Source organism: Brachycentrus maculatus, unplaced genomic scaffold, assembly GCF_059751285.1.
Source record: "Brachycentrus maculatus isolate JH-2025_06_01 unplaced genomic scaffold, ASM5975128v1 h1tg000200l, whole genome shotgun sequence".
NCBI lineage: Eukaryota > Metazoa > Arthropoda > Insecta > Trichoptera > Brachycentridae > Brachycentrus > Brachycentrus maculatus.
The window spans coordinates 5,811-149,989 of record NW_028280951.1 but is presented as its reverse complement, the minus strand read 5'-3'; the positions used below and the strand labels follow the sequence as shown (position 1 = coordinate 149,989).

General features: G+C 30.4%; 2 protein-coding genes and 1 pseudogene across 2 annotated transcripts; 1 reads left to right on the top strand and 2 right to left on the bottom strand.

Annotated features, from left to right (window-relative positions):
* Positions 1-24,390: 24,390 nt before the first annotated feature.
* On the bottom strand, positions 24,391-94,225 carry LOC148307372 (zwei Ig domain protein zig-8-like). The gene is made up of 8 exons (XM_088263530.1): positions 94,156-94,225; positions 50,522-50,685; positions 42,890-43,080; positions 37,615-37,691; positions 34,100-34,236; positions 31,181-31,367; positions 26,656-26,789; positions 24,391-24,990 (listed from the first exon to the last, which is right to left on the bottom strand). The coding sequence occupies exons 2-8, from the start codon at positions 50,589-50,591 to the stop codon at positions 24,851-24,853; spliced, it is 936 nt and encodes a 311-aa protein (XP_088119656.1). The 5' UTR covers positions 50,592-50,685; positions 94,156-94,225; the 3' UTR covers positions 24,391-24,850.
* Positions 94,226-127,044: 32,819 nt separating this feature from the next.
* On the top strand, positions 127,045-127,681 carry LOC148307371 (small ribosomal subunit protein mS25 pseudogene; annotated as a pseudogene).
* A 1,573-nt stretch (positions 127,682-129,254) lies between these two features.
* LOC148307370 (hatching enzyme 1.2-like) lies at positions 129,255-136,092 on the bottom strand. Its single transcript, XM_088263529.1, has 6 exons — positions 135,952-136,092; positions 134,351-134,496; positions 133,329-133,429; positions 132,307-132,531; positions 131,434-131,632; positions 129,255-129,549 (listed from the first exon to the last, which is right to left on the bottom strand). The coding sequence occupies exons 1-6, from the start codon at positions 135,972-135,974 to the stop codon at positions 129,278-129,280; spliced, it is 966 nt and encodes a 321-aa protein (XP_088119655.1). The 5' UTR covers positions 135,975-136,092; the 3' UTR covers positions 129,255-129,277.
* Between the last annotated feature and the right edge of the window lie 8,087 nt (positions 136,093-144,179).

Genomic DNA, 144,179 nt, shown 5'->3' with positions numbered 1-144,179 from the left:
TGACGCTTTGCTATAAGGGAAGGAAGAAAGGATAGAACACCATACTGACCTATTGTTCAGGGTCTCTTAGTATGTAAAATAATTCAGGAAAAATCTTACATACATTTCATGAAGGTTTCTGCTAAAAAACCTTTTTTTAACAATAGTTGTCACCGAAGAAGTTGCATACAAAATATGATTCTAATTGAAGCATAAATAAAACATCCGAAACTTGAGTAGTGTGAAGCTAATAAAAAGCTTATTTTCATCTCACAAATAGATATCTCTAGTAAAGTTCAGTGATTCAAGAACAATGTTTCAAAATTATTTCATATATATAGAACTTTCAAGAATTTGAGTATTGTGGTTGTCAATAATGGGTAGAATTGGTGAATTTTACACGTGTGTACAGTGATCACTTAAACCAGCCTATGACGGTCGTCAGCCCCGTAAATTCCCAGACTTCCGTATTTTTTTTCCTCTTTGATGAGATATCGAAAAATAATTTGCGTAATTTGGTTGTCAATCATGGGTAGAATAGTGAATATTACACAGTGTATGAAGTGATTATTCAAATCTGACGACGACAGATCGTAAGCCTTTTAAATACTGAGAATTCCATATTCTTCTTCATCTTTGTATGAATACCAATAAAAAAATATTGATATAAAGAACTCCGCCTCCGTAGTGTAATGGTCAGCACGCTTGGCTACCGTTCTGGAGGTCCCGGGTTCGATTCCCAGGGGGGGTCAAATAAATATTAGTGATTTTTTCACTGTAATATTTATTCAATATTACCCTGGACTGGTACCTGAAGCGGAACGCTGATCGTCTTTCCTTCATGTGTAAACGATCTAGATTACACTGCGTTTTTATGAAGCAGTGCCCTATGCACCACTGGGGTGCGGATAAGGGTTTTATTTATTATAAAGAACTGATTGGTTTAAACTATATTCGATTTTAAAATGCATAAATCGACATTTAAAGAATTCCAAAAAGGTTGAAGAACTCGTGGGAAAAGAAGCAGAGGAAGACCGAGAAAAACATGGCACGATCAGGTATGCCAAATACTTGAAAGTGGTCAGGTTAGGAGTCGTAACAATCGGCGGGTATGTATGAGGAGATGCATGAACGTGGAAGAGGCGAAGAATGTTTGCAAGGACAGAGTGGTGTGGCGCTCTATTCTCTCTGCCTACCCCTGCGGGGAAGCGGCGTGATGGTTAGTTAGTTAGTTAGTTTTGAAGAACTCATTTTTCCTCCGAGATAGTAGACTAAAGAGAAATTGATGATTGTGACATTTTGGAATTATTATTCCGAAACCGGCAGTCACAAAGTAGTGTTTTTTAAAGTGAACAATGAATGATAAGGAGAGTGTTATATGTATAGTTATCACTTAACCAGTCGTAAACCCTATAAATGCCCAGACTTTTATATGATTCGTCATCTTTTTGAATTTTTTTTAAATTTTAAATTATAGAAGAGAAATATTTGTGTGTTTATTATTTACACAAATATTTCAATTTCATACTATTTCTGTGAGCCTAAGCGCCTCATTATTAGAAATAGGTATCAAATTGCGGTAAAGTGGGTTCGAACCGAGAAACTCTGGCTTAAGAGTCCGCGATACTAACCACGGGACATCAACCTGACAATCACAATCTTTGTAAAGATGACAAAAATGTCACCAATGTTATTTTTCGAGTTTCAAGAATAGTCTGACTGCAGAAACATTTTAAGACTGAAAGCGAAATTAGTAAAATAATTCCTTAATTTCAGGCTAATCGCAAAGGTTCTAGAGTGGGTACTACGAGTATTAGGCTGTTACTGCTGGGAGAAGGGTGTTGAGAATTTAATCGAAATGGAATGAGATTACAAAGAAAATAGATGTAATGGAGCTCAAATGGCAAAGTTATGCTTAAATTACATTTGTTGTACAATACGGACATGTAATCGTTAAAATATTTTCGTGTTTCGTACTAAAATTTCTTAATTAAACTGCATTTTACATAAATAATAATAAAACAACTACATTTATAGCTTTTTACGCTTTTATTTTATTTGACTAGTGACCATGTTTTAACGCTACTGACATTTCTTATACGTATTACGACCAGTCTGATGATATTGGTAACGAGAAAAGCCGGTTACTGGTCAAATAAAATACATGTGGAAAAATCCATATTATTGTTATTTTAGCATTGCACGTATGTAATATCAGAACGAAATTTTTATCTAGCAGTTATATCTTTTATCCTAAACGTATTCAACCAAGTCATCTATATCCCATCAAATACAATTATATTGTAGTAGCTAAAAATAAGTTCTAACTAACTAACCATCACGCCGCTTCCCCGCGGGGTAGGCAGAGAGAATAGAGCGCCACACCACTCTGTCCTTGCAAACATTCTTCGCCTCTTCCACGTTCATGCATCTCCTCATACATACCCGCCGATTGTTACGACTCCTAACCTGACCACTTTCAAGTATTTAGCATACCTGATCGTGCCATGTTTTTCTCGGTCTTCCTCTGCTTCTTTTCCCAATAACATTCGCCTCATAAATTTGTTTTACCGTTCTTTCCTCACTCATTCGTTCTACATGTCCAAACCATCTCAACACACCTTTCTTAATTTTAACTATAATGCTTATCTCAGCTTTGCATTCCTTCCTTATTTCACTATTCGCACATCTATGATACATCGTTTTGTCGCACATTCTTCTGAGAGATCGCATTTCGACTGCATTCCGTCTACTTTCATCCTTCTTTTGCCAACTCCATGTTTCACTTCCATACATTAGAGTTGGAACCAGGACTCCGTTGTGCACTGCCAGTTTAGCTTCCGCTGAATTTTATTTGCTATAACTGATTTCAGTGCACCATTTACTTTGTTCCCAGCATTCACTCTCCTTTCTATGTCTTTATCATATCAAAAATAAGTTCAACGAACAGTTACTAAACACTCGAAATAAAATGACATTGTACCTTTAATAAAATTAAAACTATACAGTTTTTTCCACATTTATTTTATTCGACCAGTGACCGAGTTTTATATTGGAAAATTATATGTGGATAAAACTATTTGTTTATTTTGTTATATAAATTGCAGTTTCACCAAAAAATGTTTATAAAAAATCTTAAATCTAATAACAAAATCGGTAATCCACATCCATAAGTATCTAATAATAGACTTAAGTTCTATTTTCTCTCCACAATATTCAAAAGTACCTGCTTAAATTATTTAAGCAAACGTTTCATGAAATTCTAAATTGGGGTGATTATAATTTGCGCTCAAACTTAATGCATGTAATGGGTGTTTATGACTTTGAAAAACGTTAATTAAAATTTCACCCCCTCAAAGAAACGGTGCGGTAAATTTATAAAGGCTGCCTTAGCTCAAAACAGCAAATTAAAAACACTAATTTCTTTTTGTTTCGCTTCCCGCGGAGGCCATAATGTACTTTCTATAAGAAATACGCAAAAACAATAAGCATGTAATGAAACTTTAGGTAAAGCTCAACGTGAAAGGTTCAGTTCAAAGCAACCCTTGGTGTCGATTGCACGAACGAAATCTTAGCATAAGAATACTTAGCCTTATTTTGAATGATTAACGCTTTAAGGTCGAAAAAGCTAAAACAAAATGGAATTTTACTAATGGATTCGGCTTATATTCGATTCGGATTTTACTTGCTTACTAATAACTCTTATCCGCACCCAATGGTGCATAGGGCACTGGAGGAGATGCATGAATGTGGAAGAGGTAAATATTGTTTGCTAAGATAGATTGATGAGGCATTCTATTTTCTCTATCTGGGCAGGCACATTTAAACTAACCGTGAGGGTTCGTGGTTAGTTTAAATGTGATCATAGTAACGTATTCAGTTTAACACCAAAATCATTATTTTTCAAAATTTCATGCAATGTTTTGATTTCACAAACATGTCGTTAATTTGTAAAATATTTTATTTTATTTTTAGGTTCATTATTGGCATTTATTGATGCATTTTATGATCCGTATTTTTCTAATGTGCCATGACAATAATTGTAAATAAAATAAAATATTAAGATTAAAACAAATCACTAAGTTTGACTTAGCTAAGTGCGGTATCAAGTCGTTTCGCAAAAATGGCAAATTAGCAAAACTGAAAACAAAGCCAAACAACAGATTTGGAAGAACAAGGGTTATGTGTCCGGTTTAAAGTAATTTATTAAGTCAAAAACTTTTCCCAGTAATGCTGACTGGGGGAAATTATCAAACGAATCTGGTTTAACCGTGGGTCAATTAAGGATCAAATAATATAACAAGTCTGTTAGGTTGGGTGCCCGAATTCGGTAAACATTATGTAGATTTGTGTTATGATTAGGTCTATGAGATTTTACGGGTAGTTTAAGTTGATTTTTAAATGGAGATTATAACATTTTTGATTTAAGCGTAACTTGGTAAGTACCACATTATTTATTAAAATGTATTGTGACACGTGTTTAGATGCATCCTGCATAATTTACTAACACCGTAAGGGATAAACATGTACATATATTTATTTATGTATATATATATATATATATATATATATATATATATATATATATATATATATATATATATATATATATATATATATATATATATATATATATATATATATATATATATAATATATATATATATATATATATATATATATATATATATATATATATATATATATATATATATATATATATATATATATATATATATATATATATATATATATATATATATATATATATATATATATAATATATATATATATATATATATATATATATATATATATATATATATATATATATATATATATACCTATATTTAATTACGTATTTATTTATTTAATATAGTTACACTTTTTATACAATTTTCATACATTTTTACTTAATACAATCTTATAATTTTAGTTGCGCTGAGCCACTTAGAGGGAGTATATATTTTGTATATTAAAAGCATTGTTAACTTTGTGGTATGGTAATATAATATTATAACACTTGCCTTATCATTTATCATGGAATGATTATTCCAAAATCGGTAGACACGAAGTTGTATTTTTTAAAGTGGTATTACACAAAGTGAACTATAAATGATAAGGAGAGTGTTACCGTAAGATATTAACACAAAGTGACTGCCAACTCAATTAATTAAAAAAAAACATATATTAAAAAAAATAGGATCGTATTTTAAATTCAGGCGTGATATGATGATTTTATCTTCTTCTCACCCTCATGCGCACAATGGTGCATAAGGCACTGCATCAAATTAACGAAATATTATATAAGTTCAGCGTTAATTTTAAAAAGGTTAATTTTATAAAAACTTGACATGATTTTCAAATGTATTTTAAATACTTGAAAGTTTTCTGGTCAGGAGTCGGAATAACCTGATGTATTACTGTGGAAGATTCGAAAATCGTGTGCAAAAACAAATTGGTGTGGCGTTCTATTCTGTCTGACTATCCCTGCGGGGAAGCATTGTGATGATTGGCTAATTAGTTAGTTATTTTCATCCTGAAATAAATTGTACCTTTGTAAAATTAACAATTATCAACAAAAATATTGTGAAATTTATTTTTTAAACAGTTTAAATCGTCCATGGGTTATAATTAAAAAATTCAATTGAAATAATTTATGATATTGTTTTCCTTATTTTATACCGATAAATAAAATTCACTGAAAATTATAATAACATTTTGAGTGTGTCCAAATACTTGTTCACAAAATCTGGATTATCTCCAATTACAGGAGTTATTTTCATATTATTTTTTGACATCTCATCAAAGATGAATAAGAATATGGAAGTCTGGGCATTTACGGGGCTAAGATGAATAAGAATATGGAAGTCTGGGCATTTACGGGGCTGACGACCGTAAATGCCCAGACTTCCATATTCTTCTTCATCTTTGATGAGATGTCAAAAAAAAAAAGAAAATTATAATAACGAATTTTGTAGAATTTATTGTAATCTTTAAGGGCCTATTTTCAGAACGAACCATAAACACAATTTTCTCTTAAATAATTTAGATATCCGCCCCACATAAAATAGCTGACTTATCGTGAGCTAACCTCTGTTTAAAAAAAATTACGATAGATTCTACTTACATTGAGAAACGTTTTATTTATCTGCAGCATTAAAAGATAAAAGAAAACGATGGTAAGCTATAGTGGAAGAATTGTGGTCGACATTAAATAAATCACACAAGTATGGAGGAAAGCTCCTTGAATCTTTTTTGCGATTTTTTGTGTGTAGGAATTATGATATGAATTATCAATTTTGGAGAAAATGAAATATTTAATGTTACAGTTTTTTTACAACATTTTAAGTGTGTCCAAATACTTGTTCACAAATCTGGATTATCTCCAATTGCAAAAGTTATTATCGATAATATTTTTTGATATCTCATCAAAGATGAAGAAGACTATGGAAGTCTGGGCATTTACGGGGCTCAAGAATTTGAGTAGTGTGGTTGTCAATAATGGGTAGAATTGGTGAATGTTACACGTGAGTAAAGTGATAACTTAAACCCGCCTTTGACGGTCCATAAATGTCCAAACTTCCATTTCTTCTTCATCTTTGATGAGATGTCAAAAATAATATTTAATTTTTTTTTCTTATTTTTACTTGATCTTCCTACACTGTTAAAAGATACTAAAAAAATTAATAATATTTTTTTTTCATTCACTACCTTATGACTGTATTTAAGTACTTGTCCACAAAACTGGGGTTTGTATACATAGGAGCTATTTTTTCATTTAAAAATAATTAATAAGTAAATAAAAACGAAGATATTAGAAGGTAATGTAAGGCTGAACAAGAGATAATTGAAATGCTTAAAAAGGGTTCACTTAGGTGGTATGGACATGTAGACCCTGGGAATCGAACCCGGCACCTTCAGTACAGTAGCGAAACACGCCAACTATTACACTAAGAAGGTCGACTGTAATGATATATTCTTTAAACCCTTATCCGCACCCTAATGGTGCATAGGGCACTGTATCATACAAACGCGGTGTAATCTTGATCGTTAACACATGCGGGAAAGGTGATCAGCCATCCGCTTCAAGTACTAGTCCTGGGTAATATTGACAAATATTAGAGTGAAAAAAATCACTTATATTTATTTGACCCACCCCTAGAAATCGAAACCGAGACCTCCAGCACGGTATTTAAACACGCATGTGTATGTATATATATCGTAGTCATACAGGAGAAAGTGGTCCAGTGCATATTTTTTTTACAAAAACGTGATCATTGACTATTTGATATCTTGCTAGCTTACTGTGGCCCTGAAAAAAAAACCCAAAGGATTTTAAACTTGGACGTATAATATATTGACTTGTTGAAATTGACTAACTGCATTGATGTAATTTTTTTTGCCAAACAAAGGTGACTTAAATGGCCTTCCTGAATATTTTACGTATTGTTAGTTGGTCACTTTCTCGTGTACGACAACGATATATAAATACATACAAACAAGTACACGTGTAAAAAATATGTAAAATTCCCTCTATTAGCCCGAGTTTCGCGTCAACGAACGACACCTTTTTTTATAATTAATCCAGCCAAGGGTTGAAAGCTAAAAACTTGATACTTACTAAAACTCCTCTCGAGCTTAATTCGGCATTTAATTTTTACTGGTTGTCTGTTTTAAACTAGTTCCAGATGGGAGTCAACAGGAATTAGGAGCGGTTCGTTCAACTCGCCAGCCACTTTGTTTCGTAGGAAGTTTTACTTTGAATACTTTGCGGTAGCTTTACGATACTCGTCTGCGCCCTCAAACTTGGAGATTGGGGTTGAAGCGGTCAACAGCCTGCTGGCAATTTAAAACGTTTCAGAAAGATTAAACACAGCCTTTTCACCTAAACAAGAAAATAAGGGACCTACTCACAAACAAATATCTTCTTCTTTTTGTAGATCCTGGGGATCTGTTTGTGCCTCCGCATGTCGCTCTTGGGATGTTGACTCCCAGCTGTTTTTCCATCTTTTCGGAGGTCTGCCTGGGGGTCTGCGTCCTTCAGGGTTACCGTGAAGGGCGATACGTGGAAGTATGTCTTCTGACATTCTGTTTATATGTTCATTCCAGTATCGCCTTCGTTGTCGTCCCCACCTCACGATATTCTCCATCTTACACATGCTATATGCATGCTTACCTGTCATATGTTGGTATAAATTATCACATTATTCTTCTCCGTCTCAGTCCTTATTACTGAGAGTTGTGACCCATATGGAAGCAATGATTGTTCTCCAGTCATCCCTTGACTACGCTGCACGTAGCGCTTCAACCACTGAGGTGCCTGCTGCTACCTTAACTTGATCGATCCATCGTGTGGATCTCTCACTTCTTCTCCCTCTCTTCCCTTCCGGGCTACCGATCACAACCAGTCGTTCCAGGCTATCCTCATTTTCTCCAGATCAAGGAACTGGAGCATCCGTCGTGACAGACATTGGTCGGAGTCAAGCCATCCAAGTGTAAAAAGTGCTAAATTATAAGCTAAAATGATAAAAATGAAAATATAATTTATATTCCAAGCACTTACTTTGTGATTTTCCATTTTATAATTAAAATGTGACATTGTTTTAAAATCACTATGAATATTTTATTATAACTTAATTATAATGTCTACCGGTTTCGAAGCTAACTGCTTCTTTATCAAGTATCAATCAGTCTTGATAAAAAAGCGGTTAGCTTCAAAACCGGTAGACATTATAATTAAGTTATAATAAAAAATTTATAGTGATTTTAAAACAAAGTTACATTTCAATTATAAAAATATAAATTTTATTTTCTGGCGTTTCTCATGTTTGTGATTATAATCCAAGATTTGGACCTTACAAACAAATTAAAGAGTTTCTGCTCAATAAAAAGCTTCTTGAATCTTGAAAAAGCTAGAGAATGATTCGGAATCGCACCACTTGTCATATTTGCTGACTTGTGCTGTTTGTCTCTCGTTAGTTACATAAAGTAAAGTGAGTGGCCTCTACATCGCGCTTAATACATTTCATTTACAAAAAATACAATTTAAGAAACAAAAACGTGCCCGAATAACAATTCGTTAAAAAGGCCATTTTTAACAATTTCACTATGATTTTATAATATATAATAGCTTCTCTACACTCTTAGATATATCGCAAACTAAATCTCAACATAGATGAAGAAGATTAAGGAAGTCCGGGTTTTTAAAGGGCTTATGATTTGTCACAGGCTGGTAGATTGATCAATATATAATATGTAGGAGTTTAAATTCCTAAGAGAATATTTAAGTAGTGTGGTTGTCAATCATCGGTTAAATGATAAATGTATTAAGTGATCACTTTACCAGCCTATGACAGGTTATAAGCCATCTACATATTCTTCTTCGTCTATGTTGAGATGTCAAAATGTGTTTGTTGTTGTTTGAATTTCAATTTAATATAAATATTTGTCTGCCGCCGTGGTGTAATGATTATCGTGTTTAGCTACCGTGCTGGAGGTCCCGGGTTCGATACCCAGGGGGAGTGAAAATAATTATTAGTAATTTTTAACTCTATTTAATATTTCCCAGGACTTGTCCGTGAGGCGCAGGAGTGATAACCTTGCCTTCATGTGATTAAAGATCAAAATAACACTATTTTGATCTCTGCGGTGCCTTATGCACCATTGGGTATGGATAAGCGTTAAAAAAAAGTGATCACTCAACCAGACTCCACAAGAATTATTAATCAAAAGTCATCCATAAGACTTCAAATTCTTCTTCATCAATGTTGAGATGTCAAAATGTGTTTTTTTGTTAGTTTGTTAGTATTTTACTTTGCTATGAATATTTGTATGGGTAAATTGACATCCGCTACGGAATTCAAATCAAACCATTGAAATTGTTCATTTTATATGTCGTATCAAATTATTTATTTATCAAATGACCTAAAAATTATTATGATTCAGCTCGACAGAAAAGCAATCACTGCGTCACACTCGTGTTCGAGTAATAGAGGTAGGAATTGATAACTGTTGGTAATATCAGATGCAAAATAGGCGCTAGGGGGTGGTGAGGGAAAATTGGTTTATTGAAAATTTCCACATGATTGCAACTGCGCGCCGACTAACTGAAATTCTTTCCTCACTTCGCGATAGCTTTTCATAATAATTTAAATTGAAAATCGGGAGCATCAAACTGTTTGAAAAATGAAAGATTATTTTTTTAAGAAATAAACACTTGTATTCGTATAATACCACTTAATGTAAAAATACCACAAAGTTAATGCTGAATCAATAAATCGACGGTCCCTACGTAAAGTACTCTAACTACATTTTTGTTCGTTTTGAGATATTGGTGTATGTTATCAACTGACCGTTATCTACAATTAAAAACAACTAAAAAACTATAAAAAAATACGCCTAGTTTTCAGGCATATAAGATGCTATCTAAATCGAATTTTCGAAATGAACTGAACTCTTAAAACGCTAACTACTTAATTTTGATAAAGTATAAAGTTTTAAAATGATTCAATACATTATTTTATCGTGTTTTTGAATGTATAATACAAGTTTAGAATTTCAGATAAAACCGTTTATTAATAAAAAAAAAATACTTTGAAAAAATCTTCTAAGCTCTCTCTTGTAAAGTAATAAATTTACAGATAGAATACTTTACGTAGGGGTCGTCGAAATAATACAAATGATACATTTATTGAAAAGGTTAATAATTTCATGATTTTTTTAATTATTGATATCTCACTATACAATAGATGAAAAATAATACAGTACAGACAGTTTGAGCTTTTACATGGGTTACGACCTGTAACATTTAAAATTAAGAAAATAATATTAATTTATCTAGAAGAACATACTAATATAAGAGTTTCTGCTTAATAAAAAGCTTCTTTACATCTCACTAATAGATGTCTCTAGTGAAGTTCTAGTGATTCATGAACAAGGTTTCTAAATTGGTTCATATATATAGAACTTCCAAGAATTTGAGTAGTGTGGTTGTCAATAATGGGTAGAATTGGTGAATGTTACACGTGTGTAAAGTGATCACTTAAACCAGCCTATGACGGTCGTAAGCCCCGTAAATGCCCAGACTTCCATATTCTTCTTCATCTTTGATGAGATATCAAAAAATAATATCTAGAAGAACAATAAGATAATATAAAATTGACATCTCAACAAAGATGAATATGAAAATGGAAGTTCGAATATTTCAAGGCTTACGGCCAGTCGATGGGCTTGTTTATGTCATAAATTTGTACACATGGAAGATTCACCATTCTATCCATGATTGACAACCACACTACTCAAATTTCGGAAGTTGTATATATTCTTTAATTGACACGTTTATTTACATATGAGTTCCTGACATCATTTACGGGTGAATTGAGTAAGCTAAGTATATGGAATTTTGGGCATTAACATGGTTTACGACATGTTACGGTTTGGATTCTGATTTCGAAAAAATCTCAGGTACATTTCATGAATATCTCTGCCAAATAAAAACTTTGCTCAACTCAACTACAGATAATGCCGAGAACTCACATGTGAAAGAACGTATCAATTTAACAATATATTCAAATTTCGAAATTTTAGTATGTATGTAGAATGGTGAATTTTACACGTGTGTAAAGTTATCACGCAAATCAGTCTATGAGAGATCGTAAACGGATTTCCATATTCTTCTTCATCAATGTTGAGATGTCAATTGTTCATGGCTATAATTTTTTAAAATCTACAAAATACATAATTTGTAAAAATGTAATTGTTTACTGTTTAAATGTAAAATGCACCAACTGTTTGCGTCTTTGTAACTCGTGTGTTGTGTTTTTTTTTAAATTTTCGCTGTCGATATTGGTTTTAATTTTTTTTAATATTATTTTATTATTTAAAAATTAAGAGACTGGTGTTCTTTTAATTTGAATCTACTTAAATACACGATAAAAATGCAAAAAAAGTGATGCTTCAAATACAATGCGTATAATGAAAACCTGTTCATAAATCATATTGAACCATAAAATATTTATTATAATCACTTTGTCTGGTTCTATTAAATTATTTCAGTCAGTAACAACATTTCAACATTTCAGTAACAATTTCAGTAACAACATTTCAACATTTCAAGGCTTGATCAGTAAATCTTACAGAACGTGTATTGTTTAAGTTAACCCTCAAAGCTTAAAACTAAGCTATCTCTATGGAAGTCCTTTATACGACACTATATAGCAATTTATAATTTGAGAATCAACAATAGGCCTTCGTGGTAAATAACCAGTTAATAGTGTTGTAAGCACATAGTTATTGTGAAGCATGATTTTCTGCTTGTACAATAGTTTATAAATAATCTGTTATACTGCGGAGATCATATTCCAACAGGGTGCTGATAATGAAATGTATATATATTTATATATATATATATATATATATATATATATATATATATATATATATATATATATATATATATATATATATATATATATATATATATATATATATATATATATATATATATATATATATATATATATATATATATATATATATATATATATATATATATATATATATATATATATATATATATATATATATATATATATTTATATATATTTATATATATATATATATATATATATATATATATATATATATATATATATATATATATATATATATATATATATATATATATATATATATATATATATATATATATATATATATATATATATATATATATATATATATATATATATATATATATATATATATATATATATATATATATATATATATATATATATATATATATATATATATATATATATATATATATATGTGTATATATATATATATATATATATATATATATATATATATATATATATATATATTTATATATATATATATATACATATGTATACAATTTTCCAGATGAGTAATTTCCATTTTTCATTTTGCGGCCTGGGATAAAGGTTAACAAGACTTAACACGAAAAAGAAATACGACGAAATGATACATATAATTGAATTTTTAACCTTAAAATAATGAGGAAAAACCATATTTTAACAAAATCATGTGCGTTTCGAAACACACATGATAACTCGAAAAATGCAAAATTTCCACATGTGAAAGATTTCAGTTTTATCGAAATATGAATCTTCGGCTGGTAAAGCAAATCCGCTAGTTCGAATAAGGTCTTTTATTTTTTTAAAAAATGTATACGCTGAAGCAATTTTAAGACACTGAAAGGATCGCTTTATAGTGAAAAGTTATTTTTAATTATTACAAAGTGTATAAAGTGATCACTTAAGCCAACCAAATACTGGTTGTAAGCATTAGGATGCTCAGACTTCTATCTTCCATATAAAAAAGGGAAGAATGAATGTTTCATAGCAAGTTGAGACACCTTCAAAATTGACATCTCATCCGTAGGGTAATTATTAAAATAAATAATAAATTAAATTAATATTGCTAAAAATGTTTTGTTTAGTTACAAACGCAACCTAATTGGTTTTTCAATGGAAAATTTCCAAATACAGTAAGTAAAAATTAAGATAACTCTATTATTTCTTCATTTAATGTTATCGTGCGTTCGAGAAACGTCAATTTAATAGGGAAATGACAAGGAAACATCCTGTGAACGTGTTTAGTAAATATTTAAACTGGTACATAAATCTAAAATTATATTTTGTTGACTTTGGAAGCAAAACTTTCATCCCCTTTCAGGAAATTGTCAGGGGATGAAAAATTATTTTCTAACTGCGCTCCAAACGACCCAACCCTTGTAGTAAAAGTTTGTAAAAGAGCGAAACAGAATTATTAGCACAATCAAACTTTTGAGTAAATATGAATGAATCGCTGTATCATAAATATTATGTATTTCTGATAATTTTGAAACTATTTGTACTTGTTGCATAAAAAATAATATGATATGTCAGTAGAATAGCATAAATTTTATATTTTTTTGTTTATAACGTACTTGACACACACATACCATACATTGGTAAAACTAGGGATGGCGAACCTTTTTGACCCTGATTGCAAAAAAACCTTTTTTCTCAATATTAAAAATATGTCGCGTGGCATATGCCATTGAAATAAAAATGCATCAAATATTTATGTAACTTATTTTTTTTCATATGAACAAAGCATTAATACACAAAAAAAAAATGAAGTAGATTACTACTGATGGCAAAAAAATACTTAATCAAAAAATTGTAAAACCCTTCAAATTTCATCATTATTGAAATTTGTGTTGTTGGATGCTAGATGCCATTTTTTATATCGTGTTAATAGCTGGTAGCTTTCAATAGAATACAAGCAGTAGTACTTTCGTCTGTAAGTCTAAACTTTTAATTGGGTTTAAATAATCACTTTTTTTCTATTATTTTGAGAAATAAAAATACTAGTGTTTTCATCCACTCACATTTTTATCAACCAACTAGTTTCGGCAACAACCTGTTGCCCTCTTAAATTAAACCCTGAAGGTTGCAAATTAGTTTGATCCATTGATAAATACTCTGATCTGTTTTGCTACTGTATACAAGTATAGGTAATATTTTTTTAAAATATTTATGTAACACGGATATAATTGATTGATTAAATATATTTTTTTATAAAATAATAGATTTAACTAGAAGGATTTGAATATGTTGAATTTGTAACGACTCTTAAAATTTAATTTAATGTATAAACCTTGTGTAATTTTCAGTATAAAGGTCTAGCTTTCTGTATAATCAACATTTTTTAAAAGCATGCGGGTGTTAAAAACATAAAAAACCCGCAATGTGCTGGTAACAAGTTTGTTCAAATTAATTCATAAAGTGGCCCAATGTTTTCCAATAATTTGCATACGAACTTACTCTATGTAAATTGCTTTCCAAATCAGAATATGGGTTTAACAATGTACTAACATTTATTTTAGATAACATACACGTACTCACCCATATATATGTATATTTATATATATATATATATATATATATATATATATATATATATATATATATATATATATATATATATATATATATATATATATATATATATATATATATATATATATATATATATATATATATATATATATATATATATATATATATACACACGCCTATTTCTTAAATATAAACATCTGTCTCAAAAATCTGATAGAGACGATGAAATTACAATTTTCACCTATCGAAGGATGCGCATCGATAGTGCTCCGAGGACGAACCGATTTCACACGACCTTCACACATTTTTGTGAATTTTCACATATTTTTTTCTCGAATTGCATTTAATTTGAAATATTTATCAGTATATTTATTCCATAATGATGATATATTTGAATTTGTTCTCCACCAATACCAGAAACCAATACTAAAATTAGTCAATATTCGAAAAATATATTGTTAAAAAGGAGCATTTTTGGCAAAAATAGCTTTCAGAAACAGTTGCATACGGGTATGTATGAGAAAAAAATCTGAGAACTAAATATCGAAGTACATTGAAGAATTGAAAATAGACAGGTCAAAAGCTGGAATAATCCGTGGGTATGTATAATTAGATGAAAGAAGGTAAGGAATATACGCATAAATAGTAGTATGGCGTTCTATCCTTAGTGCCTAACTCTTCGAAATAGCAGCGCAAAAGCATTTTTAAAAATGAGTAAAAATAAAAGCATCATCATTAAAATATTACGCTAACCGGGAACAAGGCAAGTAATTTTTTATGGAAACATGTTTTTTAGCACCATTGTGAGCGCCCTTTGTCCTCTTAGCATCTCAATATTCACCCTTTCCCCACTTCTCAGCCTTCTCACTCCAGCCCTCTCCGCCGGAAATGCCACTCGGTTCTGGCGCGAAAATGATGTCGCTTAAACAACACTTTCGCCAACTTCAGTCTACAGCCAGGCTTCTGCTTCCGTTTTCAATCATATCCCGTACCGACCCAAACGATGATTTAGTGTCCTGAAAAATTGCCAAACTTTTTAGGCTACGACGGAGTGTGGGAAATGTTTTGTTGTTGATATTTTTCTTTGGGACTTTTTCGCCCTTCTCTCTTGACAGGGTTACTTGAAATCTTGTCATTCATCGGAATTTAATATAAATATTGTACCGAAAAAGCTTTCGTTGCGATATTACCAAAAAGAAAGCTGAGGCATAATAAATTTTAAAGCACAGTGCGACTCTGCTATACGTACACAATACGTTTTTAATGGTCATTTGAATTGGAAGTTGTACAAATATTGAATAATTGATTCCTTGTAATCTCTGAAATAAGAGTTTACAAATAAATATTGTCATTGTAAGTGAAAAAAACTGTCACGAAGGACGCTGCCCGCCATGAGTACTGTTTAGTATTTATTCAGATTTTTATTTGATTTTGAATTTATGCAAATATTGAATTATTGATTTTTTCAGTCCTTTTAAAAAGAGTTTATTTATTAACATTGACATTTTAAATGACATAAATCGTCAAGAAGCACGCTGTCTGCCATGAAAACAGTTACGTTTTGCATGTGTTTGAATTTAAAGTGGTGTATTATCGAATAACTGATTCGTCACATTCCCCAAATTAGAGTTTATTAAAAAAAATTCATTGTTAGTGACACAAGCTGTCAATAAGCACACTGTTCGCCATGAGCACGGTTATTTAATAATGGTCAATTGTATTAACATTTGTGCAATTATCGAATATTTGATTCTTCATAGTCCCCTAAATAAGAGTTTGTTGACAAATAATGTCACTGTAAATGACACCAGTTGACAAGAAGCACACTGTTCGCCATGAGCACTGTTAAGCATTGCGTGTGTTTTATTTTATTTAGATCGTCATTAGAATTATAGTCGTGCAAATATCGAATAACTGATTCTTTATAGTCTCCCGAATACGAGTTTATTAAGAAACATTTTTCATTGTAAGTGACACCAGCTATCAAAAAGCATGCTGTGTATACTCAGCTATGAGCACTGTTTAGTATTGAGTGTATTATGTTCAATATATGCCGTTTGCGTTTTGCCATCAAAAAACTGTGCTTTAAAAAAAACATAGTTTTATCGGTTACAGGTACCTATGTACAAAGCTATCTGTAAATATATAATATAGATTTCTGTCTCATTTCCTGTTTATCATACTCTTGGATGTGTCCAAATATTTCAAAAGAATTTAATATGTTTTCATTACCAATTGATCCAGAATAAAAAACTTGAAATAACAATTCATTATGTGTTTTTATATTACCAGCAGGTATCTCAAAATACCTCAAAATCAAAAGAGATAAATGAAAGCTTGCGATTAATTTCATCTTGTCTAAATATAATTCTCCTTATAACCACAAAGGAGATATAAATATCTTGTCCTATAAAATTTAATTAATTGACTGAAATATTGTTTATTTTATAGAACTCCAAATTCTAAGTTTGGACGTTTGAAGAGTAAAATTAAATGTAGAGTTGTATTGTATATTCATTGATAAATTTTTCATCAAACAGATGCAAGTATTTATAATTTAAGTTAACAAGAATGCCATTTTCATATTATTTTTTGATATCTCATCAAAGGTGAAGAAGAATATGGAAGTCACGTTTAACATTCATCAATTCTACCCATTATTGACAACCACACTACTCAAATTCATAAAACGCAGTGTTATCTTGATCGCCAACACGTGAAGGAAAGGAGATCAGCCCTTCGCTTCAGTTACCAGTCCAGGGTTATATTGAATAAATATTATAGTGAAAAATCACATATTTATTTGACCTTTTTCCTGAAAATCGAACTCGGGACGATAGTCGAGCGTTCTGGCCATTATACGACGTAGGCAAACGATATAACAAACAGATCAATGTTTCTTTTTTATTAAAACGTATGACTCATATAGTACATATTTCCTATTTTTTTTTATTTTCATGCTTTTGATTTTATGGTTTCTGTTAAAATCAAATATTTGTAGTTTATATTAATACTATTAATCTTATTTTATTTCTGATAATTTCCATTGTATTCTTGCCAGTACCCTTTACTATAACCTAAGTATATTGAATATATTGTATTATATTCCTGTAGTTTATTTCTAGCCACACTGCAAAAAATCCTGTTTCGCGTGTGACGGGAGATAATGGTTCGCAGAATCGTACTGTCACTCAGGCAGTTGAATATATCAAGCCTTATTATAAGGGAGGCCTTTCCAGATTGATGATTCCGTTTACTTTTCAAATCATTTAGGACTTAAGTTATTCAGGAAAATAAAGCCCGAGCTTTCACATCCGTTGGTGTCACATTGGATTACTATTGTATTTTTTTTAACCTATTTTTAGAATGACACTTTAGCCATTTTTCCTGGGTATATTTGAATAATAATAAAACCCTTATCCGCACCCCAATGGTGCATAGGGCACTGCGTCATATAAACGCAGTGTTATCTTGATCGTTTACACATGAAGGAAAGGTGATCAGCCCTCCGCTTCAGGTTCCAGTCCAGGGTAGTATTGAAAAATATGACAGTGAAAAAATCACTAATATTTATTTTACCCCCCTTGGGAATCGAACCCGGGACCTCCAGAACGGTAGCCGAGCGTGCTGACCATTACACTACGGAGGCGTCATATTTGAATGGCATTTGAAATCCTTGTAACATATTCATATTCCGATACCATAACTAGTGGTGAAATGCAACAATTAATCGTTGTAATTTTTTTAAAGAAATCAAAGTTTTTTTTAAAAATTAGGTAAAGGTTTGAAAATAAATACATAAATTATTTTTATTTATTTAATATATTGTTACAAAAAAAGTTCATTTATTATTTTAAATTTTATTTATTATATCAATATTTAGTTTGGGAATTGTACAGCTTTACATTTAAAAAAGATTATAATAAAAAATAGTTACATTAATAATAATAAACATTAGGTGGGTACATTACATAGCAAAAATAATTACATGAATAAAAATAAAGCCAATTAAACAATTCCACATATATATAATTATAATTATTAAGGCATTAAGTGATAAAAAAAGATAAAAATAGTGGGAGAGTGTGTGAGGAAGGGAGTAAAAGGGTGAGGATATGGTATAAAAATAGATTTGATTTTTTTTAAAAAGGTTTTTATTCTTAAATATGCTAAATATAACTTACCTATATTAAAAATACCAAGGAATTCAAAAGCTAATATAATATATTTTTACCAAAATAAAAATTATAAATGCAACTGAAAAAATAGATAAAAGTTGTAAATAAATAAGTTGGCGCGAAAATCGTCATGATATTCGAAAGTTCGGAGTGGAAACTTACCCGGGAATCTCGTTTTGGGGTAAGTTTTCTTCACGTTTTTGTTCAACTCGTATTCGTAACTGAAAAAGTTTGTGCTAGCTCAACTTGTTTTTATGTGCTGAAAAACATCAAGATACAGAACAACTTATGAAACTGAGAAGAATCCAAATAAAAAGCTTACTTTTTATCGTAAAATCATTAGACTGCGAGTTTTACGCTGGTGTTTATTTCTTAGAATCTCATATTCCTTTTTTTATTATAAACATAAAAGTAAGTTCTTTGTTTTACAGAAAATGACTTTATGAACTCACGTATTTCTACAACATTTTGAATGTGTCCAAATACTTGTTCTTTGGTGAGATGTCAAAAAATACCACATATTCTTACCCAATTATGCACAAACTACAAAATAAAGGCTGTTTCAATTACTATAATATAGGAGTATAGTTGATAAGAATGACGTGTGTGAAGGAATTTAGGTTAAAATTTACAACTGAAAAATTTAGGTTTTGTACTGACATTTTTTGATGGAACTGTATTTTATATGATATAACAACAATTATGTATATTTTTCCGCTTTTATTTTATTTGACCAGTGACCAGGTTTTGTCGTTATCAATGTCATGAGATTGATGATAGTATTGTTAATTTATTTTTTGAAAAAATTTTAGATGCAAAAAATATTTTTATTTAATATATTTGTCAGGCATTTCTACTTTTAACATATATTCAAACTTTTTTGTAAAATGTATTAAAAGTATTATTATCTTTGTGGTATCGTAATATAATACTCTCCTTATCATTCATCGTTCATTTTGTGTATTACCACTTAAAAATACTACTTTATGACAACCGGTTTCGTAATAATTATTATATCATTTGGTCAAATGTAGTGAACGATGAATGATAAGGAGTGTTATTTTAATACTAGTTACGCTGTTTCTCTCCAAAAAAGAGACTAAGCTCTTGTGCTTGGAGAGGGACTTACTAGGAGAGGGAAAACCTCTAATTGGAATGTTATTTTTTTAAAATTCTATTATTTATGTTATTTTTGTTAAATATTCAGTTGGTTTTCCAATAAAAGAAAATGAATAAAAAATCGTTTTAGTTTTATTGAGTATCTGTAAATTTTGAAGATGGTGAATGGAAAATCAGTAGTTTTTATATATTTTCTTTTCTTTGTTTACTATGGCAAAATGCTTACTCGGTTACTTAGAGCAAAGGTATCAAGTTAACAGCAAGGTCAGCGATGTTATTTAGTGGAGAATCAAAACATCGGCATAATCCGTAAAGTAGCTTACTCCATTTTGGATAACTAAGATGAGAGTAACAACTTAAAAAGTTAGCTATGAAAAGAAATTATTTGATCCCAAAAAACGACTAAATTTTTCCGTCATTTTAATTTTACAAATATTATATATTGCCTTATGTTTTTCTCATTTATTTCTTTTAAATATGCTTCTTATGCCTATTATACCTGTTTACTGTTTTTATATTTTGCCATGTATTAGTTTTGTCAATTTTTTGAAAATCTTTTTTGTAACTCTATTATTTGTGTTCCAGTCTTGTTAACCTTAATCCTATGTCCCAAAATGAGAAATAGAAATTACGCATCGGGAATATTATATATATGACTAATGTATGTAGTATGTTTTGAAAAATAAATAATTAATAAATAAATAATACCAAAACGTATGTATTTTTGTGACGGTTAAATTTTGCTTTATTGTCTAAATTATAATGTTTATTCGTCTGTTAGTAAAGTGAGTCTTATAAACTGTTCTTATTCAGTTTATATTCAGACCCGAAAGTGGAAGCATCTGTAGCTTCCGAAACTAGTCATTAAAATAAAAATAACTGAAATAGTAAAAAACATTTTTTTCTTATTATTTTTTGACATCTCATTAAAGATGAAAAAGAATATAGAAGTCTGGGCATTTACGGGGCTGACGACGGTCATCGGCTGGTTAAAGTGATCACTTCAATGTAAACACGTGTAATGTTCACTGATTTTACCCATTATTGACAACCACACTACTCAAATTCTTGGAAGTTCTATATATATGAACCAATTTTGAAACATTATTCTAAAATCACTAGAACTTCACTAGAGACATCTATTCGTGAGATAGACATCATTCATCATGTCTTACCACAAAGTATATGTCGAAACAATTAATTAAATCCTGATAATTTATTAAAGCAATTTTTTTAGCATTATTGCGAACATTTTTTTAGTAGTAATTAGATATAGCGTTCAGCGTTGGTACTAAATGTAAAATGACAAACTTTTAAAGTTTATTTTAAGCATCATTTTGTTATTTAAACATAACACCCAACTCCCACCCTCACACATACATACCCACACACACACCCACCCTTTCTTCTCTCTCTTTTTTATCTCTTAATGTTCAACTAATTATTACATAAATGTATAAATGTTTTATTAGCTTTATCATTGTTAATGTAAGTATTTCATTCGTTATTTTTTTATGTAAAGCTGTTTAATTCCCGAACAAATAAAAGCAAATAAAATACAAAAATAAAATAAATTATTTTTACAATCTTTACAAAAAGACTGATTCCAATTATTTAAAAAGTTATTTTAATGCATAAACATTGAGTTGAGTGGAGTAATAAAACAAATTTTCAATTTATATCATATACTTTTATTTCATATGTATTTACAACTAAGCTTACAAAAAGCAAAGAATTGTGTAGGTACATGTATTATACATATATCGTAGTCGCACAGGAAAAAATGACCAAATAACAAAACGTAAATGTTCAAGAGGGCCATTTAAGTCACTTTTGCTTGGCAACAAAATAAACATCAATGCAGTTAGTCATTTTTAAGAAGTCAATATATTATACTTCCAAGTTTAAAATCTTTTGGAATTTTTCAGGGCAATATTAAGTTAGTAATGTATCAAATAGTCAATGATCACATTTTTGTAAAAAATGCAATTGGTCACTTTCTCCCGTATGACTACGATATATTATTAATGATGCAAATGTGGAAAATATAAGAATGTAAAACATGAAAATATTCGTGGGCCAAATATCCAGCCCCGGAAACAAATGAATAGAGCGATTTTATTATTCTTAATTTTTATATGATACAATAATAATATGTTAAAGTATAACAAAAATCTTTATTTTCTTTATTGTTTCGGCATTAACTTTGTGGTAAGACATGTTACAATGATTAAAGAAAACACTTCGTTTTTTACCACTTGAGTTTTATTATAGACTACATATTTCAGAAGTTAAACTTCCATCATTCAGGTCTGTATAATAACATATATATGTCTATATATATGTTATTATACAGACATATATATATATATATATATATATATATATATATATATACATATATATATATATATATATATATATATTTATTTATATATATATATATATATATATATATATATTTTTATATATATATATATATATAAATATATTTATATATATATATATATATATATATATATATATATATATATATATATATATATATATATATATATATATATATATATATATATATATATATATATATATATATATATATATATATATATATATATATATATATATATATATATATATATATATATATATATATATATATATATATATATATATATATATATATATATATATATATATGTGTCTGTATAGTTATTATACAGACCTGAATGATGGAAGTTTAACTTCTGAAACATGTAGTCTATAATAAAACTCAAGTGGTAAAAAACGAAGTGTTTTCTTTAATCATTATAACAAAAATCTGTTTGTTATTACCACATTTTGAAATAATAAATTCCTTAATAAATTAAAATATTTTATTTTTAATTTTATTATCGGACACAGGAGAAAGTAAAAGTAAATACTGATGCATGCGTGTTGGTGGAAAATATATTTTTATATATGATATTTACAATTAAGTGTTTTTCTTCTAACGCTATGTAATACTTACTTATGTAATTGTAACACTATAAAATATTTGTGTATTTTAATTTTTTTTTAAAATTGTTATTGTTATTGTATATTGTATAAGTACACGATTTAAACTTTACCACCTTAAAAAAAACTTATTCTTATTGCACACACAGACACGATTTAAGTTAACTGAATTTATTATAAAATTTATCCTTATTCACAGATCATGTTAAAATTTGAGGCAATCCTAGAAGAGGCCGGTTAAAGCGTTTACTGTATTTGAGAGTTTGACCTTAATTTTATTGAAAATATGACGATTTTGACTGAGTAGAACACAAGAGGTGACGAGTAGTCCATAAGCGTTTTTTATTTTTTTATTTTAATATTTTATATTTTCGTCACAAGTTATAATTCAAAAACAAATTTGAATACGCACAATAAAACGTCTAAATTTTTATAGTTTTAATTTTAAATTCACAAGTCACATTGTTCAAAACTACTAATTATAAACTTCAAGTAATGCATAAATAACACAAATTTCAAGTAATGCCATTTTTATACATGCTCTTTTTTAATAAGTTTAATTTTTGTTTTAAAAAGGTCAATAACTAATGAAATACATTTTAAAAAATGAGAAAGATTTTAACATATATTTTTTTTCATTAATGTCTTTTTTTCAATATTTTTTTAATTTTTCTTACACTGGTGTCTTAAGTGTAGGACTGACCACCTTGTTCTTATGTAATTGATGATCACGTTGACGTCGCAAATTTCAAGGAGTGCTCTATGCACCATCGGGATAACATATCAAAAACAAAAATATTCAAAAGTGATTTAAAAACAATCCTTAACGAGATCATTAATTAGTTGAGATTTAATTTGATGTGATAACTTGAGGATTTACTTCATAGAACGGGGGCGGTACCATTACCCAGTGAGCGCTGGAGAGGTCTTCTAGATGCTCAAGGAGATAGAAGGGAGGGTTGGTAGTGGGCAGTTTATTTTTAATTCTCTCCCTTTATATGTGTGGACATTATGGCAATTTATTTTCTCTCTTCAATACTACAATGTATTTTTTGTTTTATCAAGAATTACATGAAATTACACTTATTTTGAATATAAAGAGTAAACTCATTCGCATTTCAGAATAGGCTATAAAACTTAAAAAAATTTAGCCTACGTAGAAACATGATAAACGGTGCTGTACATATAAGCCGTAGATAGAGTTAAGACCCACTTTAGGTTATTAACACAAAAAATCTCCTTTCGAAGATAAATTTTGGCAGAAATGTTCTGGACCAAAAAAAATTTGGAACCTGTGATTTAATTATATTTTTGCCATTAAAATATTTTGACTCTGACAAAAAATACAAATTATTTTATCTAAGTAAAATTCTGTTTATTATCCCAATATTAAACAATTATAATTTATTTGAACAAAAATAAATTTGCTAGAAAATGAAAAATTATTTAATAATTTCTCGTTTCGGTTCAGACATTTTGTTTACATTAGCGTTTGATTGTTTTTTAAACTTAGAACGGTTTTCTTATACACCTAGAATCTAGAATGGAAAGTAGAAAAGTTTTCTCCAAGTTAAGTTAAGGGGTGAAAGTTAGGTTTGAATTCTGACCATTAGTTGGTACAGAGACATAAAGAAAGCTCTATCATCTACCGGCTGTAAAAGTTACAAGCGTTTCAGACGCGAGACGAAGGAGAGTGAGGAAGATGATCGATACTAGCGTGGAACTGCTCGGGTAATAGATTCCACTTGCTGCACCATACTGCATGGCATCCGCGTATTCTCCTGAAATATTAAAATAGTTATTTCACCTCGAACGATGAACAAATGTCAAATAAAGATGGAAAATTCTAGATGCATTTAAAAGATATAATAAAATTGTTTTTGAAAAGTTATAGAAGAAACGAAGAAAATGAATTATAATTTGTATTTCAAAGGCATTGTTAACTTGTTGGGTAATATTTCCAAAATAAATCACGATTTTTTGCATTGAATTGTATATTTATGTACGTATATTTATGTATACGTAACGCGTTTCGTCTTCTTAGGACATTATCACATACTATTATTTGAGTGTTTGATAATGTCCTAAGAAGACGAAAAGCGTCACGTATACATAAGTATACATAAATACATGTAGAATCCAATTTAAAAAACCATGTTTTATTTTGGATATATTACCCAACAATTCAATATGGAATTCTACCAACTGTCTGCAGTTACAATAAATATTGTTAACTTTTTGGTATGATAATATAATACTCCTTATCATTCATCGTCCACACAAAGTGAACGATAAATGAATAATAATCATGGTATTATGATTATGAATGAATAAGAAGATAATAAAAATTAATTATCATTAGAGAATAATAATTTATCAGAATTCGTTAACCATTTTATAGTTGATGATCGAACATTAAATAATAAAAAGTAAAAATTATTTAAAAAAATATTAATACCAAAACTAATGAACTGCAATATTATAAAAAATAGAATACCATATAAATACAGATAATTTTAAACCCATAATTCACAAATGAATAACTAAAGTCCCAAGAACAAAACTCGTCAAAGTCCCAAGGACAAAACTCTAAAAATTTATACTAAGCTTCACACACGATGTTTGAAAATGATGCGAATGCATCGAAAAACATGTTACAATAGATTTTAAGAAAAAGTGGTATTTACCACGTAAAACTTAAATTAAAAGTGAACATTTGGTGTCGTAAAATTAAATTGATGTAAGCCAAAATGAAAAATAAATATATTAAAATGATTGCTTGAAAGCAGTTGCACTAGCTTTTACATCGCTCCCTCCTTTCAACAACGTCATATTTAAAATCGTCAATTTTCAGTTGTGCATGTTCTCGAAATGCTCAGAAAATGTACTATATCCCAGCAAAAGCGGCATATTTAAAACTTAATATTTAACCGCTACAGGGCAGAAAGTGTTTTCTTTTTCTTTTTGAAGAAAATGTATTGTTTTATTATTTTTTTAAATATGTTAAATATTTTTCAAATGGAGAAAAAACATTCAGGTTTTACCTCAAAAGATAGGTTGCACACATAAAGTTCAAAAAGTGGCTTGATATTTATTTTTAACGCATTTTATTATATTTTCAAACTTTAAAAACGATCTCCTGAAAAATCTAATTTTTTGATATTATAGGACGTTGTTGAAAGGAGTGAGTGATATATGATTTCGTTTATTGATTTGACACTCACTTTAAAGTATTATCTATGCATTTTTAATTTGAATTTCACTTGGTAAATACCGCTTTTTCTACACATTTATTGTGACATGTGTTTCGATGCAGGTTCTTACGGAATATTATTTTTATCATATCAACTAAAATAGCACCTACTTCAATTTTTTCTTCTGGTCTCCAATGAGATGTTTTTTTTCCGGTATTATACTTAAAACCACTGATAATAAAATAAACTGACCTGCAAGAACATGCACGACAACAGTCGCTCGCACGTCGCTGAGCACGCAATGATAGTTGCCCGCGTCAGCACGACGCGCTCCGGCGACGTGCAACTCGGAAATTAACCCAGAGTCAGTGGCTTCGGTTTTGACGCTGAAATAAAAAACATTATGAAATTAATATAAATCTTCTTCTTACCCTTATCCTCACTCAATGGTGCATAGGGCACTGCATCATATAAATGCAGCATTATCTTGATCATTAATTAACACATGAAGAAAAGGTGATCAGCTCTCCGCTTCAGTTACTATTCCAGGGTAATATTAATTAAATATTTGAGTGACAAAATCACTTACATTTATTTGACCCCCGCTGAGAATTGATCCCAGGACTTCCAAAACGGTAGCCAAGCATGCTGACTATTACACTACGGAGGCAGACAGAATAATATATATTTTTTTAATAAGTAAAACGCACACGCGTAAAATATTCACGTTGTCTTGACGAGTTTGACGATTTTTTGTAAATCTCATAATATAAAGTGGGATGGTTCTATCAGCGAAAATATTGTATTGTGTATTTTAAAGTTTGAAGAATTAAACGTTTTAAGTTTAAAGTTATTAAGTTATTTCAGTTTATATAATACTTAGTCCAGTACGATAGTACTCCACTAAGTATTGTATAAACTGATTTACTAAGTAAGCACAACTAAAACAATATTTAAAGTAAGTTAAAATAAAGTAAACTATAAACTATATTGAAGGTCAGGGATTCTAACATTTGGAAGATATTGGCCCCTTGTGGCATTCTTCTTCTTCTTCTGACCTTTATCCGTACTCAGTGGTGCACAGGGCACTGAATTGCATCAAATCAGTCGTTAATTACATGAAAGTAAACTTAAAAAATGTTTGCATGAGTTGCTGTTATGTTCAATAAAGGACTCTGCCAATGTGATAAAAATTGTATTAAAAAAACAGCTGTCATAGGTGTTTGTACCTATGATTTAAAGAGTATTAAGGTTTTGGAGTATAAAACGAAATTAATATTATTACATTTTATACATTCATATTGATTTATATTAAAAAACTACCTAAAAAATTATGTTTTTAAAACTTTGTTGTAAAATTTACTTTATTTTATTTATTTTCTTTTTTAATTTATTTTAAATTCTTTTGCATTTCACAATATAATAAAAATACAAGTACAAAAAAACAATATATATATATATACAAAAAGATCCCACAAAGGCATGACCTGAGTGTGGGTATACTTTATATTTAGGTCATAGTAAAGGGCACTGGCAAGAATACAATATATATTAAAAGAAGTAAAATAAAATTTAAATTATATTAAATTAGATTATAGATTTGATCTGTACTCCACTGGATACATAAAATATTGCCAGGATCAGATTACTCAGACAAAATATTTCTGTCATTTTTAATTATGTGTCCCATTTATCTAGCTTCGCAAAAATAGTTTCAATTCAGGTTATTTAAAGTTAGCGAGCTTCGTAGATCAACTCGAATTATTGCTTTAGATAGGTGATATATTTCAAATGAAAACGTTGAAAGAACATAAAGCTTATTTAAGGAGGACATCGAGTGAAGCGAACCGTGAAGCACTAAAGATTCAGATTATGGCCTGAACTTTATGACATATTGATTCTACGGCATTGTAAATTTTAGTTATGACAAAGAAAATGGAAAACCATTAATTTAATCTAAAAAGCAAGTGATAATAATAATAAATAGTTTATCTGACAATACGTTTCGTCGTGCTGATAGTAGAAAAGGCCTGCAGGTGTTGGTGATAAAAGTGTATGATGTATGCAAGGAATGTGATTTGTTAATGAATATTGACAAATCCAACATAGAAAAACCATGGACTTCAAATAATTATTTTTGATGATAATAAGAATGAAAATGGTATTTTCAGGCGTTTCTCATGTGTGATTATAATCCAGGATTCGGACCTCACAAACTAATATAAGAGTTTCTGCTTAGTAAAAACTTCTTAACATCTCACCAATAGATGTCTCTAGTGAAGTTCTAGTGATTCAAGAACAAGGTTTCTTAATTGGTTCATATATATATATATATAGAACTTCCAAGAATTTAAGTAGTGTGGTTGTCAAAAATGGGTAGAATTGGTGAATGTTACACGTGTGTAAAGCGATCACTTAAATCAGCCTATGACGGTCGTCAGCCCCGCAAATGCCCAGACTTCCATATTCTTCGTCATCTTTGATGAGATGTTAAAAATAATATGAAAATAATTCCTGTAATTGGAGATATCCAGATTTTGTGAACAAGTATTTGGACACACTCAAAAGAAAAATAAAAACAGTTTATCAGGCGATGTTGTTCTTCTTGCCGATAGTAGAGAAGATCTAAAGGCGTTGGTAGGAAAGTGATTCACTTATGAATGCTGACAAATCCAATAAAAATAATCTATATCTATATATATCTATATAATCTATATAATAACCTTATCTAAAATTGAAATAAAAATAAATATAAATGATAATAATTATGATAAATAATTTATCTGACGATGCTGTTCTTATTGCCGACAGCAGATAAGACATGTTGGTGACAAAAGTATATGTTTGCAAGGAAAGTGATTCGCTAATAAATGATGACAAATCCAATGTAACAACCATTAAAAAGTTTATCTTACGATGCTGTTCTTCTTGCTGATAGTAGAAAAAACCTGCAAGTGTTGGTGATAAAAGTGTATGATGTATGCAAGAAAAGTGATTTGCCAATGATTGATGACAAATCCAATATAAAATAATCGACAAATATTCTATTTTTTAAATTCTCAATATTATTAATATTTAAAGCATTTACTTTGTGGTTAGTCATTTTTACTTATTTTTTTTACAAAAATGTTAGTAATATAAATATACATATACCACTCAACGAGATTTTTATGTCTACCGGTTTTGAGACGTACCCGTCTCTTCGATTTGCATGCTGTGATTCTGATTGTCCTGACGAAGAGACGGGTACGTCTTAAAACCGGTAGATATAAAAATCTCGGTGAGTGGTTATTTTTATGATTATAATAGGGGGTTGAATTAATTCTCGCCGTTTTTTGTAGTATTTTGAATTGAAAATATATTTTTTTTAAAGTAAGAATTTATTCAAAGTATTGCCCTTCTTTCTCGACTACTTTGGCCCATCTTTCAGGAAGAAGTCGTATTCCCCTATAAAAGAAAACCTTGTCTTTTGAAGCAATCCAATTTTCAACCCATAACTCGACTTCTCGATAACTTTTGAAAATTTCTCCCGATAATCCATGCTGCATGGACCGAAACAGATGATAATCGGATGGTGCGACGTCAGGAGAGTAGGGCGGTTGTGACAGAACCTCCCAGCCGAAGGAGTTTATCTGTTCTTTTGCCACTTTGGCAACATGCGGGCGCGCGTTTTCGTGCAGAATGAGAATCGACTCGTGCCTGGCTGCGTATTCTGGACGTTTTTCTTCAATTGCTGTTTTCAGTTTGATCATTTGCTGCTTGTAAACCTCTGCTGTGACTCTTTGGCCTGCTTTGAGAAGCTCGAAAAAAATTACTCCCTGCTGATCCCACCAAATGCAAAGCATCGTTTTTGAGCCGTGAATGTTGCGTTTTGCAATGCTGGCTTCAGCAGGAAGTGGCTGACCTGGCTGGCAGATGACTTTGCGGCGTTTGGGGTTGTCGAAGAAGATTCACTTCTCGTCGCTGGTGATGACGCGATGCAAAAAACCTTTTCTGTGATGCCGTTGCAAGAGTGAATCACACATGCAAAGTCGCCTTAAGTATCTCTTTTCTTCAGAGCATACGGGACCCAGTTTCCCTGCCGATGAACAAGGCTCATAGCCTTAATTTTGAGGCGGTTTGAGGCGGTTGAAAGTGCCACGTGGGTTTTCGAGGCAGCGGGGGACAGGAAAACAAAAAAACGAAAGGAATCTATTTAAATTACAGAGAAATATTAAATTTTTATAAACGGCAAGAACTAATTTAACCCCCTATTATATATGAGAGTTGCATTTACTTTTAACCTTGCTTATTATAAGGTTTAATGGTCATTTAGTGGATTTTTGTTTCTTCTAACTAAAAAAAACTTTTTTATATTTTAATCTGTGTTGAGTTGGAATCAATTAAAATCACTTATTTTGTGTAGTTTTAAGTGTGTAAATGGTGCTATGGTGGTGAAGGGTGGTATTGTTTGCATGCTGTAATAGTGATTGTTCTTACGAAGAGACGGGTACGTCTCGAAACCGGTAGACATAAAAATCTCGGTGAGTGGTTATAAACTAATATTATTAACATTTTTGTAAAAAAATAAATAAGTAAACATGACTAACCACAAAAAATGGTTTAAATATTAATAATATTGAGAAGAATATGATAACCTAAACCAGCCTATGACGGACGTCAGCCCCGTAAATGCCCAGACTTCCATATTATTCTTCATCTGTTATATTATCTCTGCCCACCCCTGTAAGGAAACTACGTGATAGCTAGTTAGTTAGTTAGTTGGTTAGTTAAATACCTGATGCCTCCCCTCGTGACGTCATGGTTGAGGGCCTGTTCACCGAATAGCCACAGCATGCCGCCCGCGCCGCCCTTGCGGTGGGCGGGGGCCGAGCCCACGCAGGTGAGCTCTATGGTGCTGCCGAGCCGGTAGAACCGTTCGGCCACGGACAGGCCTGACGAGTCCACTATGGTCACCAGGGGGACTGGAACAACATGGTACTTACAGTAAGACTGATCACTTTTATGATATGATTACCAAGATCTATAGTATGTATTATAAACGAGTCCACTATGGTCACCAGGGGGACTGGAACAACATGGTACTTACAGTAAGACCAATCACTTTTGCGGTATGATGGATAATTTTAAGTGGTGTTTTTCGTCTTATAACCAAAATCTTGCGCAGTAAAATATTAATGTCATCTATAAAATAAAACGAAAACTTCGTTTTTTAATCACTTTTTTATTGATCCTTGTCATTAAACTTATTGTTTCGGCATTCACTTTGTGTTAAGAAATGATGAAATTAAAATTAAAACATTTGTTTTTTACTACTTGAGTTACGTTTATTTTTATCTTATCAAATAAAAAAAACTGTGTGGTAATAAATCATGTGGTAAAAACAAGTGTTTTAATTTTAATTTGATACTTGTCATCATCAGGGTTAAAAATGTACTAAACCTAAAACATTAAAATATTCATAATTAGACGAGGAATGGGTAATTAAGTTTGAATATTTCTATGTTTTAGATTTATTACATGTCTGACCCTGATAATGGCAAGGTTCTTATCGAAACCGGTTGAAGAAATGTGCCAGTAAAAATGGTTTAAATCAAAGTTCTAGTTTTATTCTGTAAAGTTTATAAAATGTACTAAAAAGTATCTGCGAAAAATATTTAAGAAATTATGTAATATCATTGTTCAAAATTCTGCAGCTCGTAAATTTTGTAGTAGAAAAGCGTTTGAATGGAAATAAAGAATGGAGAACAACAAAAGAGGATGCAATGAATAACGTTTAAATACAAGCGTAGTGAGAGAAATCTCTTGCATTAAATGGGTATTACCGGAACCCCTAGCATAAGACAGATCGTTATTAATTCGAGAGATAAACGTCTTCGCTTTACTTGCAAAAGTGATTCTCGTAATAAATCAGAGTAAAAACAAACAATTTCCTTCACGCAGTTGAGATCAACTGCTTTAAACTGCCACAGTTGGAGACTGCAGTTTTTATATAAAAAAAATCTAATATAAATTGAAGCTAACTTGACAGCATGTTAACTGCAGCTGTCGATCACGACTGGGTACATGTCAGAGTGCACAAAATGTCATTGCAATTAATTACTTTATCCCCAAATTGTTGATAATTCTTCTTTCTTATTCTGATAATCTTCTTCTACAACTTTAATGAGAGCCTTTTTGCTTATAATTAAAAACTTAACTTTGTTTTAAATCACTCCAAATATTTTATTATAACCTAATTAAAATATCTACCGGTTTCGAAGCTAACTAAGATTAATCATTGTTAATATAATTTATTTTGAAAGGTGTTTGCATGACTTTTTTAATTTTCTAAATTATTTTGAACGATTTATAGGAAATAGTTAGAAATTAGTAAGTGAGATTTTACTTCTATATTATAAATAGACTGCCAGGGGTTGATTAAAGAAGAAAATGAATTTATCGATTTGGAAATAAATTTAGGATAAAACGCGATTTGTTATATGTACATTATAATACGAGTATGGGATATTCATACGTAAAGACGTTTATTAGTCAAAAACGAGAATTAGACGCTTGAAGATCGAATGGTTGAAATTATATCATACTAGGTGCCCGGGAATCGACCAAGTCTAAGTGAATTGTTTTCGAGGAAAACGTATTTTGAAAGTTGAAATACGAAATAAATGACTTTAAAAAGGCGGTGACAGATGAAAAATGTCGGGTATTAGGAGAGATACGTAGAGTTAACTGTAAGAGAGAGAGGGGTTTTCTGAGGTATAATAAATCTACGTTTCTTATGAGTTTTTGAAGTAACATTGGGAGCATCCGGTTAATATTTCACCACTTATTTTGATTGTCTTCGGACTCGCTCAATTAAAGCTTTTGAATTGAATTGTGATTATTTATTGCGCGAAGAAAGAACAGCGATTTAAAGTGGAAAGTCTCATTATTGGACGGCAAAGGAAGCCAAAGAGATATATATATATATATATATATATATATATATATATATATATATATATATATATATATATATATATATATATATATATATATATAAATATATATATATATATATATATATATATATATATATATATATATATATATTATATATATATATATATATATATATATAAATATATATATATATATATATATATATATATATATATATATATATATATATATATATATATATATATATATATATATATATATATATATATATATATATATATATATTTATATATATATATATATATATATATATATATATATATATATATATGTATATATATATATATATATATAGTATTATATATATATATATATATATATATATATATATATATATATATATATATATATATATATATATATATATATATATATATATATATATATATATATATATATATATATATATATATATATATATATATATATATATATATATATATATATATATAGTATCCATCTGAGTATCCCAGGGTTTACGACCTGGCATTTGGCTGGTTTTAGTGATCACTTTACACACTTGTGTAACATTTACCATTCTGCCAATTAAAAAAATGATAGATTTTTGATGATGGATGTGGAAGTTTTTTTTTTTTAAAATGTAATTGATCAAATTAAAACCATTTAATAAAATAACAGAGTTATTAATTTTACATAAAAAATACTTATCACTTTTGTTAAAACTGACACTTACCTAATACTACGAGATAAGTGCATCTTGCTAAAGGGGGGTGAGAAGATACTTGACACTCGTATAAACCAGCATCCTTCGCTTGGACTGATTTTATGAGGAGAGTCCAATCATTGGGGTCCACATATAACAGGGAATATCTGAAAGAAAAATATTAAAAAAAAATATTTTGAAAGTTTTTTATTGTTGTGGCATTCACATTGTAGTAGGACTATGATTCAATTATCAATAAAATACTTGTTTTTTACCACTTGAGTACTTTATTATTATAACTAGTTTCTAAAGCTACAGATACTTCCATCTACGGATTTAAATATAAACTCTAAAACTAAACGTTTATATTAAAATCAGTAAATGGAATCATCTGTAGTTTTGTCGGGTTGTGGTCCCGTGGTTAGTGTCACGGACTCTTGAGCCAGTTTCTGGGTTCGAAACTACTCTACCACAATTTGGCTCACAGAAATAGTATGTAATTATAGTATTGTAAATAATGAAAAAAACACAAATATTTCTCTTTTTATTAAAAATTAGTTTCCGAAATTAGTCATATATTTTTGTCATAGTCTTTAATAGTAATATATTTTTTGATACGGAGAATATTGTAAAAAGTCTCTAAAGAATATTTTGAAATATAAATAAAGACGCTAAAACCGAAGTGACAACGCTCCCCTCTTCCGCCTATGCACTTTACCCAGTAATCTTATTTGTAGATTTAATAACATTTTAAAGCCCCGATTCTTTAAAGTTACTTTCAGTGGTGTAGTCGGGTAAATGATCGACTTCAAAACTGGTGTCGCGGGCTTGATTCCTTCAATAGCAATATAAATTCAAGAAACGATTGTTAAAAAACTGATATTTTTTGAACGAACGAAAGCCTACGGTAGGGATTAATAAACTTTTTGTGTGAAGTGCCAAGTATAAAGAAAACAGAACTTTTAAATGTTGATAGAGCCACAACAAACCAAACCGCTGAGAAACACAATGTAATGAAAAGTTTTAATTTTTTTAATAATGAATGATAAGGAGAGTGTAATATTATTATACCACAAAGTAAACAAACGTTAGATACATTACTTTATGTGAACCACTTTAAAAATATATATATTTCAACAGCGACTCACTAGTAGTAACTTATTATCTCAAATATTAGACACGATTGTAAATTATCTTCAAGCAGTTGCACTGTCTAATATTATATTTACATGAAAGATAATAATCTTTGTTGTAAACATATAGAATCTTAGAATGAAGAGCTCAAAATGCTCATAGAAAGAGCCAACCTTGGTCTAGCGAGAATAGGGGATGAATAAATAATTGTTTCAACATTTCTATTAATTGTGATTGGAATTTTTTTAATCTAAGGTTAGCACTAAAGGACTGCGTTTACATTGATGAAATACCGAGCAAAATAATTAAGATTATCTGTGTAACATGCATGTTAACAAAAAAAATCGTTTTTATTTTAAGTTGTGCTTGGTAAATACAACTACATTTTAAAATTTATAATGACACATGTTTCGATGCATCCTGCATCACTTTCAAACACCGAATGGTGTTTAAATGATAATGATGATGATCGGAATGTATCGAAACACATGTCACAATGGATTTTAATAAAAAGTGGTATTTACCAAGTAAAACAGTAATTTAAAAATGAATAAATGAATCAATTAATGAAATTTTTATATTATTTTTTGACATCTCATCAAAGATGAAGAAGAATATGGAAGTCTGGGCATTTACGGGGCTGACGACCGTCATCGGCTGGTTCAAGTGATCACTTTACACACGTGTAACATTCACCAATTCTACCCATTATTGACAACCACACTACTCAAATTATTGGAAGTTCTTTATACATGAACCAATTTAGAAACCTTGCTTTAAACTTCATTCTGTTTCTAAATTGGTTCATGTATAAAGAACTTCCAAGAATTTGAGTAGTGTGGTTGTCAATAATGGGTAGAATTGGTGAATGTTACACGTGTGTAAAGTGATCACTTAAACCAGCCGATGACGGTCGTCAGCCCCGTAAATGCCCAGACTTCCATATTCTTCTTCATCTTTGATGAGATGTCAAAAAATAATATAAAAATAACTCCTGTAATTGGAGATAATCCAGATTTTGTGAACAAGTATTTGGACACACTCAAAATGTTGTAATGAAATTTTTCGTTACAAGGTAATTTCTGGGTTTATTTAAGAGTAGTTCAGATAGTCGAATCTTTCAGCGAGCAGTTTATTACTTATTTTCCAATGATATTCACAAATCACATGTAACGATTTTTTTACGGAAATTGTATTTTTTTCCTCGTTCTTAGATGAGAGTAAAAATAAAATTTTACGGATGATTGATAGTCAAAGTAAAAAAGAAAAGTGCCGAAGTCACGAAGTACTTGATAAATTAATATGAATTTTTCACTCAACTTTTGAGGCTGAGTATTTAAAAATTTATCAGAATTTCATGATTGATTTCGGCGTCACCGGCCGAAGGACCAAGATGATAAACTTTTTCATGGTTTCAATTTTCTTCTTTAAATATTTTTTTGTGTGTCATACAATGCACAGGTTTTCACGAGAAATGCTCAATAATTATGTGTGAAGGGTTACAGCATTTTGAGTGAATCCAAATACTTATTCTCAAATTATACAATTAATTATGTTGTTCCATCAGATCAGTCCAAATAGCCTTTTTAGGGTTATTTTTTGATAAATCGATCTAATTCGTTGGATTTTTAATTACTTTATTTACAACCTGAATTATGAAAATTCAATTGATATTACTTATATATATTACTTAAAGATATTACTTTTAGTCCGCCTCCGTAGTGTAATGGTCAGCACGCTCGGCTGCCGTTCTGGAGGTCCCGGGTTCGATTCCCAGGGGGTTAAATAAATATAAGTGATTTTTTCACTCAAATATTTATTAAATATTACCCTGGACTGGTACCTGAAGTGGAGGGCTGATCACCTTTCCTTCATGTGTTTACGATCAAGATGACACTGCGTTTATATGATGCAGTGCCCTATGCACCATTGGGATGCGGATAAGGGTTTGAATTACTTATATATGATCCAATTTCAAAACATTCACCAATTCTACCCATTGATGACAACCACACTACTCAAATTCTTGGAAGTTCTAAATATATATATATATGAACCAATTTCGAAACGTCCTTGAATCATAAGAAATTCACTAGAGATATCTATTGGTGATATAAAAGAAGATTTTTTATTGAGCAGAAACTCTTTCATTTGTATGTGAGGTCCGAATCCTGGATTATAATCACATACATGAGAAACACTAGAAAACATCCTATTCATTTTATTATTTATGCTTATAATTTGATCAGTTAATTTATTTACAACATTTTGAGTGTGTCTCAATACTTGATCACACATATTATAATCCAGGATTCGGACCTCATGGTACCTTAATTAAAGAGTTTTTGCTCAAAAAAACTTCTTTCATCTCACCAATAGATGTATCTAGTAATATTTAATTTTATAATTACCTGTCTTCGCTGCTGTACGTCAGATGGCCAAAAGTCAAAAGCTCAAAGCTCTGACCATGCCTCTTAACCCAAGAGACCTGAAACAAAACATGATTGTTTATCAAAAAGAAATGTATTTTGTCAGAAAATTGTTAAAATAAATTCGCCAAAGTTGAGAATTCCTTCTAACTAATTTTAATGTATTTTGAAATTTTATTTCATCCGCCTCCGTAGCGTAGTGGTAAATGCGTTTACTACTGGAGGTCCAGGGTTAATTCCCAGGGAGGTTTTGAGTGGTGTGGTTGCTTATCATGGGTAGAATGGTAAGTGTTGCACGTGTGTTAAGTGATCACTTAATAGCCTGTGACAGGTTGTAACAGGGTTTGACCGTGGTGTAGTTGGGTAGACGCTCGACAGTGAAACTGGCGTCAAGGGTTCAATTCCCGCCAAGTACAAAATAAATTCAAGAAAGGTTTATTTGCAATTTGTCTGGGTGTTTGTGATGTGTTTCTCACATTTACCATCTCTATCCTTACTATTTTACCTACAAACAAACCTCTGAAAATAGAATTGAAATCTTTGAGTGTTATTTTTTTTAATCCTGTAAATACCCAGACTTCTATATTCTTCTTCACCTATGATGAGATGTCAACATGTTAAAATAACTCCTCAGCAAAGAAACCCAGATGTATGAACAAGTATTTGGACACACTCAAAATTTTATTCTGAAGTTGCTTTTCTTCGAAACCTGTTGACATTAGAATTAAAGCAATTAAAAATGTTTTTTTTTTCTCATTTGAAAGAATGAGGCATAAAATAATCGCAATTCCGGGATGTCCTCTACCCATTTTAAACCCTTTTTAGGAGATTAAGAATATCTGAGATTCCACAAACAGGAGGCGTGAATGTAATGGTAAAACTGATTTACAGGTCGAAACCCTATTAAAAAAGGAAATAGACAATGTTTTACATAAACAGACTTTTTACCAAGTTATTAGTTATGATAAACTGGATACATAACTAATAGCTTGGTAAAAAATTTGCTTGATTTCGTATAAACAATTCACTACACACACGTACAAAAACTGAAGAATACGCAAAATATGTAAAATTCACAGGCAACATAAAAAGGCATAAACCCAAGTGCTTTAATAAAACCGATGAATTTATATTCAGGTAGAAAAATCTTCACAAATCTGAGATCAACGAAATATATTACCAAAACACATGAGAAGAAAGTGATAAGCCGCTTCCGACATAAACAGGACGTTCCTATTTTGTATGACTTTTTTTAAAAAACTTAAGGCTTTCTGATAATATGTTTGCAACATTTAACGTGTGTCCAAATGTTTTTTGTGTCAAGATTCGGACCTCACAAACAAATGAAAGTAAAAAAATTCTTTCATCTCACTATAGATGTCTCTAGTGAAATTCTAGTGAATTCAAGCACTATGTCTCGAATTTGAACAATATATATATATATATATATATATATATATATATATATATATATATATATATATATATATATATATATATATATATATATTTATATATATATATATATATATATATATAAATATATATATATATATATATATATATATATATATATATATATATATATATATATATATATATATATTTATATAAATATATATATATATATATATATATATATATATATATATATATATATATATATATATATATATATATATATATATATATATATATATATTTATATAAATATATATATATATATATATATATATATATATATATATATATATATATATATATATATATATATATATATATATATAAATATATATATATATATATATATATATATATATATATATATATATATATATATATATATATATATATATATATATATATATATATATTTATATAAATATATATATATATATATATATATATATATATATATATATATATATATATATATATATATATATATATATATATATATAGAAGTTCCGAAAATTTGAATAGTGTGGTTTTCAATCATGGATAGAATTGGTGAATGTTACACGTGTGTTAAGTGACCACTTAAACCAGCCTATGACGGTCGTAAGCCCCGTTAATGCCCAGACTTTCAAATTATGTTTCATCTTTGTTGAGATATCAAAAAATAATATAAAAAAATAACTCATATAATTGGAGATAATCCCGATTTGTGAATATACTAATATACCAAATACTTGAACACACTCAAAATGTTGTAAATTATATTCTATCTGTATCTCTATTGAGATGTTATAAAAAGATAATAAATAAATAATTTCTGGCTTCTTGATAACATGTTTGCATTAATTTCAATTTATTCAATAATCAATCAATTAGATTATACATTAAAACATAAATAAAAAAGCAAGCAAGAAAATGTTCTTGTTATATACGTAGAAGAATCCCAAAGGAAGGAGGAGATTTAGGAACATCCTGTGAACGATACATTTTTTAGGTATCTCGTATCCTTGAGAACAACATTCAAATTTATTCATTTTGTTCTTCTACCTTATTGTATCAAATCTCCAGCTTACACACATAAAGTACGAAGAGAATACAAACATATGGACGTACGGTGTATTTATTACGTTCGACATAACCTTAAAACCTGGCAGATAAAGAAGGAAATGAGGATTCACAACATAACCCTACATTATGTGTTTGCATTATTTTTTGTACACACATGCTTTATTACTTTTTTGTCGATCTCTTTGATATACGAGATATCTATATGAATAAAAACCTAAAAGTGAAAAGTAATCTGGCAGACGACAACTGATCCTGCTACCAAGCATGGATGAGTCAAAATGCGATCCCTCAGATGAATGTGATGCTAAACGATGTATGACAGACGTTTGAACGGTGAAATAAATAAATAATGTAAGACCAATATAAGCATTATCGATTAAACTAAGAAAGTTATATTGAGATGGTGTGGACATGTAGAACGAATGAGTGAAGAAAAAATAGTTTAAAAATAAATTTACGAGGCGATTGTAGTTGGAAATAGAAACAGAGTTAGACCGTGGAAAACATGGCATCTTCAAGTATTTCAAATACCTGAAAGTGGTGAGGCCAGGAGTTGGAATAATCGGTAGAAACGTATGAGAAGATGCATAAATATGGAAGAGGCGATGATTGTATTTTAGACATATAATACATAAAGAGTGGTAACTGAGGGTTAGGTCAGTAATAAAAGTTTAATAGTGCTATGGTGCTACGTGTAGTATTGTTTGCATGCTGTTGTATTGTTTGTCCTGACGAAGAGACGGGTACCTTACGAAACCGGTAGACAAAAATCTCGGTGAGTGGTTATACTCGTATACTAATATTAAAAACATTTTTGTTAAAAATATTAATGTAAAATGACTAGCCACAATGTAAATGCTTTAAATATGATTGATATTTAGGACAGTAAAATTTAGTACCCTTGAGTTACTGAATGTTGAGTTAAGTTATGTATGTATATATATATATATATATAAATATATATATATATATATATATATATATATATATATATATATATATATATATATAAATATACATATATATATATATATATATATATATATATATATATATATATATATATATATATATATATATATATATATATATATATATATATATATATATATATATATACATATATATATATATATATATATAACGCTAGTGGTCAGCACGCTCGGCTACCGTTCTGGAGGTCCCGGGTTCGATTCCCAAGGGGGGTAAAATAAGTGATTCAGTTCACTTAAATATTTATTCAATATTACCATGGACTGGTACCTGAAGCGGAAGGCTGATCACCTTTCCTTCATGTGTAAACGATCAAGATAACACTGCGTTAATATGACACAGTGCCCTATGCACCATTGGGGTGCTGATAAGGGTTTTATTATCATTAAATATATAATCAAGGTAAATAATAAATGCAACTCCCGACTACAAGAAAAGTGACGACGTATACTTTATAATAAAAAAAAGTTATGTGCTATTTTTCTAGTAGAAATTGTTATTCCATTCCATTATATTCCTACATCCACCATATAGTATATGGTTTAGTTCAGTAAATGTGCTTTTGCGTAGCTAATGGCCGCACAAATTGAATTATGTTGTCACGTTATTTGTACCGCACAGAACACAAAAACAAAAGTACTAATACCTTTTTGTGGAAATGTCTTGTCTTCTCGAAATTAACAGCTCAACGGTATTATTAAATAACGTAAATATTTTTTGCAACTTATCCTTCTAAGTAACACGTATTGTTCGTATGTTCTCTTCCATTGTCATTATATTATGATTGTAATACATTTTCAAATACAATATATAAAGTATCTCCTAAAATGAAGTACATTTATTTGGGAGATATCTTTTTCTTGTTTTTTTTTCGAGTGAAAGAAGAGAGAGAATGAATAAATAATTTGTACATATGTGAGTAAATAAAATGGATTGTTTTTACTCCATACAAAAAACAGTTATTTTTTATGTTTACAATATTTTTAAAAAGTTTTTTATGAACATTTCATGGTGGAGCTTCATTTTATATAATAAAACGACAAAGACACTAGTCTGATAATGTCGGTTAGGACGATAGCCGGTCACAGGTCAAATAAAATTTATGTGAAAAATCTATAAATTTGTTATCATTGTGTTAAACTTATCTCACAATTTATTTGGGAAATAAGTAAGATTACATAAGTTTGATGTCGAAATTTAAGTGATTTAAAATATCTAAAATATTTTTGTCAATATTGTGTGAAATACAGAAAACCCTAAAAAATAATTAAAGTCATTATACAACATATTTGTTGTTTGACGTTTTACTGGAAAAACGATACAAACGTCCAAGTGTCTTTGAATTCTATCTACGGTTTATGTCACACTGTCTATCATGCCCTTATTAAAGTTCATTTTTAAAGAGTTTTAGTTTTATAGCCAATTCTTAGATGTGAGAAAATTTACTTTTTACGTTCAAAGTTACTTTTCTTTAATATGTTCTTGAAATTAAAGTTATTGTGAAAAATTATATACAAAAACAATTGCCATATTCAAATATTATTTTAACATGGTATGGCAAGTTATGGCATTTTCAAACGAATGTCATTCGTTTAAAAATACCATAACTAGGCGAAACAATTGTCCCGAAATTGATTTTTTTATATGTTTTTAAACAATAAAATACAACTTAGTAGACACAAAAAATCAAAGTTTCAATTAACATTTAATTGAATTCAAATAAGAATATCAACCATACCGTTTTGTCCCCCAAGTCTTCGACTCCACAGTGCAGTCTGACGTCATCTCCTGCCTGGGCTGTAACGTTTGGGGGGCTCAGGCTGTCCGTAAAGCGAGGGGGCGCCCCTTCCCATAAAAGTCCCGGGCCCCACAGATCCTCTGTGGGCTCGTGGGACTGTCGAGGGAGGGTCTGCGGTGAAGGGTTAACCACTGAAAAAAATACAAAATTTTAGAGACAATATTTTCAGTGTACCCGAATCTTGGGTTAAATCACATATTTTGGATTTGTCTCCACTTATTTATTGATATATTCATATTGATGATAAAGACATTTCATGAAGGTCTCTGCCAATTGAAAAAACTTACTAAACACAGCCATAGATTTTATAGTTAAAAAAACATGTCATTTTCCTAATTTTTTTCCCTTCAATATATTGTCTTGAAATTTTTTTTAAATCTCTAAATAAAGCCATTAGTCCGCCTCCGTAGTGTAATGGTCAGCACGCTCGGCTACCGTTCTGGAGGTCCCGGGTTCGATTCCCAGGGGGGGTCAAATAAATATAAGTGATTTTTTCACTGCAATATTTATTCAATATGACCCTGGACTGGTACTTGAAGCGGAGGGCTGATCACCTTTCCTTCATATGTAAACGATCAAGATAACACTGCGTTTATATGAAGCAGTGCCCTACGCACCATTGAGGTGCTGATTAGGGTTTTTTTTAAATAAAGCCAATCCGTATTGCGAAGTTTCTCCAAAACATAGACTCATGTCTAGTATGAAAACAAACGTAGAATTAGTTATATAAAAAAAAATCAAAATAAAATCTTACAGAAATGGTACTAAGATGACAGCTGTTATGGTCAAATAAACAATTTTTTCAAATGAATAAAATAATTAGTGAAATAATAAGCTGCATGAAAATTTTAAATATTGTTTTAAGGCGTTTCTCAGTACGTTAAATATTTCGGTAAGAATCTTGCATACATTTGAATAAAAGGATCTCTGCTAAATAAAACCTTTCTTAAATCAAACATACATAGATACTTCTGCGAACTCACACATGAAATAACGTAAAATTTTATGATACATGAATGAGTTCTGAAAATTTAAGTAGTGTGGTTATCAATCATAGATAGAATGGTGAATGTTACACGTGTAAAAAGTGATCACTTAACCGGCCTGACAGGTCATAAGCCTTATAAATACCCAGACTTCCATATACTTCTTAATTTTTTTCGAGATCTCAGTAAAAAAAAGTTGATAAAAAAATCGAGGATTTTTTCTGAATTTAATACGTAAAAATCTACATTTAAGGAACCATAATAACATCTAAGAACTCCTTATCATATTCATATTCTTCTTCACCTTTATTGAGATGTCAAAATTTAAAAGATTTCTCTGTTATTCATAATAAATACTGCGAAGGTGTTTTTGAAATTTTCACCCTATTCGATTGTACCATGAATTTTCGATGCTGTATGATAAAGAATTGTCCGCAATATCCGCTAAGCTCTCTGGAGAATCAAACAAATTAAAAATGTCGCCAGGCTACTGGAGTTATCTCGTTTATTATGATCCAACTTTGATTTTATTTCCGATATCTAATCGAAAACCAATATCTGTTTTCAAACATGATATATGATATAAATATTTTCCTTTACATGGTTCTATTTAAATTTCTTCAAGCATATACCTACTAATATATTTTATTTAAAAAAATTTAAAATGAATAAATTATGAAAATTGAATGGGATGATCGGTCGAATCGAATCCTTTTTCTTATAATTTGTCAGTTTTTAGATAAAAACGTCTAAATTAAATAATCTATTTTAGTCTGGAATTGCCCGGTCATGATTGTCTTGCTATAGCATCGTATCGATCTCCTGTACCGGTCGAGCTGTGGAAGCGTGTGTATCGGCTTAAATGGAAACGTGAAATATTTTCTAAACCATTTGTCATCAATTTATGTATTTAAAAAAATTAAAGCTTGAAGCATATTTTTTTTTAACCTTTAATAACACTTGTGGTGCATTGGATGCAGTGTTATCATGATCGTTAAGTACATAAAGCTAAGGTGGATAGGCCCTGTGCTTCAGGTACCAGTGAAGGGTAGTATTAAATAAATGTATATTATTAATTGTTTCGGCATTCTCTTTGTGGTAAGACATGATGAAATTGTAAAAAAAATACTAGTCTTTTACCACTTGAGTTTATTTTATTACAACGACTAGTTTCAGAAGCTATGCTTCCATGTTCAGGTCTAAATATTCATAGTTTTAATAAATTTAATTCAAGTGGTAAAAAACAAGTATTTTTCTTTTACAATTTAAATATACATTATCATGAAAAATAAGGTGTATTTTTTTCTCCAAGCCAAATCTCCAAAACGGTATCTTAACGCAATGACTACTTTAAGGGGGACGAATATCTACTAAATTTTTTTTTCTATTTTTGTTAATTTGAGTATTCTAATTTCTATCATAACAACTTTCATTTATACCACAAAATTTTATTTCTTATTCGCATTGATGCGAATCATTTTCAGAAATTTTAGGTAATTATTATAACAAATTATTTATTTCAATCCGACTGTACAATTTCATTGTTAATGTGCTTTTGTTATATTTTATGGAGTATCACGTGTCTTTCACGGGAAAGTCAGATCCGCTTTGAATTGATTGTACCGGGAGGCCGAAATCGCCTCCATTGTGGGAAAAATAAAGGCAACGTCTGCCGGAAAATTTAATGGAAAATATTTTGCCCGAAGTGAAAATCAGTCGCCGTCAGAATTATTTTCAGCGCCTGAAATTAATGGTTTAACAAAGTGATTTTTTTTAAAAGGAAATTTCTTGATTTTAAGTTGTATTAAGTGATTAAGTGATTTTAAGTGTATATGTTAAATATTTCAATGTTTTTTTTATCTCTTATATATTTATTAATACAACTGTCGTCAAGAAAAGGCGATTCAGTTGGCTTGGCCATGTACTCCGCATGCCTCCTGAGAGCCTTAATCAAGCTTGCCTCTTTTACAAGGCATCAGGTTCGCGCCGCCCAGGACGACCACTGCTGACAATTCGGCGGCAGTTCTCGTCAGAACTTCGGGACGCGGATCTGACTTGAGAGGATTCAAGGGAGCTGGCAGCCGACAGAAAAGCCTGGAGACAGTTTGTGGACTCCATATGCTCCACCTAGGGAGCGGATATGGTTTATTATGATTTTTTTTTATATATTTATTGAAAATTATTTGTAATTATATTTAATTATGTTTACCCGCCTCCGTAGTGTAATGGTCAGCCCACTTGAGTACCGTACTGTGGGTCCCGGTTTCGATTCCCAGGGGGGGAAAGTGAAAATAAAAATTAGTGATTTTACACTCTAAGATTTATTTAATATTACCCTGGAGTGGTACCTGAAGCGGAGGGCTGATCACCTTTCCTTCATGTATTAACGATCAATAGTACACTGCATTTTATATGATTTAGTACCCTATGCACTATTGGGTGTAGATGAGGGTTTAAAGATGAAGTTGTATTTAGTAAAAACAACAATCATTTTAATTTTGTAATGAATTTAAAAAAAATATTAATAAAAAAATATCATAAAATATGTGGTACTTGCATATAAAAAAAAAAGTATCATGATTTGTAATATATACTTAGATAAACCACTTATTTATTTAAACGTAGTTCAAGTGTTAACTTGCTTATTTAATCAATGTATGGGTATTATATGATATTTTGTTAGATTTTAATATTCCTATTTTTCTTCGTCATCATAACATTCACCATACCCCCCCATTCAGATATAAAATATTTCCTTTTAATAAATTTTTGGTATAAAAGATTGAAATAATTTTTGATTGAAGTACAATAGAAAATATAGAAGTCTGGGCATTTACTTGGCTTACGACCGTCATAGGCTGGTTTAAGCGATCACTTAACAAACGTAAAACATTCACCAATCCTACCTATGATTAACAATGACATTTAAATTTTTCCTCTAAATTGAGATGCCAAAAAATATATATAAAAAATAACTCCTATAATTGGAGATAATCCAGATTCGTTAACTAAAGTTAAGTATTTGGACACACTCAAAATGTTATGTAGTACAACAGATTGAAATAACTAGTTAGATTATTCTTCAATTCTTAAATTCTTAAATTCTTTTTACATGTATCATCAAGTACGTAGGATGTTATGTTCGCATTAATTTGACGAGAGACTGTACGTAGTTTTCGGTGCTGAAAAATGTGGGGTGTCCTGAAATGATTGGGCGGCTATCAAAATTTACGACTGGCTTTATATTACATTATTAAGCCACCTTTTCTGCCTTTCAAGCACGCCCCTAACAGACTTACACCATTATAATTCTGCCAACAATTTTACATAAATAAAATCTTTTTAGCGTGTTCAAAAGACGGCAAAGTAACCTAAGTATTATATAAAAAAAAGTATTGTCGCAGCGACAGTTTTCAAAACTTTTTTCAGTAACTGAAAAATACTGGTTATGAAAATTACAGGGATATATTTCAGCTTTGAAAATGTAAAGTTTTAAGATAGTGTAAGGCTGCTCATATTTTGGCTAACCTAAGAAAAACTACTCGTATATTTACGTTAATTCTACGGTATATTGACATGCAAGGAATTTAGTTTGAAAATGCTTTAAATGCTACGAAAAATCGCGGTGTATTAATAAATTATTCAATTTATTTTAATATATTACCGAGTCACAGTCTAGTGGTAGCGTGACAGACATTGCATAAATTATCTAAAATTGGTTTTGTGATTTGATTATTGAAGCTTTTTAGATAAAACATTCAAATGAAAATCGTTAATTTTGACCTTTGCTTCATACTAATACAACGTAATCATTCATATAAATAATGGAATCAAAGTTATTTTGGTTTTCTGAAAAAATGATGAAAAATAATTTCATTTGCTTAAAAAATCGTAAACATAATTAACATCTTATTTTTTTGCACAGAACCACCAAGCCATCTTACGTGCCTGGTCAGTGGAGTTTTTTTTACATAGGTTTTTATAATATTTTTTATTCTATTCTATTTTATTGAAGTACAATATTTAATTCTTAATATTTGAAATTTTGTTGTAATTGTATTACTGAAGATAAACTTTTTTGAAAATTCAAATATTTGTCACCATTCAATGATTGAAAAATTGCGGTTTTCTTAAAAATGGTTTTTATATTTGGGACTTAAAATTTTGTAAATAATTATTTTGTTGTGATTTTTTTTTCTTCAAAATGTCTTTAATTATTGTTCTCTGGATTATTTTCACTGAGTAAAGTATGTTATTGTCTATATTTTCATGAAGGTTTATACTTATAATAAACCTACTAATAAATTTTAATTAAAGATAGTTCGTACAGACGAAGTAACATGGAGTTAATCTTATAAATTAAAACATTAATATAATTTCCAAAATTTCAGGATTGTGGCTGTGAATCTTGGATAGAATGGTATATGTTACAAAGTACAAAGGCACCATAGGAAGTTGTAGAAATATAATAGCTACTTAAATAAATCCGAAGTCGCTAATGACTGAATTTGTAGCATTTAATCTAACCAATAAAGGAGTAGAATGTAATTACCTTTTCATGTTTCATGAAGATTAAACGACAGTATTTATTCAAACAGTTTTGTTTCTTAAATGTAGTATAATTATATGTTATTTCAAATCATAAATTTTCAAGGCAAAAATTAAATCACAATTTACAAATAATACTTCGCACGCGAATCAGTAATTTTAATAGTATTTACTTTTATAGTCATATTAATATTACCTTAGCTAAAAATTCTTCAAATGGTTTTACGTTTCTGATTTCATTGTTATTTTCATCAAATGTGAGTTAATTTAGACGAAAATTATACTTTGATGAAATTCAAGAGGAAAAAAATACAATTTTTAGTGAATCACTTCCTATTCAATAATTGTGTAATGAAATGATAATCTCCCACTAAAACACCGCAAATACCTACTAGAAAAGAATATATAAGAACAAAAATATTTTACTCTAAAAAAATATTCAATTTATTCATTTAGCCGAAGGTTTACATTATTTTATTATGAAATGATTGATAATAGTGTCTCACAATTTTCAGTTTGGTACAATTATCACAATAGCCTTCGTCCGCGATTAATTTAATTTAATATGCATAGATAATATTATAAAATCCAAATGTAATTCATGTTCTCACTCAAATTCTCATTTCTTCTTTAATTAAGATAAATTCATTGTATATTTTCATTTTTAAATTTTTGTATTGAAACGGGAATATGACTTGTCATCGGCTGGTTAAGTGAAAAGCAGTGTAAATATCCAAACATCCAAAAAAAAATCCTAAACAGAGAAACCTAGATTTGTGAACAAGGATTTTGACAAGCAATTTTTTTTCTGAATTTTATATTATAGTTATCACAAATCCTTCATATCAGTATTACCATTGACGCACCAATCAATGACAGTGTAAATAATGAATAAATGAAAAAAATGCAAATTTTGTGTTGCTATATATCTTTCGAGATGTCTCGCATATAAATTCTGTTTAATTCTTTATTTTTTTGGGAAGTTTCACTTTTTTCAAGAGTACGGTGCTGCAAGCGTATTTTGTCTTTCTTTGATTTTTCTTCTTAATAAATACAAATTATATCCATACTTCTATTAAAAATGATATGATTTGATGCTATACTTAAGCCACTGAGAAGCTTAAAATTTCTTTGAAAAAAAACTTTTCGTCCGTCGAGATTTCTTGGAAATTAATTAGACGGCGTCAATTGGATTCAATGGAAAACTTCATATTCTCCATTTTAAAATATATCACTCGCAAAATACTTGCAATTTTGTAGCTTTATTTCTTAATACAATAAATTTAAATTAATAGTTTAAGGAAAGCTTTCAATAAAGCTTTAGGCGTTATATTTCTTAATTATTGCAAAGCTTAAGATATTAATTTTCTTCCGCGAGCGAAAGCCTATTCATTAAGTAAATTGATGGAATTCGCGGCTAAAAACTTTGTAAACAATAAGTTTTATTTTATACGAACCTGGATGTCCTTGTAGGCACTCAAAAAATACACTAAAAAATTCCAAAATTCTTTGATTCTACTACGTTGTTCACATAAAATTATCAAAAGATGTTCATATCTGTAAATATATTTCTTATCTAACTAGTTTATTTTCACTTTAGGTATTTAATTTTCTTTGGTATTTACCACTTTTTTCTTAAAATTTATTATGGCAAGTGTTTCGATGCATTCAGCATCATTATCAAATATTAGTTTGATTTCATGCAAAGGGTAAAATAATGTAGTTGAAGTTCTAAAAAATAATATGATTGAAGTTGTATATAAATTCTAAAAAATATTCATTTATTTGCTAACTTAGTTAGAAATTTTTCATATTAAAAATTAAAAATATTCGTGTTTTCAAGGCTGTTTAAATATTTTTCTAAAAATACTTTCTTGGTAAAAAAAGGAGATGTTATCAAGATTTCTTTTGATATCACAAGACCTGTAAATAATAAGTATGTGTTCCCATCATTCAACCGTAGGTAATATCTTATTTTTCTATGTTAAGACATCAGTAAGGTATAAGAGTTATTTTTAAATTAAATTCACCAACTTACCAATTAATGAACACAGCTGAAGTTCGCTGGACAAGATTGCCAAGGCAAATAGATTTAAATTCATTAACATTGTAATACTGTTCACTTTTTATCACATCACAGAACACTTTTTAGCATTTTGTTTATTTATCACTTTTTGTAAAAAATGTTTACATTTTCACTGCCTGAAAACAGTTTTCACAATCAATTATTTAAACTTAAAGTACAGAAAATAAAAACTTTAGAGAGCTTATTTCTAAGGAGCGACTTCTAATCAACCAATAACAGACTGACAAGCAATAGTGATCAAGTTTTATGTTTAAAAAACCCTTTAAAATTAATGGGCAGATAGTACTGGTATATTATAAATGTTATTTATTGATTCGGCATTAACTTTGTGGAATGACACGATTATTTTATTAAAATTAAACACTTGAATATTTATTTTTATTTATGACTAGTTTCGAAAACGACAGATGTTTTCGAAACTAGTCGTAAATAAAATTAAAACTCGATAAAGTGGTATATTCAAGTGTTAAATTTTAATAAAATATTATAAATGTTACAGTAATAAATACAGGGACCTCATGAAGTTACCCAGAAACAGTAGAGCTAGTGGCGTATTTGTAGAGCCAGAGCTAATCTCTCCACATCATCTCCTTTACATTTTTATTTTTTTGTTTTATTAGTTTTTATTTTTACTTTAGTTTATAATGCTTTGTCGAATTAAACAAAATACAGCCGACTTAGTATTACACTTACTGCTTAAACAAGCCGGAATAAAAATAATACAATTGATTACATTATTAAAATATTGTATATTGTTATGTAGATAAAAAGAAAACTAGGAAAGCAAAGAAGGATAGACAAGAACATACAAGGGTGAGAAAGGTTCCAACGAATGAATAATGTTTTGTAAATAAAGTTTTATACTGAAATTTCTTGCTGAAACTGTATTTTATAGAATAAAATAACAACTATAATCGTATATTATAGTTTTTTCCACATAAAGTATAAAGTGTCCGCCTCCGTAGTGTTCTGGAGGTCCCGGGTTCGATTCCCAGGGGGGGGGGGTCAAATAAATACAAGTGATTTTTACACTCTAATATTTATTCAATATTACCCTGGACTGGTACCTGAAGCGGATGGCTGATCACCTTTCTAAGATAACACTGTGTTTGTATAATGCAGTGCCCTATGCACCATTAGGGTGCGGATAAGGGTTTGAATTGAATAGTATAATAATTTTTGTGGAAAAAACTTCATTCTTGTTATTTTATTCTATAATAATATTTTGGTAAAATAGTCCATAAAAGCCGAAAACTCAAAGACATTTACATATTTTCTTCTTCTTACTCTTTTCCACACCCATTGCAGCACTGAGCACTGCATCGTATAGAAGTAGTGTTATCTTGATCGTTAATTAAGGAATATTAATAAGTCTTGCGTTGCAGGTACTACCAGTCAAATGCAGTATTAGATAATATTACAGTGATAAATCGCCCTTGGAAATTGATTTCGCGACTTCAAGCACGGTAGTCAAACGTGCTTATCACTACACCACGGAGGCGCATTAAATATAAATTACTTTATTCAAATACATATTTGTATATAATATCATGTTGCCACTAACTAACCTTTACGCTACTTTTATCAGAGGAAGGCAAAGAGAATATAAAGTCACATCAATCTGTCTTTGAAAACATTATTTGCCTCTTCTACATTCATGCCCGACCATTACTAAGACTGAAAAACAATACAAGCCTTGAGTGCTTCTCATATTTTTTTGTTGAAAGAAATGTAACGATATTCCCTAAAAAAAATTGTAAACGACCACTAAAAAAGGACAAAATTACCAATGTTGAAAAAATATATATAACCGAACCTTTTATTTCGAAGTTGTCATTTGAGTGACGTGCTTTATATCTTGTGTTTGATTCTTTGAAGTCAATTCCAAAGGAAACAGTACGCATTAACTACGAAGTTAAGATACACGTTAATGTTAATTTAAATATTTTCTGAAAAAACTGAAGAAAAAAACAGTTCCGGATTTAATTTCTAAAAGGGCGAATCAACAAACAAAAATGGGGATCTTCAGACTAATAAACGGAAAAAAAACTTAATATAAAATACCTCGAATTACATTTATTAAATTAAACAGGTAAAAAATAAATTTATTTTTCAATTTAAATTTGTTGAAGAATGGATATTGTGTATTAAGTAAAATCATAAGAGGATTTCGGAAAGAAGATTTCTTGAAATCTGTTTTTTGTATAAAATAATTTTATCATCTTCTTTTTAATTTTGTTATTTCATTTCTTATATTTTGATTTTACTTAAACAGATATTATTCGAATTTAATATTAAATAACAAGGATAAAAAGGCATATTATTAATAAATATCTTTCGAGTTCATAAAGAAATGTCCAAAAATAATCTGAAATTATTTTTTTTCAATATATAAAAAAATACTGTATTCTTTTTCACGACAAATGTTAGCAGTAACCTTTATACTAAAATATAACTGAGAGAATAGAACGTCACACCACTCTGTCTTTTCAAACGATCTTCTCCTCGTTTACATTCACACATCCATCCCCTCATACGTACCCGCCGATTATTTCGACTCTTGACCTGACCACTTTCAAATATTTGACACACCTGATCGTGCCAACTTTTTTCAGTCTTCCTCTGATCCTTTTTTCCAACAACATTCGCCTCATAAATTTATTTGACCTTTTTTTCCTCCCTCATTCGTTCCATATGGCCAAACCATCTTAACACACCTTTCTTAATTTTATCGATAGCACTTATTTTAGTCTTGCATTCTTTTTCCTGGTCCTTTATCCGCTCCCGTAGTGCAATGGTCAGCACGCTGGGCTACCGTTCTGGAGTTCCCGGGTTCGATTCCCAGGAGGGGGTCAAATAAATATAAGTGATTTTTTCACTCTAATATTTATTCAATATTACGCTGGACTGGTACCTAAAGCGGAGGGCTGATCACCTTTCCTTCGTATGTTAACGATCAAGATAACACTGTGTCCTTTGCACCATTGGGGTGTGGATAAGGGTTTAAATTGAAACTCTTTCCGTTTTTCACCATTCGAATATCTATCATACATCATTTTGAAGCACATTCGTCTGAGAGATCGCATGTTTCAAACGTGCTTTTAATATTTGAATAATTATTAATATATCTTTTTTCCTTTTACTCAATACCCTCTTTGGAAAACATCCGAGTATTTTTTTTTAGGAACTGCACATGATATCATATTTGAATCCCTTGGTAAAAATGATTAAGTGATCTCGTAAATTCCGAGAACATGTTTTATTATATTAAAATCCAGCAACAACGCGAAAAACAAATTGAAATTTATATCTGGATTTTGAAAAAATATCTCGAAATAAATTTTGGAAAATTCTCATCATGGCCTCGATAAATTTGAACCTTAAGCCTGACAATGCATCTGATGAAAAATAATATTAAGGAGAGAAGATGAATAAATCTGATGTTATGCTTTACCCTTGAGACTCGTACAATTTTAGAATAAGATCTTTTGTAAAGATATAAAAAATATATTTTTTAATTACATTTGAGGCACAGTTCAGTTACAGGACCCTTGAGAGATACTGGACACTTTTTTAATAGTATTTTTGTAACAGTGTTATGAATTTTTATCAATTTTATTTCAAATACTAGCTGTATCTGTCTGATACCATATGTGTTTCTGAATGCATAGAAACACATATGGTATCAAAATTTATTAAAATTAAAAGTGCTATTTACCAAGTGAAACATAAATTAAATGTTAAAATAAACATTAAAAACATTTTTATCCTATTTTCATTGGCTCGCCCTAAATTTAAATTTAAATTGAAACATATAAAAATTTAATTGAAATAATTTTTGGTATTAATATAATATTATACAATAAGGTAAGTGTTTCAATAATGCTGGTTTATATCTAAAATCAAGTAATTTAGATAGATTTCTATTGTAAAATTTGAGGCATCGATTGGTTTCACTAAGTTTTATACGGGTATTAACACACTACATATTTACATAATGCGATTTATTCAAGTAAACTTAATTGCATTAGGTGATATGTACCTTTGTATATTTACATAAATTAACATGAATTTACACTTTTATCTATAAATAACATGTTGTTTGCAATGAGATTGAATGTATTAATTTAAACTGTTTCATAATTTTAACATAGTAATTAAAAAAACTAAAGAGTAGTAATATTTTAGAGAACTGTAGAAAAATCTGTTAGTTTTTATTCAAAAATCTAGGTGAACAAATTTGGCACACTCAAAATATTCTGAGTAAAATAACTTTTTATGTAAATGTTTTGTACTGACATTTATGGGTGAAACTGCATTTAATTAAAAAAATAACAACTTTGTACAAAGTTTTTTACACACATATTTAATTTGTCTAGTGACTGTGTTTCATCATGTACCGATATCATCAGACTGGTGATATCGTTTACGACGAAACCTGGTCACTGGTCAACTATAATTTATGAGGAAAAAGTATACAGTTGTTATTTAATTTTATAAGTAGTTATATTTAAGAGAACTGGACATGAAAATGTTATTTAGTTTTCCCCAACAATATTTTGACTGTGTACAAATTTTTATTTACAAATCTGGGTCAGCAAAGATTTCGACACAATCCAAATATTATGAATAAAATAACTGGTCGTAAGGTTTAATAAAAATAAAAATTACATTTACGGACATCTTCTTTAATTGTTTAATAATTTTTTTGAACAAACTTAATATTTTTCAAATGGAGAAAAAATCTTTAGGTTTTACTTAAAAAGATCTGTTGCACGGTAAAAAGTTCAATAAGTGCCTTGATATTTATTTTTAATATATGTCATTATTTTTAAACTTTATAAACGATCTCCTGAAAAATCAAGTTTTTTTTATATTTGACGTTGTTGAAAAGAGTGAGCGATGTACATATGATACCACCTCTCCAGAGAATTTCTTGTGAACTATCACGTATCTGATGTCGGATAGTTCCTTATTCGGACTGGTTAGAGTATAGTGATTATTAATCATGGATACAATGGTGAATGTTACACCTGCATAAAGTGATCATTATACTAGCCTATGACTGGTTGTAACCCTTGTATTAACCCTTGGTTGTAAGACATTCATATAATTTTTCATCCTATGTATGTTGAGATGGCAATATTTAAGTCTCGTATTTGATTTTAATTAATTTCTTATCTCTATATTAAATATTTTCATTAAAATTTTAAACTTTTTTAGATGAATTTTTAATGTAACTTTCAAGTAATTGACCCTTTTAATATTTTTTCGTAAATCTTCCCCTTCTTTGAGATCTACATAAAGGGCTTTACTAGGGTAGAGAAGTATCGTTTTATTTCGTTTCATTATTCTAACATTACAAATGCTCAATCTAATCCCTGTCACTCCTTTCGTCCTGACAACCCCGTCTCTTGTCTACAAGGCAGGTCCTTTGGGTGTGAGGGAAATATGTTTATATAGATGTTAAATGTTTTATTAAAATGCTTTAAGTAATAATGGTGTTACAAAATAACGATATCATACATAATTTAAAGTACCTATTTTATTTCAAATGCGTAGGATCATTGTAGTTGTAGACTATGAAACCGAATAAAACGTCACGCGAACAGGAAAATAGTCTATTTACAATATACAAAAAATAAAAGATCGCTTATTTAGGAAATTTTGACAAAACGTTGCATAAGAATATTCCCGTGTTTTATATTGAACATATCACTGGAATTTTCACAGTTTTGTTGTTGTTGAAAAACTCCCTTTTTACCGAAATGGCAGCTCCACCTGTTGACCGTAATGCACAAAACACTAAATTTGCTTCTTGACACCCGGTGTCACTTAAGATGACAATGTTCGTTAAAAAAAAACGCTTTAACTATTTGAGAGACTATAATTTAATAATTCATTACATTTACGGCATTTTTATATATTGTTTTTACTAGTCAAAATTAAATTTACAGCAAAACACGTTACACCAATAGTGGAGACTGACCGGAGCATTTCGTCGTAACGTAACGTCGTAATATCGCTCGCGGCGAGCATGTTACGTTACGACGTTACGGCACTGCTGACTGTCCGCGATCAGTGCTCGTTTAGAACACTCGTTTAGAACTGCTCGCTTGTGGCCTTGTGCTCAGTGTTGCCATATGCCAAACCAAAAAAATCTCAATTACAGTCTGGAAATCTGTATTACATTTGTAATCAATAGCCCAAAATCTGTATGAATCTTTGCAACTTTGCATTCGTAGTAAAAATGTCGGACGGAGAAGACGTGATTCTTGGTTCTGTGATTTTAATAAATTACAGCTTTCTTCAAATGAAGATAAAAAAAGATTCCCCGTAGTTTGGGGAATTTCCCACAGATTGGCAACCCTGGTACTGATTTAAAATTGCATCCGACTTCGGAAGGAGCATTCGGAACGAGGGGCGATCAGCTCGGCTCGCTGTACTGACTATACGAATGCTTGTATCGTAATGTATTACGTTACGACGAAATACTCCGGTCAGTCTCCACCATAATATTTCTTACTGCGGACAGCATGCTTTTTGATAGCTGCTGTCACTTATTATGTTCAATGTTTAAGATTGCATTGTTATTTCAATGTTTAAAATATATATATATTGCAACACAAACATTGTGAAATTACGTATTACATACAAATGTGTGTTTTCTTTTATATTTTTTCCATTTCACCAGACTGAGCCACAACAATACATAGCTGGTAAAACTGGCTTAAAATAAATTTATAATACGTATTTAGCATATAATATATTATAAAATAAATTCTTGCGACGATTTTGCAGTTTTTAAACTAAGAGTGTGTAGGTCAAATGTATTTGTATCTGTAAGATAAATTTCTAAGAAGTGTCTGACATGATTTATAGAGTAAGTAAGATTATCGACAGAATCTCAATTGTAGCAGACATTTGGAAAAACAATCTATTATTTCTGGAGATCGATTCTGTTATCTTAAATCTTGAAATTGTATTTCGTTTATTTACATGAAAATAAAGTTTTCCTGGAATTCTACAGGAGTATAAAGTGAGAATATCCATAACAAGAATTAATTCTTTGTACAGGGTGGAGGAGATCAAGTGTAACACGTGGAGGACGCTTTAGTTTTTTTTAATAAAATTGCTAATGCGTTTTTTCAATATCTAAAATCTAGGAATGATTTGAAATTTTGACGGAGTAATGCGAATACCTGTGACTGATAGTTTCACCTATGACATAAAAAAATACTAAGATAATGGTATCATACATGATTAAAATAGTGAAAGCCATTTGTACCATAAACCAAGCTAGGACACAAAATGCCGAACTCGTTTTTAGTGGAACGGAAGGACTGTTGACAGTCAATAGTTCAGCTTCTCCTGAGGAGTTTTTCGTGATTTCCTCTCAGTAATGAGCACAAGCTAAGAAGTTCCTGATGAAGATAAAATCTTTCCATTTTTAATTTACATTAGAGTCTAAGAGTTTGACGTTGAAGGTTTAAGAGAGGTAGGAGCTGCTTCCTATTCTTATTTATTTATTTATTTGTGATTTTTATTTTGATTTATTATCAGTGGGATCGTAGACAATTGAGGGGAAGCTTAAGCCATTATCATATTGTTAATTATGTGTTTATTATCTTTTATTTTTTTGACTTTTCTGATGAGCATCGAAACACGTGTCAAAATAGATTTTGAGAAAAAGTGGTATTTACTCAAAAAAGGTTCTATTTCTTTAAAACGAAGAAACAAAATTTCACTTAATGATTTCATATAAATATACCTACACACATATAAAATAGTTTTTTTCTGAATATCTCTTGACTTTCGTGGCATTCTGTATTGGCATTTGTTCCTAAACGCCCGTTTTAACGAGCCGCCCTTAAGCCTAAAGAGTTTAAAAGTTTCCCAATTCGCCGAAGTACCTACCGGACAAATTATTTTAACCGACCCCTATCAACCGCTGGACACAAGAAGAATTTTAATTTTAATTATCGATCGCGTTCGGGTGGGGGAAGTTACATAAACGTTAATTAATATTGATTACGTTAGTACCGAAACTAACTTGGCTCATCAGTGATCCTGATCCCAGATAGATATCATGTGTGTACCTGCATGCAGTGGGTGGGCATCGATTAGTGACCACGACAAATTAATTAAACTAATTAACCATGTAATTCGTTTTATTGCATGAGTAAAAATTACCAGCAAAGCCTCCATTTTATAGATTTGTTTAATTGTCGGAAATAAAGTTTTAAGGAAAACTAACTAACCACTAAGACGCTTCTCCGCAGGAATAGATAGAGAGAAAATAAAGCTACACCAATCGGTCTTTGTAAATAATCTTTTCCTCTTCCACATTCATGCATCTCTTCATATATACCCGCCAATTATTCCAAATCCTGATCTGACCACTTTCAAGTATTTGAAATACTTGATCATGCCAAGTTTCTCTTGATAATTATCTGCTTTTATTAATATTAATATAACCACATTCACCTTATTTTTTTTCGCATATCGATTCACATACCAAAACCATCTCAACACACCTTTCTTAATTTTATCGTTATTGTTTTTCTATGCCTTGCATTCTTTCCTTATTTCACCATCATACAACGTTTTGTGGCACATTCTTCAATATTAATTCTGCAAATATTCTAGTAATAAATGTTGATCCTAACAGTATGACACCGACTGTACACTGCTAGCCATACAAACATACATACTAGAACATAAATAAACAAACTTGTAAAGTACTAATCATGCTGAAAGAACATCGATGTTTAATTCACATGGTTGTTTATTCAACGTCAAAATATATATTTTTTTAAAAATTATACGAGACCAATTTTTGTTGTTTTAATGTTAACACGACTAGTGTAAACATTTGTGGTTCTGAAAATTAGTTTTATTTACATTAATAAACTCAAATGCGATCTCATACAAGTATTTTATTGTAATATTAAAATTTATGTTGTTTTTCAACAAAGTTAATGATGTATCGATAAGTAATATTTTTTAACATTAAATTAAATAACTAAAAAAAAAACTTATACAGGATAATAATTGTAATTAAAATAAATATATGCCAACCTACTTCAATTTTACAGGAGAGTAAAAAAATCTTCTAATTTTTTTTCTTTTTTGTTTGTCATTTAGAACTTATTATTCGTTTTAATATAATAACTGTTTAAATTCAAACCCAAAATTAATGACAAAAATTTACAAAAAAAAATCAATCATCATTAAAATATTCATAACAATACCTTATTTTATCATTTAGATGAATGATATAAATATAGATTGTAATTACGTAAGCGCAAACATGGCTTAATCTTATTGGTTTCGAAAAAATAAGGTTTAAATTTATCCGTGAAAAAATGTGTCGGAACGCCGTTCCACCACGTTACATGAAAAAAAGCCATGTATGTATAAAGGAACAAGAGCATACATCCGTTAAAAAGGCCAAAAAAATAATTTATGTTGTTTTAACTGTTAGTGAAATATTTTGAGAAACGCTGCTAGGATAAACTGAAACCACAAACTAGAAAGCGACCGCCAGGCCTCCGATAGTAGCACTAAAATTCCCATGCATTCCAGTCATTCTCCAACTTTTCCAGAATGTCGCCTCCCCTCACCGACCCGCCCTCCCGGTTCACGTCACCCCGGTTTACGTTTCGGCTCAGTTAACTTTACACACTAATGTTGTAACTGTAACGAATGGTCACCTGTATTAAACTTCTCTAGTTAATTCACAATTAGTACTAGTACAACTTCACCTGACGTTCGTTTATGGTTACTAATGAAATTTCGCACTAATGTTCTAAATATTTATTTGATGACAATTACGCGAGTAGCTTAGAATCAAGTGATAAATGTGTTAAGTTATTTTTTGGAATTCCCATTAATGTTTATCGCAGTATCGATTTTAAAAAAATAATAACAGTAAAAAACATGGCATCTCACATTTATTTTTCGATTTTTAAATGCTACACACAAGTGATCACTAAAGCAATCCAACGATAGATCTTTACCCATGTATATACTAGACTCTCCTATTTTAGTATCAGTAAACTCTTCACCTTAGTTTAAGTATAAAAAAAACGCACATCTAAAATATTTTTCTAAAAATAATGAAAAAATAAAGGTTTTTTGAATAATTTCTTGAAATAATATGGTTTGATTCAATTCATTTTTTTTAATTAAATGTTTAAAAACAATTTTTTTTCTTTCTTCTCTTTTTTTCGGGCGTTTTCCAGTTTATTAAAAAATCTGGTTCGGATCTTGCATACATCCAAATAAAAGGATCTCTGCTAAATAATAGCCATTTTTCATTCGTTATTTTACAAAACTAGATGTTTAAAAAAAGTAACATATTAAACTGCCTAATTTTATTGAAATTTTTAATGAAATATAAAGAAAAAAATCATTTCGTACCGTGAGTATTGTTCATATGCGTTTGAATTTTTTATGTCGTTAGTTTTTCATTTGTTTTTTTTTTCGAGTAAAACTAATTTGGCTCTAGCCGTCCATAATTATATATTTAGGTGTTCTTACATACTGAAATAAGTAAACAGAAAGAAATTGGTTAAATACGAGTATTGAAGGTCGTCAATGGAATTGACACTTCGGTTACATAAGCAAACACTTAATAGTCAATCAGAAAATTGGTTTTTAATTCATCGAGTAAAGGTACAGAAACACCTCAAGTTTATCGATCAATATGTAAGCAATTATTTTCTTTCTGTTTACAATTCACAATGTAAACTTTACGTAACAACAAATGCCTTTGGATTCTAATTAAAGTAACCTAAAACTTCTTCACCAATGCGTAAACTCAAAATTAATTCACCTGATTCTCATAACTTTCTCAATGAAGAAACTTTCTTCGCCAGATTTCCACAGGAAATTACAATACACTTAAATATTCTGGTCGTGTAGCCAATAAACCTTGTAGGTTTCTCCATCTGATTAAAATATTTAAGACTCGCTGAGTGGAAATATCGGTTAAACTTTCAGAAATAAATTACAGAAGAAAGAAACAATTTTTGTCCTTTTTATGTATTTGACAAGCAATGTAAGGAGGGAGTAATTGGAGATCCAAAGTCTACGGGGAAATACTAATGCGAGGTCTCTGTATTGGCAAGAAATTCGTTTTAAATTTCCAATTATTCGGATTTCTAATCATTTTTCGGGAGCTGTTTAAAATTGAAAGGAATATATATCATCCGTGGAAATAAGGCCGCGATCACGTTTTTACGGAAGACATAAAAATATTGTTCTCGCGAGTTTTCTTTACGGCAAAAAGCGTAGTCTGGTGCGTGCTTTTGAGTGAGCATTTTAGATGTGATAATTTGAGGGTAGGGAAATTTTGTGCTCAATGATTGTATATGGTGTTTTTAGTTTTGAAATATATGTGTTAAATAATAACATTATTTCAAGAAACGTTTACCTCGTTCCATACTTGAGGCGTATTTTTATTTTCGTCAGTTGAAAGTCCAGAAAACACTGAAGTCCAGTGATGCTTCATGTCGAGCACCCTGTATGTGCCTGACAAGCAGTTTTGTGATGAGCTTGGAATTTTTCCGGCCTGACATTCAATTTCTTACTTTGGAAGCTGTTTAATGGATAGTTCATTGAATATTTCTAGAAACGGCTTATGAGTGACCATTTATAGGTAGATATAAGGTAAAAAGAAACATACACATCAGTTTAAATTAAAAAGCTGGTATGACTTAAGTACTTGAGAAAAATCAAGAACTCTTGATTAATTCACATACAATATTTTTTTTTTCTTTTGAATTTCACAAAACATTATAATTACAAGTACAAAAAAAAATTATACAAAAAAAACATACCACAAAGGCATGGCCTGTGTGTGAGTATACATTTTGTTTAAGGTTATTTTAAGAGGGCACTGGCAAGAATACGATAGATATCAGAAATAAAATTAAATTAAAAGTGCATATATAAACGAAAATTTTTGATTTTAACAGAAAACAAAAAATCAAAAAGATGAAAAATAAAATTGCAAATATGTACTATATGAGTTATATGTTTATAAGAGGAAGTTACTTAGATCTGTTTTTTTAGAAATAAATAATTTAAGCAAAAATTTAAATCGATACAAACTTAGGTAATTAATGTCTAACATATAGTCTTTGTGGAAAAAATAAACAGTATTCGAGCTATAAAATTAATAATAATAATAATAAAACCCTTATCCGCACCCCAATGGTGCATAGGGCACTGCGTCATATAAACGCAGTGTTATCTTGATCGTTTACACATGAAGGAAAGGTCATCAGCCCTCCGCTTCAGGTACCAGTCCAGGGTGATATTGAATACATAAGAAAGTGAAAAAAATTACTTATATTTATTTTACCCCCTTCGGGAATTGAACCCGGGACCTCCAGACTGGTAGCCGAGCGTGCTGACCATTACACTACGGAGGCGGATTTTAATATTATATTATGTAAAAATAAAATTGAATAAAATTAGTAAATTATTCGTTCTTTGGCTAGATCTATTAATATTTTTAGAAAATAAATGTTATACACTGTTGGCAATAGATTTCTCGTAGCTCCAAAAGATAAGCTTCCTGAAATAATTGGTTGGATGGAAAAGTTAATTTTTTAAGCATGTTTTTGATAATAAGTTTTATGAACATCTATTTTGCGGAAAAGCTCTATGTACTGACATTTCATTCAGCTAATATTCTGTCTCTTTGTCTTTCAGTGCTTTCAACGTTTTATGTATGTATGTTCGGGTCGGTACTCTAACAAAATTCAGGGAAAAGCTAACATTTGCTATGAAGGAATTGATGAAAATAGCGTTTGAACTTTGATATTTTCAGTACTTCATATAATGCATCGTATAAGTGAACAATCACCCATAGGTGTATGTAACACTTCATTATAGATAATGGTATAAAATAATAAAAAAAACACTTATTTTTATACCACTTGCGTTTATTTATGACTACTAGTTTCAGAAGCTAAGCTTCCATCCTCAGGTCTAAATGTAAACTAGAACATAATTAAAAATAAATTGCTCTATAAATAAGGAGAGGGATAAGTTAGGAGGAGGGGGCGTTAGTAAAAAAAAACATCCGTGAGAAATTTTAGAATAAAATAACATCGTAGTGGTCTTCTTAGTAATTATTTTTCGGATTTTTCAAATCACATTATAGATACAAATCACTCATTCTACTCTCATAAACTAAAACTATTACACCTTGTACCACATGAAGGCCAAATTATGAATTATTTAGAATATTTAGAAAACTAAAAAACTTAATTCTATAATAATATATTGTTTCAAAATTCTTGACCTTTGCTTTCCATTTTTCCTTTTTTTTTCAAACTCCGCCCCCTTGACTAACATCCTCTCTCCGTAACTCACCCCTCTCCTTATTAATATAACAGTTTATTCTTGATTATGTTTAAGTTTACATTTAGACCTGAGGATGGAAGCTAAGCTACCGAAACTAGTAGTCATAAATAAAATCGAGTGATATAAAAACAAGTGATGTTCTTTTATAATTTTTATGTCTTACCACAAAGTAAATGCCGAAACAATAAATAAAAAAAGAATATGGCATACATTATTTTTTCCCTTTAACTCGTCCGCACCCAATGATGCATAAGGTACTGCATCGTAGTGACGATAAAAAACACGTAGTGTAATCTTGTTCGTTAATTGTGTAAAGGCAAGGTGATCAGCCCTGCGATATTTGTACCAGTCTAGGGCGAATTAGATATAAGTGTGAGAGTGAAAATCACCCATATTAATTTTGACCCGCATCGGAATCGAGCCCGGGACCTCCAGAACGGTAGCCAAGCGCGTTGATCATTATACTACGGTGGTGAACAATACATGATTACAACATAAATAAATATTGTTTTAGCAGATTCTCTTAAGAAAATTTGTTGGAGTTTGGAGTTTGATCAAAAACATAAATGAAGAAGAATATGAAAGTCTAAGTATTTACAGGGCTTATGGCCTGTCAAAGGCTGGTTAAGTTGTCACTTTACATACGTGCAATATTCGCCGTTCTTTTTTAAACATGACTGTCATTAGATGTTCAAAAATATGTAAAAATAACTCCTAAATGTAGAAAACCCAGATTCGTAAACAAGAACTTAGATACAAAGTTTTGAGTGTGTTCAAATACTTTTTCACAAAATCTGGATTATCTCCAATTACAGGAGTTACTTTCATATTATTTTTTGACATCTCATCAAAGATGAAGAAGAATATGGAAGTCTGGGCATTTACGGGGCTGACGACCGTCATAGGTTGTTTTGAGTGATCACTTTACACACGTGTAACATTCACCAATTCAACCCATTCTTGACAACCACACTATTCAAATTCTCGGAAGTTCAATATATATGAACCAATTTAGAAACCTTGTTCTTGAATCACTAGAACTTCACTAGAGACATCTATTGGTGAGATGTAAAGAAGTGAAGTTCTAGTGATTCAAGAACAAGGTTTCTAAATTGGTTCATATAAATTGAACTTCCGAGAGTTTGAGTAGTGTGGTTGTCAAGAATGGGTAGAATTGGTGAATGTTACACGTGTGTAAAGTGATCACTTAAACCAGCCTATGACGGTCGTCTGCCCCGTAAATGCCCAGACTTCCATATTCTTCTTCATCTTTGATGAGATGTCAAAAAATAAAAAGAACTTAGATACACTCAAAATATTACGAAAATATTCAGCATTATTTTTTTGACCTTGTTTTGTAAGGTTGCGTTGATTATTACCTAAAAACATGGTTTCAATATGTTGGATCTAGATTCTAGATTTTACACCTCGAAATTTTTTTTTCAGTTATTTTACCATATAACTTTTCACCAGTAAATAAATATCGTGACGGGGTACATAAATTTACCACCGTATAACTTGGATTCGATTCACATGGCTTATTTCTGTTACTATACGAATTCTCCAAAAGTAAAATCTTAAATCGATAAGAATCTTGGTTCGATCAAAGAAATAAATATTCGTCGAGAAATTATGGCCATTGAAGTCGTCATGCAGTCATTAAAACATTAAGAGTAAACCTTTTAGTATGAAGCTATGAATTTCCACCCTAAAAACGTAATACAGGGTTATCCAAAAAGATATTACCACATACATGGGATTGATTTTATCACCGTTTCCTTTTTAGTCATTAGTCACAGACCCGGTATGCATAAATTTCTCATTTTGTGGGTAACTCAAATAGAAATATGAACGTACGAAATGAGTGGTTATATTTTTTTTCGACAAACCTGATTACATTTATACATATTATACGTGTCTCGACAAAAGATTTTTTTTATACGAATGGTATATGTAAGTCATATCACACCTATGTTTATATACATATGCCAGGTGGTATATGTATATAAACATATATATAAATATATATATATATATATATATATATATATATATATATATATATATATATATATATATATATATATATATATATATATATATATATATATATATATATATATATATATATATATATATATATATATATATATATATATATATATATATATATATATATATATATATATATATATATATATATATATATATATATATATATATATATATATATATATATATATATATATATTTAAATATATATATATATATATATATATCTATATATATATATATATATATATATATATTTATATATATATATATATATATATATATATATATATATATATATATATATATATATATATATATATATATATATATATATATATATATATATATATATATATATATATATATATATATATATATATATATATATATATATATTTATATATATATATATATATATATATATATATATATATATATATATATATATATATATATATATATATATTTAAATATATAAATAAATATATTATAAACATGTACATGGTACATGTAAATATATTTATGTATAAACCGTGATTTTTTTTTAAAAATATGATGGTTATATATATAATTTATTACCAATAAGGACAATTTATTGACATCTCAACATAGATAAAAAAGGATATGGTTGCGGAGTAATAATTTACGACTTATCATATCTGTTAAACCAGCATTTAAGAATTTAGACACACTCAAAATGTTTTGAAGAAAAATTTATGCTGAATTATCTGAAAATTTAAATATGACCTTTATTTTTTTGGCAATTTCAAGCGTTAATATTTTTTAAATTTGAGTAATTTATGAAAAACTCTGTCTCAATAGCACTCAAATTAATACAGTGTTTTACAAAATATTCGCCAACGCTGCCAATTCACCGAGTCATTTAAAACATCCCGAATGGTACAATTTTTTTAATTTTTCCCTTCCAATTATAGGGCTTTGAGGAACTTTCATACTCAGGGTATTAAAAAGTTACAATTAATTAAAAATCCTACCCTTAAAAATAATTTTACGCCAAAAGCAGAGGTCGGTTTTTTGTTGATCTTTGGGAGTTAAAATTTAATACATAAATATTAATTTAGGGGTGAAAATAATCTTATAATTATTTCCACGAAAAAACAGATTGATTATTGATTATGAGGGTCAAATTATGGCCATTGACCCAGGAACTAAAAAAATATTTAAAAATACTAATTACTAATAAAATTACGTTTTTTCTTTTTGATTACTTAAGTACGTATTCAAATGATGTGGCTGTTATTTTCAGATTAAAATAAAATATAATGTTCAGGTCATTATTTGCAAATACGACTACATTACTTGTACAAAAATTATTCATCACACCCGATCAAATACATTAAATATATAATATTATAACTTTTACAATTGTTGATGTTTGTCCGCTTCTGTTATGTAATGGTAAGCGTGTTAAACTACCATGCTGGAGGTCCCGGGTTCGACTCCCAAGGGGAAAGTGATAATAAATATTGGTTTTTGTACACTCAAATAAATATTTAATACTACACTGTTTAAATTTGATATGGTCCCTGAAGCGCAGGAGTGATCACCTTGCCATCGTGTAAGTAACAATCAAGATAACACTTTGTCAATACGATGCAGTGCCCTATGCGTCATTGGGTGCGGATAAGGGTTAGAAGAATATTTTTTCGGTAGTATTGAATTATTTCTAGAACCGTTGTTATTAACATGATATGAAACAAATATTATATATAATGAGGAGAAAAACATGGCACGATCAGGTATGCCAAATACTTGAAAGTGGTCAGGTTAGGAGTCGTAACAATCGGCGGGTATGTATGAGGAGATGCATGAACGTGGAAGAGGCGAAGAATGTTTGCAAGGACAGAGTGGTGTGGCGCTCTATTCTCTCTGCCTACCCCTGCGGGGAAGCGGCGTGATGGTTAGTTAGTTAGTTAGTTATTATATATAATAAACATTGCTCATGGTGGACAGCGTACTTCACCATTGCTTCTAAAATATTGTTTACCCGGAAGTTTTATGAAATAATATTAAAAATGTGGACTTACTCTTTTCTTTTATAACAATTAACTAGACTGGGCCACAGTAACGCATGAATCAAGATATAATATAAATGCCATATTTTTCTTCATCCAAGTAGAGATATCAAAAAAATAATTTTAAAAAATAACTCCTAATTGCTGATAAACCTGATTTTTGAACAAGTATTAAGACACACTCAAAATGTTGTATTTATTTTTATGTAAAGCAGAATTCTCCGTATGGATAATTATTTAAATGAAATGTCTCTTAAATTTTCTATTGCCTAGGCACAATTTAAACGTATTTAATGTTACCGCAAAGAAGAACCCGATTAAATAAATTGAAATGGAAAATGATAAATACAATAAAAACGAATCTAATTTTCTTTTTGGAAATCAGATAAAGGATTTATCTACCCCTATTTTGTCCAAAGGGTTCTTAGCGATCAATCTTTAAAGTAAGGGTTCCGATTATATTCAACTAATGAAGGAATCTCTTTATTTAGGGGTGGTTCTGAAGCCCTCCTATCAGGATCGCATGAAGCCTGAGGGATGATATGAGAAATCGGAAAACGAAATTCAATATTTTATTCGGTTGGTCAAAAAGTTCGAACGGTTTTTTAGGTGAAAGTAAAATACAAATCTAGTAGATATGAGAAGTGATTTTTAAAACCTTTTTTAAATAACATCTTTTTCGAGTACTTGTTTATTGTTATAGACCAATTTCTTCAAAAATTCAAGACTTTTTGGATAAGTGCTACAGAGTATTATGATTATGTAAGACATTCAAGATTATGTAAGTAAAATTATTGTTTTTTTTACAATGATTAAAAAAACACTTGTTTTATACCACTTGAGTTTTATTAAAGACTACATGTTTCAGAAGTTAAACTTCTATCATTCAGGTATGTATAATAACTAAAATATAAAATATAAAATTGTTCTAAAAATAAGGAGAGGGGGAAGTCAGGGGAAGGGGGTTAGTCAAGGGGCAGAGTTTGAAAACAAAGGAAAATGGAAAGCAAAGGTGAAGAATATATTATTACATAAATTATTATTAGAATTAGGTTTTTTTGGAATTCTAAATTTTCTAAATAATTCATAATTTGGCCTTTATGTGAAACAAGGTGTAATAATTTTAATTTTTGAGAGTGGAATGATTGATTTGTGTTGGTAAAAAATATATAAGCCAAACTGCGAGAAATTTAAAGATTAGATTTAAAGAACATTGTAGCGGTCTTGTAAGTAATTATTTTTCGGAATTCGCAAATCACATAATAGATACAGTTGTCTAATTATAAAAATAAAACACTTGTATAAGACACTTAAAGTTTATAAACGTCAACACGACAAGTTTTGAGAACTATAAAAGTGGTAATATGCAAGTGTTTTATTTTTATATTCAAATCATCATTTTATTCAACAAATTTAAATTGTAAATGCCAAATTTTTAAAAAACAAGTTCTAAGTAAAATATTTTGTTATTTTGGGGTTGTGATTTATAACAATATGGGAAAGAAGGTCAATCAAAGAAAATACACAACTTTCAAAATTTGAGTAGTGTGGTTGTCAATCATAGGTAGAATGGTGACTGCTTAGCATGATAACTAATGCTTATGCTACAACAAGCCTATGATTAGTCATTAGATCTGTAATAACCCATTTTTTTCATCTATGTTGAGATATCTATATAAATGACTTTTAAGTGAACAAACCTAGACTGTGAACAAATATTTGGACTCAAAATCACTTAAAACTAGCCTATCATACGTCATAAACATACAAAGACTTTTTCCCACATTTTTCATCATCAATGTTGAAATATCAATATAAATAACACCTAAGTGGACGAACCCAGATCGGTGATTTTTTTTTAGATACAATCAAATTATTGCGAAACATATTTGTCCCTATTTTACGTTAAAATTACGTTCCGGAAGCATTGCGCCGCTAAGACAGCTGCACGTGTGAACGAACCTTTAGATTTAAAAAAAATGCTACCAAGTCGAATAACCCTTTTCCGTTAAAATCATTTTAATACGCTACAGCCTTAAAACCAGTTTAAAATACTGTTCTACCTCAAAAAATATTAAATTTATATTATTAACTTTTTATCTTATTTGCTGTAAAAAGGTTTACGACGAAGGCGTAAAAACGTAATTAAACGTGACGAGATACGCAGATTTTATAGACACGCAGGACGGCCGACGTCACAGTTTGACTTTCAGGAACAGTCTTTATTTTTCAGGATTAAGTGTTCGAATGGGCCTCCAGCTATCTGAGCCCATCGACCCTTAATGAAACGTAATGTGCTTACGTGACCCAACATTAATGGTCAGATGAAAGAAAAATCACTTACCTACGTTGTTTGGTAAAAAGTGGAGTCAATTTAAAAAATATTACATACATATGTAAATATAAAAATATTTTTTTTATAATCAAACAAACCCTGACAAATTCAACCAAGTTGATAAGATTTATTTACACATTCTCAAAATTATTAATACACATATATTTATTTTTTGATTAAAAGAAAGAGAAAATATCTCTGTTTTTATAATCCACAAAAATACTTCAATTTCATACTATTTCTGTGAGCCTAAGCGGCGCAATTTTAGAAATAGGAATCAAATTGTGGTACACAGGGTTCGAGCCAAGAAACTAACGACAACACGACACTTTTTTAAAGCATTTACTTTGTGTGGTTAGTCATTTTTACTTTTATATATTTTTTACAAAAATGTTAGTAATGTTAGTATATAACCACTCATCACGATTTTTATGTCCACCGATTTCAAGACGTACCCGTATCTTCGTCAGGACAATCATTGTTGTAGTGATTGTCCTAACGAAGAGACGGAAAAATTTTTGTAAAACAATATATAAGTATTAATTTACATTTAACTCATGTATTGTCATTTGTCCGCCTCCGTAACGTATTGGTTAGCCTATTAAGCTACCGTGTTAGAGGTCCCAGGTTCGATTCCAGGGGGGGGGGTTAAAATAAATATTAGTGATTTTACACTCTAATATTTATTTGATATTACCGTGGACTAGTCCCTGAGGCGCAGGAGTGATCACCTTGCCTTCACGTAAGTAACGATCAAGATCAAACTCCGTCAATATGATGCAGTGCCTTATGCACCATTGGGTGCGAATAAGTGTTAGAAGATTTATAATCATGTAAACCCTGACCAATTTAACCAAGCTGTTAAGATTTATTAACATTGTACCTATGTATTGTTATAAACTAAAATAAAGAAATAATATGGTGTAGAATTGTTCTTCGTCGAGTAATAACAAATTTGCTACAGATATTACTCCAGGAAAGCCTTAATTCAAATTGCTATGAAGAATTCATCAGTATTTAAATTCCAGACATGTGGGAATCATGTTTTCGCATTCATAAAATTCATGATTATTTTATTTATTGATTCGCCATTAACTTTGTGAAATATGTTGATATGTTTTAAAAACATTTGTAATAAACCACTTAATGAGTTTTATTTTATTATACACGACTAGTTTCGAAAACGAACAGATGTTTTCATCTACGAGTGAAAATTAAAACTGATTACATTTTTAATTTTTACCTGTAGATGAAAACATCTGTTTGTTTTCGAAACTCTCTCTCTCTCTAACCCTTATCCGCACCCAATGGTGCATAGGGCACTGCATCGAATCGACGCAGTGTTATCTTGATCATTACTTACATGAAGGCAAGGTGATCACTCTTGCGCTTCAGGAACCAGTCCAGGGTAATATTAAATAAATATTACCGTGCTAAATCACTAATATTTATTTTCACCCCCCTGGGAATCGAACCCGGGACCTCCAGCACGGTAGCTTAACACGCTGACCATTACACCACGGAGGCGGACTAGACTTTCGAAACTAGTCGTGTATAATAAAATAAAACTCATTAAGTGGTTTATTACAAGTGTTTTAAAAACAAATAGTGGTGATTATTATTTTTGTATACCAAGGAAGAGATATATTCTAGATATCTAAATTGTTTTTAGACTTACATAATTTAAAAAAAAAGAAAAATCTTGATTACAATCTCTCGTAGGTTTAATCCAATATTGGTGTAAAAGATTTGAACATTCTTGAAATATTTCTAAAAGATGTTTCATAATGAAACCCGCGACACACATATGACTACATACACGAGTAATACAGCCTTCTAACTGATATACGTTACCATATTAAGTTTTCAAGGATGATTACTTTCCGATATTCGGAATCATAAACTGTGGTGTGTAAATATTTTCAGGAATAAACTTCATATTTATTTTATAAAATAAAAATATTTCAGAGTACAAGAAAGAAAATATAATAAAATCCATTCGAAGAATATTTTTTGACAGAAAATCGTAAACAAAATTTTATTACACATTTTGTAGGTGAAAAATATCGAAAGTTTTGTTAAAGATTCGACCAAGGATTGAGAATGGAAAAGAGGGATTTTAAATTTGTCAAAGTTTTATATATTTACTTATACCGATTGTAATCTGAAGGTTGTGTTGTGGATTTGTGGCATATTGATGGTTCGTGGTTCGATCACCACTCAATCACAACTTGATCCATATTTAAACATTTATTTAAACCCTCATTTGCCTCCATATATGCATTGGCCACTGCATTGCATTGACGTTGTAGTATCTCAATTGTTAGTAACGCGAAGACAATATAATTAGTTCCGTTTTTAATGTACTAGTCAAAGGTGGAATAATAAATATTTCAAATAAAAAAAAACATTTTTTTTTGTTATCCCCTTGGAATCGAACACTAAACCTCCAGGACGATATCTAAACATTGTAATCACTACACTACGGAGGTAAATAAAAATTTGTATTTTTTTTAAATTTGTACAATAATAGTTTTTGACATATATGAAACAAATATTATCCATATGAAAAATAATAGTATTTAAATTGAAAATATTTTTTGAATTTGCCAATACTGCTAAAATCTGTTTAAAGTTATCACTTAATCCACTAAGTGCCGATCATAAACTCTGTTGATGACCAGACTTCCATAGGGCAGGAATAATTTCAAAGAGGAAATAAAGTTAGACAACCGCTGAAATCATCCCTTAGTGAACTTTTATGAAAATATTTTACATTTTTATCGAATGCCTTTGACACCGGATTCCAATAGAGAACATTATTCAGGGGAAAGTAAATATTGGGTTTTCAATTACTTTCTATTTTGGGGTAAACACCCAAATATTTCAAATGTTATCGATGCCACATTTAATAGTTTCAGCACTATAACAGTAAACAATCCCCACATCACGATAAAACATTCATCCATTACGATATTAAAAATAAAATAATAAACGTATTTTTGTTTCTTTCTTCACATTTTAATATTACATATTAAAATGTGAAGGAAAACTTCTTACTATTGTTCGTTATCATCCATTATCCAAACCATACGATGCATTGGGCACTGCATCAGTTGAAACAGTCAAATTTTTGTTTGTAATTAAACGCGCTGTAAATGCCCCTATTATTTTTTATCACTTTTACAATATAATATTTTAAGATATCAAAAAGCTGTTGATATAAAGAGCAGAGAAGTTTAAATTATTTAAAAAAATGTCTTTTTTTTATTTCTACTGAATAATAAACTTCTTTTCATATCAACAATAGATGTCTCTAGTAAAATTCTAGTAATTCAAGAACAATGTTTCGAAATTGGATCATATATACTATATAAACTTCCAAGAATTTGAGTAGTGTGGTTGTCAATTATGGGTAGCATTGGTGAATATCACTTAACCAAACCTATCTCGATCGTAAGGCCTATAAATACCCAGACTTCTGTATTCTTCTTCATTAATCAAATATTAATCTATTTTGAGATCTATTTTTTTTTGTTGATATAATGAACAGAGTTGTTAATATCATTTTTTTTACATCTCATGAAAGATGAAGAAGAATATGGAAGTCTGGGCATTTGCGGTGCGGACGACCGTCATAGGCTGGTTTAAGTGATCACTTGACACACGTGTAACATTCACCAATTCTACCTATTATTGACAACCACACTACTCATTTTTTTTTAATTACCTAACGTCCAAGTTATCTAGCTACGGCATATGCAACACCGTTTATCATTTCCCTACTCAGGCTTCAACTTTATAAGTTCCATAGCCTATGCCTACTTGTGAGTGGATTTACTCTTTATGTTTAAAGCTACTATAATTTCATGTAATTCATGAGTGAAAATTCTAGGCAAAAACATCTATTGGCGAGATGAAAAAAAGCTTTTTATAGATCAGAAACTCTTTTATTAGTATGTGAGGTCCGAATCCTGTTAAGTGTGGCATCCTGAATTACTAATAAAAAAATTGTTTAAATTATTGTCGAATTAAAAACGTATAAATTCACATTTTCAGAACCATCAAAAACATTCAAGAACTCTTAAGTCTTCTGAGATGCAATTTCTTATCTGTTAATTACAGAAACTTTTTTGTGTTGGATGATAAAAATAACTTTTCACGGAAACCTTTATGAAATATGACCAAAAAGTGCCGAGAAACGGTGATAATGAAAAAAGCTTCGAATAAAATGAAATAGAGCTGTCTTATATAATATTTTTTGTAATATGTCCGCCTCCACAGTTAAGTGGTTATCACGCTAAGCTACCATACTGAAGGTCCCGGCTTATCAAAATAAATGAATTAGAATTGTTTTATTCAGTCTTAAATTTATTTTTTAAGATATTACCCTTGTCATTAACTGGAAGCGAAAGACTTTTGTTCATATAAATAACGATCAATTTAATATTGCATATATTTCATCCAGTGCCCTATGCACCATTGGATGCAGATGAGGGTTAGAAGAAGAATATTAAAAATTATTCTTATTTATGCTCCATTTTCGATTGATTCTTGATAATAGATTTAAGCTTTAAAAAATCACATCATTTTTTACAATTAAATCTCTTTTAAAAAAGCAATTAAAAACACATAAAATACAGAAAACCCACTTTAAAAAACAAAGAATGCTATTCTATATAACTAATTCCATCAAAAACAAAACTGACAATACATTTCTACATTAAAAGAGCATTTGAAAACACATTAAATCCAGAAAACCCACTTTATAAAACGAAGAATGCTATTATGCATAACTAATTCCATCAAAAACAAAACTGACAATACATTTCTCTATTAAAAGAGCATTTAAAAACACATTAAATACAGAAAAACCACTTTATAAAACAAAGAATGCTATTATGTATAACTAATTCCATTAAAAAAAACTGACAATACATTTATCTTTTAAAAAAACATTTAAAAACACATCAAACACAGAAAACTCACTTTACAAAACAAAGAATGCTCTTATGCATAACTAATTCCATCAAAAACAAAACTGACAATACATTTCTCATGCTCGTACTGACCAAAAAGGCTAAAATGTGGTTAAAAAAATTGAAATATTAAAATAAAATTGTTGTAAGTACTTTTCCCTGTGACGTTATTGAGCGGTGTGACAGTTCGATGACAGAGGCGGAGCGGGCAGGGCAATCTAAAAATGAGATCTGTCCAAAGAATTAATCAAACGGTCCCGCTGAGTGTATTTCACTCCACTGAATAAATGACTGGGGTAGGCCGCAGATGGTGCGCCACTGGACTGAATAAAGTGCCGCTAGTAATTGATGATAGATCTAATCGCCCCCCGGAGAAATTCTGCTACGCCACTGGAAAAGAGCTTTTTAAAAGCTGTTTATTTAAAAAAAGGGGATTCTTTATTTAAATTTGGACTAAGACCAATTACGGCACGAATCAAGTGGAAACAAACATGTTTGTATAAATTTTAATTAATCACGCTAATCGTGTAAAAATATGACACACATGTTTGTGTAAATATGAATTAATCACACTTAAAATCATAGCATACATGTATATTTAAAAGTTAATTCATCACGCTAACTATGTAAAAACATGCATTTTTATATACATATGAACTAATCACACTCATCATTACACTTATCATGTAAAAACGTGATATAACTAGATGTTTTTTTATAAATAATAATTAATCACGCTATTCGTGTAAAAACACAACAAACATGTTTGTGTAAATATGAATTAATCATACTTATCACTTAAAATCATGGCATACATGTGTGTTTAAATATTTATTAACATTATAAGTACATGTTTGTATAAATAATAATTAATCACACTAATCGGGCAGACCACCAAAGAGATGGGCCGATAGCTGGGAATCGACGTCGCAGGAGGCTAATCCCTCTTAAAAACAGGCCGTAAGGCCTACAATAAGAAGAAGAAGAAGAAGAAGACTAATCATATAAAAAACATAATATATATGTTTGTAAATATATTAATTAATAACACTAATAGGACGCAGAGTACGTGATCATATTGTGAACCAGGCAATCACTACAGATCATACTGTACATCTAAAGGACCAAAAAATTCATGGATTTTATAGAAAGATAACATGATTCGAAGGTATAAACTAGTTGACGTTGTCCATGATAGAAAGATCTACAACCTGAGGACGAGGAAAGCTGACGCCAACAGTATACAAAGACAATTAGTTGAGATGGAGCCAGAAAGAAGAACAAAAATACAACAATTATGTAAAAACAAATGTGCTGGTTTTTTATATTAAAAGCATTGTTAACTTTGTGGTAAAGTAATATAACACTCTCCTTATCATTCGTCGTTCATTTTGTGTAATACATAATAAAGAGAACATACACACACATTAACAAAAACTTATTTCTTTAATTAGCTTAAATTACACTAATATATTAACACTTAATTTACATCATGTATATAATTAAATCTTCTTACAGTAACCAATACATTTATTTTTAAATTCTTTCAGACTCTTTTCATTCTTTATACATTCAGGCATCTCATCATACATTTTCAAATCCTTATACATTCAACAATTTTGTGACTAGGTTTTTTTCAACAATGGCAGTCTTATTTTATCCTTATTTCTAGTAATATGTTCATGAAAATTTTGGTTTAACGCTTATCGTATAAAAACATCTGTTTGCATAAATATAATAATTAATCACATCAATGACTTAGAATACTGATTTCCCTAGTTAGTCAGATAACGTTTTAATAATGTAAAAATATATTTAAAAAATCAAATGAAAATTATCTGAAAGCGTATTGAAAAAAATGCAATTTTTTAAATTAAACTTTGAACTCTTTTGTAAAATATTTGACATTATGATCTAAAAATATTTTTTCTAATAATAGTCAAGATATGAAAATTCGATATATAATATATACCCAACGGTAAAAGATTCTTCGCGATCACTCGTAACAGTTTTCTCAAAAATAATAATTTCAAGAAAGGCAGATTTTTGTACTGAAAACTTAAAAATTTCAAATTTCAATATTAATCGGCACTTTATCTGCATCTGTAATCGTAAAACGTTTATTCTACGACCAAAATTTTGTAGGTTAAATCATCCCCTAGCTCGAATTTTCCGACATTATAATCTACCCGAATTTCGAAAAACATTTTTAGTAAGAATTTTTCTATTTTAAGCCATCCACTAATTTGTCTTCTTTAACATTGTAAGTTCATAATTTTATCCTTTATTTGCACCAATGGTGCATAGAGCACTACATCGTATCAACGTAATATTATGTATTACATGAAGGTTAAGTGACCAGTCCTAAGCTAACTTAAACCACTCTTTTGTGATATTAAATAAACATTATAATAAAAACTCCATTATTCATATTTATCTACGGAACTGGTTCTAGAACGGCTGCCTAATGTCCTAATCACAAAAGACATTGGATTTTTTTAGCATACATTTATCATTTTGACCAGTTAAAAGCTAGAATATTAAAATGAAAAGGATATTTTATAGCGTTTCTCATATATGTGATAATAATCCAGGATTTGGACCTCACATACAAATCAAAGAGTTTCTGCAAAGTAAAAAATTTCTTTCATCTCACCAGTAGATGTCTCTAGTGAAATTCTAGCGATTCAAGAACAATGTTTCAAAATTGGATTATATTATATATATAAAACTTCCAAGTATTTTAAAAGTATGGTTGTCAATCATAGGTAGTATTGGTGAATGTTACACGTGTGTAAAGTGATCACTTAAACCAGCTGAAATAGAAATCTGGGTATTAACAGGGCTTATAAACTGTCAAAGGCTGATTTAGTGATCACGTGTAACATTCACCACTTAACCCATGATTGATAACCGTGCTACTCATTTTTTTAGGAATTCATACATATATATATATATAAATATATTTATATATATATATATATATATATATATATATATATATATATATATATATATATATATATATATATATATATATATATATATATATATATATATATATATATATATATATATATATATATATATATATATATATATATATATATATATATATATATATATATATATATATATATATATATATATATATATATATATATATATATATATATATATATATATATATATATATATATATATATATATATATATATATATATATTTATATATATACATATATATATATATATATATATATATATATATATATATATATATATATATATATATATATATATATATATATATATATATATATATATATATATATATATATATATATATATATATATATATATATATATATATATATATATATATATATATATATATAAATATATAGATATATAATTATGGTCTCGTTTTTGAGGAAGTAATTAAAATTTTAAATGAGTAAAATTGATTTAGAAAAAACCCCCATGTATTTTTTTTTCTAAGATACTATTGGATGGAAAATACCCAAAATAACCATCAAAGCGACAATTTGGTGAAGCTGGAAAATTGATGTGATAAATATTCAAGATTCAGATAGGCTAAGGAATGTGTTTTGAGAGCCCTCTGACAAAACAATTTTTTTCACCTTTTGAAAAAGCAAGTTCCAGGAAATTTATGGCTTCATTTTAGAAAAGTGTTTAGCCAAGAATTTTATACATAATGAAAAACAATACAAAATAACGTATTCCTGTGATATCACTGTCTTTGATCTGTCATTGTCAAACAATTTTTTTCAACAAAGGCGTTTTCATTGCCTTTGGCATTTTCTTTACAACTTTGGCAATTTGAGTGATATTGTGTGTGTATGTGTGTGTGTATGTGTGTGTGTGTGTGTGTGTGTGTGTGTGTGTGTGTGTGTGTGTGTGTGTGTGTGTGTGTGTGTGTGTGTGTGTGTGTGTGTGTGTGTGTGTGTGTGTGTGTCTGGAAATTGATGTGAATATAGTTATGAAAGGGATAAATTTGGAAAGAGAAAGGATAAAGAGGGAGGTGGATTAGTGGAAATGATATCATAAAAGAGATTTTATTTTTAAAATCTGATTTCGAGTTCCATGTCCATTTGAAGTAAGCTGATTGAAATGAAGTATTTTATTTTCTATGGAACTATGTTATCCTCAACAAAGACGAAGAAAAATATAAATGTCTGTAGATATTTACAGGATTTAAAACTGTCATAAGCAGGTTTGAGTGATTACTTTTTAAGCGAAATACCGTAACTATAAACTAGACAAACTTAGATTCGTTAACAATGATTTGGACACTTAAAATATTGTGAATAAAATAACTTGTTCAATTTATCAGTTTAAAGTATAAATATAAAATCCTAGTACCTAGGTAGTATGTAATTTACTGATAAAGCCTGTATTTTTTTAACGAAAATGAAAATGAACTGAATTTTAAGAAAGTATGTAAAAGAAACCATTCTAATTTTTAATCTTTGTCTTCTAAAAAAACACAAATTAATTGATAAAAAATGTGGGAAAATAAAACCTCTAAAAGTTCAACCCAAATGATAGGCTTAACCCAATGAAAACGCTAGAACGAACATACATACCGTATATCGAAATGTGTTAGAAAATGGTTTCAAATTATCTGCTTTATCTTCTTATATTGGCGGTCCATTGTGACACCTGGGACAAACACCCCTATCGAACTGCCAAGGGTAGTATAGACTACCCTTGGAAGTACTATTTTATAAGGACTGCCAGACTGATCGCTTTGAATCACGTGTCATTTACTAAGAATATATTTATAAAATTCTCAACAAACTTAAAAATTTAGAATGTTGTTCAATATTTTTATTTTGTCTTAATCCTTTGAATAAGATTGGTAGAATGAAATATTTATAACTGTAGGTGAATATTATTCAAACGTCAGTATAATGAATTATTTTTACAAAGTTAGTAAAACTTTAAAAGAAATAAATATTTATGACGATAGCGGTAAAACGTCGGTAGAATGGAATATTTATACAGGCTTGGTGACTGGTGGTATAATATTGATAGAATTAAATAATTATACAAACTTTGTGAGTGGTGGTGAAATGTCGAAAGAATGATTTTTTTATACATGGTCAGTGAATAGTGGTAAAACGTCGAAAGAATATTTTTTTATATGGTCGGTGAATAGTCAAAAAACACTACATGTATAAATGTTACGATTCACCATAAAAATTATGTGTCTGTAATGAGTGTTAAAAAAAATAGGTCAAAACTACATTTAAAAAAAATATGTTTAAACGTAGATTTTTTTTCTAAAACACTTAAGTAACACGCAAATAATTATTTTACATATTGGGAAACGCTTTCAAACATGATTTTCAATTTTATGCACCAAATAATTGGACCAGTTATTTCCACAACATTTTGATTATGTCTACATACATATTCAAATATACAACCTAGATTTGTGAAAAATATTAGAAATGGTGTCGGATTGTAGTCTCGTGGTTAGTGTCGCGTACTCTTGAGTCAAAGTACCTCGGTTCGAACCCACTCTACCACAATTTGATACCTATTTTCAATAATGAGCCGCTTAGGCTCACAGAAAAATATAAAATTTAAGTATTTTTGTAAATGATACAATCACAAATACTTATAGTAGACAGAATGTAGTCGAAATGCGATCTCTCAGAAGAATGTGTGACAAAACGATGTATGATAGATGTGCGAATAGTGAAATAAGGAAGGAATGCAAAGCTGAGATAAGCGTTATCGATAAAATTAAGAAAGGTGTGTTGAGATGGTTTGGACATGTAGAACGAATGAGTGAGGAAAGAACGGTAAAACAAATTTATGAGGCGAATGTTAGTGGGAAAAGAAGCAGAGGAAGACCGAGAAAAACATGGCACGATCAGGTATGCCAAATACTTGAAAGTGGTCAGGTTAGGAGTCGTAACAATCGGCGGGTATGTATGAGGAGATACATGAACGTGGAAGAGGCGAAGAATGTTTGCAAAGACAGAGTGGTGTGGCGCTCTATTCTCTCTGCCTACCCCTTCGGGGAAGCGGCGTGATGGTTAGTTAGTTAGTTACAAATACTTATCTTTTCTTTAAAAAAAGGAACACTTAAATTGACGAAAATTCATTAAGTTTAATGTCAAGACTATTAAATTTGACCTTTTCAGGAAAAAGTTGAATTATTTGCTGAGCGGATTGACGGATGTGTTGAATTTTTACCAGAATTTTAGCGTGAAGGAATGGTATTAATTAGGTCCAGCACGATTAATCATGTATTGTGGATGTTCTTGTGGAAGTTGCGAACTGGGCGGCCAATATGTCAATCTTTATTTTCTAGCAGCTAGTTCGAGCGGCATTACCCAATTAATTCGCTTGGCTAAGGGAAAATCGGGCAACAGGGTATACATGAGCTTTCTCACACTTTCAGTGACTTTATCAAGTTTGAATTAATAAATAAATTAAAACTATTATCTTTCTATCACTGGTGACTGGTTTAATCACCAATAAGACTGAGGTAATGTGACTGTTTTTTTTTAATGTACAAAAAACTTCTCCAGGGTAATAAGTGATGCAATTACAAAAGCGAATTAAATAACGACTTCTTAAAAATAAGTGATGCAATTACAAAAGCGAATTAAATAACGACTTCTTTAAAATAATTTGTTACTTTGTTCAGTTTTTGGAATAGATCATTTGAAGTAAATTAGGCCAATCTGTCAACTAATTTGGTTGCATGTTATGTTTTTCTAGATCCTAATATATTTTTACAATTTGATATAAAAATTTTTGCTTAAAAGAAATATAAACTGAGAAAAAGTACATATCGCTCACTCCTTTCAAGAACGTCATAAATCAAAAATCGACAATTTTCAGTTGTGCATGTTTTCGGAATGCCCAGAAAATGTTCTATATCCCAGCAAAAGTGGCATATTTTTAACTTAATATTTACCCGCTACAGAGAAAAAAGTGTTGTTTTTGCATTTTGAGGAAATGGTAATGTTTTTTTTTAAATATACTTAACATTTTTCAAATAGAGAAAAACCTTCAGGTTTTACCTAAAAAGATCTGTTGCACAGTAAAAAGTTCAATAAGTGGCTAGTAATTTATTTTTAAAACATTGTACTATATTTTTAAACTTTAGTAACGTTCTCCTGAAAAATCAAGTTTTTTGATTTATGACGTTCTTGAAAGGAGTGAGCGATACGAGTATATTCATGAACAAAATATAAAATTTTAAAAGTAATTCACGTTCTGCATATACTTAAACAAAATATAAAATTTTAAGAGAAATTCACGTTAACGTTCAGCTTTACCTTAAGAGGTTACTCGCAAATATACAATTCAGTGAGTGACCGGCTGTGTGAGGAGCCAGACGTATTCCACGCAAAATATTTATTTTTTGCTTTTCAAAAAAAAACAGATGAATCGTTAAATAAAGCTCAGTGGGGTAGTATTTTGTATTTTTTCCTTTAAATTATGATGTCTTAAGAATGATTTTTCGTTACATAATTATATGTCGATTTTTATAACTATCAAGACTTCTTTGTAAACTGGTTTCAAAAGTTTTTTTTTCCATTTTTACCGAGAGAGATCTTAAAAAATATCTGACGATAAAATGTTCTGGCTAGACTAAAGTCAGTTTTCATTACCCCTGTGCCTTTCCAAAAACCACTAGAGCTAGTTTTTATTTCGGGTAGTTTTCCAATCTATCAGACCCTTAAATCTCGACCGAGATCGGTTAAGATCATCCCCTGTATTGGGGTGGAAAGGTTCTATTCAGGCGAAATATATTTCAAGTGCTATCTGTCTATTTGCTACCCACACAACCTTTTGGGGGTGGACGATTAACTCAGGAAATTATTTTACTTGAGTTTTATCACTAACCAATAGGTTTTACACGTATGTAGGTACATTAATATTAAAATGGTAGGCTTTTAAGCTTGTAGTGAGCTTGAAAAAATAAAATGTAATTCCTTTCTGCGGAAAATTTATGTTTTATAAGCTCACATCGTTACATAGTGTTTAAAAGATTAAAATGATTTAAAGTACAAAAAATATATAAAAAGTACAAAAAAAATAAAACACATTTTTAACCGATGTCCTGTAGTACGTTCAATTGATATACCAATTTTATTTTTGCAGTTCGCTCAAATGTTTGAACTATTCCGTTGTTTGTAAAAGGATTTTTTTTTCACTTTAATAAATATACTTTTTAGAACAAAAACTTTGCAAGTTTTAGACATGGTTTTATTTATATATATATTTTTTATTCGATTGAAAAATACCACTGTCAAGAAATAAACTCTGACAATGAAAGTTGTTATTTATTTTAGAAAAATATTGTGGATTTATATAAAATTTAATAGATAAAATCAAAGATTTTGTAGAATTTTGTGATTTCAGTCAGATAAGAGAACAAATATTTTTTACACCAATTGTTTACATGGATTTGTACATACAAATATCATATATACGCATATATCACATGTAAAGCTTTTTATAAAATATTTTTTATGAAAAAAATTATGTTTTTTTTCACAAGTATGTTTGTATTTACCATATTTACTTATCATATTCATACGTTTGTTGAGGGTTTTTTTAATTAAAAAGTTGATTTTTTGAACACTTTTTCTTATATATCCATTATAATCCTTTCTTTCAAATAAAGAATTTGAAATTAAATTGTACCGTATTTTTAACGTTTATGCTGAATTAAACGTGATTTTTTTTAATGTAGGTTTTAAATCCTGCTTATCAATTTTTGCTAAAAAGGAACCTTACATAAATTATCCGTTACTTGTTCGATGACCCCTTCAGATATAAAATATCGGTTTCATTTAAAAAAAGGTATTTTAGTAAATTTCTCTGTGTTAAATGGAGCGACAAATTATTTCAATGTCGTAAATAACGTTTGTGGTAACTCCAACCATAAATTATATTCGAGTTTCTGGATGTGGCAGTTATGGCTGACATGGCCGCCTGAAAAAAGTTTGGAATGGCCATCGACACCTCACGTCGCTGAAAGGGTATGCAGAATGAAGCGTTTGATTATAATATGACGTTGTATTAGATTGGCATTGATGTTATTTCTACAAGGATAAAAAGCGAAGACTCTTATTAAGGCTTGTCTGGAAGAAGGAAAAAAACCGGGAAGAAAGTTTATGTTAAACAATATAATATACACAAAAGTTAAAAAATATCCATAGCATTATAATAAATAAGTAAAATTATGACATTTTGGCGGATTTCAAAAAATTACTGGGGGAGAAATTTATTTGTTGTAAATTTAAGTTTTACTTTGCAAATACCGCTACTTCATATAATCTATTGTGACACGATTTTCGATGCGGTGTTTGATACTAATACGGAATGCAACAAAACACATTTCACAAAAGATTTTATGAAAAAGTGGTATTCACCAATTCCAACGAAAATTAAAATTGGATATATATTACCATAAAGTGGCTGGTGAAACAATTAATGAAATAATTTTCTTTGTGGTTTTTCTAATATTATAAAAAGCAATATATGAGTAATTTATGAATCTCATATTTTTATTTGAGTATTATATTTTAGCCTAAGGTTCTGAAATTTAACAAAAAAAACTTTACAATTGATATCCAATTTCGAATATCTAGGCAGGGATTCCATGCGGAACTTGAAAGCTTTTTTTGGTTTTTAATTTCTAATGTTTTTATTGGCATATTAAAACTGCTTCTAGATTCGTCACGTGGTAAAAATATAAAACATAAAAAAAAATTATTACAATTATTTTAAAAAATAATACTGATTTAATAAACACATTATTTTAGAAAGTCAGCCGATTTTTTAAAAGCAATTTTCCAAGTATTAAAAATTAAAAGAAGTACAAATCCTTAAGATCCTTAAATGATTTTACAATATCAAAAGGCAACACCAAGCAATCCCAACAAAATGAGAATGATTAGGGAATTAAATATATAAATAGCCTCACAGAAGACAAAACTAATGGAAAAAATACGTATAAACCATAAATCAGAAATAAAATAACAAACATTAAATCAAATTATTTTTTCTATATATATATATATATATATATATATATATATATATATATATATATATATATATATATATATATATATATATATATATATATTATATATATATATATATATATATATATATATATATATATATATATATATATATATATATATATATATATATATATATATATATATATATATATATATATATATCTCTTAGAAACAGTATATATATATATATATATATATATATATATACTGTTTCTATGAGATTTTTTTTTTATATAACTAATTCTACGTTTGTTTTCATATTGGACATGAGTTGATGTTTTGGAGAAACTCCGCAATACGGATTGGCTTTATTTAATAAAAACCCTAATCTGCACCTCAATGGTGCAAAGGGCACTGCTTCATATAAACGCAGTGTTATCTTGATCGTTTTACACATGAAGGAAAGGTGATCAGCCCTCCGCTTCAGGTACCAGTCCATGGTAATATTGAATAAATATTAGAGTGAAAAAATTATTTATATTTATTTTTACCCCCCTTGGGAATCGAACCCGGGACCTCCAGAGCGGTAGCCGAGCGTGCTGACCATAACATTACGGAGGCGGATGAAGCTTTGTTGAGTATAAGTTCATCTCTAAGTACTAGAACTAAGTCTTTTTTGGAGAGGCACAGATATTCAATCGGAAAGTATATGGAAATATCTTGTTTACAAATTAGTGTAACAATGTATAGTATATTTATATATGTTCAGTATATGACCACGAAATTCTGCGACAGCTGGGTCAGTTTAAAAAACTATTTATAAGGGTACTGAACCATTTACGTACGTACACGTTTATGAAAACTCTTAGCGGTTTACCCCCAGGGTTCAAGATGAAAATTCATTAAAGCCATAGATACTCTCTCTGGTCGTGAAAAACATAATTATGGTTCTAATAAACAGGGAACAGTATACACCCGCTTCATCTCGGTCCAGACTTTCGCCAACAGATGGCACCAGCTAAGTAAAAAAGTTACTTTTTGTTGTGTTACCGTCAAAGAGATAAAATTATAGTTACGGAGTGGCTCGTATTAAATATCGCCAAGAAATTAATTTGGCCTAGGTATATACACATATATGTGTAGAAATACGGTTTAAATCGTAAATGAAAACACTTGCGTTTTACCACTTAAATATTATATTAATTTTGAACGACTAATTAAAAAAAACTACAGTTTCTATCATCAACAGATGAGCAGTAATACTATTTTATAAAATTAAACAATTTGGTTTAAACCACTTTTTTATTAATACAATTTAATCTACCGGTTTCTACAAGAACCTTGTCATCATCTGGATTTATTAAATTCTAAAATATTCTCACTAAAAACTTCCACACACTCCGTAAAAAAATCCTAAATTTACTCCTAATTTAATCCTCATTTTACGGAGTGTGTGGAAGTGTTTGGTGAGAGTATTTTAATGTTTTTGAATTAAAATAAACCCTGATGATGCCAAGGTTCTTGTGGAAACCGGTAGGCTAACTCGTATTTATAAAAAAGTTGTTTAATTTTATAAAGTTTATAAAATGTGCCCCAAAGTATCTGCGGAAAACATTCAAGAAAAAGTAATACAGATGGTTTAAGTTATTGAAATAACAACCATATAGTTTTTTTCACACAAATTTTATTTGACCAGCGATCGAGTTTCGTTGTTACCGACATCATCAATTTTATTCTCTAATACTAATGAGCAAAAAAAATAATATATTTGGCTGTATTAAGAGTTTGTGGTAGGGTAATAAATAGCTTAAGAAACAAATATTTTTGTAAAATGAAACATAGATAATAATGGTGACGTATTTTGAAAAAGGATATTTACGTTTATGGGATATTTTTTTTGTATTTCTAAAATGTTCATGACTTCACCTTTGTTTGTAACTAAGTGTAAATTTTTTAGTGTAAGTATGTAAGTCAAAAACAAGCGTTTTCATTCATAATTTAACCACGTCTTACCACAAAGTGATTGCTTAAACAATAAATAAAATGAAAATAGTTTAATATCATATTTTTAATATTCAAAGCATATATTTGAAATAAATTTATGCAATTCTTGAGTGAAAAATATAACACAAAAACAGTAGTTCAAGAATCGCCTCTTTACCCTATTTAGAACAAAATTTGTAATTTCATTGATACTTTGAATTTTGTGGTCATCATATACTTTTAGTAAGAGCATCGTTTAATTAAAATTACTTAGATAAATATGGGAGTGCTCCCATTCGGGGTATGAAAATAAACAAAGGCGTGTTGGAAAACAAATGAAGGCTGGGGCGAAAATTGTGACAGAAGTGAATGTTTTTTATACCGTGTTATTTTAAAGGTAAACATACGAGTCTAGTAGGGGTGAGAGCACGGCCAAAAGGCATTTTATACATACGAATACCAACACTTAATATGTATTTTGTGAATATTAACGAATAATATAATGTATTTGTTCATAATTTAAGATTGTTGTGAAAAAAAAACGTGTTACGTCACAATTTAAAATCCTTATAAGTATGTATTTTTTTCGTATATTAAAAGACGTGTTAACTTTGAAGTATGGTAATATATTACTCTCCTCATCATTCATCGTTAACATTGTGTAATACCACTTTATTTAACACTGACTCATAACTAATGGTTTCGGAATAATCATTCCATCATCAGGTCATTAAAATAAAATTATTACGGTCTATTTTGACATTTATTCCAAAATAAAATTTTAAAATAAATTCTCTGTTATTTTATTTTTGTAGAAAAGTCAGACCGTAATGATTTTATTTTATTGACCTGATAATAGAATGATTATACCAAAACCGGTAGTCACGACTAAGTGTTTATTAAAGTGCTATTTACACAATGTGAACGATGAATGATTTGGAGAGAGTTATCCGTAATTTTGTTCGCTTCGTACGAAATATGAACCAGACATTATTAAATATAACAGCATAGACAAAAAAGCAGAGAAAGACCGAGGAAAACGTGGCAAAATCAAGTACTTCAAATACTTGAAAGTGATTAGACCAGGAGTCGCAGTTAATTCTCTCTTTATTCTATATATGTATATATATATATATATATATATATATATATATATATATATATATATATATATATATATATATATATATATATATATATATATATATATATATATATATATATATATATATATATATATAAATATATTTATATATATATACATATATATATATATATATATATATATATATATATATATATATATATATATATATATATATATATATATATATATATATATATATATATATATATATAATATAGTTATATATATATATATATATATATATATATATATATATATACATATATATATATATATATATATATATATAAATATAGTTATATATATATATATATATATATATATATATATATATACATATATATATATATATATATATATATATATATATATATATATATATATATATATATATATATATATATATATATATATATATATATATATATATATATATATATATATATATATATAAATATATATATATTTATATATATATATATATATATATATATATATATATATATATATATATATATATATATATATATATATATATATATATATATATATATATATATATATATATATATATATATATATATATATATATATATATATATATATATATATATATATATATATATATATATATATATATATATATATATGTGTGTGTGTATATATCTCTTCTTCCCTTAACTCCCCTTTTCCTTTGCCTTCCTTATTATCATCAATTTGTAATGTATATATTTTTTAATGTACCCGTACTATCTACCCTCTGATTGCAAACAGCTTTGCAAGGTACTAGTCAGTTTTTTGTTGTATGGAAGATATTTCTTTTTTGCAGTAAGCCCGGCCAATGTACTTATCTCTTTTCTGTACATGTAGTTGAAATAAATCAATAACATTGTAAAAGAAAAACACTTGTTTTTTACCACTTGAGTAATCATGTCTTAGCACAAAGTGAATGCGTAAACAAAAAAATAAAAATAAACAAACAAATATCGGCTCTCCAAATTTAAAACACAGTAAGGGACATTTTTTTTGTCGTAGGTTTTTTTTGCATTTTTGGACTAAGTAGAGTCTACTTAGTCCATAAATGCAAAAAAAACCTACTACAAAAAAAATGTCCCTTACTGTGTTTTAAATTTGGACAGCCGATATAGTGTGATGGTTATGCATTTTTTGTGAAAATTCTCCAGTTGTATGCTATATGCCAATACACACGATTGCCATTAAACTTGGCATGGCAATGTTACAACTCGAGTTCATTTTAATATGTATTTGATTATTCGACCTCACAACTCCCTATGGCCATAAAATAATCTCAGCCAAATAAACTTGATTTATTTATTCGGCTAGTAACCAAAACCGGAAACGCGACCCACTTAAATACTTCGACTGTTTTTTGTTACGATAGCAATGAAGTGAGATCGTTACAGCAGCTAAAGCCAGGGTGGCCAACTTGCGGCCCGCGGAGCAAATCACACATTTTATTCCTTAAGTGTACACAAAACCATCATAAGAACATTCTATCGAGCTTAGTTCGTATCATATCCCATATATGGGAGTCTTTCACTATCCTGACAATTTCAAGACCCATAATGGCGTCAAGTAGTAAATACGTTGGACTAAATAATGAATCAGAAGAGTAACAGAAGAACTGAGTAATTTTTAAGACAGATGGACTATAAACTATTTTTTTGTGGAATTTAAAACAAAGCCAACATGCCTGACGTATATATATATATATATATATATATATATATATATATATATATATATATATATATATATATATATATATATTATAATAATAAAACCCTTATCCGCACCCCGATGGTGCATAGGGCACTGTCTTATAAACGCAGTGTTATCATGATCGTTTTTACACATGAATGAAAGGTGATCAGCCCTCCGCTTCAGGTATTAGTCCATGGTAATATTAAATAAATATTACAGTGAAAAAATCACTTATATTTATTTTTACCCCCCTTGGGAATCGAACCCGGGACCTTCAGAACGGTAGCCGAGCATGCTGACTATTACACTACGGAGGCGGACATATATGTTTATAAATTTTATTTGCTTTGAATAATAAAAGATTTATTTTGTTTTACGGCCCGGTAGGATATCTCATTTCTAAAATCTGGCCCGGCTGCTGAAAATGTTGGCCACCCATGAGCTAAAGTATTCCGATACGGGCATATATTAAGGAAAAACTTTCCAGAGAGAAATTAATGCTGGTATCTTAATGTGATATCAGTAAAAGGGTTGCTCGAGTTTCAATTAATTGACTCGTTATAAGGATGTGAATTAAACATGTGAATTCTCCTTATTTTTTTTTCGAAAATGTATTATATCATTAAGGGGATATTCGCTAACACAGAATTCATTTCATTCGAGAACACCGGAGAGGTCACATGTTTGCAAATGCACGATTTTTTTAATGATTTATTTTTAAATATTTTTTTGGTATTTAGAATATATTTATTAAAAATATATGTTTTTTTTTTAAACTCCCTTCCTTTTGATTACTCTTTTCTTTTCAAAACCACATAATTATTTCAAGTAAAAACTTATTTTTCTGTGTAAAATTGGTGTTTTATGAAAAGAAACAATTAAGTATGTAAAATGTTACCAGTATTTAGAGAAAAATAAATAACGACCTTACAAATACTGGCCCTTAATGGCATTTAAACTTTTCTCCGCCTCCGTGGTATAGTGGTAAGCGCATTTAGCTACCGTGTTGGATGTCCCGGGTTCAATACCCAGGGGGGAGGGTGAAAATAAGCATTAGTGATTTCACACTCTAATATTTATTTAATATTACCCTGGACTCCCTAAAACGCTGGAGTCATCACCTTGTCTTTTTGTAAGTAACGATCAAGATAACGATGCAGTGCCCTATGCACCATTGGGTGAGGATAAAGTTTAGAAGGAGATTATAAAAAAAAAAAAAAAAAAAAATCATGTATTTAAGTAGGAGTTCTTTTTCATTTTGTGTTCACAACCCAGATTTAGGAACAGGGATTTGAACACACTCAAAATGTTGTAAAAAAAATAAAGAATGATTGCAAAGACAGAGTGGTATGGCGTTCGATTTTCTCAGCCTGTAACGGTTAGTTAGTTAGTTTATAAATAACACTCAAGTGGATCAAATTTAGAAATTTTGAACAAGAAATTACTTATTGACATACTGCAAACATTCAAAATTCTTCGTGAAATTAAGTTGTCTACATACAAGTATAATTTCCATACTGTAACAGTATAATATAATGTATGCAAAAAATCAATACTTATTTCTCATTATCATTCAAAATTAATATCGGTAATCATGTATAAGGACGTCACGTGAGGTAGTAGATTTTAAAATGAAAGATGGAGGCCGTTAGTTGTCGCTGTTGGCCGCGAAGAAGGATTTAGGCGGGAAAATTGACCAATAGGAGCACGATAAACAAATATTTTCTAGCGCTAGATGTCGCTAAATTATCACGATTCAAATTTGGGTTTAATTTGATAGTTTTGTAATTCAAAATGAACTATTGCCGTTTACGTAACAGACCAAGGTTAGTACCATAAATTATTTTATAATTTAAATAGATTCGGCACTATATTTTTTACATTTCACTAACATATGATTTAATTAACTTTACTCAATGTTAAACCAAGTATGGATATTTTAAACTTAACAATTTTTTTCTCTATTTTAAAATCACTATAAATATGTTTACGACATTTTGAGTGTGTCCAAATACTTGTTCACAAATCTGGATTATCTCCAAATTAAGGATAATCCAGATTTCTTTAATTAATGAAATAAAACTATATAAGTACTAGTGGAGTTCTAGTGATTCAAGAACAGTGTTTCGAAATTGGTTCATTTATATATAGAACTTCCAGGAAATTGAGTAGTGTGGTTGTCAATAATGAGTAGAATTGGTGAGTGTTTCACGTGTGTAAAGTGATCACTTAAACCAGCGTAAATGCCCAGACTTCCAAATTCTTCTTCATCTTTGATGAGATGTCAAAAAATTATATTAACAACTCTGTTCATTATATCAACAACAACAAAAAATTATATCTCTAGAAGCGGTTAGCTTCAAAACCGGTAGACATAATAATTAAGTTATAATAAAATATTTATAGTGATTTTAAAACAAAGTTATATTTTAATTATAAAATGGAAAATCACAAAGTTAGTGCTCCATATATAAATTGCATTTGTTCTCATTTAGATTTATCTTATAGTATAAACTATACATACATTGCTAAGAAGCAATGTCTTTCAACCAACCATAAACAGACCGATGACAATGGTCAGAGTTTAAACTATATCAGCCTTTTGAGAGGCAGATAGTGCTTAAATAAAGAAAAAGAAATAATAACGCTACACGAAGAAAAATATGGAAGTCTGGACATTAACTGGCCTTATGACCTGTCATAGGCTGGTTAAGTGACACTTTAGACACGTGCAATATTCACATTTCTACCCATGATTGACAACCCCACTAATAAAATTATTTAACTTTTACATATATTATTAGTCTAATGACACTATACATATAAGTTCTCTGAAGCCATCTATGGTGCGATAAAGAAAACTTTTATTTAGAAGAGACATTTTTATTTTGATGTTTGCAAGATTCGAGCCTAATAAGGTCGTGACCTGCTAAGGTTGTGACCTTATATGGTATGCGACCATATTAGGTCACAATAGACCTAATATGGCCGCAGTGACATGTCACTCCATTTAACAACGTCATATATCAAAAATCATCAATTTTCAGTTGTGCATGTTTTCGGAATGCCCAGAAAATGTACTATATCCCAGCAAAAGCGGAATATTTTTCACTTAATATTTACCCGCTACAGGGCAGAAAGTGTTGTTTTTGCATTTTGAAGAAAAGGTATTGTTTAATTGTTTGTTTAAATAAACAAAATATTTTTCAAATGGAGAAAAAACATTCAGGTTTTACCTAAAAATATCTGTTGCACAGTAAAAAGTTTAATAAATGTCTTGATATATATATTTTTAATATATTTTATTATATTTTTAAACTTAAAAAAAGATTTCCTGATAAATCAAGTTTTTTTTTATATACAACGTTGTTGAAAGGAGTGAGCGATATGGGATGCTAGATTTCTTGAACTCACAAAAAAAGATCCGAGCCTCGTATTAGTTTTTCATACTGAGAAACCAAAAAAAAGAGTAGGGTGCCAATGGTGGGTAGAATGGTGAATGTCACACGTGCGTAAAGTGATCACTTAACCGGCCTATGACAAGTCCCGTAAATACCCAGACATCCATATTATGCTTCATCTTTGTTGAGGTTTAAAAAATGTACAAATGAATGAATTAGAGAGAATATATTAGTGAAAATATTTTTAAAACAACTCTTATGTAATTTTTAATGAGAGATTAATTAATTATTTTAAGCTGCTTGATTTATTTCATATTTAAAAAGATTCAATAATACTGCCCTTGATTTACAAGTAAGGAAAGGAAGCCAGATGTGTGATGCTACACTCGCTATCCCAAAAAAAATTGTGTCAAAAAAAGGGATTAAAAAATTCAACACAGTACCGAAAGTTTGCTTCAAACGAAATCCCTAATAAAACATAAAATAAACATTCTAAAAAACATACATACCAATCAATTTCTTTATGCTCAAACTTTGTACATATTAGCATAAAACTTTTATGTAAACTTTAAATATAATACATAAATAAACTTTTAGAGTACAGTATAAAATTATTATTTTATACAAGATAAAATTTATTATTAATTAATAACTATATCCCGTTTCCAACAGTGAAATGTCAACAGAACTTTCGCAATTAAATGCTCAGAAACCACGCGTTGTATAATACAAGGATTATCAAAGGAGTTTTATCGTGAACATGCGTACCGACGGCACGACGGACAATACGGTACTAAATTGATAAAAACATAAAATAACGGTGTGGGAAATTCATCGGGTGTTTCCGGAAAAGCTCGGGAAATTACGATAGCGGTGGGACCTGCACTTTTATTGGGTGAATAATAAAAAAAAAACTTAGTAGAGAGTGTTATATTCCGTTGTATATACTTCGAGGGTTGAATTTTTAAATTCGAATGATAGGATTTCTCAAACTAATTATAATTTTATATATACGAGTATAATAAATGTCTTAAAAGAAAGTTTTTCTACGCAAAAATTAGGAAATCTTTGAATTTGCAAGGTGTACGATCCGTCATTGTCTGGATAAAGTGATCTCTTTATCATATATCTAAGTTATGGTCAGTACTCTGTCTGCACTTCTATATTACCTGTTAGAAAATGTACATAAACATGGGGAGTACATAAGCGTAGAGTATTTTATTATATAATTATCGATCATATATTTTTCATTAAATTTTATTTATTATGATTTTTTTTTGACATCTCATCAAAGATGAAGAAAAATATAGAGGTCTGGGCATTTACGGGGCTGACGACCGTTTTAGGCTGGTTTAAGTGATCACTTTACACATGTGTAACATTCACCAACTCTACCCATTATTGACAACCACAATACTCAAATTCTTGAATATTCTATATAAATGAACCAATTTCGAAACATTGTTCTTGAATCACTAGAACTTCACTACAGACATCTATTGGTGAGATAAAAAGAAGCTTTTTTTATTGAGCAGAAACTCTTATATTAGTATGTGAGGTCCGAATCCTGGATTATAATCACATACATGAGAAACGCCAGAAAATATCTTAATTTTTATTATTTTGGCTTACAATTTAACCAGTTAATTTATTTACAACATTTTGAGTGTGTTCAAATACTTGTTCACAAATCTAGATTATCTCCAATCATAGGAGTTATTTTTCATGCTATTTTTAACCATATTCTTCTTCATTTATGAGAAGTCAAAAAAGAATATGATTAAATTATATTTCTCATTAAATTTAATTTAATATTGTTTAATTTTTACGAAACAACTTTTACTCTAATTTTTATATGATATAAAATGATCAAGATAAAGGACATTTGGCTATTTTCTATATATCGCTCACTCCTTTCAAGAACATCATAAATAAAAAATCGTCAATTTTCAGTCGTGCATGTTTTCGGAATGCCCAGAAAATGTACTATATCCCAGTAAAAGAGGCATATTTTTAACTTAATATTTACCCGCTACAGGGCAGAAAGTGTTGTGTTTGCATTTTGAAGAAAATGTATTGTTTAATTATCTTTTTAAATATACTAAATATTTTTCAAATGGAGAAAAAACCTTCAGGTATTACCTAAAAATATTTGTTGCACAGTAAAAATTTCAGTATATGGCTTGATATTTATTTTTAATACATCGTATTATATTTTTAAACTTTAAAAATGTTCTCCTGAAAAATCAAGTTTTTTTATTTATGACGTTCTCGAAAGGAGTGAGCGATATCTCCTAAATAGAATTATATTTTTTGTTTTACGGAGAATTTATAGAATTCTTCAAAATAATTTTTTTATGAAAATAGTTATAATAACGCAGGATCGAAATTCTTTTACACCTTTCAACACCGAACCGCCGATATTTATACTAGAGGTGTTGAGAGGTATAGAAGAATTTCGTTCATTTTATAACTCTTTACACGTTATGTATAGAGTTTTTAAATGCTAACGTGTTATAAAAAAATCCTGTTTTATGAACTGGAAACAAACCTATAATCTATGCTTTAGTATTTATTTCACAGTATTTATTATTGACATGTGATTATTTACTGTTGTAAATAATTAAATGTTTATTTAATTTTGAAATAAATAATTGATGAGAAGGATAATTATCCTAGCCAATTAGGCTATGCCATTAAAAAAATATGTAAAAAAAAACAAACAATCAGAAGTATACCCAGTACAAAAAAAGTGTAATAATAAAATGATATGCGTTTATTCGTCAGTAATTGAAATTAATATTGAGTTTATTATTAATCATCTGAATAGAAAAAATCACATCCCTTCGCGAGGGATTTATTAATCAAAATATTAAATTAAAATACCACAACTGGAAATTGAAGGCGGTGTATATTTTTAATTTGCGGATTAGAGAATTCGTGTTGCTAAGCGTATTAAAAAAGATTAATTTTTCTACAACAAACAAAAAATTTAATAACGAACTCGTTGTTGTAATTTACATCGAAGTATGTCCAAACAAATCTACATTTAAGGGTGGAAAAAAACTCTCAAATATGCCAGAAATACGATTTTTACTTTTTTTAATCTGAAAAAAAAAAGTATTTCTGATTTCATAATTTTATTTACGTTAAAATGTTTTTTTTTTGCGTTTCCCGTAATTTGGATTTTTCTGTAATTTAACAGTTTAAAAATATGCTCAACTTATTTCACCGTTTATATTATAACTTTAAATATATATAAATGTATATAAAATTATTTATATATATATATATATATATATATATATATATATATATATATATATATATATATATATATATATATATATATATATATATATATATATATATATATATATATATATATATATATATATATATATATATATATATTTATATAAATAAATGAGTAAGATTCATAGACAAATTCTCCTAAAAATATATTTTTAGGTTCTTGTAATTTAAAACAATAAAAACGACATAAAAGAGAGATGTTGGACAGTAATAAAAATCAAACAATTTAAAGAATGCAAGTTTTCATGATTAAATATTTTCAATTGAATTCCAAGCTTTGCTAACATGAGTAGTTGAATATCAAAACGTTTCTAAATTTTCGATAAAAATGGTTTTATGAACAAGATAAAATCGTACTTATAGAAAATACCCAAGGATGAAAAAAAGAAATCCTAGTTTATATAAAGCTTATTTATTATTTCTTTAAAAGATCTTTTCAAAGCATTTGTGCGGATTATCAAGTATGTAACAAGCATTTTTAGTAATAAACGAACTATTCTTCAAAAGAAAAAATACTCGTATGTAAAAACAAAATACACAAATTAACGCTTCTCTCAAAATTCCATGTTTAATATTTTATTAATATTTTAATATATCCCTACCCATTTTTGCCATACACCTTGAGTGGAAGTAAAACTGCATTAACATGTGTACCCAGGCCAAATGAATTTCTATGCAATATCAAATACTAGTTACCTACATTACTTTCATTTTTATACATGTTTTTATTTTGCTTACAGCAATAAATATAACTATATTTAATAAGTACCTAATCAATTATTATATCATAAAATTGAGATTAGTACATTTTGATACCAATAAAGAATCCAAGTCGAATTTGAAACTGAAAAGTTTACATTAAAGTAAGTTCGTTAACTCTATAATATCAATGAGACATATTTTTTTCGTTCTCAGGCGTGTACACGTAAAATGACAAATAGTTATTGATTGGGTGACAAAAGCAACATGGCTGCTTTTTTTACGGCTCTCATTGGTTAGAAGAATTTAAGCACTTTTTGATATAGAGCGATATAAGAACGTTTTGAATCTGATTTTCAAAATCATTGTCTCCTGATCCAAGCATTTAAGAAAGCTTTTTTTTCTATAAAATTTTAAAATAATCAGATTGACATATTTTGATACTTAAGTACCACCTACTTAAATAATACGATTAAAACATATTGGTACTCTATGAAAGAATCTAATTTTCATTGATGCTGGCATTCTTTCATTTACTATGTTTTTTGAAAAACGAAAATCGTTCATTCAAAGGAACAGATTTTTTTATTGGAATATCTTCGCATTTGGTTCTAGCGATTAGATTAAAAATTTTAAGGGCAGTTTAAAGAATGAAAACACATATAATTTATCGTTTTTAATTATTTATAGAAAAGAATGACTGTGTGGGTGTACGAAATTGCTTGTTGATGGATAAAATAAAGAGATAAACAAAGATACTTCATTTTTAATTTTAGTTTTACTTTGTTTTTACCAGTATTTCTTAAAATCTATTGTGACGCGTGTTTGGATGCATTCCGCTTTTTTTGCTATTTTTCAGCTGTTTCTTTTTTTTTACCAGTGAGAACATAGACAATAACCTTTTATGCTGTGTTTCAAAGTGATAAAATACGTTTTGCAATAGATTTTAAGAAATAATGGTTTTTATCAAGTAAAACTTAAATAAATAAAAAAATATAGATATTGCCACAATGTGACTACCAAAAAATTAATTAAAAAATATTTCAAATTAACATATGGGTGTATGAATGTATGTTTGTGCTCATATAAGTGAAACATAATTTATAACTAACTAAACAACACATTCCTTCCCACAGGGATAGGCAGAGATAATACATACACACTTGAGGGTTATTAGTGTAGAAATTATACTTAAAATAAGTACCTACTTATAAACAATGATTGCAAGATGGTAATTTCAAAGAATATATATATAAATAAAAAATTTAAAGTTATTTAAATTAAACTAAAATTTATAACATTTTGAGTGTGTCCAAATACTTGTTCACAAAATCTGGATTATCTCCAATTACAGGATATATTTTCTGAATGATATTTTCTGGTGTTTCTCATGTGTGTGATTATAATCCAGAAGAAAAACAATAATCAAATATTTTTTTCTTATTGGAATTAAGGATGTTTTTTTTATGTTGTAAATAAAAAAAAAGAATTCCATTCGGTCAAATGTCCGTTGGCCAATAGTCTGTCGGCCAATTATCTCTCTGGCCAATAGTCTGTCCAACAGTCCGGGAAACGAATAACCATACAAAATGTTCTAATAAAATTCAGTGTAGTTGGTTGGAAGATATTGCTTTTTAGCAATAAGCCCGCCATTGTACTTCTTCATTTTTTGTACATGAAGTTTAAATAAATAAATAAAGTACCCGCCGTAATTCTGACAAAGAGGTGTGTTCAATTGTTTGGATTTACACATATAGTATATATTTACACATATAATATGTAGTCCCTTTGCACCGGTCGCATTTTATGTGTACTTTAAGGGCCATCTATATACTTTGTATAAAGGTATTTGTGAGTGTACAATACAACGTATTTGATAGCATTGTGCTGTTACTTTTCAATACAGAAAATCTGTACCGATTGCTAATACCAGTGATCGGAAAACGGCGGCTCGCGAGCTGCATGCAGCTCTTTGGCCCCTATGGAAATATTAATGAAAAAAAATTGTGAACTTTGGATACAATATAAAACAAGCAGTTTATTTTAAAATATCTAGAGAAGGAAAATATGCTGATTTTCATAATCTAGAAAAGTATCCCTGAATTATATGATCAACACAAACATTGGAACACTAAATGCTGGTTCGATTTTGTTGCATTTCAGCAGAATTTCATTGATGGTAATTCGACCAATCAAATTTATTTTCGTTATTAATGTGACACATTGAGCTTTTTTTCGTAGCCTGCTTTTTTCAAATGATTGCAAACTATCACGTAGTTGATGTTCAGTGCTTCCTCTATTTCCTGAAAGTTTGCGTGTCGGTCTTTCTCCACTAGTTGCAGAATCTCATAGATTTTTTCAGTGACTGCCTGACCAGACGAGGTGCATCTTTGACATCGAAATTTCCGGAACGAAATCTAGGAAACAACTCGTGGGTCCTTTATTCACTTATAGCATTCTCACCGTACACTTCAAAATTATTTCGGCATGATTCGCAGCGTTTTTACTTCTTTAATAGTAAAAAAGCATCACATAGCGAATTTTTTCAGATATTTCACCCATTTTTAAATCAATATAACTTTTTATATAAACAATGAATTAGAAAAAATAAATAATAAAAATGTAGTCTAAATTATCACCTTTTTATAACATATTCGTTTGAGACAATCAGGTGAGTGTTGCCCGATATGTATAGGCATCAACAACATCTAGTGTCAAAAAAACGCAGAGACGTTACATATGACCTATTACACTGTAGCGTGTAAGGCGAGTTGAAAAGACAAGCGGAGGATAGAGCCAGATGAAGACTGACTATGAAATAAGCCAACTAATTGTACCACACGAAGAAGATAAGTGGTAACGGTAGAGAAAAATAATAAATTCAGTAAAATATATTTGACAATCTAATTATAACAGCGTAGATAATGGAAGGACAATTTCGGAAATGGAAATAGTTAACGAGAGGTTATTACTACGAGTATATAAACGCTGATCCGACAGATTTTTGAATAGCCGATTTTCTCTCCTTGCGTGACTTTTAATTAAGATATGAATTTGAAAAACGCCCCTATTTTCACAAAGCTTCAGCATCGAAGCCTTTATAATGAAGCGCCGCCCCTGAAATTGAGTGGCGACCACTTTTTAAAAGGCAATTTGTCCGAAGGCTTTCACGGAGTAAATCCTATTTGGGAAACAATGCGCTTTTCATTGAAAAGGGTGTGATTGGGTTGTTAAAACAGGCCATTATATTATTATTATGAAAGGTTTTGAAAATAGGGTGCGAAAAACGAGGTTCGTTATTACGAAATTGTTTTGACGATGTTAGTAATGCGACCCTGGTAATGCTGATGGTAATTTTAATGATAAAAATGGTTATATGCTTTGAAAATGAACCGTATCATTCATTGTTTTAATGTATTTTATAAAAGTGTCTCAATTTGATATGAAACATTATCATTCTTCCTTTTTTTATAAAGAAGATGGAAGTCTTAGCATCCGTAGGCTTACGATCGTGCATTTGGCTGGCATAAGTAATTTTATTTATACACTTGTGTAACGTTTACTATTTTGCCAACTATTGAACATCCATATTGCATTAATTCTTGAAACACGTAAATATGTAATGGTTTCAGATGCTTTCGAATACCGGTAAGATTTTAGATACATTTTAAAAATTTGAGTAGTGTGATTGTCAATCATGGGTATAATGATGAATGCTGCACATATCTCTCACTCCTTTCAACAACGTCATATATCAAAAAACAGGAGATTTTCAGGAGATCGTTTTTAAAGTTTAAGAATATAATGAAATGTATTAAAAATAAATATCAAGCCACTTATTGAACTTTTCACTGTGCAACAGATGTTTTTAGGTAAAACCTGAAGGTTTCTTCTCCATTTGAAAAATATTTAATATATTTAAAAAAATATTTTAACAATACCTTTTCTTCAAAATGCAAAAACAACACTTTCTGCCCTGTAGCGGGTAAATATTAAGTTGAAAATATGCCGCTTTTGCTGGGATATAGTACATTTCCTAGGCATTCCGAAAACATGCACAACTGAAAATTTACGATTTTTAATATATGACGTTGTTGAAAGGAGTGAGTGGTATGTAAGTAATCATTTAACTAGCCTTTGATAAGGCATAAGCCCTGTCAATACCCAGCATCCATATTCTTCTTACATTATGTATGTTTACAAGTCAAACAAATAAAAAAAAGTCTACTACAATTTTTTTAAAGTTACACAAATCAACCATAGGTACAACCGCGAACTCGCAAATGAATTAACATGAGAATTATATGAACGAGTTTAAAAAAAATGTAGAATGTTGATTGTTGAATAAAGCGGTCACTGAAACCAGCCTATAACAGATCTTAAACTATGTAAATACTCAGATTTCAATCTTCTTCTTTATCTATGTTGATATAACAGAAAATGTGAAATACCCTATTTATAACAGATATTCAATTCAATTCAAACCCTTATCGGCACCCCAATGGCGCATAGCGCACTGCATTATATGAACACAGTGTTATCTTGATCGTTAACACATGAAGGAAAGGTGATCAGCCCTCCGCTTCAGGTACCAGTCCAGGGTAATATTGGATTAATATTAGAGTGGAAAAATCACTTACATTTATTTGACCCCCTCCCTGGGAATCAAACCCGGGACCTCGAGAACGGTAGCCGAGCGTGCTGAATATTACACTACGGAGGCAAACAAAAATTTTCTGGTGTCTTTATTAGTATATTTTTGGACCCGGTACATACATATAAGTTGTCAATATTTTAAAATTAATGTCCTATATACGAATGTATGAAATAATCCCTTTATTTTTGGAAAATATCAGTGTCATCAATATATTATATTTTTAAGCCGCTTAAGTATAAACCGAACCAATAAAATAGGCGGTCTCGTATGAAATAAATAATGACAAGGGAATTTAAAATCACATAAATATTTATTAAGCAAACACATAAATTTTGTAAAAACTTGTGCGCAAACAAACCAATAATTTTATAGCATTTTGGTAGCTTACAAATATGTTTTCATCTCCATTTAAGTGAAAAATGAATTTTATTATTTACATTTATAAAAAATGCATTAAAGAGTTTATAAACGTTGCAACAATATGTTGAAACCCTCGATATAATGAAAATCGCATGCCAAAGTATGTAACTATTGAGCATTTTAAGGAATTTTTATGACACGTTAAAAAAGTTGGTAATTAAAAAAAACATATATGAAAAGAATGTTTATTTGGTGACCTTGCGAGTGAATTGCCTAGAATTTAAACTTATGGATTAGAGTAACTTTAAACATAATAAGTAAATCCATAGACGAGAAGGTATTGGCTATAAAACTTGTAAAGTTGAAGCCTAGAAGGTCCATGATAAGCGGTGTTGCATAAGACGTAGCTAGATTTGAGAGTCACCAAGACGTTAGGTTTTTCAAAAAAAGTGGTATATAATTACAAATTGATGAAAATGGTTCAAAATGATGATGTTTTTTTTCGTCTTGTAAACTTAATTCAACGGTTTTTTAGTTGATAATTTGGGGGTGAAATATCGATGTGGTATTTTCATTCTGATTAAATTTCGGGTAAATTTAATAATAAATATACGATTTTAGCAATTTCTGAAGAAAAAAAAAGAATTTTGTCGTTGAGGTTGATTAAAACAAAGTAGTTGATAAGGGAATCAATTTATTTGGAATTTTTAATATCTTTATAATAAGCCTTGAGGTCAAGTGTGCAAGCCTCTAAGGTTCATTCGCATTTACATTAAATAACTTAAAATGGATACATAAAAATAACAACATAACTTAAAAATAAAAATAAAATACTATACATACTAAAAATAACGTAAAGTGAAATTAAAGATTCATTAATACTTGTGTGTGTGTGTGTGTGTGTGTATACATATACATATAAACCTCAACATTAAAATAGTTATCCAATAGTCAAAATGTGATACAGAGGATTCGAACCCAGGAACTCTGATTCAGAGTCGGTGACGCTAAACGAAACAAGAACTAGGGAGTCGGGTTGTGATCCCGTGGTGAGTGTCGCGGACGCTTAAGTCAGAGATTCTCGGTTCGAATCAACTTAACCACAATTTTTTACCTATTTCTTATAATGAGCCGCTTAGGCTCAAAGAAATACTTTAAAATTGAAATATTTTTGTAAATAATAAAAACACAAAAATTACTCTTTTTTAATTAAAAAAAAACTCAATACCTTATTTAGTTACTTATTTATTTATTTATTTTTCAAAACATATTACGTACATAAATCATATACATAATATTCTCGATAAGTAATTTCTATTTCTCATTTTGGGACATGGGATAAAGATTAACGAGACTGGAACACAAATAATAAAGTTACAAAAAGATTTTTTTTAAATAACCAAAACTAATATATGGAAAAATATAAAAACAATAAACAGGTATAATTAATATGCATAAGAAGCATATTTAAAAGAAATAAATGAGAAAAAACACAAGGTGAAAAGCATATTTAAAATAAACAAATGAGAAAATATAAAAAAGGAGAAAATATAACAAATGAGAAAATATCAAAAACATTAGGTAAAAACAAAATAAGAAAATATGACTTAACACTACATATATAAGTATATCTTACACATATACACATACAAGTATATATAAGTATATACACATATAAGTATATCTTATTCATAAAGTATTTTTTCAGATCATTTATTTTGGATTCCCGAATGGGTTCTATTTTATATATTTCAGGCAGCTGGTTAATTTGGGTATAGGCAATATATTTTAAGGACCTCACTCCAAATTTAGTAGTTTTTATCGGCTCCATGTGTATTTTGTAGATTATGAATTTCTTTGTCAAAATGGTTAATGATAATTTATAGTAATGATATAACACACCATAATTCACGAAAAACTTTGAAAAACATGGTGAGCATGGTACAGTTTCCATTCCGAAAAGACTGGAAAGCTGTGGCACCAATATGGCGAATTGTTTTTGTGCAACCAATTCAATTCAATTCAATTGAATCCTTGCTTTCTTTCACCACGTGGATACTAAGCCAAATAATAGAAAGCTACTAAGTATTCGTTTGTTAACGTGCACCATTTCTACAAATGTGGGTATAGCCAAGGAGACATTACTCTTTACATACATTGTGGTGTGAGAAGGACTAAGCTTTTATTACTTTTTTTTACAAAAATGTTAATTATATTAGTATATGGCCACTCACCGAGATTTTTATGTCTACCGGTTTCGAGACAGGTACGTCTAGACGTAGTGTAATGGTCAGCACGCTCGGCTACCGTTCTGGAGGTCCCGGGTTTGATTCCCAGGGGGGGTCAAATAAATATAAGTGAGTTTTTCACTGTAATATTTATTCAATATCACCCTTGACTGGTACTTGAAGCGGAGGGCTGATCACCTTTCCTTCGTGTGTTAACGATCAAGATAACACTGCGTTTATATAATGCAGTGCCTTTTGCACCATCGGGGTGCGGATAGGGGTTTTGAATGTTTGAACGTCTAGACGGGTAGACATAAAAATCTCGGTGAGTGGTTATATACTAATATTATAAACATTTTTGCAAAAAAATTAATAAGTAAAAATGACTAACCACATAGTAAATGCTTTAAATATTAATGATATTGAGAATTAGCTTTTTTTATTAAGTTATTATAAGTTTATGAAAACAGCCACTTCTCACACACTGAAAAATTATTTTTCGCAATGTTGACTTTCAACCTCAAATAAATCATTTGTTGATATCTCAACATAGATGAAGAAGAATATTGAGGTCTATGTATTTACAGGGCTTCATAGGCTGGTTAATTAATCTCTTTACAAAGTGTGATCTCTTTACACTAGTACATATTTATTTTAAATCCCCTGAGAATCGAACCCGGGACCTCCAGCACAGTAGCTAAATATGCTAACCATTATACCATGGAGGCATACAGCATTAACTTGGAGGTAGTTAAGTGTCCGCCTCCGTAGTTTAATGGTCAGCATTCTCAGCTACCGTACTGGAAGTCCTGAGTTCGATTCCCAGGAGGGGTCACATAAATGTAAGAGTTTTTTTCACTCAAAAATTTATTCAATACTACCCTTGGCTGCTACCTGAAGCGGAAGACTAATCACCTTTCCTTCATGTGTTAATGATCAAGATAACACTGCGTTTATATGATGCAGTGTTCTATGTGCCAACGGGTACGGATGAGGGTTTGAAAAAGAATTAAGAGTTGTGATAAGAAAATATTAATAATGTGTGCTAAAATCAATATTTAAAAATAAAACAAGGCTCGCCTTAAAATTTGTCAGAATGTTAGACTGCCAAAACAATTACGTTAAGTGAAAAATAAAACAATTTTGTTTTTATTTCAAATTTAAGTGATTAGCGATTAATATAAAATGCGTCTATAATGCCGATCAAATTACTATATCTACAATTGTAATACGAAAACGTACTGTTTTGTCAGTCACAACTAGTTGTTCAAAAGGATAAGTGTTTTTGTCTTATAATACAAATATAAAATGTTCAGATTTCTCCGTCCTAAGAATTTCCGCGATGCTTTAGGGCCAGTTTTGTTTGCTGCAGAAGTTTCAGGAATATCGCCCTTTAGGTTTGATCTAAAAGCTAAACAAAAAGTGTTCATATCAATTCCTCTACTTGTCTACACATTAGTCCTATATGCCACGTATGGGTATTGCGCAATCATTTCAATATCCGGTGAAAACGACGGTCCAGACTTTGGAAAAACTTCGGAGCTCATAAAATATTCAATCAAGATCCGAGTTCATCTCGGATTCATTTGCCTTATTTTACTATTCTTCGAGGGGTACTTCTTTATCAACAGATATGCAGAAAACTTGAATAATTTCATACAAGTCGATGAAATGATGACAAAATTAGGAATTGGTACAGATTACAACAGAATGTTCAAACAATCGTTTTCTCTGGTTTTCGTATTGGAATTAACAAACGTTGTATTTGAAATTATCGTTTGTTACGTTGTTTCGAATATGGATAACATTTTTTCGTGGCAGTTAATGGTGGCACTGTACGGCCCGGTTTATTTTATGGAGATGTGTCTATTGATTTTTGGTTTAAGCGTTATTTTAATTAAAAATAATCTTGTTCAAATAAATATTCAGTTAGCGAAACTTTGCGATGAAAAATTGATTCGGGGCATGGGGCAAAGTGAGTTGGTTGGAAAATCGAAATCAGATTTTCTATCCAGAGATCCTAACAACATTTTGAATAACAGAGAAATATCCAAGAAGATTAATTCCATCTGGAAAATTTACGACAAGATCTGTGATTCGTCCGATACAATATATAACACGTTTTCTTTCAAAGTATTACTTATAATCGTGATGGGGTTTATTTCTCTCGTTCTCAATTCGTACTACGTTCTAGCTGTAGGTACGTCAGCTTTTTTAGGAAGAGCAAGCATCAATCTGTCGTTTTTCTACCTAGCTTTGCACCAGAGTATCATCAATGCATTTTGGTTTTGTTTGATTGCTTACACTTGTGAACAGTGTGTGTGTAAGGTAAGTCGATTGATCCATCATTTATAAACATGTTTAAATATATTGATTTTCTTTAACTATCCCATTTCAACTCTTTACCTAATCCTACTTCTTTGGTCTTCCTTTTTTCATCAATTTAATTTACAATTCTTTTTATTATTTAATATTGTAAATATTTGTTCATTCGTCTTCCAATGAATTATAATTGATGTATTTCTTTTCTTTGATATTTTTGAACAAGCACTATCTGCCCTCTTATCATAAATTTTGCACAGTATTACTATTTTACAAGATCATTGTAATTAATTTTAATTATATTTTCAGTCACGTGACACTGGAACATTGGTAAATAAATTGATAATTCAAGAAGATAATGAGGATATGGGAGATGAGGTAATAATATACATATGTACATGTATTTACAAATTTATTGACAGGATTTAACGTAACTCAAATATATTAAATTCAGTGTTATAAAACTGTGAGCATATGTTTTAAACATTCAACTATCACAGTAGTTATGTTTTCTATATTAATTATTAATATTTTTAGTTCTGTTATAATAACTAAAATGAATAATATCTTACACGTAGAGCTCATTTGAAGTTATATAGTTGAGTGATTAAAACCTAACATTACTAATATTTTATAAAAATGACTGAACACGAAGTAAATGCCATATAATTAATTACATATTTTTATGAGTTTATTTGTTTAAAACCTTTCCAAATGATTATTTTTTCAGTTTCATCGATTTTCAACATACATTCTACATCGACGACCTACTTTCTCTGTTATGGGATTGTTTGTTATAGATAACACTGTTCTGTTTACGGTAAATATTTTTTTTTCTTCAATTTATGTCAATCTTAAAAATATCATTATTTCCATATTATTTTTTTTATTTTATTTTATTTTTTTTTAATTGGAGATAATCCAGATTTTGTGAACAAGTATTTGGACACACTCAAAATGTTGTAAATATCATTATTATTTACTATATCAGACACTGAATTTTCCATTATACGGAAGTTATGTAAATAATAAATATAGGTGTCTCAACATTTTGAGTGTGTCCAAATTCTTGTTCATAGAACGCCACACCACTCTGTCTTTTATTTAATCAAATCAATTTATTTAATCGGGTTCTTCTTTGCGGTAACATTAAATATGTTTAAATTGTGCCTAGGCAATAGAAAATTTAAGAGACATTTCATTTAAATAATTATCCATATGGACAATTCTGCTTCATATAATAATAAATACAACATTTTGAGTGTGTCTAAATACTTGTTCAAAAATCAGGTTTATCAGCAATTAGGAGTTATTTTTTTAAATTATTTTTTTGATATTTCTACTTGGATGAAGAAAAATATGGCATTTATATTATATCTTGATTCATGCGTTACTGTGGCCCAGTCTAGTTAATTGTTATAAAAGAAAAGAGTAAGTCCACATTTTTAATATTATTTCATAAAACTCCCGGGTAAACAATATTTTAGAAGCAATCAAGAAGTACGCTGTCCACCATGAGCAATGTTTATTATATATAATAACTAACTAACTAACTAACCATCACGCCGCTTCCCCGCAGGGGTAGGCAGAGAGAATAGAGCGCCACACCACTCTGTCCTTGCAAACATTCTTCGCCTCTTCCACGTTCATTCATCTCCTCATACATACCCGCCGATTGTTACGACTCCTAACTTGACCACTTACGAGTTTTTGGCATACCCGATCATGCCATGTTTTTCTCAGTCTTCCTCTGCTTCTTTTCCCAGTTACATTCGCCTCATAATTTTTTTACCGTTATTTCCTCACTCATTCGTTCTACATGTTCAAACCATCTCAACACACCTTTCTTAATTTTATCGATAATGCTTATCTCAGCTTTGCATTCCTTCCTTATTTCACTATTCGAATATCATACATGGTTTGGTCGCACATTCTTCTGAGAGATCGCATTTCGACTGAATTCAGTCTACTTTCATCCTTCTTTTGCCAACTCCATGTTTCACTTCCATACATTAGAGTTGGAACCAGGACTCCGTTGTGCACTGCCAGTTTAGCTTCCGCTGATAGGGTTTTATTTGCTATAACTGATTTCAGTGCACCATTACTTTGTTCCCAGCATTCAAGTAGCGATTATAAATCGGAAAAATACGGACATTCATAACTGATTCCTTTATTTATAATTGTAAAATAATTTATTTCCGTCGTTGTCGTAAATGAATAGCTTTATATAATAATACTTTTATGTAACACGTAATAGTATTACGGAGGAATGAATACTTAATTTCTTAGCCCGAATCTATTTTATTTTATTTTGACATTCTCATTTTTAAAGTCGAGTTTTAGTAAATACATATCACCGGGACGGGAAGGTTAATGTAAACACGACTTGTTTCGAGAACTGCAGATGTTCTCATCAAAAGGTGAAAATACTACATAAACGGTTTTGTAAAATATTCACATTGAATGAGTGATATTAAACATGGTATATATACGAGAGCGTATTACCAAATCCGTGTTCAGCACGCTAATTCATTTTATAAAATCTAAACCTACATTTTACTGCTATGAGTGGATTGTACACGATGGCATAAAATTAATCACTCATTCAAAAGTTGTTGTAATTTTTGCAAATGGCGTCTTACGTCAATCATATTTGACATTTCGCTCACTCCTTTCAAGAACGTCATAAATCAATAATCATCAATTTTCAGTCGTGCATGTTTTCGGAATGCCCAGAAAATGTACTATATCCCACCAAAAGAGGCATATTTTTTACTTAATATTTACCCGCTACAGGGCAGAAAGTGTTGCTTTTGTATATTGAAGAAAAGGTATTGTTTTTTTTTTTTTTTTTAAATATACTAAATATTTTTCAAATGGAGAAAAAACCTTCAGGTTTTACCTTAAAAAAACCTGTTCTACAGTAAAAAGTTCAAAAAGAAGCTTCATATTTATTTTAAATACATTGTTTTATATTTTTAAACTTTAAAAACGTTCTCCTGAAAAATTAAGTTTTTTGATTTATGACGTTCTTGAAAGGAGTAAGCGATTTGTGAACAAGATAGCTGCAGTATACAAAAAATAAAGGTGGCGCAAAATTGATTGTCTAATTTTGTTTTTTAATTACTTTTTTAGTTAATATAAAAATGATTTTGAGTGATGGAAACCTTTAATTTTTTCTGTTAGGTAGAAAATATGATATCCGTCAAGTGACTGCCGCCAGTGTTGAAACACATTTGTGCCTGTTTTATCAATATGTTTGTATACTGCAGCTGTCTAGTTCACAAATGTCAAATATGATTGACGTGCGATGCCATTTGCAAAAATTATAACATCTCCGATTGGGTGATTAATTTTGTGCCACCCTGTATAATATTAAATTATAACTCGATATTGAAACTGTACAGCGACTAGCCACAAAAGCGATTTAGAGATTTAGTGTTTGACTCAAACCACACCAAAACGTTATATTTTTGAATTTTTTTGACATTTCAACATAGATGAAGAAGATATAAAGAGATATGGGCATTTGCAGGGCTTATGATCTGTCATAGGCAGGTTAAGTAGAAGAGTGGCTGTTGTGAACTCATTTGTACTGTGTCATGAGATTGATCATACATATATATTACATATATATATTCAAGAGCTACAATAGATTGAGAAGTGTGATTGTCAATCATGGTCCTGTAAATATTCAGATTTCCACATTCTTCATCATCTATATTAAGATGTCAAAATAATATGTTAATATAATTTCGAAAATGAGAAATAGAAATTGCTCTTCGGGAATATTATATATATGACTTATGTATGTAATATGTTTTGGAAAAAAAAAATTCGTTCATATGGAGAAAACGTATTACGACTCACTCTAGCTGTTGTTATATTATATTAATATCTTATTTTATTAATATTTTATTAAAGTTACATACATAATAATTAATAATTAAGCCATATCCGCTCCCACAAACTGTCTCCAGGCTTTTCTGTCTGCTGCCAGCTCCCTTGCATCCTCCCAAGTCAGATTTCGGACGAGAGTCCCGAAGTTCGGACGAGAACTGCCGACGAATTGTCAGCAGAGGTCGTCCTGGGCGGCGCGAACCTGATGCCTTGTAAAAGAGGCAAGCTTGATTAAGGCTCTCAGGAGGCATGCGGAGTACATGGCCGAGCCAACTGAATCGCCTTTTCTTGACGACAGTTGTGACCGAAATTTGCTGCGTCCTACGCCTTATCTCTTCATTTCTCACAAAGTCAAACCACCGCACGCGTAAAATTCTCCGCTAACACCTATTCTCAAAGCTTAGGACGCGGCTGCTCTGGGCCTTTGTAAGGTGCCATGTTTCACAGCCGTATAAGAGAACAGAAGCAATGCAGGCATTGTATAGGGTTCATATTTAAAATTTTATTATTTGTATGTGTTATCAAATTTATTTGTTATTGTTGTAGATAATCGGAGCAACCACCACCTACCTCATAATTCTTGTTCAATTCTCCGTGGCTCTATGGGAGAATCCTGACCTCTTAAACGATGCTCTTAATATAACGACAAACACCTGAAATCTCTCTAGAATATTCGAACATTAAATTATATTATGATCGAAAATTTGAATTTTTAATCTTCTACTTCTTCTTCTTTAGCTAGGACTATGTCTAATTGTTCTCGGAGTCCGCTCTTGGGAGGTGATAAAACAAAATTATTATTAAAAATTATATAAACATATTTATTGGGTACTTTTCAAACTTGCATGTTTAGCCTCGTAATGCCGTTTAATGTTATACTTTTTCAAGATAGAAACAGAATCATTGTATATCAGGCATGTTGGCTTTGTTTTAAATTCCACGAAAAAATAGTTTATAGTCCATCTGTCTTAAAAACTTCTCAGTTCTTCTGTTACTCCAATACTCCCATACATAGGATATGATATGAACTACTACGGAACGTTCTTTTGGTGGTATTGTGTACACTAAAGGAAAAAATGTGTGATTTGCTCCGCGGGCAAATCGACACCTGCAAGTAGACACCTGGCGGGCAAATCGACACCGGCAAGTAGACACCTGGCGGGCCGCATGCGGCCCGCGGGCCTCGGGTTGGCGTCCCTTGGTTTAGGTGGTCTTCCTGGGGGTATGATACCTCTTATGCATTCGTCTGCTGCTATCCTCACCACTCGATCTGATGAGATGAGAGAATTTTTATTGGGTTTACGAATAAGTTCGATCCATTTTTGAGAAGTGGAAAATACATTTATTTCTGAATAAAATGATTTAACAATTAAAGTTCCCAAACGCATTTCCGGATACAGCTTTAAGCTTCTTGACGGACCCTTCTTGCAAAATATTTTTTTAAAAGCTTAGCGAAATGCACTTGAAAATATGAAACAAAATTGCAACCCAATTTTACAGTGAATTTCCAATACATTAAATACTTTATGAAAATTGTTTTTAATCATTTTTATTTTTTTGACATTCCTCCAACCTGTTTCGACAAGAACCTCGACATCTTCAGGGATAGGCATGTACACGCAAAGCATGTCTTTTCAGAGGCTTTTTTTAATGTTAATTAGTAATAAGAGAGTATAAACAAGACAAATATTTCACAAATCCTCTGTCCAATTGAAAATAAACATTTTTTGAATTAATTAAGTCGTGGAAATCGAACCCTTTCGCAGTCGACGGTATAACCAACTGCCTGTTAAATTGTAATTTAATTTGTATCAAATGTTATTTATTATTGATTTCTACAGGTAAGAAACAAACTATTGTCATTAAGCTGTTCAGCAATTTTATAACAAACATTCTGAATAAATATTATTTTCTTCTAGCAAATTGAAATTTAATTGCAAAACTAATTTGCACAAGTCGATACAAACATTAAAAATGTAATTTTCTAACAAATCAGAGGGAATTAGTATTGTAGAAATGGGGAAAAAATCTAGAATTAAAAGCGAATTAAACCTTTAATGATATGAACAACAAAGCCTTTTCATAGTAGGTTTTATAGATTGCTTAGTCCATGACCAGTATCAGAGTAATACCGACTCCGCGATGAATCATTTACCTAACATTAAGATGAAACTGAAGAGAAAATGTATCAATTTATTCAAGGCAAATTGTGTTCTCGAAGCAATGAATCCATTCATTACCATGTGTCATCTTTGCGGTTTCCCAATGAGTTTTGCTTGCGTGAACGGAAAGATTGAGAGCAAATTAAACAAAAAGCTTCTGATTATTACGATCATACAATTATCGGCATTTTTCTACAGCGTTTACGCTTCAATATTCAACTACGACATTGTGATCGATTCCTTCAGTTCTTCTTTGCTGTTAAAATATGGAGACCGTCTCAAACTCTTTGCTGGGTTGTTTTGGTTGCTGATCCTATACGCAACATTGTTTTTCAAAACCCACTATCAAGCGGAAAATATCAATTTGGTAAATGAGATAGACCGCATATTTCACGCAATAGGAATACGCAAGAATTATAGTAGAATGAAATACCGAATTGTCCTAGCGGCGATCGGTCTCATCGTGATGTACATTACCCAAAGCTTTATCATTTTCAAAATCGTTGCATCCTCGACGCACAGCGTTTTTGTAGTATTAATGCACGCAGTTCACTTTCCTGGGTATGTATCCTCGATGATACTGATGCATTTTTCTACCTTGACCAAACAAACGAGAATAAATCTGAGCATTATCAACGCTGAGCTCGGCTTCGTGTACACAGGAAAACAAACATCGAAGAAAGAACTAGAACTTATTGATTTGCATTCTAGAAAAACTAAACAAAGGCAAAAGGTTTTCTTAAGGCAGCTAAACCAATGCAGCAGAGATTTTGTAGTCTTAAACAGAATCCAGCTTCTCTGGGAAGCTTACGACAAGGTTTGCGATTTAGCTGACAGTATAAATGACGCCTTTTCATCCAAAGTGACTATGATACTTCTGCTGAATTTCAAATCAGCCGTGTTCAACTTATTCCTTGCGTTGGCAACTGTAGATTGGTTGGTAGAAGAGAAATTAGATGGTGATGTTAGCACATTTCTTGTGTCATCCCTCATTCAGGCTTTTGGTTATATTTACGCGACAATATTTTCCATTGTCCTCTGCAGCACTTGTCACGCACAGGTAAGTTTTAAAACACTTTAGACTAATATTTATAAATAAATAAATAAATATTTAAAAATAAAAGTTTTACTCGGTAATACCACTATTTCTTAAAATCTATTGTGACACGTGTATCAATGCATTTTGCATAATTTTCAAAAACCGTTTTGATATATTTTACGGTGTATGAAAACGAGGTTAACCTACCTACCTTACTTTTAACATTTTGTTTTCAATCAATAAAATCTCTTTTGAGTGTGAAATCAATTTTTATTGAGTGTTTTCGTAACTTATACGTTATAGAAGTGTAAAATTACAAAAAAGGAGTATTAGAGTTGTCAACAGATTTGGCAGTCATGGAAAATTTTAATCGTTGCAATGTGCAAAGCTCTTTGGCTAATAAATTTGTAGACCACTTGTAGGTATAAACTATAAAGGTTTACATTTTTGTTCGTTTTGTTTAGGGCTGCTAGCCCTTTCCTTATATAAATATATAAAATATTCTTCACTCAATTATTGACCACTTACAATACAAAGGCAAAACCGCTGTTTGACCCATTAATTTACGAAGGTAATTACATAAGTTGATTATCATGTATGTAAACTAAGTGATTAGAGCATTAGTTACAAAATTATTTTATGTTTCACTTTTATTATTTTACAATAATTACCGAATACGTTGTACTACATATATAAACTAGACATTTGTTCAAATTATTCCTATTGTTTCTAGCATCTCTCCTAATAATGACAAGTCTAATTAAAAGTTTATTAAGAGCCGACAACATGCTTGAAGCTGTAAAACCAATTAATATTATAACAGTTTTGAGCGGTCTGCCTTTTATCATTGTCAATAAGAAAAATGGGAAAGGATACGAAACACGAACTGTTTTCATATACGCAGTATATTCTTTTATTGGGTGCGCAGTTTTTATGTGGAGTTTCTATCTAACTTTTACCAGCGATCAGTCTTCCGTTGATATTGTAAAAGGAACGGGGATTTTAAAATACAGCGAGAGGTTTAAAACGTACCTGGATTTCTTCGTCATTTTTTACATACACGCAAATGCACTGAAAGCCTCTAGAAGGTACTCCCAGGTAATGAATGATCTCTTAGAAATTACCGAAATCTGGCAGAGCATCAGCGTTTCGAAAGATTACACTAAAATAAAAACCCGATTAATCTGGTCTATATTTTCACAAAATTGCATCCATTGGTCGCAAGCGTTCTTCGTTTTTAAATTGATGTCATTTTGGAAAGACACCACGATTTCTTTTTCTGCTATCATCGTCATGATTACTCCTGGATATTTTTATACGGTTTGTCTTACTATTTACGCAATATTCGTTGAACAAGCGAGGATAAATTTTCTCTCCATTAACTCGGAACTAGAGTTAATTCTTTTGAAAAAGATTTTGAGTAGATCTCAAGCTGGGAGTATATTTTTGGAGGCCGAAAGTACGATTCAAAGGCAAAAAGTGTTTTTAGAAGAACTGTCTTCGTCATCAAGAGACGAGAATGTTTGTAAGAAAATATCCTTGTATTGGAAAATATATGACAAAACCTGCGATTATATCACCTCTATGAACCAAGCATTTTTCAACACGGTGATTCCTATATTCGCTGTGTCTTTTGTATCGATGGTGTTCAACCTTTTCATGACTTTGAGCGTCACTGGAAGAACGTTTCAAGGAAATCTTGACGACAAGGCGTATTTCTTCATGTGTAATTCAATTATTCAAAGTATTTTACATTTCTCGAATATTTTCGTAATAACAGTTATTTGCCAACGATGCCAATCTCGTGTAAGTAATAAGCTTCATTTTTTAAATACATATTTTATCTCACAATATTTTGAATGTCCAAATCCTTATTTATTATTTCGAGAAATAAAAATACTTTGTGTTCTGATCCACTCACATTTTTTTAACCAACTAGTTTCGGCAACAACCTGTTGCCCTCTTCAGGGTTACATTTATTACTATTTAGTAATAAATGTATTACTATTTAGTAATAAATGCAACCCTGAAGAGGGCAACAGGTTGTTGCCGAAACCAGTTGGTTAAAAAAATGTGAGTGGATTAGAACACAAAGTATTTTTATTTCTCGAAATAATATATCAATATGATCCACAAAGTTAATGCTTTCAATATTCAGTCCAAATCCTTGTTCACAAATTTAGGGCTCGTCTCTTAACTTAATTGATAATTATGATCAATATTACACTCTCCAACTAAATTGATAAATATGATAACTAAAAAAAAATATGACACTCCTTATCATTCATCATCATCATCTTCTAAAGGCAGCGCCTTGTAGTGTCAGCCACTTGTCTCTGTCAGTCGCCATCCTCTTGAGCTGCGAATAGGAGGAGACGTCCATGAGCCGCTTCAAATCCTGGAAGTATGAAGTTCTTGGGCGGCCTCTTGTTCGTTTTCCCAAGATTCTTCCTTCGAAGATGTTGCTAAGAAAGGTGCTATTTCTAATTGAGTGCCCTATTAGCTTGGCCTTCCTCTTCAAAATATGATTTAAAAGCTCTCTTCTTTCTTTTACGTCCTGCAACACCTTTTCGTTGGACTTCCTTACAACCCATGATGTCTTGGTCATCTTCCTCCAAACCCACATCTCAAATGCTTCAAGCCGGTCTTTTTCGTACTTTTGGATGGTCCAGGTTTCACACCCATACAACAAAACACTCCAAACAAAAGCCTTTATGAATCCTTTTCTTACTTCAATTTTTAAATGTTTGTTTGATAGGAGGCTGTACTTTTTCATAAAAGTTTGCTTGGCTAGCGTTATCCTCTTTTTTATGTCTAGGGTACATTTATTGTTATATGTTAGCGTGCTACCCAGATAACAGAATTGATCCAACTGTTGAATTACTCTATTTCCGAGAAGCCTTATCATTCATCGATCACTAAATTCAATAAATCGAAATGCTTAATAAATAGATTTTGTTCAATAAATCTAAATTTTTAGTGAAAAAAATATCTTCTAAAGTCATCAAAATAATGGTGCATTTTCTCATTTTTCAAATAAAAGAAACAATTGAGTTTTATTTATGTGTCTAATATGGACATTTTTAATTATCTACAAATGGACATTTTTGCATGCTACAAAATTCATGACTTTGCAGCTAATATCTATATTTTTGTGAAATGTTCACATTTTTAAATATTATTGCATTTTCATAATATTTTTCAAGCTTTTGATATTTTTTTGTACAGTTTTAGTGGTTCAAAATATTTTTTCCATAATTCCATAGTTTTTTTAAAAGGAATAAACCGCAAAGCGTCTTTTTTAGATGCTTGTTTGCAGGTAGGATAGTAAGGATGGGGAAGGTAAATATGAAAAATACATCATAACAAAATTACAAAAATTGATGGCACTATTGACAGATCGACGCAGGTGACACAACAAGAAAATGTTTTCTTAAACTGTCTTCTGTTATAACACTCTCCTTATCATTCATCGTTCGATTTGTGTAATACCACTCAAAAACTCTACTTCACGACCACCGATTTGAGAACAACCATTCCTTTGCCAGGTCAATTATAAACATCGAGTGAAGTAGAGTTTTTGAGTAGTATTACTCAATATGCACGATGAATGAAAAGGAATGCGTTTTATTACCATACCACTGCTTTTGAAATACAAAATATGTTTTTTGTTATGTTTCAAACTAATCGTTAGTGTTAAGACCTAGATCTCACGCGTTCAAATCACAAGGGCTAGACGTGTGTTCACGCTTAATTTTGCTTTTTGGAATATATATTGGAACTCTCCTTTTTTTGGAAAATATAAACATTGAGAAAATATTCTTATATGTTTTTAACTCCTTACCTTTCGATAACTCTTTTTTTCAAAACTATATATTTATTTCCAAGAAAAATTAATTTCTTTCAAAACAAAAACAGTGTCTTAAGAAAATTAATCGATTGCGTCTAATGTTACCTGAGTTTAGAGAAAATTAAGTTGCAATTTAACGTATATTGGGCCCTCAACAATTTATTGATTTTGGCCGATATTATTCAATTTTGAAGCGTTCTTAACGGTTACAATGTATGTTTATATTATATGTTTTTTGTGTTGCGTTTTAAATTGAGTACATCAATCAAAAACCATCAGAAAAAAAGTCATTTATCTTATAATGACTACTCAAGTATTGAAGTTCATTATATACTATTATCTGTACATTTTGTTATTTTTTGTAATTAAATTAGCCATTTGGATCAAATAAAATCTAATGATCATTTCATTCACTTGGTTTTAAAATGTCTTCTTGCATAGACATAAGGTCAGGATTTGATAAGGTCACGATTTGATTATATGGGATATTAAAAAAAACGGTGATTGACCGAGCAAAATGTCAAGATTTTTCAAAGCTACCAACATGCTGGAAGCAGTTAAACCGATCAATATTATAACAATTATAAATGGGCTGCCATTCGTAATTGTCAATAAAAAATATGGCAAAGGGTACGAGACAAAAACAGTGTTCATATACGCAGTCTACTCTTTGTTCGGATTAATTACTTTCTTATGGAGCTTTTACTTAACAATGTTTACAGACGAGATGTTCGTAGATACCGTAAAGGGAACAGCAATTCTAAAATACGGGGATCGATTCAAATTATACCTCGACTTCTTCGTCATGTTATATACTCACACAATCTCTCTTCGAGCTTACAGAACGTACTCACAGATAATGAATGATCTCTTGGAAATCACGGAAATCTGGCGGAGCCTCGGAGTTATGAAAGATTACACCAAAATTAAAATCCGATTAATTTGGTCTTTGATCTTACAAAATTGTATTCATTGGTCTCAAGCGTTCATAATTTTTAAATTAGTGTCATTTTGGAAAGACAGCACTATATCGATTTCGGCTTTCTTGGTTATGATTTCCCCTGGATATTTTTACACGACTTGCCTAACAATTTATGTTTTATTTATCGGGCAAGCTAGAATAAATTTCCTATCCATCAACTCGGAGCTAGAGCTGATTTTCATGAAAAAGGTTTTGAGCAGAGACCAAGCTGGGAGAATTTTACTCGAGGTTGACAGTACGATTCGAAGGCAAAAAGTTTTCTTAGCGGAACTTTCGTCAGAATCTAGGGACGAGATAGTCCTTAAAAATTTAACTTTGTATTGGAAAATATATGATAAGGTGTGCGATTACATCGATTCTACAAATAACTCCTCTTTAAAGACGATAGTGCCTATATTTGCAGTATCCTTTGTATCGATGGTATCGAACCTATTTCTTGCCTTGAACATCATGGGGAAGATGTCTCAGGAAAAGCTCAATAATAAAGCTTTTTATTTGTTTTGTTATTCTATTACTCAGAGCATCATACCCTTTATGAATTTTGTCGCAATCATAGCCATCTGTCAACGATGCCAGACTCACGTAAGTTAAAACATGATATTTTAAACATTACGTTAAAATGCATTTTTTTAAAGACTATAAATGAAAAATTATTTTCAGGGAACAGTCCTGCGATATTTTTTAAAAGTACGGTTTGCATTAAATCTTTTGTAATTCTAATTTAAGAATTAAATTAAACCTAATTATTAAATCAAATTCTTTTATATCCAATATTCTGGAGCGTAGGGCCCATCACCTTATCACCAAGCTATCGGAGAACATCAGCGTCGATCTTGATCCAATGCGGTGCCCTTTACACCAATGGGTGCAAATAAGAATCAAATGTCATTTTACAAAAATAAATTTGTCATGCTCTTTTTCATGTGATTTTTCAAATGAACTCTTTCCATCGAATGGACTGGACATTACGTACATTTTTAATTCATTATTTAAAAAATTAATTCAGTGATTCGGAAGTCACTTTAGAGTAATACGTACTTATATCTATATTTCCATTTCTCATTTAAGTTTTACTTGGTAAATACATAAAAAGTGGTATTTAGCAGGTAAAACATAAATAAATTTTTAAAAATTGAATTCCAACTGGCGATACAATTTTTTGTTATAAAGCACTATATGAATTCCTTTCCGCCTAACCCTTATCCATTCTTAATGGTGTATAAGCCACTGGATAGTACCGACGCAGTGTTTTTTTGATCGTGAATTAGACTAAGCCAAGGTGATCAGTTCTGCTCATCAGATATAAGAGATAGTCCTGGATAATTGTGCATAAATACATATTTAAGTGAAAAATGTAACTTGCGTTTATTTTCATCTGTACACAATTCTCGAAACTGGTCATGTTTAAATCGAATTTTTAATCTAACTCAACAGTTTAAACTATATTGCCCATCATTTGTTTTGATTTTTAACAAACATTTTATTAGTTTAAAAAGATTGTTTGACAATTATGTAAATATTTTTCAGAACTCTACCATATTATAAACGGTTAGTCTGAAAATATTTTATATCACAAAAATGGTTTAACATGATCTTCTTTATCCTATATTATGACAAATTTGCTTTCAAACATATTTATTTCCATATACAACCGATAATGAATTATAAATTTTAATACTAAGATCAAATGCACTTTTAAGTAGGTATTCAAATAAATTCCTCGCTATTCCTCGAGGGTTAATATTTTTTGTAACGATAATGTTTTTATTACATTAATTCGTTATTCCAGAGCACTTAAACATAATAAAAACAAATGATTATCGTTAGAAGTCGTTTACTGTTTAAATAATTTGAGCGACTATAATATCGAATGTACTCAAGTTGACTTTATACTATATAATAAATAATGAAGTGCTTTTACGGCTTGAATAATAAATATGTATTAATTAATCACCTAACCCAATATTAATCGTTTACACGGAAGTAGTTTGGAAGAAAGTTTACTCAATATAATATAAGGTTTTTGTTAGCAAGATCAAATTGTAGAATTTTCTCGTTACTCATAATGTTTAATTTTGTCAGCCGACTGTTCGTAGCTGATAATTTGTTAGAGGCTGTGAGACCATTAGAAGTTTTTGTTCGCTTTATGGGACTACCTTACCCAGTGGCAAATAAAACAGGCGACGGGTATGACACCACTATATCTAAGGTTTACATAATTTACTATGTGATAGGAGCAACATCATTTATATGGTGTATGCATCAAGCGTTTCATTTCAACTCTTTGGCCGAAGAAATCATCGCTGGATCATCTCTGTATAAATATGGAGATAGGTTCAGATTATTCGGAGATTTATTTGTAATTTGTTTAATATACTTCACGACATTACTAAAAGACAGTTTGAGGTATGCTAAAATAATGAAAGTTCATATTGAAATAAACAATCTCTGGTTACACCTCGGCTTAAAAAGATCGTATAGCAAGATGAAAATATTCTTCATGTCGCTATTAGCCACGCAGAATGTAATACACATCAGCCAAATCGTATTCACCATATCGTTGATGTCCTCGTGGAAAGGTAAAGTGACGTTTGAAATGATCTACGCAATGTTTGTGCCGGGATACATTTACACCGTATTACTTACTCTCTTTACCACCCTTGTCGGACATGCTACGATCCATTTTGATATGATGATCATTGATTTAGAATCGATTCGAGGAAACCTACTACCATCTGTGAATAGTACGAAGAGACCGTATTGGGATGTAGATAGGGCAATGTCAAGATTAAAGGCAAAGTTGGAACAACTGGAATTACCACAGAGAAATGAGATTCTCTCCCGAAGGTTGACATTGTATTGGAGAATATACGACAGACTATGTGACTACACCAATTTAGTAAACGATATGTACTCTTTAAAGGTGGTCCTCATCTTCTCGATTTCATTTTTAACGATGGTGTTCAATATGTTTGTTGCTATCAGTGCTACAGGATGGATGATAAAAAAACAGGATAAAGCTTTTTTCTTTCTAGCTTATTCTTTATCACAAAGTTTTCTTCATTTTATACACATGGCTGCTGTAATATATACTTGCTGTAGATGCGAAAAATTTGTAAGTCAATCCAAAATTATGTATTTTTCTTCAATTTATTAGAATTTTTTTATTTGACAATTAGATATTAAAGCCCTGCCTGTAAATTATTTAAATATATATTTTTAAATCCTACATTTAAATAAATAAAATAATAAATAGATTTAAATAAAATAATAAATATATGAAAAGTAAATATTTTTCATGAAGAATTTTAAGATGATAATTTAAGAGATCGCTTTATTGATTTTTTTTTAAAACACTGTTAATTTAATTTTCATAAAAATTTAAATAACCGAAATGCGGAAAGACAGTAATATCATGTAATTCGACACAAAGTCATTAGACAATTTAATAAAACCATATTTTTCTTTTACTGTCTATGGGTCTTTTTTGTGTGATAAATATTTTAAGTGATATTTTCCACATTACAAAAAACAATAAAAAACGTATCCCTGTTATGACGCATCTTCTTTATTGTGCCATCAATTTTTAGTACTGGTGTCTTGTGAGTGTAGAGCCATTTTTTGTCAATCGAATATCGGTAAGAAATCTCAAAAAGTTTAACAATATACTTGTAATATATAAGTAATATAGATTTTTTTAAATAAATATATTAAAGTGAACGAAAGAAAATATAGAGAACGTAAAGGCAGAATTTGCTGTGTTTTGAAAATTTCTGCTTTTATATTATAATCATTTTAAGCACATGCCATACATATCTCCGGTCACCGGTAATGTACTAATAATTGTCGCAAGAAAGATGCGTCCGCATTTGCTTCCGAGCCGGATTTTTTTTCAGGTATACGGACGTTTGTGCACTAAACGGAATTTTACCGTCCGGCACTTCAGTTAGCATGATAAACGAATAATTGGCTTGGATTGGCTTGTGCTTTTGTCTTTCTTTCTTCGGATCGGTGCGCTCGATCGGTGAGTGATCACGGTGCGCATGAATTCGATCACGCTAAACTGTCGTATTCGCTTTTATTTTTCAAAACCGGACAGTAAAAATCCGTGCAGTGCACAAGAGCTCTACGACGGTTTAATCATCGTGCTATTTTCTTTATGCAAGTGTGTGTCAGGTATTTATCTCTTTTTGTGTTCAATGTTTTATTTGTACCTCTTTCTAACGGACGAATTGAGAAAAAAGACTAATACGCGAAAATTGATGTGGAAAAATTACTAAGTATTTCATCTGCATTTAACATTTTCACAATTTTTTTCCTATTTTTTTTTGTTGTCAAATACTTAATAACTTTAAAGTCCTTTTTTTAGTTATTAGTTTACTTTATTATTACCGAAGCCAAAATTATAATTATCGATTTAATTATGTATTATTATCAAAACATTGAAGGTAGGTACGTTGCCTGATCTAACAACTAATTTAATTAAAAGAGAATTACACGTTATTTTTTCGAAATTGAATAATAATGACTGCTAGATCTATTTTTATTACATACGTCCATCTATTTTTATTACATAATACTTTCAACTAGTCAAGTTGTGTAAGTCGAAGAGATCTGTCCGTATTATTTTATTTTATTTCAACTCTTATTTTGTGATATATCAATTTCGAATAATTAACAATTATTACAAACGTTGTATGGTATATGGTATATACATACTTCGTCTACACAAAATAATTCGTTGACGAAGCAAATAAAAAGCTGACGATTTACTGTCTTTTATACAACTGTATTGGAATGTTTTCGTCAATTAATCTTTTCATCAAAAGATTGTTCAAAGCGGAATCATGGTCGGCGTCCTTTGAGCCATTTACAGTAATATTTTGTATTCTGGGTATGCCTTACAAAATTAAAGAAAAATCTAGAGGATCTGGGTTTGAAAATAAAGCAGGAAAATTATTTCTCGTGTATTACGTATGCGGATGTCTCGGTTTCTTGCGGTGCGTTTATGAATTTTCAATAACCGATTACGATACAGTGAACATCGTAAGAGGAAATTACCTCTACAAGTATGGTGACAGGATTAAAGTGAGCGCAGACTTAGTCGTGATCTTGTTTCATTATTTACTCATTTACAAAGATGCGAAATTGTTCGCCCAATCTTTGGGATATCTCCAAGAAATCGACAATCTTTGGAAGAAAATAGGATTGATTAGATCATATGATTTGATTAAAAAGAGCTATATAACTGTTCTGTTGTCCCAGAATCTTTTCTATTTTACGTACATGACTTTTAGCGCTATATTCGTGTCATTTTGGAAAGACAAAATGAACTTAGTTTATTTGTTCACAATGTTTTGGCCAGGGTACTTGTATACCGTTTTATTAACTGTATTCAGCGCTCAGGTTAATGAAGCCAAACACAGTTTTTGCATTATTAACTCCGAATTGGAATGTATTCACTGGAAAAAGATTTTGACAAAGAAGCAAGCCAAAATTTTTTTCTTGAAAGCGGAAACATCATTTTTGAGACAATACGAGTACATGAATGAATTGCAGTCACCAAAAAGGGATGAATTAGTTTTGAAAAGATTAGTTTTGTTCTGGGATATTTACGACAAACTGTGCTATTACGTGTGCGTTGTAAATAAATCGTACTCTTACAAGCTGGTACTCATTTTCACTGTGTCGTTTGTATCTCTTGTGTTCAATATGTTTATCGTAATAAGTGCCACAGTATGGATTAACAAGGAAGAAAATAATGGATATTTCTTTCTCACCTATTCCCTCGGTCAATGCATTATTCATTTTTTAAACATGTTTTTAACGATAGTATCATGTCAAAGTTGTAAAAACCATGTAAGTATATCCAACTTTTTTGTTATTTATTGTAACTGCAGACAGTTGGTAGAATTCTATATTAAATTGTTGGGTAATAATTATATCCAAAATTACACACGGTTATTGGATTGAATTCTACTTTTATTTGCATATATATGATAACATGTGACGCGTTTCGTTTTATTAAGACATTATCAAACACTGACCTTCGATAATGTCTTAATAAGACGAAACGCGTCTCATATTATCGTATACAAAATATATAGTATGTAAATAAAAGTAGAGTTCAATCCAATAACCGTGTTTAATTTTGGATATATTACCCAATAATTACTTTTTTGTATCTTTTGAAAAAAAATATTGAAATATGTAATATTAACTGTTGTCTTCTAAAATTTAACTAAGCTTAATGATACTGGGCTGCGTTTATGTTGATTTTAAGCACATGGGATATATAATGACGGTGATTTACTAAATAAATGTTAGTTTTAACGGTATGAGGAAAGCAAATGACCTAAACGTTTTTGTGTAGAATATTCGTTACAAATATTAACGAAATTTATGAATAGATATTTATTGAACTTGTCGGTTATCAATATGACTTTGAACACTTAGTCAATACTGATTCTAATGTATGGATCAGGTATGAGATACATTTCCCTACCTAATATTTTTTATATTTCACCCTTTTCATAAACACCGACTATTAATTTCATTACAATATCCCATTAACACTATTTATGTAACTTTTAAATTTATTTACATTTTGTTTTATTTTTAGGCATTAAAAACTGCGATTCTTATCAATAAAATGATGATCACTGAAAAAAACAAAAGTATTTTGAACAAGGTTGGTAATAACATATTTCTCATGTAAAAATATATGTATTTTATTTACAACATTTGAGTATGTCCAAATACTTTTTTAAATCTTCTTTTCGTCTCACCAATAGATGTCTCTAGTGAAGTTCTAGTGATTCAAGAATAATATTTCAAAATTGGTTCATACATATAGATCTTCCGAAAATTTGAGTAGTGTGGTTGTCAATAATGGGTAGAATTGGTGAATATTACACGTGTGTAAAGTGATCACTTAAACCAGCCTATGACGGTCGTCAGCCCCGTAAATGCTCAGACTTCCATATTCTTCTTCATCTTTGATGAGATGTCAAAAAATAATATGTATTTTATAGTAGACAAAAATATCGAAATCTTCTAGTTCACAATCATGATACACGATTTACACACAATGAAGGTTTGATAGTCCCATGAATTAACAATAGGTACATATGGGAGTCAAACACTGCAATATATCGTTCCGAACATTTTTAATTTGTTGCTGACATAAAATATGTTAGAGGTCAATATAAAATATGGAACAAAAGCAAAATAAAGAAATGGGTAAATGATCAAGTTAATTTTATGAAAATTATAAAATTATAAAATGATAATTATAAAACCGTTTTCTGAATTCATGTTTTTTTTCAGCTTCACCAATTTTCAACGCATATGTTGCAACGTCGTCCTGAATTTAATGCACTTGGACTTTTTAAAATTGATAACACTTTGTTATTCACGGTAATATTTTGATTTTCATTGAAAAATACTTGTGTTTTCAATAGTAATTTATTTTACAAAATGCTTCTTACTGATGAATGGAAAAAATATACCATCAAAGATTAACTTAAGCACTCCATTGATATTTGATTGTACTGTTGTGTAAGGAAAAATGCAATATTTGCTTTTAATATTTGAGTAGAATGTTTTTTTAAAACGTATTTATTTTAAATTTTAACGTAAATGTATTTCTTCCAGATGGCTGGTTCTGCAACAACGTATTTAATTATACTAGCACAATTTTACATTTCTTATTAAAAAATGAGCTGGATCTCGTTCATATTAATTTTAAATGGTTTTTCTTTCACAATAACCACAATCATCGGGTACGAAATGAAGAGTTGTTGAGTAAATACTTATTTATAATTAAAGTTAGACGTTTTTTTGGGAGTGCAATACTGGATTTATTTATAGAGGTTTCTAGGTTATTGTCGTTTGCCGTTTGACGTTTGGATTTTAGGTTATTTTTAAGATTGTGTAGCGGCGTTAATAAATACTTACAAAATGCCGTTTATGATAGGGAGAGCGCCTGTTAGAAGAACAATGGAATATTTAAATGCCGGGAAGCTTATGTTTAAAGACAAAGTTAAGATTATGACCATTAATTACAACACTTTCGGCGATCATCACATTGGCGCAAAAGATTTCGTATTTTGGTATCTGCCGCAAATCCAGTACAAAAATCCCGATGTTCAGATAGCCACGTTTAAAAATATGACGCCATCACCATTCGTGAGGTTCTACTTGAGCGATGGGAAGCAAGTTCTTGTAGACATTGATAGCAAGTCGAAAGAAGAAATCCAGGATCATCTCATTAAAGTTATTGGTAAATCAGAAACGGTGCTCGCTGCAGAATCTTTGCTGAAGGAGAAAAAAGATAACCCCGCCAATTTTGGTACTGGCTGTGACAGAGCCTGTATGTGTGAAATAAGAGGACAAGTTCCCTGTCCTGGAGTATTACCACTACCAAGATGTATGCGAGGGAAATATAAATACGCCGCTAAGTAGATGTCTTGATACGTGTACATATGTTTTTAATTTGTAATAAATAGTTTGTATTTGATGTAAATTGTTGTTATTTCTTTCATTCAAAGGCATGATATGAGAACCAGTAAAACCCCTATTTTACATTTTTAACGGACTGATATTTTCGATATAAACTGTAGGGAAAAAAACTTGAATGCGGGTAATAAATGTATGAAAATATATATTGGGACCGAAATAATTTCACGCAATTGGCGGGAAAATGTTAAATCCGGGAAGGTAAAATCCGGGTTTCATTGTATTTGTGATTAACCTTCACTACCCCATCAAGAAATAACTAGTACGACCCAAATGTAGGACCACACGCTATCTAACCTGCTTTTTTATGGCCCCACAGTTGGGGCGATGCGCATGGGAGAGGTTAAACTTCTTAACACATATTGTTCTCACTTTTGTTTAAAACTAAATATTCTTCTTCTTCTTTCTGTGCCACTTCTAACGAAGATCGGCGATCATCATGGCTATCTTCAATTTTGATGCTGCAGCTCGGAACAGAGATTTGGTGCTTCTGCCAAACCATTGTTGTAGGTTTTTCAGCCATGGCGTCCTTGAGTTCTTCGCCCCTTAATCTTTCCTTGTATGATTAGGTAGAGAAGACAATATTTTTCATTTCTCATGACGTGTCCGAAGTACATCAGCTTTCTCTGCTTGATGGCTGACGGTGACTAAACATTAATTTAAATTTAATACATATTTACTGTTGACAGTCAACAGGGTGTGAGTGACGAATCGACACTTTTAGAAGATGCATTTGTTAATCTCTTAATTGACAAATTTTGGCAAGAAAATTTACCAGTGTAAGAAATGATCACCAACATATCGAAACAAGATTGTCCGAACACCACTCAGGTTATTCAATAAAAACAAATGGTTGAATATTTGACTTTTATAAAGCTGGACTGAGTCGGAATAGGATTTACCCGAGCTGTGTTCGGGCTCGTCAAATGCAAAACAAACCTCTTTCCTGAGTCACGTGAGGGCTGGTGAGGGAACTGGTTAGACATCAATATATTTATGTAGAAGACTTTAATCCATGTAAATGTTATATAATAATATTACGCTTCATATACGAAATGTGGCAATATGTCAAATATGCCCTTTTGGCTGTCAACAGTCAATATAATGCAAAACCATTTGTATGGTTTATTATTAGATTAAAACCAATATTTTTAGCTTTTCCACTTTTTTATTTGACCAGCGACCGGGTTTCGTCGTTACCGACATCATCAGACTGGTGAGAGGCTATACAAATTGTTATGTTATATATAAAAGAAGGCAGGAGTTGATAACCATGATTTGATAAACTCCTGCCTTCAACTCCTGCCTTATCAACTCCTGCCTTCATTTATATATAACATAACAATTTGTATAGCCTCTCACCAGTCTGATGATGTCGGTAACGACGAAACCCGGTCGCTGGTCAAATAAAAAAGTGGAAAAGCTAAAAATATTGGTTTTAATCTAATAATAAATTAAAAATGCAATTCCATCACGAAGTGTCAGTGGATAATATAAATCCATTTGTATGGGTTTCAAGAAAAACATGTTTATTTTACAAAATCACATAGTATTATAAAGTATATTTTATACAATCACAGATATTTATTCAGCTGTATTAGATCCCAAAATTTCTACAAAGAGAATAGTACTTCTTCGCTATTTTCTTATTTTCCAAGCACCCATAGAGATCATTGATTTTTAAGCAGTCAGTTTTGCTCAAAAAACCTCTTTGGCCAATCTTTGCCCCTTTGATTTTTGGTGTTATTGTTGGTTTCCCTCTTGTTTTTGAAAAGTAATGCATTCCATAATGCATGATGGAGTCGAAATCATATTCAAACGTGACTGTGGTATTTTCTTTAGCCTGTTTCAAGAAATTACCTTTGAACGCTGTGAACAAATAATGTTATTTTAACAAATGAAAATAAACATAGGTATGTAGTTGAATTATACTTAATAATCTTTCAATGGAATGTTTCGGTGTTATATTTGGTCAGGACTTCCACATGAAGTGTTAACCGTAGACCCTCGAGATTAATACTATGAACCGGTTAGAGCAGGGGTTCCCAAAGTGTGCGCCGTAGAAAGTCAAGAGGGGCGTCGTGAGTCGATCTTCTACCATTATCCGAAACCACAAATATTCTCGGGTACCTATAAAGCAACGATTTCTATTTTGAGAGCTAGCATCTTTCTACCCAACTACTATATTTTTAAGTACCTATTTCTTTCGACTGAAGGATGAAAGTAGACTAAATGCAGTCGAAATGCGATCTCTCAGAAGAATGTGCGGCAAAACGATGTATGATAGATGTACGAATAGTGAAATCAGGAAGGAATGCAAAGCTGAGATAAGCATTATCGATAAAATTAAGAAAGGTGTGTTGAGATGGTTTGGACATGTAGAACGAATGAGTGAGGAAAGAACGGTAAAACAAATTTATGAGGTGAATGTTAGCGGGAAAAGAAGCAGAGGAAGACCGAGAAAAACATGGCACGATCAGGTATGCCAAATACTTGAAAGTGGTCAGGTTAGGAGTCGTAACAATCGGCCGGTATGTATGAGGAGATGCATGAACGTGGAAGAGGCGAAGAATGTTTGCAAGGACAGAGTGGTGTGGCGCTCTATTCTCTCTGCCTACCCCTGCGGGGAAGCGGCGTGATGGTTAGTTAGTTAGTTAGTTAGTAATACATATACATATGTATATAGTCACATTATCTATTCCAAATAGCTAACTAAAGTAGGGCGCCGTGACAAAATACTAAACTTGTAAGTGCGCCGCGGGCTGAAAAAGATTGGGAACCCCTGGGCATTTAAAATATGGTTACATCGGAAAATGCTACGTATTCCATTGATTGATATAGTCAGCAACATGAATGTGCTCCAGGGAGCAAGAGTCGGAAGACAGTTGCTGACTGATATCGAAGTCCGAAAGGTTTCTTATCTGGGGCTTGTACTTAGAGGAGTACAAGTTATTGCACCTTATCATAAAATGTAAAATAGATGGTTGACGAGGTGTGGGCAGAAGACAGATCTCCTGGCTTCGGAATATACGAGATTGGACGGGGATCAGACCCGTTGAAGCGCTGTTTAGAGATGTCCAATTAATCACTTATGACACTCACAGAAGTATAGGAGTAATCTTTGAATATAATAAAATGCCTTAAAACAGCATCTTTGTTAAAGCCTTATAGAACCTTGCATTAACAAGTGTGGCCCTGCGATGAATGTTTTAACTATTAGACTGAGGTATTCAGTGTTAGAAGTTAATCTAATGAGAGAATGTATTGAACTTAAAAGGTGCTCTAAATAAAGATTTCTCTTGACTGATTTATTTCAGTATATCATATAAACCATCACATCGTCAATGCAAATCCATCACTGAAAGCTCATCCTGATATGCCAGTTGATGGAAATAAGATGAATCTTCAATGGTGGATTAAGTATTAAATGTTTCTAAAGCATAAAAACACTTTTACAGTGATAAAAGCATCGCCATATACTTGGTTTTGTGTCTCCTGCCAAGTTTACATAAATGGCTTGAGGGATTTGCAGGAACGATATCTACATAATAAAGAAACATTACTTTTACAAAAAAAGGAAAAATATCAAATAATTTATTAATGCTTTTGAAAGTTATTTCATGTCAAGTCAATTTTGTCAGGATATTCACAATTCTGCATTAGAAATAAGTATGTTAGTCTTTTTCCATTCACTAAAAACAAATGAATTTAAAAATACATTTATTTTTTTAATTAATTATAATTTTTACTTACCTGGTATAATATCATCAAAATGGATTGTAACAAATTCATCTCGGTCAGGTCTGGACTGTTCATGAAATATACCAAGGGCGTGCATCAATTCATGCATAGCTTTTCCTTCATTTCCAAGACAATTTGGTCCATTTTTATTAGGTGGTTGAAGAGAAAGCAGCTGGATACCTCCCTTTTTCCCAACATATGACCAACAACCCTGAAATTTTATGCTTCTTAATTGCGTTGAACTTAATTCTCAAAAAAAACATTACTTGAATCCTATTTAATATGGTGATTATCAAATATTCAGGTGAAATAAATTATAAGTTTTTAGAATATTTTGCTACCAGCTTTTGTGTAGGAAACATAAAACAAGAATGGCAAGTGAAACAAATGAATAGTTTTTTAAGAATATTTAGCTACCGGCTTCGGGAAATAAACAAAATAAGAATCATTTGAACATTTGTTCACGCGAGATATATCAATAATTTCATAGAATAGTTTGCTACCGGCTTTCGGAAAACAAACATAAAATGAGAATTTCAAATGTTCAGGTGAGAGAAATTAATAGTTTTTTAGAGTTACCAGCTTTCCGGAATAATATTGTGTTCAATTATTTTATGTTTCCTAAAAACTGGTAGTTAGAAATATGTTTAAAATATATTTTTCATTGTTAATTTCGTTATCTACTGATAACTGAATACATATTTAAATGTAACCAAATGCATGCATATATACACACATACTCCAGATCTGGGAGAGTTGTTTAATATATTTGATAGGAGACAGATAATAAAAATGGGGGAGCTCAGGGTGAAGGGCATGATTGCTTTATAGGAAAATAAATTGATGAGTAATAGCTATGGTTAGGGTAGTCAGTCTAGATATTACCGATGGATATTTGATTGGCCAAATGAGTAAAAAGTCTTTCGATTTCCTGTCCCACGGTACAAATTTGACACACGTCATAAATCCAAGGATTCTTATTGCTTTGTATATAGTGATATAATCAGAGGGTTCATATAACTCGCTTATATGGTAAGGAACGGTTGCATTTTCCCACAGCTTTTCAGGGAATATATGCCAGTTTAGTCCTACTCTCCAGTTGTCAAAGGTCTGGAAATATAATTAAACATATTAATATTATTATTTTTTGTATTAACATAATTTGTATATATTTATTTAAATCACAATTTTAAACATATTTAAAAAAAATTGCAGAGGCCCACCAAGCCACCTGCTTTGATGATTTACACAAGACATTTTTATTTTATATTTACTTTTAATTTGACATTTTATTGACACGTTGACTGCCATGGCAATTTTCAGAATTCAGGTCTAAAAAGCCAATTCTTTAAAAATATTATTTTACTTTTTTTATAATTATATTTTCTGTTCAATTATTAATAAATTTTCTGTTCATGTAAGCCGGCATTGATTTTTTGTTCTTTTCCCAGAAGCCATCTATCCATATTATTAGCACTGATATACTGCAAATTTTATCGTAGCTGCCAGAAATATGGCAAGTAAACATAGTACGATATAACTCATAGTCGACATCCTAGCAAACAATGCATTCTACGAGTTATCTCGTAGTTGGCAGTCAATGTGTGTTGACATTTTTTTTCAGTAAATTGAATTAATGTAATGGTATTTTAAAAAATGTCACAGATACCATTAAATGGTTAATTAGAATTGGAAAAGAAATCATTCATTTACTAAAAAATAATGAATTTAAATACCTATGCCAAAACAAAGCCACATTTGAGAATTCAAAATGATTTTATCATAGTGTAATTTTTTAAATTTCTGTTTTTTTGGTACGTGTGTTATAAGTAATTTCAATCATAGATGTCCCCGATAAACTATTACTTTATCAGCGTTCTTCTTTTAGTTTTGGTTTGTAAACTTACCTCTTCGTCAATCGCGATATCTCCTTGAAATAATCCTGGTCTGACTTCTGGATCTTGACTTGATTCTTGTAAGTATTCTAAAGTCAGTGAATTTATCTTAGCTGTAATCATAATTGTGTGTGCAAAAAATGAGGTAATGACACATGCAACGGAACATAATAAAGATGATTCTTCTTTTATATTCTATTTTGACAGTTTTGGTTAGTAAAAACTAACTAACTAACCATCACGCCGCTTCCCCACAGGGGTAGGCAGAGAGAATAGAGCGCCACACCACTCTGTCCTTGCAAACATTCTTCGCCTCTTCCACGTTCATGCATCTCCTCATACATACCCGCCGATTGTTACGACTCCTAACCTGACCACTTTCAAGTATTTGGCATACCTGATCGTGCCATGTTTTTCTCGGTCTTCCTCTGCTTCTTATCCCGCTAACATTGGCCTCATAAATTTGTTTTACTGTTCTTTCCTCACTCATTCGTTCTACATGTCCAAACCATCTCAACACACCTTTCTGCCTCTGGTTAATAAACTATAGCTTTTTTAGAAATAATTAATTGAAATGAATCTAGGCAGTGTTAATTTAGTCTTTAATTTCATGAATTATTTCAATATGGCAGTGTGGGTACTTATTACAAAAGTTAAGGATTTCTGGGCGAAAGACATTACTGCTATATGGTAAAGGCATTGTAAGAAAGGGTAAAAAGCAGTTATAGCTAGGGCACTCAGAGTTGCAATCCCGCATTCATAAAAGCTTGTGTAAATTATACACAGTGTTGCGTACAAGTCCCATAAGGAAAATTCTATAGATAATAAAATTTAAATTAGATATCAGGGCCAGAAGTATTTTGTGCTGTGTCTTTTGGGTAGAGAAAAGTTTCTTTAAAGGTATTAAGTTGAAGATTTTTGCCTGAATAGAGAGGATTTGATGATGATATTGATAATATGTTGGATTATCAATATGATCAACAAATTATTAGGTCTTAAATGTCATAAAATCGTTCATTAGTATCTCAACTTACAGACAGATGGCACTGGGGGATTTAGATTGGTTGGAACCTTCGGTATAATAACTCTTGCAATCGTGTATAGAGGGCACTCTAAAAATATGATTCCCGCTAAAATAAATCGCCATTTAAAATAATCCATTCCAAAATAACTTAGGGCTCTGAAAATAGAAATAAAGAATCATATAAGTACCTACCTACATACATATAACCTACTCTTTTCGAACACTGAATTTCATAATAAAATATGTATATTTTTGTAAATTATGATTGTCTAGGTTTCGGTAAAAAGGTATGTCCGTTTTTTTAACGCATTTTTGTACAGGATAAATTAATAAAACCCTTCAAATTAAATATCACAAATTTTTTAATTGCCTTATTTTTTCCTCTTATTCAGAAACTACAATTTCCATTGTCATGTTTGTCACACGAGGTTATTCGCGTACAAGTATGCAACCTCGAGTGCCTTAGTCATTTCTGATATTGTCATTTTCCCATGTCATCCATTTTATTTCCCATAAATCATGAACGTTCACCCCGAGCTCCTTCACCGACGTCACCTTAATTTCACAAAATATATTCCAATCCTGGATTCAAGAATCTCAAAAGCAGGACTGATCACCTTGCTTTAATAAAATTGACGATCGAGATGAAGTTGCGTCGAATTGATGCCGAAGAAGTTGAGGTGGAAAAACATTTCTTATATGGGAATAGAAACGGAGTAGGAATAACATGTAGAAAATGGAGAATAACAGCAACTAAAGCTAAAGCGCTCAGGGTTGCATATTCGTGTTCGTAAAAACGTGTGTAATCGAATGTGTGCGAGTCCTTTGAATCAATATTAATGAGAAATATACTAAATAATTCAATTTAACCCTTGATTACGGGACATTGGTAAAATTTACGACGAACATCCAATCTGTGGGGAGTACCGAGGCAACACATTGAATGAATGTATTGACAATTAGCATGAATCTTTGTTTTATACCGATATTTTATATTTGTATTTTGTATAAAGTTCTCTCTACAAACATGATGAACTAATTTTTTAATGTTTTTGCTAAAATGTGGGTTTTTTTTCTTCGTACATTTTACGACAATCCCGCATTACAGTGACATTGAAACAAGTCCCGCGGCTTAGAGTTAATTGAAATTTGAAATATGTATAGTAAAGGCGTTTCTCGGTTCAAAAATATTTTTTAACCCTTATCAATTCAATTTATATTTGAAACTTTGTGATTTTCCATTTTATAATTAAAATGTAACTTTGTTTTAAAATCGCTATAAATATTTTATTTTAACTTAATTATAATGTCTATCGGTTTCAATTAGGTATTTATCAGACTTGTTAAAGAAGCGGTTAGCTTCGAAACCGGTAGACATTAAAATTAAGTTTGATAAAATATTCATAGTGATTTTAAAACAAAGTTACATTTTAACTATAAATAATTTTATTTTGAGTTCTCCAGAAATTCAACCCGGGGCCATGATCACTTCACTACGAAGCCATAAATAATACTCTAATTTAGCGGTCGAGATTTGAAATGGACTAGCTACTTTCATTTTCAAATTATTCACATGTTCCAAATAATTTAACTAGGTGTGTAAGTACTTACGAGCGGTCGTTAAAAAAAAGCATCCGGTGTTGCGAGCGTAAAAAACCGCCACATCCGACTGTCAAACGTCAAATTGATCGATACACTTTTTCTATGGTTATCTGTAATCTAAGACGGGAATGGCTTGATCGATGCTTTGGCACTGCCGAAGACCGAGCGACTGGTTTTGTATTTAATAAAATGGATACAAGTTGGATTTGAAATGTAGTTATTTGTAACTGTACATTGACCGCGAGTGTACTAGATGAGTAGGCAGCGATTTAATTGACCATTTAAGAATACTAATGCCCGCCGATCGGCGATGTTTGCTAATATTGACACACCTACATGCCGAGAAATTCTCTTGTTTCGTTTGCTCCGCCGACACACCGACCTGTTTTTCTAGGGAATATTTTAAATATTGAAATAATAAAATAAAAAATAACCATGATGCTGCTTACCGCAGGGGTAGGCAGAGAATTAAGAACGCCCCACCTTTCTGTCTTTGCAAAAAATCTTCACTTCTTCCACATTCATGCGTTGTAATGCCTACCGCCAATTATCCCGGCTCTTGACCTTACAATTGACCCCTCTATCCTGATGACAACCTCTCTGCCCTCAAAAGATTTTAAGTTTATAAAAAACATCTTTTCTATATTTAATAATCACGTGATGATTTGCATACATTCTAAAAAATAAGTATTCAAACCATGTCAAAAAGTAAAACATGTCTAAATTGCATTATTATTTTACTGTGTAAAGTTCTCTCAAAAACTATTTTTTTGTTTTGCATTATTATTTTTACATATGGTCACCCTATTTCAAGTACTTTAATTCATATAAGGTTTTTTATATTTATTATTACTTACGAATTTTGAATTTTGTCCGCCTCCGTAGTGTAATGGTCAGCACGCTCGGCTACCGTTCTGGAGGTCCCGGGCTCGATTCCCAGGGCGGAACAAATAAATATAAGTGATGTTTGTACTCTTATTTTTATTCAATATTACCCTGAACTGGTACCTGAAGCTTCGTGTGTTAACGATCAAGATAACACTGCGTTTATATAATGCAGTGCCCTATGCACCATTGGGGTGCGGATAAGGGTTGAAATGAATGAATGAATTTTTAATTTTCTTATGCTATTTATTCGAACACACATAATTGTCGACAAATGGGTAAAAATTGAAACACGTTTCATATAAATTATACCCAAAAAAATATTAATTTTATTCCTTTTACATGTTATAACTAGGGACCGCAATCCCGCACAGTGAGATTCGTCAATATTTCGGGGTCTCACGTGATTTCAGCTTACGCGGGATCCAGAAAAAATATTTTACGAGTTTGTGTCCTTAATTTGTAAGGACTAATAAAAAAGTGCATACTTATATACAATGAAATGAAATGCTTACTATAAAGCAAGAATAATTACAATTCTTCAGGCTGATGTATTATTCCTTGTCTAACATTCATCCTTGTTTAATATACTTTTAAAAATATGTTATCCATTTTTAATTAAAGATTTACTATGTTAATACCACTATTTCTTAAAATCTACTGTGACACGTGTTTCGATGCATTTATAATCATTTTCAAACACCGGTTGTGAAGCTAATTCTAAATTTTACAGTTGGGTCCTTGGGACGTTGAAGGTTGAAGAGGGTAGGAACATTTAAGAAATAGTGGTATTTTCTAAGTTAAACTTTAATCTAAAATGAATAGGTTTTACCACTAAGTGACTGCCGAATCAATTAATGCAAATTTGTTATCCGTTATAAAAACCTCCTAGAGTTATTCATCTATAATTTTGATACAACGTTGTGTCAATATGGCTTATCTTCTTTTCAATTTGACCAGACTAATCCGCAGCAACGCGTGGCCGGGTACAACTAGTTTATTTAAATAATAAAAAATATTCTTCATTCATATGATATTCTTACCAACAAAATTGAGTTTGATTAACATAATATTGCAATATATTTTTATGTATTATAATTTAAGAACAAAAAATGTAAAAGGCTAGCCTATTGTACGTTCAAGTCTCTTGCAACAATAAAAAAAATACTTAAGTATAGCGGTATAAGGTATGAAAAAGATATATTGATGATCTACGCGTCAAAAACTTGTTTCACCATTCAGTTAACCCTTTCACTGTCGATAACCTATTTTTTTAAAACATAATCACAAAATTTATGATTTGAAAAAAGTCAGTGTTGGGTTTAACGGGTTCTAATACCTTGATCAGTGAGATGATGAAGAAGAAGAATTATAGGAAGATTGAGGTGTGAAAAAGATTGAGAAAATCAACAAGAAAATTCAAGATTCGTACATGTCTAGTAGTATTATTCAATCATCTGAGGGATCGCATTTCGACTGCATTCAGTCTGCTTTCATCCTTCTTTTGCCAACTCTATGCTTCCATACATAAAGGGTTGAAACCAGGACTCTGTTGTGTACTACCAGTGAAGCTTTTGCTGATAGGTTTTTATTTGCTATAACTGATTTTATTGCACCATTCACTATATGATTATTATTTTTATTGTATAAGTATGTTTTTTTTTAATTTTTATTATTTCCATTATACAATAATATATTGTTCCGTAAAGTATGTGCCGCGGCACACTGGTGTACCGTGGTGATTACTTGATGTGCCGCGGAAAAAAGCCTAGCTTTGTGAAGACAACACAATTGCTCCAAATTTTTATCGCCTGTGCTCAGTTAAGCAAGCTCACATTTCGCATCAAACAACATATGTTAAATATATTTATACATTATATTGATTTTGATAATAAATTAATATCAAATAAGCTTTTTCTTTTTTTGGTGTACCTCTCAAATTCTTCATTTGGCAGATGTACCTTGAACAAAAAAGTTTGCGAAACACTTCAATAATATATACTTTGCTGTTTCTGAACTTTCACATCGATGATTAAAGGCATTGAGAGGGTTAACATAGGCCTCAAAATTTAGACTAATCCCAGTTATTGACACCATCAACAAAGTAACGCGATATCTTAATGGTAATAATATACAGTGGACTCGTCACTCAATTTCTTTTGGTATCTACAGCGACAAGATTAAATATTTATTATTTATTCTTCATGGGCTACAATCTTTGTGATGATTGGTTTGCTGCTTATCATGGACAACGCATGTCGGAGATAATTTGGTCCATGTAGGTTAGGCGGTTCAAAGATCCTTTGCGTCCACATTCATACATCTCCTAATAAATATCCGCCGATTATTCCTCCTCTCCTGACTCCTGCCCTGACTATTTTCAAGTATTTGAAATACCTTACCATGCCAAGTTTTCCTCGTCTTCCTCTGCTTCTATCTCCAATAATATTCGCCTCATACCGTTTTTTCCTCACTCACATGTCCAAACCATCATGAGACACCTATCTTATTTTTATTCACAATGATTACCTCAGCCTTGCATTTTTTCCTTATTTCACAATTCGACCAACTATCATACATCGTTTTGCACACATTCTTCGTGTGATCGTATTTCGACTGCATTCAGTCTACTTTCACTCTTTTTCTTTACAACTCTATGCTTCACTTGCATACTTAAGGATTGGTACCCAGACTCCCTTTGCGCTGCCAGTTAGCTTCTGCTGCTGATTTTCTACAACTGATTTTGGTGCACCATTTTCTCGGTTTTTAACATTTATTCTTATTTCAATATCATTATCAAACTTTCAATTTTATAATTTTTTTTAATGTATGAATTTATGAGTACAGGAAATACATATAATAACGCATATGATTTAAAAAAATATTTTTCTTCTTCAGACATTTTTTACTGGGTAAAGTTTTAATATACAAGATGTGTAAGTGCTTATTTTATAAAGATTCAAAGTAAACATTTATTCTCAACGAACATAGATCATTAAAATTACTGACACATTAAAATATAATTTTATAAAGAACAAACACTATTAAAATAAATATAAATACGTGGATCCTATATTATCATCAATTAAGGTACACAATTGGTCTACACCAAACACCCGTAATAGTCAGTCCCACTGATTTTCTTCTAACACTTCAACAATACCGTTAAAATAAGGTCCAATTGTTTCAGAATCATCTTCGTCTTCATCATCTGAGTGATGGTTACCCTTTTTGTTTTTCTTCTTTTTATCCCTATTGATCTTTGGTGGTTTTACTCTTTTTTTCTTTTTTGATGGTGTTGGTGCATCGATTAACTCTTCCAGTGTTGGTACGTTGCTAAAATGGTCATGAAACTGCTCTTCTTGAACATATGAATCAGTATCTTCGTCATCGATTTCATTGATAAAATGGTTTTCTAAGTCATTTTGATATATATCATTGGAGTCTTCATCATTATTTTGATGTAACTTTCTTTCAATATTCTCATTTACATCTTGGTTTTTTGTTGGAGGTATTTTCGTAGGCGTTTCAGAACCAAAGTTATTTACTTTTTCTTTTCTCAAAACATTGTGCTCAGTTTCAACCAATTTAAATAAATCTGCAATGTTTGAAAACGAACTTGAAAGAGGCATTTCTTTTGGCTCATTAGTCGATTCTATTGGCAGTTCTGATTGTAGACTTTGGTGAGGTTCTAGTCGTACAGCACTAGGAAATACGTTTCGATTTAAGATATTATTTGGCCACTTATTTAAAGGGGTATCATGTAAAGCTTGCCCTTTTCCAACATTTGAAAAAGGTATATATAAATTATCTCTTTGAGTTCTTCGATTACCACTAGTATCTTTTTTGCCATAATCAAGAGATTGATCATTATTTGTTTTAGGAGTTTCGATTTCTCGTTTTCTTCTCAAAAGTTTATTCTTTTTAATAAATGATTCAACGCCTATTATTGTTTTGTTTTGAGGCATCTGTGTATTATTAGTTTTTACGATTATATCTTTACCAGTTTCTCTCTTATATCTTTTACTTATTTCATGAGTTTCATGGGTTATGTCCTTTCTTTGAAATTCTTGTTCATTATTTTGATATATTGTCTCTTCTTTGTTATTTATATTAAAATCCTTGTCATCTTTATTATTTATCTTATCTGCATCACTTTGATTGTTTTTTATTTTGCGTTCTTGATCAAGGGATTCATTTTCTGGTAGCGTTAAAATCATTTTTGGATCCTTTATGTCTCTGGCTTGTACGACGTTTGGACTTCTCAGCAATTCCCATCCAGCTCGGCTCTGCCAATCACCATTAGCGTTGTACCCACCACCGCTCCCCCCATTTCCTCCTCCACCTCCTCCTCCGCCGCTCCCATATCCTTCACCTCCCGATCCGCCTGAAAACATACAAAGATTAATCAAACACTAAATCGACGTGCCCTACGTAAAGTGTTCTAACTACATTTTTGTCGATTTTCAGATATTTGGTGTACATTATCAACTGACCGTTATCTACAAATATAAACAAAGAAAAATATATTTAAAATAAATTACGCATAGTTTTCAGGCGTATAAGACGTTATCTACATGGAATTTTCGAAATGAGCTGAACTCCTAAAACGCTAATTACCTTATTTTGACAAAGCATAAAGTTTAAAAACGATTTAATACATTATTTTATCGTGTTTTTGAATGAATAATACTAGTTTAGAATTTCAGATAAAACCTTTAATAAATAAAATGAATACGTTGAAAAAATCTTCTAAGCTATCTCCTGTAAAGTAACAGATTTGCAGATAGAGTACTTTACGTAGGGGCCGTCGAAATATAGTGATACCACAGATTTCTACAAACACAATCTTATTTTAATACATAGGTTATACAGACATGAGTTTTTGGGTGCCAATTCGGCACTTAGTTCGGGCACAATTTGATCTCAATCAGTTTATAAGGAGTGTTCATTGAAGAACCCAAAAGCCCCTCATACTGGAAGTCTTGAAGAGGAGAAGGTGGACATGGTTTAGACATATCCTTAGAATGCCACATGAGAGCATTAACCCCTCATGTCTCTTCTTCCAACCCCGAGGACTCCAGCGCTCCGGAAGAGCACTGACGACCATTCACCAACTATACTCAGCAGAACTTCAAGACGCCGGACTGACCTGGGAGGAAGCCAAGGAGATGACGCGTGACAGAGTGACTTGGAGACGTTTCTTTTTAGCCATGTGCTCCACCCAGGGAGCGAACATGGAGAAAGAAAAATAAGAAGAAGTCCATAGATCAAAAATGAGATTTCTAGGCTTTCATCATGGTGCTCGAGATGGCTGTTGTGAATTCACATGTGCCGTGTTACGAGTTTGATCAATATATCTATGAACTCCATGAATTGAGTAGTGTGGTTGTCAATCATGGGTCGATTGGCAAATATTGCACGTATGTAAAGTGAAGTGTTACATCTATGCTGAGATGCCAAAATTTAAAAATTTAATGATAATTTTTTTTATGTGTATTCATAAGTATTCAAATTGTACTAAGTTTGTTACCTCCCGCGTTCCATCCTCCACTTCCTCCGCCGCTTGGCATCCATATTGGCTGAAAAATGAAAATGCTTTAATATATTGCCGCTAACAGGATACTGGAGTGGAATTACGTATTAAATATATTATAATATATAAAACCCTTATCCGTACCCCAATGGTGCATAGGGCACTGTGTCATATAAACGCAGTGTTATCTTGATCGTTTACACATGAAGGAAAGGTGATCAGCCCTCCGCTTCAGGTACCAGTCCATGGTAATATTGAATAAATATTACAGTGAAAAAATCACTTATATTTATTTTACCCCCCTTGGGAATCGAACCCGGGACCTCCAGAACGGTAGCCGAACGTGCTGACCATCACACTACGGAGGCGGACAAAAATTAAATATGTAAATATATTAAATATTTATATATTTAATAAGTTAGTATTTTACATATTAAATATATAAAATATACGTTCAAAGATCCATTGGATAATATAATGGAATGTCTAGAACACTCCAGACTAAAATCTTACTCATTGCGACAAGAATACGCAACACACACGCGCACACATATTTATATACATAGAGAATCTATGACTAAATTTTAAATTAAGTTCTCGTTTGTCTAAAGTCTGTCTTTATTTAATTTTTAAAGGGGATGCTAGTTTCAACAACCCCCTAAAAGGTTTATTTTTGCTCAAAGTACGGATTTCAGAGTTTTATTATTTTACTAGACTAGTTCATGTCCAAAGACGTAGCTGTTATTAAATCGAAGAATCATATTACGCTTCATTTGATATATTCGCTAAAAGCATCCAACGACAAATTATAAACTGTCATGTGAATTGAACTTAATATGGGAAAACTTTATAAAATGTGCCACAAAGTATCTGCGAAAAACATTCAAGAAATGAATATGAGAATATTTTGTTTCAAATTTTAATTACAAAAAACAAGTAGGAGAATATAATTGGAAAATACTTACTGCATCCCCACCCCCGTGAGATCCTCCGCCGGCCCCCATCTTACTTCCGCCGGATCCCATAAGTTTGAGAATCAGCAAAATCTGGAATGGTTAAAAAATTAATTAAAAAAACTTATTTTGTGAGTTCATCGTAGTCGTACAGGAGAAAGTGACCAACTACCAAAACGTTAAATGCTCAGGAGGGCCATTCAAGCCACTTTTGCTTGGCAAGAAAATAAACACCAATGCAGTTAGTCATTTTTAACAAGTCAATATGTTATACTTCCAAGTTTAAAATCCTTTGGGATTTTTTCAGGGCAATATTAAGCTAGTAAGATGTCAAATAGTCAATTATCACGTTTTTGTAAAACAATGCACTAGGTCACTTTCTCCTGTATGACTAGGATATTTCCCTTATTTCTCGTTTAATTGGAAAAATCAGTAAATTAAACGAAGATTGGATTTTCGTAAAGGTGTATGGATGAGCCCAGGCCTTTTCTCCCATGTGATGCGGTGGAACGGCGTTCTAGCACCTTTTTTCACAAATATATTTTTTTAAATTTTACTATCATTTAGACGAAACAATGTTTGCGCTCACGCAATTTTTTTTTTTTATATAATTCGTAATAATGATAAATTATGGTATTTTAATGAATATTTAAACAATTTTTCAATTTTTTTTTGGGAAAAGCACTATATGTGCCTTTAGCACTATTTAGAGAAAATCATAGAGATATACACCAGTGCATGTCTTCTGACAAGAGCTAGAAAGTTTAGCTAATGTGGCCACCATATATTAATCCTACGCTTAATGAATGGTAAAGGAATACATGTATATGGCTATTGCGGGTTTGCAAAATGTCATTATTATG

What these genes read in the sequence shown, in the direction of transcription:
- LOC148307372 (XM_088263530.1), bottom strand. Translation starts at nt 50,591, where the DNA reads ATGTTAATGAATTTAAATCTATTTGCCTTGGCAATCTTGTCCAGCGAA. An exon ending in AAGACTTGGGGGACAAAACG is followed by an intron (nt 37,692 to 42,889) that starts GTATGGTTGATA and finishes GTTTTGTTTCAG; the next exon opens with GTCTCTTGGGTTAAGAGGCA. An exon ending in CACTTATCTCGTAGTATTAG is followed by an intron (nt 31,368 to 34,099) that starts GTAAGTGTCAGT and finishes ATGTTGTTCCAG; the next exon opens with TCCCCCTGGTGACCATAGTG.
- LOC148307370 (XM_088263529.1), bottom strand. Translation starts at nt 135,974, where the DNA reads ATGCTTTTTTTTAACGACCGCTC. An exon ending in GGCCAATCAAATATCCATCG is followed by an intron (nt 131,633 to 132,306) that starts GTAATATCTAGA and finishes ATAAAATTTCAG; the next exon opens with GGTTGTTGGTCATATGTTGG. An exon ending in TTTTGATGATATTATACCAG is followed by an intron (nt 129,550 to 131,433) that starts GTAAGTAAAAAT and finishes ATTTGTTCACAG; the next exon opens with CGTTCAAAGGTAATTTCTTG.